Source organism: Ruditapes philippinarum, unplaced genomic scaffold, assembly GCF_026571515.1.
Source record: "Ruditapes philippinarum isolate M1 unplaced genomic scaffold, ASM2657151v2 ctg98_1_1_1_1, whole genome shotgun sequence".
NCBI classification, from domain to species: Eukaryota; Metazoa; Mollusca; class Bivalvia; order Venerida; family Veneridae; genus Ruditapes; species Ruditapes philippinarum.
The window spans coordinates 265926-410104 of NW_026857110.1; the positions used below are offsets into that span (position 1 = coordinate 265926).

At 31.8% G+C, this 144179-nt stretch overlaps 3 protein-coding genes across 3 annotated transcripts; all 3 read left to right on the forward strand.

Moving 5' to 3' along the window:
* The first annotated feature begins 20394 nt into the window (after positions 1 to 20394).
* Positions 20395 to 29717, forward strand: LOC132748797 (uncharacterized). Its single transcript, XM_060738432.1, has 6 exons — positions 20395 to 20609; positions 22439 to 22546; positions 28360 to 28701; positions 29008 to 29091; positions 29463 to 29581; positions 29712 to 29717. Exons 1-6 carry the CDS (start codon positions 20558 to 20560, stop codon positions 29715 to 29717), a joined length of 711 nt encoding a protein of 236 aa, XP_060594415.1. The 5' UTR covers positions 20395 to 20557.
* Positions 29718 to 29836: 119 nt separating this feature from the next.
* On the forward strand, positions 29837 to 77681 carry LOC132748804 (uncharacterized). The gene is made up of 32 exons (XM_060738444.1): positions 29837 to 29911; positions 30465 to 30494; positions 30914 to 30955; positions 31181 to 31269; positions 31944 to 32059; positions 33098 to 33189; positions 33723 to 33880; positions 34973 to 35101; positions 35600 to 35762; positions 35984 to 36241; positions 37769 to 37968; positions 38616 to 38790; positions 40504 to 40716; positions 46370 to 46411; positions 46986 to 47252; positions 47944 to 48147; positions 52750 to 52828; positions 54204 to 54358; positions 56586 to 56729; positions 57011 to 57193; positions 57916 to 58020; positions 58492 to 58614; positions 59047 to 59214; positions 61528 to 61667; positions 62669 to 62793; positions 63185 to 63342; positions 69371 to 69514; positions 70622 to 70738; positions 71619 to 72128; positions 72608 to 73784; positions 74410 to 74939; positions 75290 to 77681. The coding sequence occupies exons 1-32, from the start codon at positions 29887 to 29889 to the stop codon at positions 75412 to 75414; spliced, it is 6186 nt and encodes a 2061-aa protein (XP_060594427.1). The 5' UTR covers positions 29837 to 29886; the 3' UTR covers positions 75415 to 77681.
* Positions 77682 to 104469: 26788 nt separating this feature from the next.
* LOC132748805 (uncharacterized) lies at positions 104470 to 134391 on the forward strand. The gene is made up of 5 exons (XM_060738445.1): positions 104470 to 104584; positions 109808 to 109974; positions 111065 to 111318; positions 121501 to 121632; positions 130620 to 134391. The coding sequence occupies exons 2-5, from the start codon at positions 109959 to 109961 to the stop codon at positions 130767 to 130769; spliced, it is 552 nt and encodes a 183-aa protein (XP_060594428.1). The 5' UTR covers positions 104470 to 104584; positions 109808 to 109958; the 3' UTR covers positions 130770 to 134391.
* Positions 134392 to 144179: the final 9788 nt, after the last annotated feature.

Consider the following 144179-nt stretch of genomic DNA (forward strand, 5'->3'; position numbering starts at 1 on the left):
ACACAATGTTTCATGCAAAATATCTTTCCTCTAGCCTTTGTCAATTTAGAGAAGATGATTGTTTAAGTTTTTACTATATACATATAGGGAAAAATTATGACCCAAGGGCGGGGCTAATTTTGAGACTAGAGGCAAAATTTGAACACTTTGGTAGAGTATGTATAGATGATACCATATACCAAATATAAAAGCTCTAAGCTTTGTACTTTGAGACAAGAAGGTATTTTAAGTTTTTAATATATGTACATATAGTAAAAATCAATGACCCCGGAGCGAGGCCAATTTTGACCCCAGGGCTATAATTTGAACAATCTTGGTAAAGGTATACCAGACAATGCCTTATGAAAAATATCTATGCTCAATGCCTTGTGCGTCTTTACAAGAAGATTTTTAAATTTATTCTTATAATTCCTTTTGGTTGCCATGGCAACCAGATTTCTACATGGAATGAAATTCTTTGAACAACTTGTCAAGTTTGGTTGAAATTGGACTAGTGGTTTTTTCACAGGAAGATTTTTTAAGATCACTATATAATCTATATAACACACAAACACACACATGTGAATCGCTATATGTCACCGCATTACAGATGCTGCGATGGCATAAAACTGTATAATTTAAAATAATAATGGCATTTCATATAAGTAAAACATAACAAATATCACTATTCACAATAATTTTAAAGGTCTTTCAGTTTTTGAGTAGAAAGTGATTTATAAACTTCAAAAACTTGTTTTACAGTCAAGTAAAAATACTATTGCATCTGCCACTGCAGTATTCAGCTTTTTCAGTTATTCACCTTTGGCATACTGTCAAACATGGACAGGTCATTGACTTCTCACATGCCATACTGAAAAAAAAAAAAAAAACTCTAGAATAAATCTTAATGAAACAATGAATTGTATATGATGATTTGACTGAACAGATATAAACTACAAGTACATTGCTGTATAATATTACACAGCTTTTAGGTTTATATACGTTCTTGTGTAATATATTACAGTCTATATATCATGTAGCAGTAGCATTCATCTTTAACATGATCAAAATATTCTAAAGCTACATTAAATACATGTATTGTGATGATGACGCCTCATTTTTTATTTCATCAATTAAATGCAATTTAATATGGAATACTGAATAAATATAATATGATAAAATCATTACATACTTACCCAAATGAAGTGTTTTTTATCTTGACCAATACTGTACAGTTAATACAACTTGATTCTCTTTCCTACTGCTCAACAGAGCATAGCTGTCACACATTTTGCCTCATTTCCAACAATAGTTTAGTACATTCACCGGCAAATAGATAAAATATCTATGTGTCCTGAAAATTATGTATACAGTATATACTTTAATATTAACATTATTTTCAATACATACATGACAGAGTATTTTGAATATATCACAATGCAGCATTATTTCTTAATTTAAACTAAAAATTTAGTTCATTTTACTACAGTAGGCCTGTAGAGTTTTTAATTTAAAAACAATAGTTTTAAGATCTCATGATCATCTCTAAAAATGCTAAATTGATGACAAGTTACATTTGTTTTCAACTGCAATTCAGGAAATATATCATTATCATTATTTGATAAAAAGGGTTGAGAATGGTCAGTTCATGATGATTAAATTACATATGTATACACTCATTCATAGTAAATTATCTGCTCTTTTAAACAGGTATCAAAACTTACCTTTCCTTGTGGTCTTGAAGAATATCTATTTCAAATTCAAAAACTTTTAAAACTGTAATGAACTATGTTGAGAATCTTCACTGTATGTTGGATGACCTAAAATTACAAAAACACAAAATATTTCATTAGCAAAAAAGTCTGGATCAAAATTATAGAAATATCCGGCTTGTACAATATATGGTAATGGTATTCATGAGTACTGGGAATATAATATGATTTATTATGGCATAAATTATAGGATTATATTAATAAATATATTGCAATATTTATATAATGATGACACCTTCCTGGGAAGTAGATCTATTTGTTGTATTTAAAAATTATTGTATTATTTCAAAAGCAGCATACTGTGCAGGGATATCAAACATTTTTTACCCAATCTTAAATTGTAATATAAACTCATGTGTCAACAATTACAGTACAGTAGAGTACAATAGTCTTGAAATAATAATCTATTGTGGGTATAAATTTTATTGGTAATATATGACAAGGCTACTGTACTGTAACTGTTGACAAATGAGTTTGTATAACAATTTTATAGAAAATAGACTGCCAAAATAATTCTTGTGTCTAGTTACATTTTTGTCTCATACTGTAGTAAAATTAGCTTTTGTTTTATCACTTGTTTAATATTTACATTGCAGTCTGGACTTTTAAATACCAGTGTTTAATTTATTTTGCAATTAATGGAAGCAATTCAAAAAGTTAACAATTTTTCTATGAAGACCATGACAAATACAAATCAAGTGCAATAAACATTGTAGGCCCTATCCTAAAAAATCATGTCTGCCATGACCTAACCTAGTCTGACTCCTGCCATGTTTGTTTTTTTTATAAAAGCAGTCCAAGTGACGCGGGCATGGTCTCATTTAGTTAACATTTTAAATGATAAGATTCTAACGTTATTCAAAATATTATAAAAGATAACCAACAAAAATAGCATAAATAATAACGGATTCACTTACCTTAATATCATTATAACTGTTTAAACCTCCAAATTTGCAGTATAAAACTGACATAAAGTATCTACACACCACTTCTGATGACCCCAAAACAGAACCCAAAGAGTGAAGGATAAAACTCTAAATGTAAGTCGGTTCTTCGTAGACACTAAATAGTAAACCGAAATGAGGCGGAGTTATGCTAACCGGACTACTTTACAAAATCGCACTGCCCTGTTTTCAACATAAACGAGTTGCATTTCAGCCATTCCGGAAAATAACAGCCATCATTAGCGAATGTCCAAGACAGCACCGGTTTGGGCTAATTGTTTTCACTGACGTTATTGGTTAAATGACTTAGATGCCTGAATTCTGATATTTAAAATACCCCATCACATTCGTTCCGGCTGTAAGAATTTGAATATAACATTGTTTTGATAACAGAGCCGTTATTAACTTTACAGTAACACCTAACAATTAATTTAAACTTAAATTAAACTGAATTGTTTATATACTTTCATGTCAGGGTTTGTGTTTTGCTTTTCCCTTTTACGTTAAAACTTTGTTTATATTCCATGTGTGTTCAAGAATAACTCGCGTCCTGGATATTGAGGCGCGTTTTGGATGCAGAAAACGAATGCATGGTTAAATGCAACGATGGCTCTTGGTTTAATATTGATCGAATCGGTTGCTTGGAAAATCAATTTCAGTTGAGTAGCATGTCAAACCATTGCAACATTTGGTCTATAACCAGCAAACCATTTTTAGATTATAAGTAAATATCATAATAGTTTTTGTCATATTGAAAGGGACATTGGACAAACTTCAGCGGCATAAGGTAAAATATAAACATTTTTATGTTATAATTTTTCTTTTCAAGATATTTTATCGGTTTATTGACTTCCACAGGTTAGGAATTGTTACACGATAGATGAAATACAGTTAGATCTGAATTAAAAACATATGTGGAAATGTTCATATTTGCTAATAATTGGCACAATTCACGAGTATGTTTTTCTTTCCTGTGTTATTAAATAGCGCAGCTTTTATTAACATAAAGCCATGTGGATATACACGGTGTGAACAGATAAAAGGTTGAATGTATGTATCCCCGGACTGTAAATGAAAATTAACAATGCCGAGTTTCGGATAGCTTCCTTTCTTAAGATAATGTCATGTTACGGCTCACGGCGTTTGTTTCATACTAATTCACTTGAAAAGGAAAGACACATACAAATATGCTAATTAAAAAGTAATGCAGTGCAAAAGTGAAATGATTTAAAATTAATATGATATGCACCGGAAAATATTTAAATAGTTTATTTCATTGTATATTTCTATGCCGTTTCAGTTAATTTGCAAGAACGCCAGATAATCATGATACGGTTAAAAAATTATCCTTGATTTCGGTTCTATTAGGACTATATTAATATATATTAACTGTATCTAAAAAAGAACAACTATTTATTGAAGATTACAATTTTGATAAACATGTTTATAATTTGGTGTTTAATAATAATATTAAAAACTATCCTGATTTTCTTTGAATCGATATTAGTATACGACTTAATTCATCATTTAGCCGATTTATATTTGTCAAAAAAGTATATCAACAATCAATAAGAATTGTATCTCATAAACGTAGAAATTAACAGGAGTGATGGTATTTACTCTATTACAAAAAACACGAAGTTCAACATAAAATAAACACAATATGATATTTACGGTGTCACGTTGTTTTACGGCAAGCTCAGAAGATATTAAATACGAGGGCATATTATCATATTTGTTAAACAAGTTTACAACACTTTGCAGTTGCAATTCCTAGATTCACTTTTCAAAGAAATATAGAGAAAGGTATTGTCTCGGCCAACTCGTAGGCATCAAAATTAATGTTTGACGTCCATGTAAAGTTCGTTTTCGGTCGTTAAATTCAATTATAACAACGCTATTACATTGAAATTGAATATTTGTATTGAACTTGGTTATTTCTACATACCTTTCACGTCTTCAGGTCCAATAATTGATTTTTTGAAATCATCTTCTAGTAGTTTTTTTCATTTCCTGTCTGAGAATGTCAATTATCAGTTGTATGTTTTTGATCAACATAATTGTGCCAAATGCCTATTTTTGTGTTACTTTGATTTTCTAATGTATTGTTATAAATTATTTGAAAGTACATTCCGTTACGTTTCAACTATTGAAGCATCTTTATTTTCTTTGAAAAATCAAAGGCCTATTCACAATCATGAATATTAAAAGAATTAAGTCAACCTTGTCAAGTTATGCCAATCATTATTAGATTTTAATTACCGCAATTATTACACACTGATAAATTTCACCTTGATAATATTTACTATCAGGAGTGTACAAGACAAAACAATTTTTTCTTTATTTAAGTCTCACTTTTGTACATATATTAACAAAATATAACAACGTTAGAAAGGAAATATGTGTACAAAACGACTCTAAAAGAATTATGTGAGACTGTGAACATGATCATAAATTAAGAAAAATCATTTAAAGACCCTGTTTGTTGTAATTCTGACTGTCATCACACTTAAGTGAAATCTTATATATCTATATAATTCATCTAAAAAATTCAAACATCTAGGAATATGTAAAATATGTATTGCAAATATTTGTCTACATTTTATGTAATCATTAAAATATATGCATTCATTATTTATTGAAAAAAATTCACTTAGACTTTATAGAAAAACATAACCTCCTTTTATTAACATGAAATGTAAATTCCGTAATATCTTTACAATTAATTCTTTTAGGAACTAACAACATTAATAAATTTTCATTTGAACATTATATTTATGGTATAAAACCAGACCTGGGGATGATTACCTTGATCAGTAATTGATTTAATTACAATTACTGTCAGGTTTTATTGTAATTGATGAAGATTGATTACTCACACTTGCCTTACAATTATTTAAAGAGAGTAATTGATTGATAATTTATTACATTAATGTAAAGTAGAATCCCTACTTAAGACCACCCCTAAATTAAGACCACCCCCTTAATAAGACTAGTTTTACAAGGTTCTTTATGTCAATGGTTACATGATCCAGAATAAGAAACAACCCCTTATCAACTTTTAAGACGGGCTGATTCAATCTAAATTCTTTGCTTTATTCTTAATTTGACCCAACTATTGAGACCACAAATATTAAAGTCAACAGCTATCTAGATCTTAAATGTATTGTTATGATCTGCTTGAATGATTTGCATGACACTTAATTTCACAAGGTGTGAAAAACCTTTATCGTTGGATCATTGTATCTCCCCTCAACACGAGGGCATGGATTTTACAGCTCGTGCAGAAATGGTGATTAAATGCAAATTTAAAACGATTTTATAAATATTTTTTGGATATATAGATTTATAAAGGTAGTTTCTCTATGCCGGTGAAGAAAAATAAACAAAACAAAGATTCCAAACGGAAAGAGAAGAGAAAAGAAAATTTCTCCATTGTTTGAAGATACAATTACACACGAATCGAGCAGTATAAAACACAGTAAAACTGGTTTAACAGGTGTCTCATCACATGGCAATACGAGTACAAGCACCGATAACGGTAACGGTACAAAACGACAAAGAAACCTACAATCGGACTATTTTGTGTTTGATACACCAACTATTTCGGGCATCAGTAATATGAATAATATGAGTTTTTCACAACCATTTCAAGGACAGTACGTTCAATCTCCACCGGGACAATTCTAGTTCCCGCAACAAAATCAACCACCGCAATGGGCATTGGACATTATTAGTGATATACAAGTTATTAAACAAAAAGTGGAAAAAATTGTTAATACAGTTAATATAATAAATATGAAATTTGCTGACTTGGAAGTAAAAGTGAATGAAATAGACAACAGAGTTAATGAAGTTGAGTCCACTGTTTCGTTTATCAGTAATGAATACGATATGCAAGCAAAGGATATAAAATGTAGCAAAGATAAGATTAACAGCCTAGACCAGGCACGCAAATCGCTAGATAAAACTGTGAACATGATACAAGAACAACAAGCTGAAATACGGGCAAAAACATTAGATAATGAATTTCGTAGTATGCGAGAAAATCTTATCTTTTACGGAATACCTGAGACCCCCGAAACAACACAGCCAAAGCAACCAACTTCTACTTCCGGTTTGTCACAAGATGAACCGTCTATACAAACAAAATCATCAGAAAATCAAACGTGTGAAGAACTAGTTAAAGGCTTCATCACTACAAAATTAGATATTGATTCCGAACACATGTTATTTGATCGGGCGCACCGGCTTGGAAATCCCAAAACAGCGAAACTCCCAAGACCTATCATTGTTAAGTTCCATTATTTCAAAGAAAGAGAAATAGTTAGAGAAGCCTCGTTTCAGAAAAAGGAAAAACTTAAAGAGATCAAATGTGGAGTATCAGCTCAGATTCCAAAAGAATGGAGGGAGGCTAGACAGAAATTGTCAACAGTTTATCAAGCAGAGAAATCAAAAGGAAATAAAGTGAAATTTGTCGGTGAAAATTTGTATGTTAACGGTGTAATCTATAAATCTTCCCATATTAGTGCATAGAGGAGTCGAGAGGAGCTAAGTATCTTAAGTTGGAACATAAATGGACTTTCAAGGAAAATTTCGGATTTAGACTTTTTGAATAATATTCAGTCATATGATATCATCATATTATCAGAAACTTGGATCTCAAAAAACACATGTTACAATTTAGACATAAACGGATATAGTGCATTTCATTTATATGGAAACAAATCCCCAAATACTATAAGGGACGCTATTCAGGTGGCATATCGTTGTATTATAAATCAAATTTAAAGGACAAAATTTCTGTTGTCGAAAGTCACCAATGTGGTATTATTTGGACTAAAATATGTAAAACATTATTTCACTTTAATAATGATGTTTTTATTTGAAGTACATATTATCCTCCATATACATCTAATGTTATTAGGCATAATGATGTAAATATTTTTGATTTAATAGAATCAGGTATTGAGAAATACAAATTATTAGGAAAAGTATTTATAAATGGAGATCTTAACTCTAGAACTGCAAACGAGCGCGATTTTATCATTTACGATAGGTTTTTAGATTCAAATTATGACTTAGAAAGTAATGTAAATATACCAGAAAGAAAAAACAAAGATAAAGTTATTGATATTCATGGAAAACGACTTATAAACCTTTGTAAATCTACAAATATCGTTATAGCAAACGGCAGGTTAAAACATGATAACGGTATTGGGGAATTTACTTTTATTAATAATACTGCAGCAACGGTAATAGATTATGTTCTAGCGAACTACAATGATTTCGAGCATATCTCAAATTTTGAAATTCAGTCACCGAATGAATTTTCTGATCACTGCGCTATACACTTTTGCTTAAATTGTAAATATTCATTCGAAGCACGTGACCAAATATCGACGCAAGGCGAACCAGTCATTTCATGGGATTATTCGCGCGCAAATGAGTTCTATGACAATATGTTGAGTCATTCAACCGAATTAAATCGTATTACTTTAAATTTAAGCGACAATATTGAATCAGTTGAAGAGTCACTACAATTATTTACTTCACTATTATGGGACAATGCGTTTAGTATATTTGGTAAATATAAGTTACCTAAAAACAAACGGAAAGTTAATTCAAATAAAAATAAATGGTTTAATACCGAATGTCTTCAAGCCCGAAGAGAATTTAATAAATCAAGAAGTAAATATTTACGAAACAGGAACTCTGAAAATAAATTAGAGTTTTTAGATAAAAAACGATTATATATACAAATAAAACGTAAACAAAAAATAAAAAATAAACGTTTAGAGGGCAATCGTATTGCAGAGCTCGCTAAAAGTAATCCAAAATCTTTTTGGAGAAACATTAATTTGCAATATAAAAAGATGTCATCTGATCCCGTAAATGTACAGTTTCAAGATTTATTTGAAAATTTCAACAAACTATATGGTGAACGACCCGAATCGAATGAAAATAATTTTAATGAAAATGAAAGTCAGGAAAACTATATCCAAGATGAAGATTTGGATATTGAATTCACAGAATCGGAAGTAAGAAACGCAATTTTTGCCCAGAATAATTCTAAAAGTCCAGGAATGGACAACCTTATAGCAGAAATATTTAAAACATCATTCGAACTTATTTCACCTTTGTTATTAAAACTTTACAATAAAATATTCCAACACGGATATTTTCCAGAAAACTGGACTGAAGGGCTACTTATACCCATATTTAAAGGCGGAAGTCAAGAATTCAAAAATTTTAGGGGCATCACACTTAATAACATTTTGCCGAAAATTTACTCAAAACTCTTAGTAAGTAGGTTAACTAAATGGGCCAAAAAGCATGAAAAATTAATAGACAATCAATACGGGTTTCAACAGAATAAATCCACTATCGATTGTATTTTTGAACTCTATTCACTTATTGCAAAAACTATATCAAATAAAGAAAAATTGTTCGTTGCTTTTCTCGACTGGGAAAAGATGTTTGATAGAATTGACCGTGTACTACTATGGCAAAAACTTTTGAATGCTAATGTAAGTTCTAAATTTATTGTTGCCTTAAGGTCTATGTATACCTCTGTTAAATCTTCCGTTCGTTATAATAATGTCAAGTCAACTCCAATAAATTCATACGTTGGAGTTAAACAGGGAGACCCGTCAAGCAGTTTATTGTGTCTATTTTTCCTTAATGATATTTTGGAAAGTACACGGAATAATTTAGACGGAATAATTAATATTAGTGATATGCAAATATTTCTATTATTGTTCGCAGATGACGCTGCGATTTTTTCTAAAAACCCTAAAACATTACAATCATTATTAAACGATATAGAATTATACTGTAATAATTACAATTTGAAACTTAATGTTAATAAAACAAAAATAATGATTTTTGAAAACGGTCGTCACACAAATTATGATTTTTACTTATATAACACAAAAATCGAAGTTGTCAAATCCTTTAAATATCTAGGTGTACATCTATTCAAAAACGGACAATGGAATAGAACGCAGGAACGTATAGCACAACATGCGTCTTTCGCTCTTCATAATTTGTTTATTATCTTTAATCAAATAGATTTACCCGTTTCACAGCAAATAAAATTGTTTGATTCTCTCGTATCATCAACTTTAAATTACGCGGCGGAGGTATGGGGATCACACATCGCACCCGCTGTCGAAGTTATTCATTGTAAATTTTGTAGAAAAATTTTAGGAACTAAATTATCCACAAACCGAGAAGCGTTATATGGCGAACTTGGTCGAACACCTATGTATATTCAACGGAAAATAATTATGATTAAATATTGGATTAAGTTATTATCGCTTCAAGAAAGTACTATCCTTTTTAAAACATATTCTATGTTAAGAATTGATGCTGACAATGGACAATCTTATAATGGTAAAAATTGGGCTTACACTATTAAACAAATATTAGATGAATCTGGATTAATATTTGTATGGGAAAACCAATATAGCATACAGGTAGATTTTAAAGCTATTAAATTCAGAATTCTTAGTTTGTATTACGAACAATGGTATACCTTGATAAATAATTCACCTCGTCTTGATACATACAGTTTATTTAAACATACTTTTGATTTAGAAAAATACTTAAGTGTAATTAAAGAACCAAAGTATAGAATAGCCTTATCTAGATTCAGAACATCGTCACACAATTTAGCTATAGAATATGGAAGATATCGTAATATTCCAAGAAATGAACGTTTTTGTGAAAATTGTCAATTTATTCAAATAGAGAATGAATATCATTTTTTACTTATTTGCCCGAAGTTCTCCGATTTGAGAAAAAAGTATCTTAAACGGTATTACTACACATGGCCGACTAAGCAAAAGTTTATCAATTTAATGTCTGAATCATCGTTAACTGTAATTAATGGTTTAAGCAAATTTATATATCAAATGTGATCTGTATTTTATTCATATGATTGTAAGGCTCTTCTGAAAAAATCCATGTACTTGTGTTGTTTGTGTTTATATATTTTGTACTTGCTATAAACATGTATTTGTTTAATGCAATAAAAAATTTTGAAGTTGAAGTATGAAATATGGTGAGAAGATGAATTTTAGAGTGGTTCAATAATGGTTTTAGCAAATTTATTTTGTAAAGAATTAAATTTTATTTGATAAGTTATTATTATGTACATCACATAATGATTGATTCTGAATTCTGACCAAAGATAATTTTATGTTCAATTTCTTCATAAATATGTTTTCCTCTCATCCGATATCAAAGCGTACTTTTATAGTGTCTTTTATATTAATTTGTAGCTTAAGATACATGCTGTTTTCATTTTAAAAAAAAATGACTAAAACAGAAGGCATCCTTTGAATTAAAATAGTTTCCTGTTAAATTTGAAAGTAATCAATGTCAGTAAAATTGTAATCATAATTATTGACTGAATTTTAGCTGTACTTGATTACTTACAATTAAATTAATCAATTTTGGGCAAGGGAATCAATTACATGATGATTACAGTAATAATGTTATCAATATTGAAAAATCAATTATTACTATTAATGATTACCCCAGGTCTATATAAAACCAAAAAATATTGAGTTACAGGATCTTTAAAACAATATGAAAATATTGTTAAAAGCTGAAATATGTGGCAGCAATAAAACTTATACTGTTTCAGTTATCGAGAGTGGTTACAGTTCAGTTAATATATTCTGACGTCAGTTCTGTTGCTTGAAAACATGACGAGAAACTTACCTTTTAAGAACTTATACATGTTTACACAATATGTACTAGAGATGTCTATTTTTTAAAATGAAGATTTGTCGCTAGATTTTTATTGAATGAATAAGTGTGTGTGTGTTATAGATAAAAGTTAATTAAAATCACAGCGGGTAGTCGGTCGCAAAAAGGTAGTCGATCAAAAACGTTTTGTCATCAAGTGCCTACAGGAGGAACATACAAAATGAAATTGAAAGCCACAGGCAGTGGGGTTGGTATTGATGGTGAAATTGGCATTGTACTGTTAAACAAGAATCATCCCGGTACTGGAAGAAACAAATTAAGATTATTTAAAACATTCAAAGTAATTTTGAAACTAAAACTTATTATAAGTTACTTTTGAATAAGTCACATAGGGGTGCCTTAGCTAAATTTCGCAGTGGCACAGCTCCAATAAGTATAGAGCTAGGACGCTACTATAGTGTACCAGTGGAACAACGATTGGATTGTGTTCCCAATGTCAAACTATTGTAGATTAAGAAAAGCATGTATTATTAAATTTCCCTATATGATTAAATTCGTAACGACTAGATGATTCGTTTCGAGAAGCACAAATGCCTAACAGTGGTTTTGATACTCTCTCAGACATTAATAAAGTAGGATATATTCTCTCTAATGCAAATATTGTGTTTTTAACTGCCGTAAGCTGTTTAACATACTGAAAAGAGACAATTTATTTTTATAAAATATTTCCGCATTTGTAACAGATGTTTCCATACAAATGTTTTTTATAGTTTTCCTCATGCACCGTGGAGCTAAAACGGTTAAAGTGTGTTTGCACATGAAAATCTCATATTTGCTGTGTTCCGGATAACAACGGTAACACTGTGACGTAGCGCATACACGAGCTGATTACAGTCTTCATTTGCATGTTAAAATTCGTATACGAACTTTAGTGTTACCGTAGGGTTTTCCGTTAAAAATCGTAATTTATGAACAATTTTTTATGAGATTTACAACAATACTTTTAAAAAGGTTAATGAAACTGTAGAATGCTTGGTTTTTAGGCCGAAGGCAAAATATTTTTACATCTTTATTTAAAGTTACTTTAATGTAAATAAATTCATATGCTACCTAAAAAATGATCATAAGATTAGCTTATTTCATTACTTTTAATGATCTGTGAGAACAAGTCGGTGACAATACTTTATTTCGTTATAATTTCTCTTTAAATACGAAGGATAGTTTGCAAGCTAATTAATTAGCTGGAATATTTCAAGAAGCATGGTATCTCCAGATACAAAGCGCAGGCATTTTTGGCAGTTTACCCATTCATCACCATCATCATTGCTCTAAGTGCATGGCTAAGTTATATAGTTGATTATATTCTGATAAACCACTAGTGAAATTTATGAAATATTATTTTCATTGTACTGTAGCCGGATGAAAATATCATATCTAAATGGAATGACAGGCAAAAATAAATGCCACCATATATGTAAATATTGCTTCTTTAGGAAAAGAAAGTCGATGTTATTATACATCATTTTAAAAATGTAACAAGCTTCTGGTGTTCACTCTGAAAAATATTGTACATGCAAGTACTCAAAGCTTTTCCCCCCAAATACTTCATACATGGAATCTCGTGACTCCTAGGTGTCATGGTCGACATCAGACGGTTTAATTGATGTTTCGCAGTATGATTTGCAATTTTATTAGCAGTATTAATATTTCAATATTTTAAATAGTCTAGAACGATCTTTAAATGATATTTCCATCGGATAATGCACAAGAATAAATAAGGAAAAGGATATATGCAAATTTAACAAGGTTTCTCCAACGTGTTTTATTCTGGTAAGGTTTCATTACTGGTCTGATCTAAAATTTTAATGCTGCATCAGGCGAAAGATAAAATGTAAAAAAGCGTCGTTTAAAGTTTTTGAAGCAAGAACTATTTATATGTCTACAGAATGTTTTGGAATTTTCGTAAATTTCCTTTATTCGAGCTGTTCGAATCTAGAATCTTTTAAGTATTTTTACTGGAATATACACACCTGTTTGACTTCACATATTTTATTTTGTAGTGAAAATTTAAGCATCAACTAACCTCTAACTTTACTCGGAACGTTGCACATGCGTCGTGATCTGAAATAAAAACAAAAACTGTCGAGTATTTGGGACACACATTGTACATACTAACAACAAAATAGGAGTGCATTAACAAAAGTACTAAGAATGAGTGAAAACCAAGGTAAGTGCAATTATTGTATATTGGTACAGTATGAAACCGATATGCCTAAAATACGAAAGTGACTTTGTTTACTAAAGTGACTTTAAAATATGAATTATAGCATTTAATTAGAATTTTACAGTAGAAATGCAATTTGTATAGGTATATTATTAGAAATTAATAATAATTATTTTCAAAAATAATCGTTATGATTATTTAATCGCCATTTATTTGCATAATTTCTTTACACAAGTTCTGAGATCTTCTTTTCGCTCACATTGAAAAATACGAAAGTGACTTTTAGAATATAAAATATAGCGTTTAAATTGAAATGTATACCAAAATTACAGTTTGTAGACGTATATTATTAGAAATTTATAATATTTATTTTCAAAAAATAATTATAATTATGATATTTAATCGCCATTTATTTGCATTAATTCTATACACAAGTTTTGAGATCTTTCTTTCGCCCACATTGAAAAATACGAAAGTAACATATAAAATATTAAATATGGTCTTTAAATTGAGAACATTTGAAAATGTTGCAGGCTCGGTTTGATTGAGCCTGTTCATGGACGGTACTGTCAAGTGCAAACTACCGTCCAGGTACTCTAGCACCGGCTTAGGCAGAATTCAACATTTAAACATGCAACGGCAAAATTTTGAATTTAGAAACATCCGCAGATGTGTTCATACGGCGGTTATCATGGAACTTTCAATGTGACACAGGATGAAAAGCGGCGTATGGTCCCCAAGTAATAGAAAGCGTGTGCCATAAACGAGAAAACAATGGGCAGAACTAAACAAAATGGATTTTGAAAGGGGATCAGAGGCCATGAAGCCTGCATATCAGAGATAAGACGTAAAAAGAAAGTTAAAAAGCAAGCAACATATCCGAAGGGTGATTCAATATTTTTCAAGAAGAAATATTGAAACCATCCAAATCGAAAAAGCCAAATAGTTGAAACTAAAAAAAAACACAATAACGTCCTGTTGAACGATCTTTATAGAAATAATGTATGTCACGGTCAGATGCTATTTATATTGTTCTTTAAAAAAAAGATTATATCTTATGTTCTGATGAAGGATATAGATCAAAATTTGTTGTTAGTTTTAATCATGACTCCATTTATAACTGGAAAGTCAAGGCTACAGGTGATGTAGATTTAAGGATATGTTGCCTGCTTTTTAAATTTGTCTTTTGACGTCTTATCTGTGATACGCAGGCTTCATAACCTCTAATCCCCTTTCAAAATTCCATTTTCTTTAGTTCCGCCCATTGTTTTCTCGTTTAGGACACACGCTTTTTATTATTATATTTTTATATTTATTATTATGGTCCATACGCCGCTTTTCATGGAATGGCACGGAAGTGTCACATTGAAGGTTCCATGTTTACCGCCGTATGAACACATCTGCTGATGTTTCTAAATTCAAAATTTTACTATTTCATGTTTAAATGTTGAATTCTGCTTAAGCCGGTGCTAGGGGGCGTGGACGGTAACACCGTCCATGAACAGGCTCAATCAAACCACCGAGCCTGCAACATTTTCAATTTTGCCGTGTTGGGCTTTCTTTAGGGATTCTGTATATATCTGTTTTAAGATAATATTAAGTAATGGTTTTGAGTTACAAACTTAGTCACTGTCCCTGCTGCCTTTTTTGCATATTACCTATGACAAAAGCCTATTGCCACTTCAATTGTAAACTCGCACAACAAATGATGTTGCGATAAGAGGCTGTTATGTGACTATGACTTCTAACCGCCATTTGAACACATCTGCGGATGTTTCTAAATTCAAAATTTCACCATTTTCGTGTTTAAATGTAAATGTTGAATTCTGCTTAAGCCGGTGCTAGGGGGCGTGGACGGTAACTTGCACTTTCCAGTACCGTCCATGAACATGCTTAATCAAACCGAGCCTGCAACATTTTCAAATGTGCCGTGTAGGGCTTTCTTTGGGGACTCCATTATTCTCTTTTCTAAAACTATTATGCAGCATTAGAGACTTATGAACGCCGCCTTTCCTTGTTGATCTTGTTTATCATATTTTATGCTTATATCTCTAAAAATAATTTTAGCATTCTTTTTAAGGGTTGAACCAGGGACAGCCTTATGCAGCCCAACAAGTTGTAAGTTTTACAATTTAAATGTTATTGTTATTTTAAAGATAAATAATAAGAAGAAATGCATGGTATCTCCATGAAAATTGTGTTACAAGTTAATTCACTGTTGCCATAAGCATTGAACAGTTGACAATGAAAAACTGAGGTTGTTTTCAATAGAAACTAAACGGTAATAACAAAAACATTTTACACTTATAAAAAGTTTACATGGCAAACATTTCATCATTTTAGCTAAAAAATGTTTGTTGTCAATCTTCAATCTCATTATCTTTCCTTTCTCTACAATTCTTAGAGCAATATGGCCTCAAATGTTAAAATGAAAATTAAAGAAAGAAATTATATTTCAAGTAGTCGTATTAGGTTGCACCTATAAATTCTACACAAATGGCCTCTTACTTCAAATGAGAACAGTGATAAAATGGTCAGTAGAACATAGTTTTCCATGTAAAATGTACATGTACTGTGTTACTAACACAGGGCCAGATATGAAAGGAAAATATCATTTATTCCACAGAGTCCATGTCGAAAAAGTGGTGGAGTTATCTGGGGATCTTTCAAGTTAGTTTTATGTGTCGGCTGGTATACCTCTAATCGAATTTCAAGTTTGAATGTAAAAAATCAATGTGGTCATTTGATATACAAGCATTACTTTTACTATTCTTGCTGTCAAACAGGTCTTCTTAATTAATTGCCACAAAATTATGATTTTGTAGTGTTTATTCATCAATCATATTATTCTTGGACTGACTGATATGAGGCATCCGTGGCCGAGTGGTTAACGTCGTTGACTTCAAACCACTTGCCCCACACTGCTGTTGGTTCGAATCCTGACAGGGACTTTGTAGATTCTTTCATGTGAGGAAGTTATCCAGCTAGCTTATGGAACGTCGGTGGTTCTACTCAGGTGTCCGTTTGTGCCTGAAATAATGCACGGAAGGGCACCTGAGGTCTTCCTCCACCAGTAAAGCTGGAACGTCGCCAAATGACCTATACTGTGTCGATGTGACGTAAAACCCAATCAAACAAACAGACTGAACTAACAAGGCATAATTTTGTGGCAACTTAAGAAGACAAGTTTTACCTCGACCTTTATGATCAAACTTTTTCACAATAATAAAATGTTTTAATGTTCTGCATAGTTAAGCGAAACGATTTTAAAAATTTGTAAATAAGTGGGGAGTATATGGACTGGAGATAACTTTTAATGAAGTATCATGACTTTTGTGACCTTGACATTTTAGATAAACAACTGAATCTAGTTCGCTAAATATCCATTTAATAAGCATGCAGCATGTTTACGCATAATATTTGCAAAATCTATCAATTGACAATAATTACCTTAACCTTTGAGCCCGGGACTTGATTTTTTCTTGAGAATATGTGGCCAAGTGGTTCAGGATGTTGACTTCAAACCACTTGCCACACACCGCTGTGGGTTCGAATCCCGACAGGGACTTTGGATTCTTTCATGAGAGGAAACTATCCAGCTAGCTTACAGAAAGTCGGTGGTTCTACTCGCCTAAAATAATGCACGAAAGGGCAACTGAGGTCTTTCTCCATCAGTAAAGCTGGAACGTAGCCATATGACCTATACTTTGTCGGTGAGACGTGAAACCCAATCAAACAAACAGCACAAACAAACAAGGAAACATGTCGGCAACACATCTATTCAAATCAGAAAAGTAGACCAGACAAGAGTATCAATACATGAAATTGAAAAATTAGAGGTGACTTTGAGAAATACTTTAAGCGTGAGACACATCAGATCAATTTAAAATATGCATGCATAGTTATTAAAATTCATCCATGAATGACAATGTCGTGGGAAGGACACAGCCATGTATAAATCATATTATGAATATGACAGTACAAGTTGGACCTTGCATTTTAAAGCTAGTTATTTGATTTTTGAATGTGACATATCGATATTATGTCCAAAAACATTTGAATTAAGTTATTTCAAAAATGTGTCCAGGAATTATAAAATTATTGACTTGATGTGACCATTAATGTACAATTCATGCAAAATTTAATTTGTCCATAAATGACAAAGGTATGGACCCCACTCAAAGTATGGGTTATGGAAGAAGGGGCGGCATTGTACAAATTACTATTCCTCACAAATTTTTGTAGGGGAGCGGCATAAAATGCTGTTTTTATTTTAAGTATTAAAATTGACTGTTTTTTGTGCAGCATGTATTAATACATCTATACCTTATATTTATATATGTATTTAAATCGTATTTTAAGTTTAATTGATATGTTCATTAAGGCTTAAACACCTCTTGCTTTCAACTATTGCAATTTTCTATGACTGTGATTTTATTCAGTATGTTATTGACCCAACAATCCATAAATGAATACACCTTACATCAATGACAATAATCACTTCTCTTTTCTTTCATGTTAGATAGTACATTGTATTGTAGTCAAATTTATACTGATGATGTGTCAACTAAAACTAATATCTATATCAAAATGAAGTGAGATCGAATATCCATTTTACAATATTTACTGGAAGAACATTATAAAAAAATCTTTTTAAAAAAGTATTTCTCTATACATTACTTATGTTTTGAAAACATATTACACGCTATCATCACATAATTGTTTAACAGATATTATAGATGATGAACATTAAAATTAATGTTTTGGGTGTTATTTTTCCCCACCAAGTTTTAAAACTCTATTCTTCTAAGATATTTGATAACTTTTAATAACTTGTCAAAGTATAATCCACTGATAAAAGACAGACAACTGTGACATAATTTCATTCTACTTTGTGTCAAATAGATATATCGAAAGACAACAAAATCTAAAAAAATATGTTTTGGTACCGTTTATTTGTTGGCAAATTGATTGTGATAATTTTATAGATTGCGAATACATGATGTTTCTTTCTTCTTAAATGTAATACAAATTTTATATTTCTTATCACAAAATTACGTGATCAATGAACTAAAATAGTAAATTAAAGGCAAGTTTAAGAAGCTTAATAATTTTGAACGTTTTTTTCTCTTTCTTTCTCGGTTATTTTACCCACCCACTTTTTTAAGATCTACTGTGTTAAATGTGCAGGCAATATTTTTTATGTTTAACTTAAAAAAAATGTTCAAATGATAAAGGACATACAATTAAAACACATTTTCCTTTACACTAAACTTAAATAACAAAGTAAAGACAAGGTTTTAAACATTATAATTTTTAATAATTTTTTTTCGGTAATTTTACCCCATCCACTTTTGAAACTCTACTTTTAAGGCATAAATGCACAGATAATGATTTTTTTTATGCTAAACTTCTTAAGCTGTGTTAAATTGATAAAGTACACACAATTCAAATGCATTTTCATTTATATTGTGTTAATACGGAAAAACGAAAGTCATCAAATTGTCAAAAAATGTTATTTTTCACCACTTTTTTTTGGTAAATTAATGGTGATAATTTTAAAATTTGCCATATAATTGTCATTTTTCCTTGATTGAATCATAATTTTACCATATTTTATCTGATATTGTGCAATTAAAATTATTTTGTACAAAATCTTAAAGTAAAAATTCAAGAAACAAAAATTATGTGGTATTTTGTAATTTATGGCGGCCATTTTGGCGGCCATCTTGATTTTTTGTACTTTTGCCCGGGCTAGGTAACTTAAGAAATCGTTTTTTAGAAACTACAAACCATATGCCTTACAATGGCAATGTTTGTTTTGGTGATACAGTAAGTTGCAATAAAACCCCGCCATCTCTTGGACTATATGACTTTGCCCTTTGGCCACAGGGACCTGCATTTTGCGCGCGACATTTCAGTACATGATGGTGAAAGCGTGTGCCATATAATTCAAAATCCTTCGATGACGAAAAGGTTTTGCTGCAGACAAGCATTTTAATCTGACCCTTAATTGGCTTTTGGGACCTTTTGACCCAGAAACCTGCTTCGTGCCCATTATATTATACGCTCTGTTTCAATACGTGAGTATTTTAATATGGCGACTTATTTAAAATCATTGTACATAAAACACCGATCGATTTATCAATTTTCTTGACACTTTTCATGTGACAACTTTGTATTTGTAATGCCAATAGTTGAGAGTATGAAAATCTGGAATTTAGAACTTGATAACATAGAGAAAAAAGTAGATAATTCATTGAAGGCTTTTCTTTTCTGTTGCCGTCTGCAATTTACTAATATTAATCAATAAGATATGATTATTCAGTTTTATTGGAATAATAACAATTATACACACTGACATTACCAACCATGTATAATTCATATCCGCATTTTGGTAGTATTTTAAAAAAATATGATATAATATCAAACAATGAATAAAGATGGGTGATATGATGTTTGGTGACTTTTGTTATAAGGATTTTACGCTAGAATATACGGAATATTTAAACAGAAGATACTTTCATCTGGTATATTTTTTTACAACACCATTAGATATAAGAACAAATTAATACACATAATAGAAAACTAAATTTCCCCCATAACGTTCATTCTTGCAGTGGTTAACATTTAATCATTGTTTATAAAATGAGCATTAATATGAATAATTATTAATTGCTTCCGCATGCCAAAAAGCAAATAAATAGCATTGGCATTCATGAAGTGCCAATATAGAGCCTCGCAGTCTCTCCTGGCAAATTAAATTGATACAGCTCTTGTTTCGTGCAGGACAAAACGCAACAAATTTCTCCGCGGATTCATTAGAATTGCTGATAAAGACTTTTGTTTTAATTGTTATATAAGAAATTGAAATATAATTTTAGTGTTGTGAAATTTGATATTCCTATTCAGTCATCATGGATCTGAAGTTAATCATCATCTTTCTTTCTAACATTTTGATAAAAACAGGTAAGTTATTTGATATTGATATTTTATTTGAAAAGATCTGTTAAGCATGTTAGACATTGCAATTTCAAATCGTTTGATAAAATATTTATAACATGTTTTATATGAAAACAGGCATGCAAGTTTCAGTTTTACTACTTTACAACAAGATATTAAAGACACGAAAACAATTCTACAAGAGGGTTTCATAGTCACCCTGGTGATTCCCCTTTAATCGAAAAAAAATGAAATGCTGAATCGAGAGAGAAAAATCCTGGTCATTTTTATTTATTTTTTTGGGACAATAAACCACGTGACTGGATTTTATACTGTTATCCATGTATCAGTACACATGTCTTAGTCTCGTGGTACACTTGCATTAAGAGTATTAATATTTCCTAGTGGCCTAATTAGGAAATTAAAAATACAAAAAATGAAGAACAATAAAATCAAAAGTTGCAACTACAAACCTTCGAGATATTACAGCACAAGAATTTAATGTTCAAATGACGTGAAATTTAGCCTGACGTTTTTCGGGATTACACGAAACTGCGGATAATTTTTAAACATTTCTTTAGCATGCACTTTTGGTGAGTTATAAAGTTTCAACGTACGTCGCATTCTTTGAGCAGCGCCGCTGTGGCGTTTCAATGGTAATTTCAGACGGCCTGAGACATATGTGACTATTTGTAATACATATGTAAATGGTAAAATCTCATTCTGGTCTAACAACCAATGGTTTTGAGTTTCATCCGGTCCATAATTATAGTTAAAAAAGAAGTTAAACAATATAAACCGTCTGTGAAATTAAAAAGTTTTCCGCTGGTTTATGCAATTGAAAATGAGACATAAAGATATATGCCACAAATTATCCAACCATAACTCAAAAAAGTCAAAAGCTAACCTGATGACATTAGGTACGTGGATAGAAAACCATATGAGTCGTGTCACGACAAAACCAACATGATGGGTTTGCGACCAGCATGGATCCAGCCGCGCAGTCTGATCAGGATCCATGCTGTTTGCTTACCATATCTATAACAAGTGGAGAAACTGACAGCGAACAGCATGGATCCTGATCAGACTGCGCGGATGCGCAGGCTGGTCTGGATCCATGCTGGTCGCAAAACCATTATGTTGGTTTTGTCGTGAAACGGCTTATATGACAATTATGATTATTATTTACATTTTTCATCTGTTCGCCTGACAGTCATTCTTTCCTTTCGAAATAATCTGGATCCTGCCATTATTCAAAAAGCTATGTATGTAGTAAGAAGACCGTATCGATATTAATTCATCCTCTGTACACCTTATTCAACACGAAGAGTTGTACAAAATACCAAATATCAAAAATAAGAATTCTAAATTTTGGTATATTGAAGAAGAACTTTTATTTGTTCTAAAACCCTAAGAAAAAGCATCAATATATATGCAAAGAAGCAAAAACACACAATACGTGACAAGAAGTCAATATGACATGTGCCTTCACGGAAAATAATTCTTTAGTAAATGAGAAAGTAGCTCAAAGACATTGAACTGGATCACGTCTTTATAAATATTACCAACCAAAAACGCTTCAGTAAACAAGATATACAAAAGCATGGAATCACGTGTTATCTTGTTTGGGAGAGACAGAATAATATAAATATTACAATAAGACAAAAATTATTACTTTCTGTATAATATGGTTAACGAGGTTGGATGATCAAAGATGAAATATTAATATCATTTAAGCATTTTGCTCTTTCTTAAAAAGCGCACTATCCTTGAATGACACATGGTGCTATATATATTAGTTATAATAATTATCAGCATATATAATAAACATATAGTCTGCATCTATTCTGTTTCAGTGTCTCTTCAACCTCATGTGGTTTATAAACCAACAGAGTTTCCATATTCAAGATGCTTAAAACATGATACAAACCGAGTAACGTGTGAAAAACTTAATATCAGTAAAGGTATGTTAATATTTCTCTGAACTTTTTAATCTCGACTTATTGAGAATAGCAAATCTACGTAGCCCCCAAGGTGACATTTTCCACACTTTTTTTCCCCGGAACTTAATTCTTTCTTACAAAACATCAATTTGTTTTTACGAAATATTAATTCGTAATAATTACGAAATATCTTTTCTTTATTAAGAAATATTGATTCGTAAAAACGAAATGTTATTTCGTAATTACGAAATAATAATTCGTAGACACGAAATTTTATTTCGTTAAAACGAATTAAATTTTTTCTAGGGTTTCAAAGAGTTTTGGTAATATTTATAAAGAAGGCCTTGAAACTAAGTTCCTGACTTAATATTAGGCATGTAAATGCAATATTAAAAGTGATTTTTTTTCTCCCTTAACACTGTTGTATATATAAATTAAAATAATCGCCTGTCAGTTATGGAGGCTATTCGTTGCTTGAGATTTGACAATGCATACTTCGATTCTACTAAACAGATTAGAAAAAAATCGAATTGTCGATCCGAGAGTTACATACTGCAATGGTATTAAGCATTTTGATTATCTCGATTAGATAAAATGGAAGCTGAAAAAATTCAAATTAGATAAATTGAAAACTGTATTTAGAAATGTATAACTTCAAATTTAAGACATGTATACATGTAAACGATAAAACTTACACAACACGTTTAATGCAGTGCATCATGACGATGAGAATGTAACTGCATCAGTTGACACTCTTAGGTTGACAACACCAAACTTTCCTTTTTCCATTCTAACGCGATTAACATTTGTAAACGATTTTGCAACATCTATATATGGAATTATCACGGAAATAGACTACAATTAATAGGATGAGCCAATTTTCACGAAAGGAGAATAAAATGAGGGGTAATTCTTGCTGGTACAAAAATATAACAAATTATATAAAATTGTTATAAATTTCACATACATCAACTGCATTACAGTTGACTTTGAATATCCTCTAATTTTGTTAAAACGTATTCTAGTACAGGATATTCAAGTAATGCAAAATTAGCTTAGATATAATGTAACAATGTAACAACGTTTATACTGATAATGAGCATAATAATATGCAAAACCTTAAGTTGGTGAATTAACAAGGGAATATTTCCCATATATAAGTAAACAAACCACATTCGATGGACAGCGATAGGGTTTGTGTTCCTTCAAACGTTACAACGGTAGGACTCGTTTAAAATTCAGCAAACATTACTTGAATGCGATACATGGAAGTCACTTTTGGCAATACAAATAAAGAGAACTGAACAGTAAGCCTGTGCCTTCTGTCTTTAAAGGACTATATTGGGTTTAAGAAAAACGATTTTTACCAAGTGTATAACCATGGAACTATTCGAAGTTTACAATCGATAATTCCGTTGTATAACCAAAAACTTGTTAATTTGTCCCATTTTAATGTTGAAATAAATATTCAGTGTACCCTAGCATCCCTGTTAACCTCCATTAAGAGGTATTTTGAGTCATATGTTGTAATTAGCCTTTTAGTATTAAATATATGTAAGCTGACGTAGGTTAAGGTCTTCTGTTTTGTTGGCGTATACACGAACAATGAGTATTCCGCATGTTATGATGAACACGTCGTATTGCTACTATCAGAAAAACAGTTACTGTTTTTTCGTTAAACATGTTTACAATGTTAAATTGGCAAACTCAATCCAAGGATGCAACGTTGAAGATAACATACAAAGAAATACAATTGTATTTTGTCCGTAAACAAACTGATCAGCAAGACTGGATCTTTGGCAACGAATAGCCTCCATAGTCAGTAGCGTTGTGATAGTACACGCGCTAGGAAAATTGTGTTAAAAATGAGGGTCCTGTGCTTCAAATCAAAACATAGACATTTTTTGTTTCGTTTTGTCAATATTATTGAGTTTTGAAATAAAATATTATGTTTTTATGATCGCACGGTGCGCAAACATAAATTGTGAGGAAATATACTTTTTTAAATTGATTAGATTAAAAAAACTCTGGAGCCCCCCCTTTTAGTTTTACTTATGTATATTATAAAAGAAAGTAATAATAAAGCATGTTTCTTTTTTTAAAGAAACATGTCAGATTAATTGCCTCAACAATCAAATATTGCTGATGAAAATAGTATTTGACGATGGGGAAAAAGAGGACATTTTGAATTGTGAATGATCTGTAAAAACTTGAAAACTATCCGGCTTATAATCGCAAGGTTGATCCAGGTTTGTAAATGACCCCTTTGTGAGTTTAGTAGGTATTTTGTCAAACTCACAATGACCTTAAATAAGATTTCGTAAAAACGAATTAATTCGTAATTACGAATTAATGTTTCGTAAAAACGAATTATTATTTCGTAAAAACGAATAAATATTGCGTAATTACACTAGTATGAATTAATTTTTCTTAATTACAAATTAACATTTTGTAATTACGAATTCCATTTGTAATTTTTCGTAAAAAAAAAGAATCAATATTTCTTAAAAATGAATAAATTTCGTTAAAATGAGTTATATTTCGTAATTACGAATTAATATTTCGTAAAAACGAATTAATATTCCGTAAAAACGAATTATTATTTCGTAAAAACGAATACATATTTCGTATTTATGAATTAATAGTTCGTAAAAACGAATTAAATGCCAGAAAAAAGTGTTGAAAACGTCACCTTAGTGGCTCCGTACGAATCTATCTTTATAAGTGTGGTTTAATTATATCATGTATATTAATACATGCAGGGTTACATTTTCTTGTAAAATGCATAGAACTTTTATGTATACTATACTTTCAATACAGAACAATTTTAATTTTAAAATACTTTGAAAGCGGTTGAAAAGCAACGTACAATATTTGTTTATCATTGTAAGATATACATAAGTATAAAGGTTTGTTTTATACTATTTGTCAAAATAAAATATCCTAACTGTATAACTTCTCCCACTGCACATAATATACATGTACATCCAACAAAACATGTAACTGAACTTTTTAACTTCGAGCTCTTTTTAATCCCTAATTTGTTAGCAATTTTTGCGCATATGTAGTTTATAAAAATTTGCCTGTATCATTCAAATTTGTATTTTTTGCTTTTGATATGTTAGTAAGAATATGAAGATATGAAGATGTTAAACAATATAAAGATATAAGAACGAAACGTTTGTAACACGATTACTAAATATAAGTTATTTAATTTCATATCCACACAAACTTATGTGGTTTGTGATGCGTGCGTGCGCGCGCGTGTGTGCGTGTGTGTTTTTTCCTTATGTATGTAATTGTTGACATAGTGCTGATTTAATGTGTCTAAAATCTTTACTTTGGTTTACAAAGCGATTTTGTACTAACTTAATGGACTCTTACTGGTAGAGTAATTGGTACCTACGTAAAAGTCCTTTTATGATAAATGTTGCACAGCAGAAATGAGAGATTAATATCCGTATGCAATATACGATGTACTCGTAGTTTTCTCAAATGATACCAAATGTATGACAAAATATTAAAAACGGATTTTATCTTCTAACAGCCACAAGGAAATCTTTGCACCATGGGGATAGTGGCAAACTTCACTACCGTTTATATTTGTCCTAAACATTTGAAAATCATTTCATCTGTTAGATTTAATGTTAATTAGAAATAATTAAATGCAATTTATTATATTTTTAATTTTTTTTTCTTCTCAAAAATTTAATTTTAAAAAATTTGTCCGGGCGGACTTTCATGTCTATCAAGATAACGGACCTTTTCAAAATATTGATTTGTAAGTCATTTTTACTATGTTTAATCTATGCCCATTGATTGCTAAATTTGGTAACAGTTGTCTTAATGTGTTTTAAAATAAGGTGAAAAAAACATTTTATTCATATAGGACAATCATGTTTTAATGTAAAGTCAACTCGATATTGGAAACCAGCTAGTGATTTGAACTAATAAAGTATTAATTATTGAAGCAGATAACATAATGCTAGCATTACCAGAAACAAGTCTTTAGTAAAGTTTAGATATCAAAACTTTCTCACTTGAACAACGCACATTTCTATGTAGGCAGATAATACGAAATAGATTAAGTAAAATTATCATGATAAATATGGAGGCAAAAACCGTTAAAATGTTCAAGTAATAAATATTCATTGTGACTTGTGGAAGGAAACTGAATACATATAATATTTATTATTCATTAACATTTTCCAGGAAATGACTAGTAGACCTTCTAATAGCTGAAATAATTAGCGGCAGTTATTTCTCGATGTTATCCATTTACTGGTAAAAGTCATATCCGCTCCTGTTTCATCAAAGAAAATTCAATATCCCGGACGGAATAAACGAATTAGATGTCCCAAGACATACTTGAAGTCATTTAGACCTTTTGAATTAGAATTTACCCTGCTGTTTGCAACATATTCTACCTTTACCACCAGTACACTTCTTATTCACGGTCTGTATTGCTGCTATTACTCAGTACATATTTTGAAATTTCCCTGAATATAATGTATGATTTTGTCCAGATTGAAATATGGACAAGTCCATATATGATATATAGCGAGGTAAGTCTTCAATGACATCACACAATATTTTAGAAGACCCTTAGATGGTTAACTTTCTGACGTCATATCAGAAAAAATCTAGATATGCTTGGACTCTTTAGGCTGGCCTATCAGAACGACTGTTTAGGTACATTAAATTTCAATTACTTTGTTTTCGGATTTCTTCTACGGGTTGCATCATTTAAATGTCCTGTTTGACGACCTTAAAGGTTTCTACATTTAACTTTCAATATGTGTTACCAGCAATGAATGTATGTTGCTTGATTTATAACACTTCTTTATCACACAGCTGTGCCGCTTTTGCGTCTTTGTATTCTGTTTTGCGAATCGGTATTGCACGACCCAGGCATATATTTCGGCACGACGTCAATTACGTTATAATACAGTAGCCTATAGACGAAGTAAATGTTAACGTTACAATAGTATGGATTAAATGCATCGTTGCACAAACACAATAGTGATTTGTTTATAGATTTAGTTATGAGTGGTTGGAGGACAGTTCTAAGTTTGGGTATGTGATAAATAGAATATTATATTCATGTAGATTCAATACTAAATTTATTGAGAGGCTTGCATGCTATAATTTATTCAACTCTGCCAATAGATTTAGTAATGAATCCTAACTCGTTCAATACCCTCTATATACCAAATATAAATGATAAGTAATGGTAAGTAAAACGCTTTGTTATGTGACGGTTTATATCATATTATGTTTATTTTTTCTCCAGAATAACTCTTCGACAATAAAAACAACATTAAAAACAGTTCTAACAAAAGCACACCATATCAAAAACAACAAACACGCTTTTCCCACCAACCCCTCATAACTAAATCTATAAACAAATCACTATTGTGTTTGTGCAACGATACATTTAATCCATACTATGTTGTTCAAAATTTTAATAACAACATTTTTGAAACGTTAACAGGATAACACCTTACTTACATTATATTAACATTATACTTATATATCTCAAACGTATTCCTGAGTTAAACGTTCACACCAATTATTTGTGTGTGTGTGTGTTTTGTTTGTTTGTTTGTTTTTATTTGTATTTATTTGTATTGTACTTTCATGTGTCAATGACCAGTGGCCTTTATCTGGAAATAAGTAAGTTGAGTAAGTGTGAATACGATACAGTTATCTTAAAAGAGTGAATGGTTAATAAATATTGCTTACTAGAATTCAAAGCATTGTTTTTTTCTCCGAACAGAGCATAATAGATAATTTGATATAAACGTTTTTGTACATGTCTGTTTTGTTTATAGAAAGAAAAGAAAAACAGAGCATGTGGCCACCAGGACCATACGCTATACGCATGTCCAAGTATGGCTGTCCGGAATCACTGTCTCGGGGATGGTTGAAAAGCTTTGTGAAGGTCAACATGGTGGTACTTAGTAACAGTTCTGAAAAGAATACTACAATTTCGGGTAGGAAGTCGGGGGATAATTTCTTATTCATTGGCGATGACTTTTTCAAATCGCCATATCAAACAGAAGATTTGAAGCTTTATTTCTGCGTAAAATTTCGAAACGATGTCATACTTGATCAAGGACAATGGATTCCAGGAAACTATAGCATTTATAGAATTGGGACATCTTGTCCTTTAGGTATATATCAATTCCTTGTGAATATTTTGAGAATACATTTTAATTAGCCCGGTGCTAGCCGGTGTGAGAGGCACCGTGCGTCACGTTATATCTCATGTACAGACTCGATCGAATTCGGCTTCGGGGTTTTCTTCAATTATTGTTTTATTGCTCTCTTGAGATCTCTTATTGTAGAGTATTTGTCATTACTCTTGCAAATGAGTGCATATCATTTTAGGTACTAGTATATCAAAATTGAGATATAGCTTAATGGATGTTTAACGTCCAATAAATAATTACATTACTTTTTGCATCATTATATTCTAGCATTCGAAGAGTATAACAGAACTCTTCCTGTAACTCACTTTGTGTCGTATGGCCATGTTCCTTATATTGAAATATCAACAGAAGGTTTGTATGTTTTAAAGATAAATTAATATTTGTTATGGGTTTCTCTTAGGAACTTTCAAACTTATAACAGTTATGTAAACTTTACGGAAAAAGCAGACTTTCAAAGAAAAATATATGGTTTTAACTTATTGATATTCTGTCGGCTTACATTTTATCCATTCATATCACATATTTTGATGAGAAGATTATTTGGTTGTTTGACGAGTTGACGTAGGGTACGTTGCATTTTCCAATACTTATCTTTTGCATCCAATTAAATCTGTAATTACCAATGGTTTTGTTTCATTGATTTCAAAGTATTTCAATGCTTTAGTATGTATTATTGTTAATAATGTATGCAAGAAAGACATAAATATTTCATTACATTAAAGGGCAATCTACAGATTTCATTAACATTTCGATGTGTAAAAGAACAAAATTTATTGGTACGGGAGACATTCACACAAATGTTACGTTCAAAATGTTGGAAACTGACTTCATTCTTGAAAAGGCAATGCTTTATAAGTATTCTTTTTTATCAAGAATATTTAGAAAAAAACTTTGGAAAAATAAAGTAAGAAAACTCAAACATTTTGTAAAAAATATATAGTAAAATAGTATTTAGAATAATTTTCTGTTAGGTATAACAATGAATTGACTGGTGAACACCTATTGGAGTACATGTTTCAGTTTGCATTAGATCTATTCCTGTCATTTGATCATGTATTAAACACATGTATTATTGGATCTGATTTGTTACAGGATCCAGATACAAATTGCTCCAAATTCGAAGTTTCAACAGTGTCTCAGAAAGCAATGCACTGCATTTATAATCCAAAAGGTATGTTTATTCTTATCAAGGTTTATTTAGAGATATAAACATATATAGGACATAATAGATATTTTCGACTAATAGTCTACAGTGTTTTATCAGTTTAACAAAAATGTACTTTAAAGCAGCATGACTCGGGATTCATGCTTTTTTTAAAGAAAATTGTGAGAGATAAAAAAACATATCTAGGATATAAATGATATATACGATGTATATTCTGGAGTGTTTTGATAGTTTAACAAACAAAGTAGTTTAAAGCAGCATGCCTTCAGATCTATGTTAATTTTCATTAAAATTTTGAAATAATATTTAAAACTAAACTATTGTGAGACGAATAACACATGACACTTTACGTACATTTTTCAAGTTTGACTGTCTTGAAATATTTTGGTCCTTCTGGATGCATTCAGCTTCAACACGTTTAATATTACGTGCAGTATAAAGGGATAATTTTATAAGATAAATGCAAAATAGTAACTTGTCTTCCGATAAAAACATTATCTGTACACGATTTAAAATGAATTAAAGAGATCAAGTTTTCCATCTTTTTCTATGTTTTCAGTTGTGAACTTTGATCATGAAACAGCAACAGGTTTGTGTCGTATAGATTTTGTAAAATACTTGTTCATCATGCAGTGCAAAAGTCGGTATCATCAAATACTTGTGTACTACTCAAATGGTCATGGTTTCTAATTGTCAATGTTTGAGCCATTGCACCTATTTCATCATTAAATTGAATTTATTCATAGTGTATTTTGTTAATTAGCTCAAATGAAATATTGTTGTACGAAAACATAAAACTATCGAATTTAAAACTGTGGTAATAAAACAGATAAGACTTATAATGATGGTTATTATGTAAATTCAAATAAAGGAAAAATATGTTTCAATCTATATTTACTTTAATTTTTTACAGTAACAGACATTTGCAGGTTTATATGTTAAAACATACTTAAAGTTTATACATTTTTACGTTCACATTTTTGACATTGTCCTTTTTTTAAATTTCAGAATTGATTTTAAATGAACAAAAACTCAACAAATTCGACCCAGGTAAGATTAACCATCATGCCATATGGAGCTCCATAGACTGTCCTCGCAGTCGCAATATGTTTATTTGTAGAATAATAAAATAATGCTCTAAGATATTTTTAAAAAATAAAACAATATGCAGTAACATTTATGCATGAATTGTTCTTGAGAAATTTTACGTTTTTGTATTCATTCATTGCTGCATTCTTTTTTGGCCTATTATTTTTAGTAATTGTTTTATTTTAGAAACAACAGATCTTAAATTTGAATGGTATTTCCTCGACTGCCAGCGCTCACTTGAGGTCGTTATGATTGAAATAAAGTCTTCGAGTTTAGTAAGTATACTAGAAACTACATGTACTACTAGATTCCTTAAATATCACTAACCTATCCTGCAAAGAATGCGATCAGTCTGAAAAGCCGTGCAGTCCGATCAGACCCCGAGCTGTGTGCACCAGATTTTATTGCTTACATTGATAGAGAACTACTTTGCCTAATAGAACATTAGACTCATTAGTTAAATTTTGATTTGGTTATTTCATATGATTGGACTTGCTAGTATGATGCAATTTTAATGTAGGGTTAACATTTTGGTTACATATTACTTTCATATATCAGAAAACTGAGTTGACATATGAAATACACACTTGGATTTTAGTTAAATTAGAACAGTAAATCATATTTCATTGGACATTCATTTGACATTCGGTGTTTTGCAGAATATTCATTAAATATTAAAATCTAAAGATGTGTTGTAAAGATGTTTAGCAAAAAAACCTTCGCCTTCTAAATTAATTAAATCATTCTTAAAATCATCAATAGGCGCGTTGTTCAAAGCTGCCAACGATTAATTTATAAGTGACTGTTTTAATTTTAGTAATTTGATCATTTGACAGCAGTAAAAAATATGTAAACATGTTTGACGAAAGGTTGTATTGTTTTGGTATTTGACTCCTTTAATAAAATGATTATAAAGGTTCAACTGTCAAACAGGAATGTTTTGTTGTAGCAAAGTACCGAGTTCAAGTGTTACGTCAATGATGTGCCAGGGAATTTAGAGGAATCACCAGTCTGTAACATTGGTAACGTTGAAAATGCCCGTATTCCTGGTAAAATATTCTTTAGGTAAAGAAAGTTTTCCTTCACATTTTTTATTCACTGCTTTTCTATAAATGTATATTGTATCTTGAAAATAAAAGATATCGGCTACACACTGTGATCGAAATCGAACAATGTGTTGTACTAAAATTGAAGTAAGAAAACACTTAACGTTAAATTCATATCTAAAACATGGCGGCTAAACATATACTGTCCTGGTATTGTTTACTTTGTAGCGCTCTGAGGTCGACAAAGTTGTTTATGATGTTTAATACAAGGAGCTATTCAGCTACATATCGTCGTTGTTTTAGGACGATGAAACCCGTGTAAAGCAATGTTTGCAAAGACATGTTGTGAACATTTTCATGATTGCCATTCATGCAAAAAAATCGTGTTCTTTTTAATTTTCATAACAAAGTTACACAAAACGAGGACAGTATATATTTTAATTCAGGAGCTCTGTGCTGTAACATTTTAGACATGAATTTAGTGTTACCTGTGTGCCTATCTAGAGGTAAGTACTTTAGCGATACAGCAGAGTATTAGGTTAAGAATATTTTTATGCGATTGTGTATAAAGGTAAAGATGACAGTGACGTAGAATAGCTTTAAAATTTCATAGGATGATCATCGTTTTAACCTTTTTGAGTAAAATATTCCTGTTCATTTCAGTCACAGATGCGTAAAGGTTAAGGTCACAGAGACCTTAAATTATGATATATTACGTTTTTTTTGTATAATTCAGTTCATTAAGTTGCATTATAAAAGTAAACTACAGATAATCAGTTTATTGTAAATAGTTTGATACTAGTTGCATATGATAATATTTAATATATGCTCATCAATTCTGTATTATATTGGACTTGAAATGGTTATAATTTTCAAAATTATTGCTACAAAATAAGGTGATATGTTTGCACACTCATGAACTGATAACAGTACACAATATTTTTCTCTGTGGCTTTAATAATGTGAACTTATTCGGACTAAATATAAAAGATTTGAAAATGTGGGCATCATTTTAACATTTTGTTGAACGTTTTATCATAAAATTATCGAATTGCAGAAGGACACAAGGTCGATTTTTTACATTTGCATTAAAGGAAAACATCACAGGTGTTATGTCGTTTAAGGTGTTTATATCAAGTATAGAGTCGCGTAAGTATACGTTATTAAATTCAACCACGTAGACTAGTGTTTAAATATATCGTTATCGTATGATCGGAAATAAAACTTTACAACTTTTATATAAAATAAGAGGATTCAAATATTAGATTTGGCTTGCTTATGGGATTTTTATGCCATATCCATCTGCTTACAGTTTAAAACATAGGTAATTGAAAAAAAATTACAAAAAGGTGATACATGTAGGTGAAAGAACGATCCTTCAGTGTCTAATAGATAGAACTTGTAGGTAACGTAACGTAATGATTATGTTGTCTCAGGGCCTAATTTATACAAGTTTTATCATTTTTTTATTAGAATGTTTTTACAAGAAGTTCACTTTGTAGTCAATCCTTTTTGCTCGGGTTCTATTTATTAACAAAACAAATTTATTATGTACATATAATCGTGTATAAAACTTATTCAGAGAATATTTTTCGTCTTTTTTAACATATTTTAATGTGTGTGTCAGTCACGTTTTTCAGTTTCTAATTGGTTGATGTTATGTAAATTTCTCATACTTGAAGATAACGGTGAGCCATGTTTTGAAACTATTGACGACAATCTGGTACCAGAGAGTCAGATCACTGTGTCATCTGCGTACCCTAGACAATTACCATCACGTACCAAACACATATTTATTCACTGGATTCATAACATGGGAGACCTGACACCTTGGATTCTGGTTTGTTTAATTCAATGATTATGTATTCATTATCATTCAACAAAAAAAATATAAGATTTTTGAATTTGTCGAGGCAAGTTTTTATTCATATGATTAATGTATAACAGAATTTTTGATATTGCCTATGTTACAAGCAAGTACCTAGCTGACAAATTTACTTTTATAAAATGAATGATTTATTTACAACTTTTAACATAGGTGATAGATAGATTTTAATTATAAGGCGACATTTATGTCGCTGTGATATATATATAACTGCCGCAAGTCTCTCTGTATAAAGATAATATAAAGTTGTTATCTTCTTTGCTTAATTCTTTCCACAGAGATACATTTTTCAACATGTTATTTATATGAAACAGTTTGAATGGTAGCATAAATATGCATTCTATAAGTGACAGAATGAAATTAATCTTGTCTTCTTTTAAGTAGTAAAGAACTTTTTAACACGTACTTATTCAGTCTCTTACTTATCGTAAAGAAACAATGAAACGTTTTCATTCAAAAAAACGTTTTATAGTAAAGAAAATATTTTAAAAATATTAAGGTCTTGAATACAAGTAGAAATACAACTACAATTTTATGTTATTCACTCATTTCCCAGGGTCACAACCATTTTTCTCACATGAATATTATTTTATGGTACCGGAAAGGCGAGGTAGCTGAAAAAACTTCGTCTATACTATCATATACTTAACTATATGACATACAACTAATTAATTATAATGAACTATGTGCTAGTGTTAAACCACAATTTCTCTTTAAATTCGCAAAACAATGAGAACAAAGATTAATAAGGTGTGGTGGCGTTAACAGAACGCAGTCCCGTTACAACCAATCTACACCAGCAGGACACACACAAGGCGCCAAACCAAACACAAGAGAGTACATAAGGGCGCTGAAAGAAGGGGAGGGACATGTAATAAGAAGTAAAAGGGCCGATCTGCGAATTAAATCAAATTTTGAATGTTCTTTGTATGTGCACGCAGTGGTGTTAAATAATATTGCTAGTCTTTTATTTTGAGATACATCAGCAATTAACATACATTATCATACGTACAATTATTCTGATACAAATTATATTTATTCCTTTAGGTTGATCTTATTTCTATAACAACAATAGAAGGAGTTGGTATTTTCTTCCCCGAAGATTGTGACATATGGACCTCTTTTAATTTATATTTTGGCACGAGTAAGGACCAACAGCAAATATACAAAGACTTGGTAATCACCTCTGCCTTACAATATTCAATGAAAAGGAATGTTGACTTTGTTGACAATATTCAAACGATTCATTTGTATTAATCGTTCTTTCAATAATTGAACATCCATAACAATACCATAAACAAACTTTTTTAAGTGTGATGTGTGATCACCGCTATAAAAGGAATACAGCTTAAAGTTAATGTAAAGAAAATTGTCTTTATAGCTAGTTTTGCTTTTCTTCATTCTTAACACTTACAAATCAAATTACAAACATATCTACGTTGAATTTAACATGACTGTAATAAAGCAGGCCTATGAAATTATGAAAACAGAACTAGGCATTTCACCTTTTGACCTAAATGAGTATTTAGATCTTATAACATATTTCCGACTATAATGTATTACTGAAATAAAGCTTACTTATCTAAATTTAGCAACTTAATATACATTAAACGATACAGTATAATATGACAAGAATGAAACAAATGTAGAAATAATGGTGATTTATTAATTCAGGAATTTAGGATTTTTCCACCTAAAAACTGGCAGGAGAAAGATCAGATGTTCATTCTTCCTAGACCAATCAAAGCTAGATACGTAAAATTCAATAATTCATTTGAAAATCCAGCATACAGACCTAGATGTCTTAGTTTTAGTTTGTACGGCTGTAAATTCACACGTAAGAACATTTTTGATTACATGAAAATTAATGCATTATTTTATTTAAACTTCCACTGAGTAATTAATGCAAATATTTTTAATATCGCGTGTTTCAATGACCATGTAGATATATACTAGTATTTAATATGCCTTGTTGCTATTAAGTAACTTTTACATTTGTTTTGGTATAAAGGTATTTATATTACTGCGGATTGGTCTATTTCGTTCATCATTGAACAGGTATCACTGACATAAACAACAACAGTATATCTGAAATGCTGCCTATCAAACAAGAATTGCGATCTCAAGACTCATCGTTTGTTGGAAAAACAACTGTAGATGAATGTAAAAAACTTTGTAGTTCCAAAATCAGTTGTAGTGTTGCCAGTATCAACGAAAAGAGGCATTGTTATCACTACATGGGTAGTAAACTTGGATTATGGAAGAGTACAACGATTGCTGCGGGTAGTCAGTGGTTTGCCAAGCTACAAAACCCTGGTACGTAAACATTTCACCATTTAAATGATTTATCAAATGAATAATCGAAGTGTTCAGATAATTTTATAATAAGCAATAAGATGGTTCTTTGAATAACGACAAAGCGTTTACAGAGCTTCCGTTTCATATTAAGCGAACCTGTATGTTATGTTTTAACAATTTAACATTTCATCATTTAGATTATTTATCAACTTTCGAACCGTTTAAGAATTGCATTTTAATATATTAAGTATTAAGAATATAGAATGGGAGTACTTTTAATAACTATATAGCATATACAGAGCTGTGGATTTATATGACACGGACCCATATGTTGTATTTTAACAATAGAAGGGGTTGTTAGTGGCACTAGTACTAGAATCAATCAATGTATAAAATAGCTATTTTATCCATGCCCATTTATGTGCTTTGTCTCGAAAAAATGGATTAATTTAAGGTAGCTGTATAAGAAAAAGAAAACTCAAACTCGTCTGCGTACCTCAACTAATGAAAAGGAAAACAAAATGCAAATCAATGAAATGTTCATTTTTGACCCCATATATAAAAAAATTAACAACTAATAGTAGAAATAAGAAATAAATGTAATTTATTTGCCATTTAATTGCCTATTCAAACGCAATGTCGGTGATCGCCCCAAGTTTTCGCTGATAATAAAAAGTTATCAAAATCTAGATCATGCAATTGCAAGTTTACATTTTTTTGAGTCATTTTCTATCTGCTATAAGACTATAAGTAATATTTTTATGTTGTTAAAAATGGAAGAAAAAATATCTTTACATTCATCAAATAACACCAGACTGGTGTACTTTCTGATAATTTTTATCGCTCTCATTGATTTTGTATAGATTATTTTATCTTGCCCGTAGGTATAAAATGATTTTGTACTACAACTTCTTTGAAAATTTGTTAAAGATCAATTGGATACTCAAGGCAAAGAATGCGTAAAATGGAGAGTATGGGTTTTACGAATTTTTTAGTTACCTCACCATCTGTAGAGTAACATGCAGAAAGTTAAAAACTTAAATGAACTTTTTTCAGTGTGTGATTTTAGTAATTAGTTTTCTGTCTAAATCCAGAATAACAAATATTCACTGCTTTTAATCAATTTGATCGTTAAAAGAATATTTTATGGAGTTAACATGTTATTACCAAAACTGTTTGGGCAATTATTGTGTTCATGATACAAAAGAGAAAGTACACCAAAATCCTCGGCTATTTGTTATCTACTCAGGGGCAATCTATTCTTTTGACAATAAGATAATCTCGCGTCTTACTGCTCTTCTATACTCATGTATACTGCTTTATATTGCATTCCTTTAATATATAAGTAATCATTGCCATACTCCCTCATATTTCGAGCGAACTGGTGACGTCATTTTAAGAATGGCTCTTTATGCCGAGATTCAAGAACATTTTGTTCAAAGTTATTTCAATTTTGGACATCTTATATCTAGGAGATGCTACTTTTATCACGTTTACAAATTATCATTTATTTAGCTAGGTACAACACTTTTTTTGTAAAAACAGTTATATTGATGTCGTTTCCGAGAGCTAAATACACAGATTGGTCATTTGTTGGAAACGTTCAATACGTAGATAGAATCTCCATAATAACATCACTCAGTTATCCTCTAACGGCAAATTTGGACAATAATATACTATGGATTGTGGATTTTGAACCAGGACAATTTGCCAAATTAGTTTTTACAAATGTATCACTATCTCAGGTATGCATTCTTTTATCTAAAGTTTAAAACATGATGAAAAACAGTTCTGCTGCGTTCTGATATCGTCGCCTTTCCTTTTTCGAATTGCTTTGTATCCCCCTTGTTTTGTCCATCCGTTAGTCCGATCAAATGCCCATTGTTTTATAACCTTTCTTCCGTCAAAAGAAACCACAATTCACAAAGGGGCTCTACGTTAAAGTTTTGTTTCATCATAAGTGAAATGTATATACCAACTTACTTCGCACGGCAGACGATTTCAACTACACGAATTGGCTTTTTCATTTGTTTAAGATTTAAATCTTTAAATTTAATTCAACACCGGCCTAAAATCAATTTTATTAGCATTAAATACGATTCCTTGGCTGTTAAATTGAATATCAAATGGGTGATACATTTGCAGTTGTTTGCGCAATAGAAAATGGCTTTTGACGAAACTTCTAGCCAAGTTGTTTTATTTAAGTAAACATATGAAAGTATTTAAACAACTGACCTTTTTCAGTCTGTTTTTTTTTAATTGTCTTTATAAAGTACCTTGACTCGAACAGAATCAACTTCCCTCCATTTTTAACGTCATCTTAATATAGTTCTAAACCGTACAAATGCTAGTTGTATTTTATAACTGCAACATACTGTTTTATTTTGCACAGTGTGCACTTATTGTTAAAACATCGCAAGATGTTGACAAAGGGTTAGTCATTGATGAGAATTTCAACGCTGAAGTATTCGTAGTAGAAACAGACAAAAGACTGTTGTTTTTAACAACCATTCAAAAAACGACATGGTCACCAACGATAAAATTCCGGGCAATTGTAACAGCTGAAGGTAGAATTTATGTCATTTATTTCATTTTAAACAAGTAATGATATTATAGTTTTGATTTTAATGTTAGTACTAAAAATCTGGAATAAGAAGTACTGAAAACTACAAAATTATTTAAAAATTGTAGACTCGTTTTTATTGAATCTGTTCATAATAGGTAATATACAAGTTCATCAGCTCACACGCCCCTAGGATCCATATGAGTTTTGTTACATTTAAAATAATTGTTTTAGAACATGAAAAACGTCTACCAACGTTATGAAGTGATATTTTGTGATTTTGACACGCTTGTCATAGTTTCGATTGTTCAGTAGAAGTTTTTGTCTCAGGGTTTACGCTGCAGTACTGACTTAAAGTCATCATTTTCCGAAATCTATACAAATCGTCTTAGTTTCGTAAGTTTTATCTTGCCGGTTAACTTTTTTCTTCTTTAAAATGAGCATATATACATACAAATTACGTTGTACTTAGGAATTCGTTGCTTATTTAGTTAAATTAAATTACGACACATGTATGTAATGAATGATTCTAAACGAAATCTATATATTTCATTTTTATACCTTTGCGTTTCTATTTCAAGGTAAACAAACAATATACAGTAACAAGTTTACACATTTGCTAAATAATCATTTATTTTCGTGTAAATATGAATGTTAAGTCCTGTTTCCATGCTTATTTGATCAACGTTTTACACTATTGCATGGAAAAATATATTAATTAGGATTTGTACATAAAGTAAGCGAAGAAAAAGTATATACATGCGTCGTCTCGAATTTATGACTTCAGTCAGTTCCCTTTTTTTGACTGCAGGTATTGACAGCGTGCACTTTAAAAGTAGTTACCCAATGAAAGAGCTCGAAAATATATACTTCTTAATTAATCATATCCATAAAAGGTGATCATTGTTTTTCTTTTGTATAGAAATTTAACTAGCTATTTTTTATTGTTAACTTTTATAGCAATTAGTCTTATCTGTTTGGATTGCAAAATTTCTACAATACTTGTGCTTTTAAGAGTTGAAAATTGAGTACCGCTCAAGTCGGTGCTAGGAGTCATGAGGGGTTTTGCACCTTTTCTTTATCCGTCATGTACAGACTCAATCAAACCGAGTCTTCATCCATGTCATGTAATTTTGTTGTGATTTATGTTTCCAGAGGATCACCCTTCTTCCAGATTTTTGTACCCACATCTGTTCATATCCTCAGAAAGATATTAAATGCCATTCCTTACAAGAACGATATTTGACTAGCTGTATACACCTTTTAGGTGTTTATATTAACGCTTAATAAATGATGTTGTCCTTGATTGATATCTTCATATTTGTTTAAGTTATCCTTATGAATTATTTTAAAAACATTTTATCCAACAGTGAACAATATCTTACATTTGTTTATGCCGTATATGATCATGAACATGCTACTTTAAAACCTAACAAGAGTCTTCAAAATTGCACCTTTCACATACAAGATAAAATATCTAGATAAAATAAGTTAATATTGCTTTGCAGTGCTTTATAGTTCTTTACATCGGAATCGCTTGTGTTTTACTTCTGTGTGTATTATAAACCATTGATGTTTCATATACGTTCTTGATAATAAAATCTATATGTATTTACTTATTTACTTATTTCCATGAAGACATAATGATGTCTTTATTTATCTGAGTCTAATGCAATGAAATATGTCATGAGATTTGTTACTGTTTGTCATATTCCAGAAACACCAGCTTGCTTTTCACTAAATTTAGATGGCCTTTCTAAAACAAGACATGAGCATTGCAATGCATCAAGTATGATCCTTACATCTCTTTCCTATTTGAATTTTTATCAACATTTTGAAGAAGAGTTTACAATTCAAGCCGGCAAACACCAAAGCATTGAATTGACCTTCATTGAATTCTACATGCCGTGTCTTGGCAAAAATATCGTAGGTAAGTAAAAAAAGAAGAAACATTTATTGATTTACAATGCTGAACCTTGATATCAGATAATATTGATAATTGATTGCTATGCAGTCTCTTTGTAAATATAAAATTCACATGTTTGACTTCACACAAAGTAGATATGTTATGTTTCAATTATACACACTATAGGTGATCACAATCTGAATATATAGTGTCATTAAGGTAGAACACCCCTAATGGGCACTATCAGGAACTGTAAAATTGACAACATAGGACAGTTATATGCCTTAAATGTCACCTGTATGCAAAATTTAAACAAACTTGACCTATGTGGCTTATGAGTTATTGACATTTTTCTTAACTAAAACTTCGCCATTAGAAGGGCTTTTCTCAGAAATGAGGAAACTCTAAATAATCTATAATATCATCATTATGAAAAATGTTTTCCTATTGCTCATTGTTAAGAAACAATTAATGACATTTTTTAAATAATTTTTTAATTTTAATATGTATAAAAATGTAACCCTACCCCACCCACTTTTAACACTTATTTGACCATTTCCCTATGTAACACGCCTTATTTAAAATATCTCTAAAATTTTCAATAATGAGGGTTTGTTTTCAAAGTTTTCCTAAATTTTCTTAAATGTATATTGGTTGGTATTGCAAAATATAAAATATAAAATACTTTTACCGTGTAGTTTTTATTTTATTAAACTTTGAAAATATCTGGTATTATATTTGCTATTAAATTCGCCATTATTTGTTAAATAAATACATACCTACAATAATTATATAATTAAAATGAAACACTTTTTTCTTCCATTAGGGATCTGAGAGATTAATAAAAAAATGTTAAAAAGAAAAAAAAAGAAAAGAAAAAAAGGTGCCCCTTCTGGGGATTGAACCCACGCCCCTCAGTTTCAATACACTTTACAGTGATTTTAGCCTATTTAAATACTCTTCACAGTAGAGATAGCGCATTAAAGGTGTACTACCTTAAAAAGCTAGAGGTTTTTTTAAGAAAAGACCATTTTTACTTGACCTGTTATAGGGAAAGCAGCTACACATACATTGTTAATTCATTGTTTTATAAACAACATATTCAGTAAGAATTTCATTGATTTCAATAAATTTCTGTAATTATTTTTGTTTTACTCAAGAATGAGCATAGTATATCTTTAAGAATATAGCCGAATTTCATGTGTTACAAATGTATGTACATGTAAACTGGTAAAATACCTGCTATTGATGTCGAAGTTGTGCTTTTTGTAAACTGAACAAAAGATGTTTTGCTAGTTTTAAACTAAAATGACATTTGTTAAATATCACTTTCGATTAGTTATATTGCGTGGTTGATAAAAGATAAATTCAAAGTACTATCGAAAGATTATACATTTGACTATTGTATCTTGCACTTAAATGTAAGTCTTATGAAAAGCAACCGCGGTCCATAGAAAAGTTTTTTAATAGGCTGGTTAAACATTTCATGCAGCAACGACTTCACTGTTCCATAACTAATTTTTCGCATAAAAATATTTTTTTTATTTATTTTTTTTATTCTAATACGTTTAGTAATTTATCCAAAATTACTGAAACAAAAACAAAATGTCAGATTTTTAATAAGTGTAGGTTCAGTACTGAATTTATTGAACAAGTTTATGAAGATAACTTTATGTGAGCCTTTTGCAAGCATAATAAATAAAATACATTCAGTCATGAACCTACAGGATTATAATGCACAGTCAAAGTATATACTAAGAGGATATTTTTTCGTTTGCGTGAAATATGGTATATATTTTCACGAAACATGATAAAATGCCACATAGTTTCACGAGCCGGTACGGCGAGTGAAAATATGTGGCATTTTATCTTGTTGAGTGAAAATATATACCATATTTCACGAAAAACGAAAAAATAACCTTTTTATTTAATTTCATTATCAAAGAAAATGGTAACGAATCCCCTTGCTTGCTACCAACTGCAATTGTACAGCGCGCAGTAATTTATGCGTAAGCACGCGCTGTTTGGCGCTACATTGTGACGTCATGTAAACAACTCTTTAAACGTCTGTACAGCGTTAATTACTGAATTAAAGATATTGGTGTTCGGATTAATTTTCTTAGTTAGACCATTTTCTATCATGCTAGATAGTTTTCAAAACAAAATTCAAGAAAAAGTTGTTTTGTATTTAGCAGGTTTTTCAAACAAAACGGCGAAAGAAGTCCCTTAAAATAAATATGAGTTTTGACTCCGCCCACTTTCATATTTATATTTCATATTTATTTTTAAAAAATATGAAATATATTTGACTGATATAGCACCATATTTCATGGGTAAAATTAAATAAAGTACCATATTTACGGAGTCGCAAAAGCAATACGGGCATGTGATAAATTGGTTTATTAATATACTGACACAGAGGTAATCATTGCTGGTGATTATATGTAATTATTTAATATTCTGCCTGATCAAAACTGTGCTGTAAATGACATTATATAAAGTGAAATGTATAGAAAAAAGCGAGCTACTGTTACCTGATATTTGTAAAAAAAAGACATATGCTCATTTCAAACGGGCGACTATATGATGAAAAATTTATCTCTTTCACTCTGTTTTGAAAACAAAAGAACAAAAACGTATGGAGTGTCATATAATTTCAACGCAGAAATTGAAAGAATTTGGTTAAACGAAGCATTGTAATTTATCGGATGATTGTATGGCCGTCTGTTTCTTTTTTATGAAACAAAATATTCAGATGTTAATAACAATATAAAGTTTTATAGAACGAATGATAAGTAAAGTTACAAAAGGTAGTCATAGACGGCAAAAATTCGAACAGAAGAATAAGAGGATAATCTGTTCAAAAACATTGCCATTGAACAACACAACAAAGGAAACACCAAAAGGTACAAAGCTATTCACCCATGATGTCCCAACTGATATCCCTTAAAACCCATGGCCTGGGCAAGAAATAAGAAATAAACTTGAAAGCTTTAAAATAGACTATAATTGCCATAGTCAAACTCCAGCACAATTGTTGATTATAAGCAAATAACTGCAAGATATAATAGTAGAGTTACCAATAACTATTTGAACCTTTGAATCAAAGTTATATACACCAGTCAGCACTAGTAATAGGTTAAGAAAACTTCAGTGTCTACTTTTCTTGTAAAAGCAAAGTTTAATTTCTCTACGGCATGTCTCTGTTGTTTATTTCCGTTGCCATTGCTGAAGTACTCTTCATTTAGTATTCAGTTCCTTCTTCCAAATGAAAATAACCAGCACCAGTGATACGCCGTAGAGCATAATGTCATTCGTGTATCTTCTTTGATTAGTTCCTTTGTTGCACGTTTAAGCTTTAAAGGGGTATCAATATACGACGGCAATTTTTTTAGAGTTGTTTGATTTCATGGCTTCTTATGTTAAATGGCATATATTTAAGAAATAATGCTACAGATGAAAAAGTGAGACATCCATTTTTCACGCTCTGACAGCCCCTTGGAATTGTCACAGATTCACCGTCAAGTTTTCGTTACAGTGATTCTGACCGGATGATGCTTATAGTTGGGTACATTGTGAGGGATGTAATACGTCACATTAAAAGTAAAAAAACAAAATTTGGCCTTTTATTTTGTAGAAGAGGTTATTTAAATAATATTATTAAAGGAATGAATAATCCAAAATATTGAACATTTTACATTGAAAAAGAGAAGATAAGAATACCTAACACTTGTTTACAAGGGTTGTCGACTGTTCTGATTTTAAAGGATATTTAAAACACAACACTGCTTTTAAATGAAAAGTACATTAATTTTATATTCTAATTATATATATTTTGAAGTTTATAGTATATTCGGGGTGAAATCTCAAATTACAGATAAAACGCGTAAACAAAAACAAAAAATAGCAAATCTAACAACATACAGACGAGTAATATTCTACGGTGAAAATTAAGTTGCAACCCTCAATCACTGTGCAACGTCTCGGGGTAACACCTTTCAAGTTAAACACTGTAGTGTGAGATGCACCTATGCTGGCTTTGTATATATATTTTTATAAACGCTTCCTTTATTAAATGACCATTATGATGTTAGCATAATCTTAGAACCTACACCGCGAAGAAAAGCCTTCACTTGGGGAGTACAGGAAAAGTATTACTCACCCTGTTTGGTGTCTTGCTGTACTCCTTGTGCTGGTGGTCCTGTGTTGGGTATGTTTTCGTTAAATATCGCCTGACTTTGTTTTTCATATTTTACTCCGATTATTTTGGCGAAAGTGATGATGACGGACCCGCATAAACCCTTCATGGCCACACTCTTGTCTTCAAGGTTATATAAATGAACCCCTATTTCTATCTTGATGAATTCTAGAAAGAATCGACTGCATTACGGCGAAATTTTGTAGATGCTGCACATTATTCCTTTTCCGTCTCTTGTTCTGTACATAAACTGAAACACAGCACACTAGTCATTTGCATACCTTTTTCAAATGTCGTTTTACTTTAGATTTCCTCATTACCAAATTTTCTCTCCGATTTTGTTAAACAGTCTTTCATCTGATGCTGTCAATTACCTTTTCACTGCCTTCTGTGGCATATATGGCCGTGTGCTTAAGGCCTTTGAGTTTAGACCACTTTTCTTCGCCGCTGAAGTTACCCTTCCATGTCTGAAACAGTACAAAGAGGAAGGGGCACCTGAGAATCCATCACCAATAAAGCTTGAAATTAAAGTAAAGCAAAAAAAAAACGGAATATCTTTAGAACGCCAAAAAGACAAAACTGTAAATGTGAAGGCTCGATTTGATTGAGTATATTCATGGTTAAGCTTGAAAGTCGCCATATGACCACAACTGTGCTCATGCCATATAACACATACCAACAGTTATATATAAAGTTGTACAGTTATATATAAAGTTGTGCAGCTGCGTATCTTACTGTGATATTTTAATTGCTTTAATTTATTAATCGGTTTCATTTTACACTGAAAAGAAATTTATTTGATGTCTGTCTCGAAAAACGCTTAAACAAATAAAACAACAACAAAAATGAAAATGTTGCAGACTCGGTTCTATTGAGCTTTTCAAAATGTAATTAGCTTGAAATGATCATTTTATTTTGAAGAAATACCTAGCTTTAGTTTAGAGGTATATCTTAATTTTTAAGCTTGGCAGGGTTGCGTTTGCCATCACAAAGATTAAACATAAAAAGTGGCATAGAGCCTAACCCACACAGACACCTTCAGGTTAGAAAAAATGAAGCATTTGTCGTGAAGAACAAGTTTCATTGTACCTGAGAGTCATGCTTATAGTGATACCTAAGTTTTATAGATGTATATCCAATATGTCTTTTTATACGATATAGAAGTTATTATTGATTTGATAGTATATGTCTTCGATGCATTTTTTACTTATTTGCTGTGTTAATGTGTACAAGTATAGCAATATTGTAAGGAGATTACAAAAGAAGATGATTTTAATTTTGAGTGTATTAAATTTCCCTCCGTTTAGTTGTTAAGTACATATTACATAATATTAACATTTCTTAAATTGTCAGGTAATTCCTTCCGTTCGATTGTTGTGTCTCATCTTTTTCAATATTGTTTAATAAGTTATCATGTTGCTTTTTTATTATAAATGTACATAAATATCCAAACCTTAGGGTCTTCTTTGTTCTTTTCAGCTGAAGAAGTCCATCATGGTTATCGATATCATCACGCTATAGGTAGGCGCATAAATCACTCAAGTTTTATACAGAGTTTAGAAATGTACTGGTAGCCTTTATCATTACTGATATTCTGTAACCGAAATGTCTAATTGTCATTATATGATGGGAACCTCGGGTATTGGATTAGCAATTGCCTTTTACTAAGAGGGGTGTATGCGGACGAATGGTTCAGGTGGTTGTCTTCAAATCACTTGCCCCTCATCGCCCTAGGTTCCAATTCCGTCTCGAATTTTTATGTTCTATCATTTGAGCCTTAGATAGCCTACAGATGTTTGGTGGTTCTACTCGGGTACCATCTCGCGGCTGGCTGCAATAATGTACTGAGGGATACCTGAGATCTTCCTCTCACAGTAAAACAATCTAATGCAAAATATTGAGATATCAGCTATATCAAGCACACATAATCTCTACTTTTCTTTTATGTTTGTGCTTGCAAATCGTTTTTAAGTACATACAATAATTTTTGTATACTTTTACGAAGAACAATAATATTTCTCAATTCATAAAAGGATGAAAAGGATCTTATTATCATTTGGTTACACTAATTAATATTCTTTTAACATTTAAATAGGTCCATACAGATCAAGATTCACCATAACAGATCTTGATGGTGTGAAACATTTTTGCAATGAATTTTTGCCGCCAGAGACATACAAATCAAAAGGTTCACAGACTCTTTTGCATTATGGACCTCATTTGTACTATCCTAATTTTATGGTCGGCGACGAAATCAAGGGGCAAGTGAAGGGATACCGAATACAATACAAACTGTCAGATCATTCTTTTCAAAGATTTACCACAGAGGTTAAGAATAAGAATTTGGAATTAGAATCGTCGGGTATATAATAATAAACTTAATATATATGTAATATAAAACATATTTAAAAACGAATCGAACATTGTTTTTCCGTTTATGAAACAAATTTACACACACACATTTACTTAAACAGCACGCCTCCAGATTTATGCTAAAAAATGTATTTAACAGTATAATATTGTAAAGTTACCAAAAGAATACAATTTACACATTATCAATGGCACTTACCACCTATGTTTATTGCTGTAAAGAGTTCAAATTTGCAAAAATAGCCTTTACTGCTTAGTAACGAAGTAGAAATATAGTTATACATACTGACAATTACGTAAATTAATCTCACATAACATGTAAATTTCTACTAGGATTTTGAATCTTTATACCTTTTCTACTATCGTAGTACATTTTTCTCAGATTTGATTTTATCGAAATAGTTTTGCTCATCTGGAGGCGTGCAGCATTAAATAAAGTTTCAGACTATAATTGTATAAAGTAATTTTGTTATTTAATATTTCCTAAGTATATAAAATAGTTCAAATATAAAATGACTAAGGTGGACAAAAAAACTTAAGGTTTCAATTCGAATTCTATGTTAAATGAGATTACAACAATAAAGTTGACTTCTGCCATTTTTTTTGTAGAAAGCTTCAAGAAAAATATACAAATGAAACGAACCAATAAAAGAGGTTTTTAACGGAATTATTTTATATTTTAGCTTGTTCAAAGCTATTCAAAAAATGCTACACCACTTTCTCTGAAACGGTTTCATGGGATATTGCAAACGATAAATGCAGTTACCGCAATGAACACCTTGTTACTATAACATCAAGAAACGAAATGAACTACCTCCAATACTTACTACGCAATCAAAAACGTAAGACGTTAAAGAGTGATAAAAAGCGTCATGGAGCTCATATAGGTAATTTTTTGTTTATATCAAAAGATGGGCGAATGGTATGATTATGATTTTAATTGATATGGTTCAATTCCAAGGTCTTTTACGGCGAGTGCTTAAATATGAACTTTATATTGTTGAATATTGCAGAAAACACGAGGAAATGAATACTAATGTTAGCTTTACAGTGATTCCAACCACATTCCTTGAAATCCGTTCACTTTAGCTGTTTATAAAATGTTTGCTCGTAAAATGTAATACAAAACTAGTTGGTACAATAATGTCCCTTTGAAATATGGTCTAATATTAAGACTCGATGTCTCTTTGGCATAGGGTGTACATACACATTTGATGAAATATGTCATTATGCATCTGGATCAAATGAGATATCTTTTTCATCAGTTATACGTTGGTTTGATAAATTCAATGTCGGTTTATTACGACTGAAGTTGCATCTCATTCTCGTCGGCTTAAAACAGCAACGTCTCTTGAGTGAAAAAAATAGTTAATAACGATGTAAAAACACCAGTATGCAAAAAGCTAGTATCGTTGATATCTCATGAAAAGCAGCTCAAACCATTCTCAAACGTGATTTGAAAAAACAAGATCTGTGTTAGATGGATTCCCAATTTGGTGACAGCTGATCAGAAAAGGGCTCGCGTTCAATGCGCTAAGTGCTGCTTAAAAAGTATCCAAATTACAATAAACGGTATTTTGTAACAGTCGTCGGAACATGTCGGACAATGGGCTCATTTCTTGAGCCAAAACGAAGACATCAAAACAAGATTTGGATTAAAAAGCCTTTCAAATGACCATACGTTGCATAAAGGACGATCAGTATAAAGAAAGTAGATCATGCCAGTTTCTTTACAACTCAGGGACCATCCATTTAGCTTGCTGTTCCTCAAGGCAAATATGTTTAATGCAAAATTTCACAAATCTTAAGTTCTTCTGAAACAGTTCTTCCGAAAACAAGGTCCTGCATCAGGTTTTGATCGATATCAGATTGCTGCATGATAACGCGTCATCGCACAAGACCTTTTTTGGTGCAAGTCGTTTTGCTCCCCATCCTTCGTATTCCCATGACCTTGCCCCATTGTGATTCTTCTTGTTTCCAAAGGAAAAAAAACACTTTAAAGGTCTCAATTTTGTTCAGTGCAAACACATTTCTTTTGCAATATTCCAGTGTCTTTTTGGTTTACACAAAGAGCCATATTAATGACTTCAAAGTTTTAATCCGGAGACTAAACCCTTGTATATCTGTTGAAGGTTAATTTTTCAGAGACAAAATAAAACGTTCAGTGAAATCAAGAATGAAATTTTACCGGCATAGATGCATTCATATTTGAACAACTCTCAACTGGTGAATATGGTTCAGAACATTTTAACTCTTATATGAGTTAAACCAAAATTGAACAACTGTTCGTAAAGAAATATATCATTTCATGCATGTTACCTAATAAGTAGTGACGTATACGTGGAATTCTTCTTAGTAGTGCGATAGATTAAAATATGTGCCAGCAAAAATGAATTAGCTTATTAATTACCAAAAGGTCACGTAAGAATTAACAAAGATCAAAAGCAATAAATTGGGAATTAAATAAAATTGAAATGTGCGTCACTATAAATATGTCAAGATTAGTTACTTATTATTTAAGAGAATAAAACCAATATAGATTATAGTTTTTATAAGAGTGTATAATTATGCAATCCCAAACGCCCTTACCTTTTGTTACTTACATGAAGCTGTGTTTCGTTGGACAAAAATGGGAATAATTCCTCTCTTGTATGTGTAACTATAAGCATTCAGCTATAGAATTCTTTACAATACGATATTTCAATAGCAACAGAAGAAGCATTTCGCGCATGCACATTCTGCGTAGGGCAAAAAGTAATAACGAAATAATATTTGTTATCAGCATTCAACAACTTCATAAGCTATTTGATATAATATAAATGATCAACTATACATTTAGAATATTTTATTTTGATAAATAAGCGATGAATTAAAGTAACTTACTTGGACATTTCTACTTTTAAACATTAAATATAGAAGAATCTGACCGATACCATCGATTCTGGCAAAAGAACCTTCGTATACAATTATAAAAATTATCCATCTGTTGCATTAAGTGTGTTGAAATGCGTCAATGGATATATATCCTGTGAAGATGTACAAAAGTTTGCTAATGTCAATATTAAACTAAATTACATGTCTTGAATGCAAATTGTATGGGTTTTACTTTCTCATACTCAAATGCTTTAATAAACGTGATTTTAAGGTAGACCACTCCAAATGGGCATTATAAAGAACTGTAAAATTGACCACATTGGACATTTATATGCATGAAAGTTCACCTGTATGAAACATTTAAATAAAATCTAACGTGTGGTTAATGAGTTATGGAAATTTTTCTGAACTAAACGTTGCTATAAGAAGGGCTTTTTCAGAAACGAGGAAACTCTTAATAATCTACAATATCATAACTGTGAAAAATGTTTTCCTATTGCTCATTGTTAAGAAATAAATAATAATATTCAGATAACTATTACACGAGCAAAATGATTGTTCTAAACAAAATGTTTTTAAAATGTATAAAAAAGTTACCCAACCCCACCGCACTTTTACACTTATTTGACCATTTCCCTATATAAAAAGCATTATTCAAAATATCCTTAAAAGTTACCACAATGCGGTGCTGTTCTCAAGGTTTGCTAAATTTTCTTAAAAGTATTTTGGTTGATCTTGCAAATATAAAATACCTTAACCGTGTTGTTTTTATTTTATTTAACTTTGAAAATATCTTGTATCATATTTGCATTATTAAGCAAATACCTACAATAATTATATAATTAAAATCAAACATTTTTTTCTTCCATGAGGGATCTGAGAGATACATAAATGATGTTAATAAGAAAAAATGAAAGGAAAAAAGTTGCCCTTTGAATACTCTTCAAAGAGGAAGTAATGCATTAGGAGTGATTAACCTTAACTTCGATTTCATATGTTGAACTATTTCGAGAAGAATAAAGCAAACATTTTTCTTGATAATTAATGTATTTCCACATTTTACAACAATTATTTCAAGGATTTTCAAGTGTGGTCGCTAGGGAATTCGTAAGAAAACAAAACACCTTTTTTGTGTCGTTTCAAGACAATCTTGGCCACAAAGCTATTAAAGCATCTTTTGCTTTAGATCAAATTTATTTATCATACTTTTTTTAACGTCAACTAATTCAGAATTGTCTATAAACTTCTACTTAATTTCAATGTAGGCCGATGATGTTTGCCCTACGCAGATTGTGCATGCGCGAGAAAATGCTACATCCGGTCGGTTTTGCATAGCTGGTCGCGTCGTGAAAATTTCTTTATGTTAGGACAATGACTTACGCACAGTGTAAAGATTGATCTTTTAAATAGTAATTCTGTTAAAGTCATGACATGCATGTACGGTAGTAATCGTTATTGTTCCAAGACGGTAACATCCTGTGTTCTTATCATTAATTTTGTTTATTTACGGTGACACTCGTTTGTCCCAGTTTCTCATCCCTCGTAAATTGAAAGTAACCCTCTACCATAGATGCTCCATTTTACACCCCTTACCTGGCCACATGGTCCTTTTCATCCTTGTTACTGTCAACTTTTTGATTGTATTCTTTAGTGTTTGCGTTTCATAACTTTTCATTTAAGTATTAGATGCCTAATGCAGTATCATTTACAGTAAGGAGAAAGGTTTCGTTAGGGCGTGGTTTTTCAAACCCCAGAAGATGCATTTTTTTCTCAGTTTTTTTTCTTCTTTTTGTTTTTGTCAGATTATCGTTTTCTTTCTTAATTTATATTTAATATTTTAAGTATTTATAATTTTTACTGTGAAATGTATGAAATTTCATAGTATAACGAATTAAAATTATTATAATTTAAAATCGACAAGGTAAACTTTCTTTATATTTTGTTCAAATGTTCAGAATACTTTCTAGATAACAATTATTAAAATAGTTGATGCCTCGATTACCTTTGACAAATTCTGACCCCATCCTCTTCTCATTTGATGTAAAATGACAAGTATTTGTCTCAAATAGCCAAACAAAAATATTTTCATACACATTTAACATTGATTTATTTGAAGTTATTCAAAAACTATAGTTCTTTGTAATCACTTTTCAAGTAAGGAAAATATTAATTCAGTGAAACTTTACTACAGTTAATGAAAACATATTTGTTGTTGTTATTGTTGTTGTTTAAAAACGATTCAAATGTTGAACCTTAAATTGTCAATATTTTTCAAATAAGATGGTAAACTTTTGTAATTTCTTGTATTTAATTCTAGAATATTTTTCAGTAAAATAATATAAAAAAAATTTAAAGCGCCTTTTGAAAAAGTGTCATTTATGCATCTAATACCTCTGTATGGCTTAGATAAATAATACAACTAGTGGACATATTTCTATACTTTAATTAGAAATTTCTCTGACAACTGTTTATTACTTAAATAAAAACAAATCAAGAATTGTTTACAATTTATCAATTATTCAGGAATTTTATTGAAATATCTAAATGGCATGATTTTCTCATGCATTTCTCAATCTAATGTATATAATACTGATTTGTCGTTTTGATTTCTAAAGGTTTAAGAAGAATTCAGGACAAAAACAGGAAGATGGGTTTTAAGTGGATAAACGGCAACAAACTTATTTCAAGATTTTGGTATTAAAATTTTGTCTTTTAGAAATAAAAAATGTTTATATATCAAACTGTTGACAGGTTATCTAAGGTAAGGTACCAGAAATCTACAGGTCCAACAAAAATCAACATGAAGTATATATACTATTTATGTGTATATTATTAACTCGTTAACAATACATTTAATTTCAGAAAATGTAAAAGATTGGTTATTTATTTATTTTATTTATTCGTTCGTTCGTTCGTTTATTTATTTATTCATCGTTTTATTTATATTGATATAACAAACATGTTTCAACAAGCTTATCCTCCATAATGTATCTGTAATGTGGAAAACCCACAGAGATTAATAGGAAGAGTATCGGATAAATAATGACGGGATTCACACCGTATAACCGGCGCCAGTGATGGCAGATCACTGCAGTGATGGCAGATAGCTTAAATTTACTGCTCGGTAGAGGTAGGTTATAAATTTGGTTGGTATTATTATATTACACAAATACTGCCCATTTCATTGCTATGAAACTATTGTCTATTGACCGGAGATATTATTAGGTAATTTTAAACTCGTTTTCTGTTTTTAGACTATTTTGAGCAGGTTAAAAGTGACAGCTTTGGAAAAATCCGTGAAAATATCTGTTTTTTGTTCAAAATATCTCAAGTTTTAACTAAATGGCAGGATTTAATGTTATTAATATAGACGTTCATCCATTGGGGTCACGCAAGCCAAATATCTACCCTGTGAGTCTTTTCTTGAAAGTTTTACAGACGTTTAATCTGATCCGGTCGAAGAAAAAATTAGGTGCAGTCTATAGAAATTGTTATGCGCATGCACCGCTTCAAAATACGACTTAAATCTGCCATTACAACAGAGATCTGCCATCCTTGGCGCCGGTAATACGGCGTGGGATTGCTGGTTCTGATGTATCTTCCGCGATCACCGATGAAAAAGAAATCATGTGGGATTAGTAATCGGTTAATTGCGTGCGGACTAATGAGGTATATATTGATAAGTTATCCGTGTAAGCCGAGTAAGTGAATCGACGGCCGAGATATAACCAAATTGGCATCCTGTTAAACTCGGCGGGAAAAACAAGAATAACGAATATATAGCATGTAAAGCAAACCAATGTTGAAAACGTCCAGAAATAAGTACTTCACTCATTCAATACTCACTGTTAAATATATTGATATATGGACAAGTAAATAGATTTGCATTTTTTTTATAAAAGAGATGATAACGACACTTCCTACTTATTTCATAACTTTTAAAGTATTTTTCGAAAGTTTCAATTTTTGTTTTAATATTCCAGTTTACAATTACTAGTTATAGTTAACCATACGATACTATTGCAATTGAATAGCTTACATGGTTTTTAGCTTGTTTTTATCATTATAGGAAAACCGGACACCCTTCAACTGGGGATTGCACTTATACGTTATTCGAGTATTTCAATACCGAAGAACTTTGGGGAACGGAAGATTGTTTAGATAACTTAGTTGATTTTTTCATTTGTGAGAAACCTTTTTCAGAGGACGGAACTAACACAAAAAGTATATTTCTTTAACTAGTATTTAATTCATTATAACTATTTTTGTTATGACGAGACCAAATAGATTTAAATTTACTTTATATGTTTATATTTCATATTTTTACTTTGCATATTTTATGAAATTTAATGTCAAAAAAGCTTTATGGTGATGCCAGTTTTTTTTCAACATTTTGATATTTGCAATATATATATGTCATTCGTGCAAGATTTAAATATGTAAACTGTGTCTTTTTTGACGGCTTCATAGTTTTGTTTTCAATTGAAATTTCTTCTAAGCCCCAGAGTAGTCAAACTGTTTGTTTTAATTTGATAATTTATCGAGCTCGTTAAGATTGTCAAGCGTTCAGAATGACTTGACCGCGCCATATAGGAATGCACTTCGTAACAAGTTGCATACGACAAAAAGAGTCCATTATTATTAATACTTGTTGCACACAAAAAGCAAAATTTAGCAAACTATTCAACTATATATCATATAGAGGATATTTGTTTGTTTGTGTGTAAGATGAAATTTTATTTCATCGAGTGGGCTTTAAAAACAGTATTCTCACGAGTGGGAATACTGTTTTTAAAGTTTACGAGATGAAATAAAATTACATCTTACACAACAAACAGACAAATTTTCTTTTAATTTTATGCTTAAAACAAGTTAAAACGAAATTTCCATAATTTTAACGTTAATATTAAAACTGTTTCCCCCATTGAGAGCCCCATTTAGTCGGAATTTCTCATTAAAAACAAGAAGTCTTGAGCTGAAAAATAAGTCCGCCAATCAACATTAAATGACGGTGATATTTATTCATTTTATTAAAAAATATTAATGATCGCTTGTTTAAATAATAAAAGCAAACAATTCTTGTAGGAGAAAAAGTCCAACCATCCATCCATATTTCTGTTACTTACTGCGAATTTATATTAGACCTGGCTTTGTAAATTGTAAGCGGCAGCCATTTTTTAAAGTTGTGTATTTCATGGGAGGAAAATAATTGTGTAAGATTCAGAGGGATATAATTTGGATTTGTTAGTCATACACCTTTTTAAAAGAAAGAAAACTTATTTTAGGATTGTAACAGACAAAAAATAAGTGTTGACAGATGTGAAAACATTCAGAAAAGGAGCTAGGAAAATGGAAAACTTGGAAGCTTGCTCAAGGACGCTGGGTTGTTTTACTTATTCTTCCAGTGATGGCTGTCAATGCTTTTCAATTTTTCATAAAGCATACGGCAGTTATTGCTCGTAGAATACTTTAATATGCCCAAATGTCATCAAGGGCAGTTTTGCATGGGGAAGGAATGTATTTTTCAGACTGTAAAAATGAAACAAATAAATTTAGAGACGAAATTTGGTGATTTGAATTTGAATGAATAGAAGTAAGTTTTCTTCTTTTTATTACTTTTGACATTTAAGTTATTTATCAATTTCAGCTTTGCATTTTCTTTAAACAGCCTGACATTGTCAGAATTGTCAGCAAAAATAAAATTTAGGTACCACATGGGGAAAATCTTAAAAAGTAGTTTCGTCATTGAAAAGAGTGAAATTATATTTTGATAATTTTCACTGTGAAATTACCAAATATAATTTTCACGGATAAATCAGTAATCCACTGAAAAGCATAAAATAAAATATGTTATTTTTGATATGACATGATATCAAATTCTAATTTTTCATTTCCGCTGTGTCGCATGTCTATACAAGTAGTTTCCGTGTTTAAGAATTACTTCTTACTTCGAAAGATATTTAGTGGTTTTATGTTAAAGACTTAGGCGAATATTTTTTGGAGCCGTGCTCTTTGCATCGGAAGTTATTTATTGTATATGAACAAAATTATACTAAGCAATAAATAAATAATTGTTTTAATATTTTCCGACTTAATTGGTTAAAATGCAATTACACAGGCTAAGGCTTGAAATTGAACATTGTGGTCTTGTTGTACTATGGCACACCAAATGCCCTTTTAGATTAAACACTTTACATCAAATTGAAATTTATGTTGACAAGAAGTTCCTGTTTTTAGTCAAAATAGAAGAGAATATTGCTTTCAGATTAAAGTATACGTAACCCCGAAGTGACATAATACACACTTGTTCTGTTCTTTTCTATTCCTTTTCTGCTCAACCGAAATATAATTTCGTTAAAATGAAATGTGTCAACAATAAATTCAAAGTTTAAATTTTGTTCACAGAGATTTTCCGTCTTATAGTTAACATACAGTATAATCATTAATTTAGACAATGGTTACACCAGAATTCCTGAAGAGATATACTACTTTAAGTGCTCTGATGGATCGTCAATACCTAGGGTACATTGGTGTGATCGGAATTTTGACTGCTTAGACTTTTCAGATGAAATGTCATGTCAGAAAGCTATTCCAGGTTTGTAAATTATTCGACATAATGCCAAGGAATTTGATATTGAGCTTTGATTTAACTTTCCACTTTTGTCGGATTAAATTATAAGGAAAATGACTTTTGTCGAAAGATTAATTGTGTTAAGTGAAAAATACTCCATACATGTATACTAATATATAGATCAGTAAAACGCTTTATGTGTAGGTATTGAATCAATATCTTATTCTATTTAATACGAATTTAGTGTATGTTTTGATGATAGTGTCTGCAATACTTTTCTTGATATTTATGATATTTTTATTTAGATCACATTCTCACGAAACATAGCAAATTAATGGTAAAAAAATATTTTCCTAATCGACTCAAACCCTGGGCTTATTTCCGCTGTACAGAAACCAAAGAATCTGTATCAATATTAGCTAAATGTGATGACGTCATCGATTGTCTTGATGCCTCAGACGAAGTCAGTTGTTCGTTCAACAATATTGGTAATTTTGTGTTGTGTTAGTTACACACTTATGCTCTTATTTGTCAATTGTGCATAGTTCGTTTATTTTGTATTTTGTAAAAGTCCCATGAAGCCATAAAATAACACTAATTTTAATCTAAAATTTTGTATAATAATAATAAGAAAAAACAACAAAAACAATACAATGAGCATATTGCTGAACCATTTGTTAACCGAGAAATTTAACACCCATAGTGTTGGCTATGCCTTAAAACTTTACAACTTACAACAGTTACTTTACTTTATTTACATTTGCCTAGTTTTCTGACAAATTAGCTCACATTCAGCGCTATTTTCTTCAGGTGGCGAATCGTCAAACATGCTCTTAATAAATTGTTAAGAGAGTAAAATCGTATGTTTCCCCTTTTTAAAGAACGGAAATAAACTCATTTTCGGCGCTGTTAATAATATGTATATGTTTAACATGCATAAATTATATTTAAGACATTATAACTTCAACAGTTAGCCTTTATTTATTTAATTTGCAGATAATCTTTCGATGGTTAAAACTGATGTTTATTAAGAAAAAAATTGCTCGTTTTCACAAAGTCCCATAAACCATGGCTATGTCATTACATTTGTTTACCTTTCGAAGATACAATATTATCAACTATGAAATTATATAATTTTAAACAAAAGAACATTTTGTCCATATTAAGAAAAATGAAGATATATCTATAATACCTTTAAAGTTGTTTGTAGCATGTGATGACACTGAATTTTCATGTGATGGGGGAAATTGTATAAACCTGAGTCAAGTGTGCGACCTAATATCCGACTGTGCGGACGGTACGGATGAATTTTGCGGTAAGGAATTACATCTCAATGATAAAGATAACGCAATAAAATGAAGATCATTAAACAAGCGGGGGTTGTATTTTCCCTATTACGTGTTAAACAATGCTTTTAAATACGTATTACTGATGTGAGTTCACCCTAAAGAAAAGCGACACAAAAATGTTCAAATATCAATCTTGCCTCATAAAATGAAATTTGTAAGAATAGGTTAATTTCTACAAATAAATTTCTGTTTACCCCGATCTTGTTGTCGAGCATATGATTGACATTCAGATATAATTATGCTATTGTAGGGTATGGGTTCTTGGCACAATTGTTGAATTTATGTTTCAGTATTTATTCTTTATGTAATAGCCTATTCTTTTTAAATACACTAACGTTTCCTTATTTAATTTAGGCTCATATGGACACTGCATTAAAGGCTGAAATTTGTTTCTTTTTCCATTCTTTTGAATCATTAAATGAATATTTTACGAATAGTTTTAGATAACCGAATGTGCGAACTGGATGAGTTTCGTTGTAAAAACGGACAGTGTATTCCAGAGGATGACCATTGTAATGCTAAATATGACTGTTCAGACAATAGCGATGAAATGAATTGTAGTTTGTATATGATTTTGTATTAATGTAAACTGAACATTTAGAAATTTGTTATTAAACCTGCATGCATCACCGATCTGAAGTTGAAGGGTTTTTAAAGCATCTAATAATAATAAGAAATTTATTCTGACGAAAAATAAAAAAGACGCCTACATTTTGATTGCGTTTAGTCTTAAACGTCTGCCATGTTAAAATAAATGCAAAAAGGAATTTCACATCACAAAATAGTTTAAAGTCTTGCCAATTCGTTTTCTTTTCTGTCAAGATCTTGGAGTAAAACATGAAATTCAAATAACTATTGTATTATAGATACTACAGAGATTAATGTATCATTATCTAACCGCTTTATATACTCAATGAAAACGTCGTCTTTTTTTGATTTACTATGTTGAATGTATGATATCAAGAAACACTTCCTTTATATTGCATCTCTAGACTTATGTAAGGAATCATTCTTCTGCGCCCATGATTATAAATGTATTCCTCATCGACTGAGATGCGATAGTTACCCTGACTGTAGTTATAACAGCGATGAAAGGCTTTGTCCTCCAACTACAAATGACATTAGTGGTGAATATCTATGGGCAGGAAAGGTCGGTTCAGGTAAGAAAATGTTGAGATACATAATTTCTGATCAATACCTGTAGTTTCTTTATACTAAACCGATCTCAGAAAAACCTGTCTCGTTTAATTTTTGAAATGTCCATATAAAAATGGCAAAAGTACGGTGGCACAAAGATGACATGTGTGTGTGTTTTTGTTTATTTCGAGGCCACTAGATACTATATCGTGGCCACGAGATAGCTAAGTCGTGGCCACGAGATACTATTTCATGGCCACGAGTTACTAAGTCGTGGCCACGAGATAGCTAAGTCGGGGCCACGAGATACTATGTCGTGGCCACGAGTTACTTAGTCGTGGCATCGAGATAGCTAAGTCGCGACCACGAGATACTTTGTCGTGGCCACGAGTTACAAAGTTTGTGGCCACGAGATAACTAAATCATGGCCACGAGATAATTAACCAATCAGAAAACACTATATATATTATGAAATTTTTTAACTTTACAACTTACTTTTACATGCAACATTCATTTTTGAAAATACTAATTTAAAAGATATTCACTTTGAACTTGTCTTTAGGATTATATTAGAAAGTCATTTCCAAGGCCCATCAGATATCAATTTTGACTTTATCCCATTGTTGGGCCAATTTTTTGATTGAATTGGTCAGTTTGTACGTTGGAGGCCTGTTAACCTTGTTTATACGATAACATGAGTGGTTTATTTTATTTGGAAGGGACATTGCCCATGGACAGTAGAGAGCCGATTCTGACATATGAATTTTCATCTGAAGTCAAACGTATACAAGCATATGATTTAAACCACCAGTGTGGTTGATTAAAATAAGAAACCTATATTTAATTTCATATAAACAAACACCATCGGCAAAGATGTATTAAGGTTGTATAGCTTCAAAACGTACCAAACTATCATAACACATTCCAAAGATATAAACAAATTAGAATGTAATAGAGGGTGTATTTCCATAATGCGATATATCAATCTGTGACGCTTCAACTCCAATTTAATATATTTAATATTTCTTCCGTTTTGCTCCAGATAGTAAAAGATATGTGAAATATACGATATGAAATAACTCCAAGGTTATATTACGGAGGGTTATGGTTTTTGTAACGCATCTGTTTAATGACAACATTCCAGTGATTCTCCAATATTTTGTTACTAATACATGTAATATCCGGGAATTAAATTTAAGTATGAAAAATATGAAAAGGTCAATATCTTCAAAATTATGTAAAGAGAGTTATTGCACTTTGTAAGTTTTATGTTCAATGTTTGTCTTAGACGTATCCTTAAGATAATACGAAAGATAAACAACTGTTTGTACATCCATGTTGTTCATATAAGTATTATTTAAATGCTTTAAATGAGGGTTGAAAATGAAAAAAGATTTTAAGTGAGAAGTAAGTACATGTATAGGTTTTTAAGGCATTTTAATGTTGTGAAAGGCAATCAAGTGTTTACATCTAAATTATATTTATTTCTTGAAGGCAATTTATCTGTACGAGAATTATCGTGTTCTTGTGGGCGAAAGTTTATATCATCTAGGATAACAATAAAAGCCAAAAAACGAGCCTAAATAGAAATTATGTTCCACTTAGATATTGTTCCTAGTAGTAATAGTAATCCATTTTGACCTGTATATGAAAAGGATAGAATTGTATGTTTAAACGACTTCAGCATGATAAGACCGATTGCTTTTGGAAAAAAGAGGGGCTGCTAAAAATAGAAGGACGCTATTTGAAACGGTTTGTAATAATCAAAACGTAAACTACGTCCAATCCAAATTATTTTACAGTTTTAAGATAATTTATGTGTGCTGAAATATCGTAGGGTTACAACTATTCTTTGATGCAAACTGTTCCAGGAAGTCTTCAGGTGCCCCTTGGTACATTATTTCAGGCACGAGAGGTGTCCTTAGTGGAACCGCCGAGCGTCCGTAAGCTAGCTTTATAGTTTGCTGACTAGAAAGAATACAAAGTCCCTGATAGCATTAAACCTAAAGTAGTGAGTGGCAAGTGATTTAAAGCCAACGGCATTAACTACTCGGTCATGGAGTCCTAATTTATAGTTATTTATGGTTAATTTGTATTTGAATATAAATTTCTATTTTAATGAATATTTGAATGAAATCATACCATTTTCTGGGGCATTTCCGCGACTACATGCCTTAACTGTTGATTTTTATCTTTATCTTCGTTAACTTACACAATATCATTTTGATTATAATAAGTACTTATAAAGACACTTGTCATTGAATACATAGTACGGGTTTAAATAGTGTAGCTTTAACTATGATGTCTTGTAGACAGGTATTCCTTATTTCTCACAGAGAATATTGGTTGGAAATTCATATCGCAAGGAATGGAACCTGGAAAAATAACTTTTCTAAGACGATGTTTATTTTATGGAGTAAGAGTGGATTCAATTTTAGATGAGGTGTTGAATGGAAAGTATTCTTGTTTTGTTAATGTAAGTTAATTCTTACATATTCATCTTTGTGGATATTTTTATCCGAAAATGCATTAATAAATGTAGTGTTTAACAAAAAGTGTGGACAATATCCTTCGGTACAATGCATTTTTATAATTATATTGAGCTTTTTTCTTTTTTTCTTTCTGCTAACAAATAAAATAAATGTCGAGTCAATAAGATTAATCATTCATTTTAAATATGTTGAATTAATTTAAAGTATAACAAAGCAGCAACTTGAAACAATACAGTGAAGTGCAATCGATTAGATAGTATCGCTGTGATGTAAAGGTTCGAACAAAAGAAGTACACGTGGACAAAAAAGTTTTGTTTTTAGCCAATTTTGTACGAAATATTTGTTCATACCGAAATGAAATTTTAGCGTATCATATTGTTTTTCAAAATGTACATGTTTTGTAAAGATATTAGATCAATTCTTCGGAGAAAAAGGTTGAGCTCTTGCTATGACCCTGGTCGTCGGCGTTAGCTTAGATTTTCGTTTACATGTCGTTTCTGAGAAACTGTAAAATATATTCACATTAAATTTGTTTTTTCATATTTTCTATCATAATATCACAATATTTCAGAAGGGCAGATAACTCTAAAATTCATTTTCCCCATTTTTAAATCGTTGCGAGGTAAATTTGTAAAATCACAGAATGGGGTGACTGTGAGATTTCTTGGCTTAAACTAATTAGATAGATATATTAATGTAAAGATGGAAAGAAATAACCATGAACATCTTTTGCTTTAAAACACTTTTTATAGGTTCACACAATGGGCTGAAATAAACATATTTATGAAAGTTCAAGCATTTAGCACAACACAAAATTAACTTAGAAATGATTCGAACTATTTTAACTAGATTAACACCGGTCAAGTAACACATTCTGCTTTCCGGATCCAACGCTTCAATAAGTGAAATGTACGGCGGGTGATATAAGTTCATCTGATTTGCTTGTTTGTAATTTTATTGTTGTTTAGTGTCCATTTTATTTCAGGTACAAAAGAAATGCAAGTTCAGATTTAGTGAAGCAGCTCTTATTGACAATTACAGCAATAATTTTGCATATCCGTTTTGTCACTGCACAATAAAAACATTCCGACAAGGAGCACTTACTACTGAGTATGTATCAAAATTGTTTTAGTTCACTCATACTTCGTAAAAGCACGTGTTTACATTAGAATAATTTAGCATTGGTTATTTATGTGTTTAACATTTTCTTCGCAAGAAGAGATCGTTTCGAGTATTTTTTCAATGTGGGTTAAAAGGAATAAATTTGGTCTGACAATTTTGTTATTGAAGTAAAGTTTCGGTAACACTTGTACTGAATTTATGGCACATTAAAATGCTGCCATTCAAACGTGGTATATCTTAAAGTTTTCATTATCAAAATGTATATCAAATATTGATAATGATACTTGATGAGCATCTGAAAATATTTTGTAGTGACGTAATAATATTAAAAAAAAAACACAAACAAACAACTTGAGACATATGTCGTTCAAAATTCCAGGAATAATATGGTTTCAAAAACCACTTGTGATGGAACAAACATCACAGAATTACGTGTTGAAGGTGGTACTGCTTCTTCAACATATTTTGATGAGTTGAGACCTCTAACACCTAGTAATTACTTCGACGTGATACCTGCACCTCCTTATTGCACTTACGGTATGGCGCCTATAAACATTTACATATTATGTATTCTGACATTAATAATAAAGTTGTCAAAGCCCAATTCAATCTCGAGAAGTTTATCATAGTATTTAAACTTTAAAAAGGCATTATATTCTCCTTACATATTGAAGGAACATTTTTTTAATTGAAAGAATAACATAAAGATTTTATCCATATTTACACGGACGGTTCATACATTTGTATCCTGTATAGGGTATCAATAAAGATAAAGATTTGCTTGAACTTTTTATCAATAAACATATATATTTTTGTCAGACGTTGAGTATTAAAAGCATCCGATTTGTTAAAGATATTATCAGTAAAATGGTGATTTTGTTGATTAAATTTTTTTAGAACAGGTCAAGTGCAAACAAGTGCGTCTTTCAAAATATGTTATTGATAAGTTTAAAAAAACGTACTCGTAAAAGCTTTATTTTTTAGATTTGTAGCGACTTATATACTGTTCAATACCCTATAAATGATCTTGAATAACAATAAGAAATATGTATATGAAACTGTACCTTAAAAAAAGAAAAGTTTTAAACATGCTTAATTAATTGGCATCTTTTCTGTAGTTATGTATTATACTGTATCAGTGATTACTTTATTCAGTGGTTCCAAACAAGAATTGTTAATAGATTTTTAACACATGTTCACTATTAATGAAACAAAACATGTTTAAACTGTTTGAAAGAAACCTTAAATCACTTTTATTTAGCAATGTCATAAATTCAAAGCCATTTTCATTATCTGTAAGACAGCAAGTCACACATTGTTTTCATGACCTTCTAATTGTAAATCATCCATTTTAAGTTGTGAGGCGTACTAATTACATACTGCTAATTCTAAAAAAGCCTGGTATTAGCATGATATATTTATTAAAGTACAAATTTGATGTAGCATGAAAATTGAGTAAATAACAGTGACATGTGGAATCAAATAAACTAATTTAATGTGATAGTAACATTTTGTATGTTATTTTATATTTCATCATTATATCTTCATATAATTAATATAAATTTTGAAACTCTGTTGTTTCATTATTGTCATGGTAAATTCTCGAAAAAGAAAAACATAATGCTTTCATAGGAATTTAGTCGTTTAGCAATGATTTCTTGACTGCACTAAGCTCTTTACAATGTTTACCAACACATTTCTTTCATATCATAAACGAGTGACAGCAGATATCCAGGTTCATACTCTATGCCCTTTACATACTACTAATGACAATATTTACATGATATGAATTGATTCAATATTTTTGTCACTATCAATAACAATTTCATGTATATGTACAATATTAAGATAAACGTTTTACCCAGTTGATGCCTCATATATATATATATCACAATAAAACAAAGCTGTAAGCTGATATAGTGAAAACAAAGTATCCGTCTGTCAGTCTGTCCGGCCGCCGACTTTTATTTACCAACGGCATCACTTCAAAATCCATAAGGTATCAATGACACATTAAAAACTTAAAATACAATAGGCCAGTTGTTCAAAACTTTTGTTAGCTTTAACAACAAATTAACTTGACAGTTATTAACTCTTAACATATTAGTTAACTAACGATATGCCAAAAATTGAGTTGTTCAAATTTTTCGTTAGTTAACGAGGCGTTAAGGTGGTTAACGTTTAGTTAACTGTCTAATAAAAATAACTGATCCCATAATGCAGTGTGTAACTTTCCTTTACAAAAACGCAAAATGGCGGACTACTCTCTAATTCAATAATGATTACTCAAAATATCTGCTGATGTACAATGTTTGCAAAATACCATCGAGTCATAGACAAATAAAAAATAAAAAACCTCTTGTCATTTGATAAGTCTTTTTTAACTGTTGGTCATTTACATAATGTAACCCTTACCCCAGAACCTATATGGAACTATGAATATCTTGACTAAAATTGAGATTGATTTATTTTATCGTGCCGTTTTAACATGGGTTAACATATCTAATGTTCTTTTAAAGTTAATTTGGTATTTGAAGCATTTGGCAATGTACCATGCATTAAGTATGTATTCTGGTCTGATAAACTAAATTAACCAGCCAGTCTGCATATAAAACAAACAGTGCTTGCCATTTATCGTGTAGAAATGATCCAGCATATGCTTCTCCCACATGTATATTTTCCTTGTGTTTGCATCTTTATCAGTGTTCATTACATAATGTTTGTTAAATCCTTTTGTGAAATCTTAAAACTGGGTGTAAGGAAACATGTCTGCAAAAACGCAAAGTCTGAATGATAAATTCTATTTTTTAAACTCTTTAAAACACTTTTATTGTATGCTTTTCAGTGGACTACTGATTAATACGTGAAAATTATTTTTGATAATTTCTCAAAATATAAGTTCACACTTTTCAATGACGAAACTACTTTTTGAGGATTTTCCCCATGTGGTACCTCAATTTTATTTTTGCTGACAATTCTGACAATGTCAGGCTGTTTAAAGAAACAGCAAAGCTGAAATTGATAAATTACTTAAATGTCAGAAGTAATAAAAAGAAGAAAACTTACTTCTATTTGTTCAAATTCCAATCACCAAATTTCGTCTCTATTTTTTTTGTTTCTTTTTTACAGTCTGAAAAATACATTCCTTCCAAATGCAAAAGTGCTCTTGATGACATTTGGGCATATTAAAGTATCCTACGAGCAATAACTGCCGTATGCTTTATGAAAAATTAAAAAGCAATGAGAGTCAGCACTCGAAGAACAAGTAAACAACCCAGCGTTCCTGAGCCATCTCCCAAGTTTTCCATTTTCCTAGCTGCTTTTGTTAATGATATCACATCTGTCAACATTTATTTTTTGATTGTTGCAATCCTCAAATAAGTTTTCTTTCTTTTAAAAAGGTGTGCGACTAGCAAATCTAAATGACATCTCTCTGAATCAAACACAATTATTTTCCTCCCCTGAAATAAACAACTATAAAAAATGACTACCGCTTACATTTTACAAGGCCAGGTCTAATATAAATTTGCAATAAGTAACAGAAATATGGATGGATGGTTGGACTTTTTCTCCTACAAGAATTGTTTGTTTTTATTATTAAAACAAGCGATCATTCATATTTTTTAATAAAATGAATAAGATCACCGTCGTTTAACGTTGATTGTCGGACTTATTTTTCAGCTCAAGACTTCTTCTTTTTCATGAGAAATTCCGACTAAATGGGGCTCTAAATGGGGAAAACAGATTTTAATATTAATATTAACATTAATATTATGGAAATTTCGTTTTAACTTGTTTTTAAGCATAAAATAAAAAGAAAATTTGTTTGTTTGTTGTGTAAGATGTACTTTTATTTCATCTCGTGAACTTTAAAAACAGTGGCTACGCAACTCGTGAGAATACTGTTTTTAAAGCCCACTCGATGAAATAAAATTTTATTTTACACACAAACAAACAAATATCCTCTATATAATTGTTGTTGACAGTACACAATGAACACATGGTCATGGAACACCATGTTTAACTGTTGCATAATGGTAATTAATGAGTCTTTTAAGGGTCTGATTATGGTATTGATTTTTGTATGCTCGAAAGTTTTACCCCTGGCGTTCGTCCGTCCGTCTGTCCGTCCGTCCATAAGCAATTTTGTTTCCGGAGCATAACTTCCATTCGGCCAATAATATTCAAACTTCATAGGATAATTGTCCATATTGAGTAGAAGACTTCTATTGATTTTGGTGTCACAAGGTCAAAGGTCAGGGTCACTATAACCTTAAAGCTGAAAACAGTTTCCGGAGCATAACTTCAGTTCTATTTGGCCCACAATATTCAAACTTCATAGGATGATTGTCCATATTTGGTAGAAGACCCCTATTGAATTTGGGGTCACAAGGTTAAAGGTCACTATAACCTTAAAAGTGAAAAAAGTTTCCGGAGCATTACGTAAGTTCCATTAAGCCCACAATATTCAAACTTCATAGGGTGATTGTCCATATTGGTAGAAGATCCATATTGATTTTGGGGTCACAAGGTCAAAGGTCAAGGTTACTATAACCTTAGAACTGCAAATTGTTTCTGGAGCATAACTTACGTTCCATTTAGGCAAAAATATTCAAACTTTATGGGATGATTGTCCATATTGGGTAAAAATCCCATTTTAATTTTGGGGTCACAAGTTCAAATGTCAAGGTCACTATTACCTTAAAATTGAAAAGAGTTTCCGGAGCATAACTTAAGTTCCATTTGGCCAACAATATTCAAACTTCATAGGATGATTGACCATATTTGGTAGAAGACCCCTATTGATTTTTGGGTCACAAGGTAAAAGATCAAGGTCACTATTACTTAAAAACTGAAAACGATATCAGGAGCATAACTTTAATAACTTAAGTTCATTTGGCCCACAATATTCAATTTTCATTGGATGATTGTCCAAATCGGGTAGAAGACCCCTATTGATTTTGGGGTCACAAGGTCAAAGGTTACTATTACCTTAAAACATTTTCCAGAGCATTACTTAAGTTTCATTTGGACCACAGTATTCAAACTTCATAGGATGATTGTCCATATTTGGTAGAAGAACCCTATTGATTTTGGGGTCATAAGGTCAAAGATCAGGGTCACAATGATCTTTACACTGAAAATTTGTGCTTGCTCGAGCATAACTTAAGTTCCATTTGGCCCACACATTTGGCCTTGAGTAGAAGACCCCTATTAACTTTTTGTTCACAAGGTAAAGGTCATAATAACCTTAAAACTTTCGCTCAAAAATTTTAGTAGTAATCAACCTACAGCTGTACAATTTTATAGGATGAACCATGTCCATTTCATGACCCCTACTGATTTTAGGCTCATAAGATCAAAGGTCAGGGTCATAATGACCTGAACACTGAAAATTGTGCTTTCCAGAACATAACACAAGTTCCATTTGGCTTACAGTGTTCAAACTTCATAGGATGATTGCCTATATTGAATAAAAGATGCATATCTATATTGGGGTCACAAGGTTAAAGGTCAATATCAAATGACCTTAATTTTGTTAAAAGTTGTCAAACTTAATAGAATAATCACTTGTATTGAATACATTAATCATATGCCCTACACAATTTGCTCATATTATGTTATATCCCGTCATTCTGTCCATCCCTGGTAGTAAAATTATTTAATTCCCATGTCTTTCAAATGCTTTATCCTTTTTATCACTTTCATGCATATAATGCTCCGCCTAGCGGTGCTCTTGTTATTCCATATGCTTGTTTTGGAGGTTACTAGGCTCATAATACGATAAATGATTGAGAAATATGTCCCATTTGTGTTAAAATGATAAAAGTAACTGATTGAGAGTTGACAGTGGTAGAGCAAGGGGGCAACCTATTATCTGTTCCTCTAAAGGTTCTGGAGGTGAATTAATTTTGTTTTTAAATGTTTGTTAAAGCCGGTTTTTTAACAAAAAGATAACGCTATTTTTTTCAGAACAACTGAAATTTTAACAAAGATATTAAACAAAAAAGATAACAACACTTTGTAAATTTAACACAACTTTAACGTTCACTATGTTTAACAACAGGATTACTTTACAACAAAATTGAATACAGAATTTAACAATCTTTTGTTAATTTAACAATAATTTCGTTGTTAAATATTTAAAAGAAGTTTTGAGCAACTGGGCCAATGTGATCTCGTCGAGAAGAATTTCGTCTTTTGCTTGAATTTCTAGTTATGTGTATAACCAATTGTTATTCTCTGCACTAAATCAGAGAATATCATTACACAAAATGATTCATTATGAAGCAACATAAAAAAATCGATACATAAAACTCTGGAGAAATGATGATCATTATTTTATAAATAGGTCTCTTGTCATAATTTTGCTTAAAGTATATGCATTTGCATAATTATGTATTTCAAAATGTTTTGTCAATTTATGCTTAAAATTGTCAGAATATATGTGAAAAGACTTTTTTAATTCACTTGGTGACAATTCTTCCAAATAATGAGTCATTTCGGTAAGTGACATGTTTAGATTTTGGCTTAAAATTAAGTATGATTTTTTACCATTTAATAGAGTACAATGCAGACGTTTTTGGTGGCTTTTTTCTTTGTGAAAGAGACGGAAAAGCTATATCAGCGTCAATGGTGTGCGTTTATTCCGTAGATACAAGCGGTTACATGACAGGATGTGCATCTGGAGAACATTTACGAAACTGTGGTAATTAAAACAATTTTCAAAGCATTCCCTTGTAATCATTACTCAAAAGTGGATAACGAAAATATTTATCAGAGCATTCCGGTGTGATCGTTAATTATTTTACTTCTATTTTACTTCTGTTTTTACTTTGGAAAGGAAATAGTTTGTGCAAATCAACATATTATGTATTATAAACTAGATTAGTTGACTTAATGTTTGTTTTAGTAACAAATACATGTGTATGATCTTTTCAACATACCCATAAACTTAACTTAAATGAATTACAAATCTTGTCAGAAAAAAAATGTTCACGATAGCAAGCCTGTTAAAAAATTGACTGTATAAAACTCTTCACAAAATTTGTATTAGCATTATGTATGTATCAAGCGATTCACAATTACAGAACTGTTGTTGATGATACCTATCCTAGGAGAGCCCTGGTCTTACAAACGCAACCATATTATGATTATTTATTTAATTTAGTTCTACCACGCAATTGTAAAAGTCTTCTCATTTTGTTTTGCTTTAATCATTTACGCAAACATTTTGAAACTGTTCTAAAGTTCCTTATCAACTTAAACATTAAACCAGTAGGGTAGTATTTAACCCATCTATCCATAAGCCGTGTGAAGATAATTTTAGCCGGCTTTACATAGTCTACACTGTTCACTACTCATTTTGTACATAATTTATCATATTTGAATAATTCCTGTAAAATAAGGAATGGTTAAGACAAGTCTATTTACGGTAAGTTTTAATGAATAAAGACAGTGTCATAATAAATTTTTCTGTGGTACATCGGAATATAAAGTTGTTTATCATTATTTGATAGCATTTTTGTCAAACCCTATTCATTTTTATGAACATATTTCAACGCTTTTTAATGATCTTAAACGTAAATAACTAACTTACTTGGATTCTTATTCTTTTGTTTTAATGATTTGGTTACTGTCGTTGGAATATATGCAAGCATTGAGGGTAATGAAATTAGCATAATGTTTGGATTTCTTTCAAAAGTGAAAAACAGAAACTAGATTTTAAACTTCTTGTCATTATCATTATCAACTTTAACAAATAATCCCTTAAAAACTTATTGTTTAAGATTTTATTACAACATATGTTTTTCAGAAAAATTCGTTTGTCCTGAAAATACATTGAAATGTCCTGAAAGTTACTGTATTGAACAAAGATTTCTATGTGATGGAAAAAAAGAATGTCCTGGAGGAGAAGATGAACAAGAGTGTAGTAAGTCATCTTAATTGTTTAAAACATCTCTAAAGCCATATGACATATTAAACAATTTTCTATCTTTCGATGGAATTTGAAAAAGTAATAAAACGACGTGTAAAACGCATCTTTGGCTTTCCCAAATTAGGGTTTAAGGACACACTAGTACCATTTTTTATGAAAGTAGCATCATATGATATTAAATCTGCAGAAACAATGTCAAGGTTTGTGACAAGAATTGTGATATTTTTATGAAACATTCTTTGTCAACAGCAACGTATTATTTGCTTACAAAAATAATAAATAAAAGTGCCAAAGTTAAAGTACATCATTAAAGACACCAACAAATAGCAGTTTTGTGAAAAAAAAAAATAACGAAAATGTACTAAAATCATTACTTTTCTTTTATTCAAGGGGAATGAAAAATTACCCAAATCAACTTTTTGTATGCATAAAAGGGCAACAAATCAAAAAATCAGAAATGTAGAGCACAAGTTTCTGTGCACTGCACTTCTTATCAATAAGATCTATCATCCTATGAACTTTCATGTCCATAGATTTTATAGTTTAGGAGAAATGGCCAGGACAAAAATAAAGTATGAAAATTAACAAAGGGCAATGACTCAAAAACATAAGAAATGCAGAGTACCGGTTCTTGTGCACTGCACTTCTTCTTAATGAGATTTATCATCCTATGAAGCTTCAAGTCCATAGTTTTTATACTTTAGAAGAAATGGCCCAGACAAAAATAAAGTATGAAAATTAACAAAGGGCAAAAAAGGTCATTGAATATTCAAATGTCTACGGTCAATTTTGCCATGAAAATTATATGGATATTAAATTTCAGGTTCCAACATTTTTTAAATTCATGTTTTATTTGATTTGCTTTAAATTTCAGCTTGCATTGACTCAGATAGAGAAGTTATCTTACTTGTTGAAGATAAAGACTCGGAAAGCAGAGAAGCAGCGATGCATTTAGCAAAACAATTTTATACAAGCACTGAAAAGAGTATCGTAAGATTATTCTATTTTAAGAGTCTGAACAGATCAAAGGAGTTTGACATAACAAACAGTTTGTTGGAAGTAAGAGAAAAAGATATACATCTGCGCCTGGAACCTGAATTCAAGTATACAACACTGACAACAAACTTTCTTAAACAAGTTCGGTTTTCAAAATCAGAAAAAAGAGCGATTATTGTGTTGGAGAATAGTAATAATTCAGCAAATGTTGCCCGCTTAGCATTATCCAAACTTTCAGAGCCTGAGTTTTTTATATATCGAGTAATAAAAGATTTTAGTTTTTCATTTTACAAGGCTGATAGATACAAATTTGTTAGAGATATACACATCAGTAGATGGAGTTCTCTGTTTTTTACTGGCTTCAGACGGTTTCCAGAAATATGTACCGGTGAGTGAAAGAGATTAAAAATGACCATAATTGATAAGATTAAAAAATAGTGATATAAAACAGAATGCCTTAAGAAAGCCCTGTACATCCTGTTATGTACATACAAATTTGTTTGAGATACACAAATATTATGCACAGCAATTAAAGAATAGAACATTTCTGATGCTATTTTTCAAAAGAAAATAATAATTGTTTTGTCAATAAATTTAAATGTAATGATAAAAATGACTTTGCAAAGAGTAATAAGAATATTTGACAATAACATGAAATCTTAAGTAATTTTTAGACGTTTTATAGTTAACTTTCTCCATGCTGGTGTGTTCATTCCTTAGCAGTTTCAATATTGTGACAAGAAAACAGAAATAAAGAAAAAACAATGTTAGAAAAACCACAAGAATTATGAGTAAATCTTTCATGAGAAAAAAATGTTTGATATGTATATTTCCTTGGAGGTGAGTCCTTCTTCCTTTGTGTTTCAGAGGCTGCAAATATTCCTTGTGATGGAACGTTCAGATGTTCTTCAAGTAAGCGATGTATATCATTTGAACAAGTGTGTGACAATGTTGTGCATTGTAGAAATGGTGACGATGAACGACTGTGTGATTCTTTGTGTCCTCGGAAATGTAACTGTGTTGGTGATGTAATTAATTGTAGGTCGGCCGACATTTCCATGTCTGATATCTCATCAGTGGCAACACAAGCCAGGATGGTTGATCTAAGTCAAAATCCTAAAATTAACAAAATACGAAAAAAACATCTGAATTTTATTTATATGATACGCCTTAATGTTTCGTCGTGCGATATTCATCATATTGATAAAAAAGCTTTCTTCTACTTAAAACATCTGTTGTCATTGGATCTTAGTAGCAACAGAATAAACCGGTTACCTGTGGTATATAGCAAGCTGCGTTATCTTAAAATGTCGTCGTGTGACATTCATCATATTAATAAAAAACATTTTTCTAGTTTAAGTAATCTGATATCGTTGGATCTTAGCAACAATAAAATACAACGGTTACCGGATATGGTATTCAGCATGCTGCAGTATCTAAACCATTTGAATTTAGATAGAAACATTAAATTGACAGATATTTCATTGAAAGCTTTTAAAGATTTAAAAGCATTAATAAGCTTAAAGCTTTCGGGCACAGGCCTGACTAAGATTAACTCGTATACATTCTCTGACTTACAGTTAAATAGTATTGATATTTCTAATGGTAAAATTGAGGAAATTGAAAATTATGCCTTCAATGATTCTGTAGTTCATAAAATCAATTTTGAAGGAAATAATGTATTAAGATACGGACAATTAATATTCTATGGCATAACATCACTTCGAGAGCTTTATACACCTGAATTTAAATTCTGTTGCATTCGCCCGAAATATGTTCCGGAGGAAAAATGCAAACCATTGAAGGATGAATTCTCTTCATGTGACGACTTGATGAGAAACTATATCCTTAAGGTACTGCTTTGGATAGTTGGGATAGCTGCATTGTGCGGAAACCTCTTGACAATCATCTACCGTCTTGCCTGCGATCGTGAAAGGCTACAGATAGGTTATGGAATATTTGTAACTAACCTGGCAGTCGCAGATTTCCTTATGGGTGTGTACCTGATCATAATAGCAGTTGCTGACTTAGTCTACAAAAACAGGTACTGGTTTCTTATAAATTCACTCTACAGAAACAGATACTATTTTTCGTACTTATTAACAGACAACATGTACGAGATTTTTTAACAACATTATGTACACAAATGCCTGACTTGTACTTATATCTAAAGAAATGCTGATGAAAAATATATTGTCTACCTCTATTCAAATACCATTTCAATCTATCAAATCAGGATATCTGCATAGTTATTTTCTCTACTTGATATTTCAATTTGCTATTAAATCATTTGTATTAGTCTAATCGTAACTCGGATTAGTTGATTTACAGGAAATTTTGTCAAAATCAGTCGCTTCCTGTTTTATTGCTTTGAAAGAAGATGCTTTGTTAATTTTGTCTTAGGTTTCTTAATATGTAAAGATAACGTGGCATCGTAGCCAATTGTTTACCTTGCATTTCTAAGTATTTTCTTAAAGGCTATGATTATTTTTGTCTAAATAGGACATCTATTGATTTCCGTTTTTATTTCAACAATTAACATGAAAGATGAAATCAATTTTTGTTAACTTGTTATATAAATTGAAAGAGATAATGAATGAATGAGAGTAGCAAACAGGTTTCAAAAGAAAGTCCTGTAATTTTCATAAAACGGTATCATATATTTCCAGATACATTTCAATGGATGAACAATGGAGAAACAGTAATTGGTGTATAACTGCCGGAGTTTTGTCTACAGTTTCATCTGAAGCCAGTGTTTGTTTTGTTTGCTTGATTACGTTGGACCGATTTTTAGTGATTAAATTTCCATTTGGCACAGTGAGGTTTGGTCCAATAAAGGCGTATATCTGCTGCGGAATTTGCTGGTTAATTTCCATTATCCTATCTATCATTCCAGTGGCTTACGCAAGTCACTTCGAAAACAAATTCTACTCAAAAAACGGAGTATGCGTTGCATTGCCTTTAACAAGAGATAAGCCTCCAGGTTGGATATATTCTGTATCAGTTTTCATTGGCTTCAATTTCTGCACTTTTATTCTTATTGCTGTAGGACAAATCTCCATATTCATTGAACTTCGAAAAACACCATCAGTTCTGCGGAAGACAAAATTATCAAGAAAACGCGAATTGAAAGTGGCCAGAAATCTCATCTTTGTTGCGGCGACTGATTTTTTTTGTTGGTTTCCGATAGGATTGCTTGGTAAGGTCTCGTGCAAATTTAAACTTGATATAATCATTCATTTGCAATGCCAATTTTGCATCGGCTAATGAATCTTATAACCCATATTTAAATTCAACCATTAATTCAAGGCTTTATGTAGGACCCATTATAAAGTCTTCTTGAATTTTTAAATTCTCAGAGCGTGTCTGATCTATTTTCGAATACAAAACTTTTGAGAACATTTTGTTAGATATTTTTGTACAAAATGTTTCGCCAATCATAAAAAAATCCTTTCTTTAATTACTGAATCTATTTAATTTATCACAATGTACAATTTGTCTGATCAAAATTAAAGCAACAATGTTCAATTTGTTTCATTTCTTTTTCAGGTATTTTGGCATTAAATGGATTTCCTATTCCGAGTGATGTTTATGCTTGGACAGCCGTTTTCATATTACCAGTTAACTCAGCCATCAATCCCTTTTTGTATACGGTGACAGCAATTTTGAAATAACAACTTGTTATCTAGCTGCAAACATATTCTCTATGTAATTGTGTTTATTGTGATAAGGACGCTGCTAAAAACACCATGAAATATGCTCTATAATTTAATCGCTTTAATCCTTTAAAGTAGTCTCCTTTAAAGGTATCTGGTCAAAGATAAGCATATGTTGTAAAGTTGGATGCAAACTACAACAGGTTATATAATCATTACATAATATTGCATAATATTACTCCAGAAGTATAGCATATAAAATCTTCATATATATTTTTGAAGAAATATTAAGGGTTTAATCTTTAACTTAGATTTATGTTTATTTTAAAGTTAAATGATATCAAACATGTATTTTTAAAGACATTTCATTCTTATCATTCGCTAGTTTAATGTTGATTATAATTGAACTAAATAACTTTGTAGAACTTATAAATACACTCTTTAACAGTAACTTAGCACCTAAGGCTTTTTATATGCACTATATAGAGAATGGTTCTACTTTTACTCCCACTGGTCTTTAAATTAAGTGAAGTACAAGTTGTAGATTAAACATTTACATATTTTAATTATGTTTGTTTTTAATTATATTTATTTTCTTGGTAGTATTTTGATTTTTATTGTTACTTTGAAATACTGAGTAATTATTATCATCTTTTGATGTTTATAGTGTTTCATGTTTAACTTTTCCATGAGTCATAATCTACTTTAAGAATAGTTATGTAAAGAACTGATAAGCCTAAATCATTTGTTAAGTAAATGCTAGTTGGCAGTTGGCAGACCAATCTGATAAGTTCTTATATACAGTGCCACCTGTATGTAGATGCTAGCTCCCCTCTGAAATTCAAAAGTTCATTTAACAAGATCAAGGGATTTTAAAATCATTTTGCACAAATGTTCACAATTATAAGACGATGTGTCATTCGCAACAACCACTCGCCTTGACGGTCTAGGCCACAGTTGTATGTCAAAGATTAACATAGTCTGTTATAACTTTTATTTTGTTTCCAGTGCATAGCTTTCTCATCCATCAATGTGTTTGAAATACATAGCACAAATGTTCACATAGAGAAGATGATGTGTCGTGCTCAACACTCAGAAACCTACCTTCAAGATCAAGGTCATATATGGTAATAAAAGGTCAACATCGCTGTTCGAGGGTATTTGTTGTGTCCGGTCCATAACATTTCATCTATCAGAGGATTTTGAAATAATCTGGCACAAATGTTGACAATAATGATGTGTCGTGCACAACAACCGAACCCTTATCTCCACGGTCAAGGCCATACTTAGAGATCAAGGCTTAACATGATCTTGAGAGGGCAGTCCATTTTTTTCAAGGGATTTTGTAATTATTTGCACAAATTTTCACAATAATGGGGCCATGTGTCATACAACAGCCAGAATTCCTACCTTCAATGTCAAGGTCATACGCGAGTGCATAAGCTTAACATGGTATGTTCTATGATATATTTTATGTGCGGTATATTTTATTTTTTCATCAATAAAGGGATTTTAAAATAACTTAGCACATATGTTTACAATAATAAGAAGACTTATCATGCGCAACACATGGACCCCTACCTCAAAGGTCAAGGTTACACTTGAAAGTCAAAGCCTCAAATTGTCTGTTACAAGGTATCATGCCAAGTCAGGGCCATTGAAATAAAATGTCATTTGTGAATTGCCGACACACCTTGATTGATGACTGCACATGAAATATGCCCTGTAACAGACCATTTCCTGTATTTATTTTGTTTTTGTCACATTTTGTGCCTTTGAAATAGTGATAACAAGTAAACAAATGTGTATCTGTTTACACATATGCGGGAGTTATCTAATCATATTTCTTTAATGAATTATTGTTACTTGAATGTGTAGATCTAGCATTGATCAAAATTTTGCACTGAAAGTCCAGATCCATACCTCATCTTTAAAAATATCACAATGTTGTGCTTGATGCGGGGGGCGTTGGTAACTCTGGTACAATTTTTTGTTTTTGTTGATAAAGATTAAAGATAAAGATTAAAAAAAGGCTAGCTACTATTAATATTCATTAGTTTAACAGCACATTATCATTAAGGTTATTTTTCATATTTTCAGTTATTACATTTTTAACAGCCTTCAACTGGTTTAAATCATTTATACAACTAGTTTATTCTGATTTTCACATTTTTGGTTAAATAAGAACAGTTTATATTAAAATGCATACTACAAACTAGTAAATATTTTAGTAATGTTTACTTAAGTGTAAATAAAAACCTTAGTTCATTAAACATTTGGTTAATTTAAACGTCTTTATAATTTGCGATTTATTTCCCTTTGTATTCAAAGGGTAGTGTCATCCTGACGATGAGATTTATTCCATTAAAGAGTACTCCTGAGCAAACTAAGAGCATCAAAAAGTAAATACTAGGTTATATGTAACTAAATTCTATTTATAGAAAACAGAGCCTTTTACTTTCCATCACTACAACACATATTGATCGTTTTTACTAGATTTTGTGTAATTTATGACCTGTGTTCTTAGAGGTTCTCGGTGTCAACATAATTTAGGAGGAGGAGGCAATCAGACCTGGCATTCATTTATTTTTTATCCAACCCAGGTATTATCTTAAGGATGATGCTTTAATTAATTGGTTATTAGAAAATTTAAACTGCATTTACACTGATAAGTTCCGAAGAAATTTTAGGGAATCATCCTATTAGAATTATAACATTTCAAATTATTAATGTTACCAACAGTCAGTTTTCCTACATGAGGCTGCGTTACGAAAATCAAAAATAAGTCGTTGTTTTATCTCTAATCATCACATGAATCTATTTGAGAAAAATGCACACTATAATCATTGAATTTAGTTTGATTTAATACAATTTAAGGATTAGACTACAGATTGATTAGCTATATAAATGAGAACCGGGTGTACGTAAAGTTATTTACTTAGGACTAAAATAGCGCATATTGACACTTTTAAAGAACGGGAATCGGTTACATATTGTTTTATGTTAGAGTTAAGTCAAACATAAAAATATAAGAACTGTTAACTGTTTTTATGAATTGAAATCAATTTATTAGCTTAAATGGTTAACCATGAAAACAGTACTTATATTTTATATGTAAATACTGCACAAGGGAAAGCGTCGTCAAGATCGTCTTCGCTTTCGGACCTATATAGTGATTTTGTCGAACTACAAACACAAAACCACCGGCGAAACTTTCTATTAAGTTCGTCCATAATATATACGTAAATGAAAATCGTTTAAAGAAATACTGCGGCGGATTATTGTTCTCTTTAACTGTTAATATTTTACATAGGTGTATAAATATATATATGTGTGCGTTAATTCAGTTTTGTTGACGGATATAAACTTTTACAGCTCTGTGATACTGGTCCACTTAAGCAAATTTACCGATAATTTTACTTACGCTTAGTTTTGTTAACGTAACGGATTTAAACACTTCTCTCAAAATATACGGAACGGATTTTAACGCTTCTTAGAAACTGTAATGCACAGAGCTATCATATTTGACAGGCACCGCTACAAAATGTTATATGAAAATTAACCTAATTCCAAAATTAGCTCCGCCGATGGGATCACCTTGTTTATGTAAACACATATGAACATGTATATGTATCGGCAATACTAATTCCTCTCACACTCGAACTTTATTGCCATATTTTACGTTTAGACGAAAGGTAATCAATTCTAAATAACAAAGGATACAGTCGTGATAAAACAGACAAATTATAGTTTTATTTATTTTTATTTTTTTTTTACTATTTTAATTTAATTTCTCTCATATTAAATGCATAAATAGAGGAATGCTATTATGATACTAACTTTTTTAAACTTTGCTTAATATAAGCACTATATGTGTATATACAGTATGGACTAAATCAAGAGCCATATTTGCTCAAGATGCATTGCCAGAAAAGAACACTAATCTTCAATAATTCATTTGGCCACATTGCTGAGGGGTCATGTAAATATAGTAGATTCTTCTTCATTCTGAGTATATGTTTTTACGTCTTTACAAATTAGTTTTTGTAACAAAAATGACCCGTGTGCCTCTCAAGGGGCCTAAATTATATATTTTTTGTAGAAGTCTAATTGAGCTTATAAAACTAAGCGACCCCTATTGCGGGACTCATTTTCAAGTTAGGACAATTTCAAGTGTACGCATAGAAACATTTTACGTGGGGAACTACGATGACAGTCTATAAAGAATCAAGCAAAATGAATGAAACTTGCACCATGTTAATTAATTTCTTATACACATAAAACGACTCATACTGTTGTTACCAATATCTTTATTTATTTTACACTTTTTAAATGTATTCGATATACTTTCAGCGTTTGCACAATGTGAAGTCAAAAGAATCACTATTGGAAGCACTCTTTTTATTTTTTACAGCCTTCACACGCCACAAGCAACGTTGATATGGCGATAAAATAGAGAAAATAAGAGTCCCTAAGGAACGCACAACATGGCAAAATTATAAAAAAAAATTGCAGGCTCGGTTTGAGCCTGTTCAAGACAAACACAAAAACTAAAATAGAAACTAAATTAACTTTCATCGTATCTTTTACTCTAAAAATCTTAAGATGACTTGTTATCATTATGAATGTACAAAAATAGGGAGAAATACAATCCATCCAAAGAACGTTCAAAACGGCAAAATTGAAAATGTTGTAGGTTTGGCACGATTCAGCCTGTTCATGGATGTTAGAGGAAAGTGGGAACTACCATCCACGTTAAGCAGAATTCAACATTTAACATAAAATGGTAACATTTTGAACTTGGAAACTACCTACTAGGTTATTCACGTTTACCAGTACACATGAAGTGATACATCTTATTTCTATATTGATTTGCTTTATTTGTATTAGTAAACATATTAAGCATACACATATGGGCATGTATACTAGTTATGGATTTAACGTTTGGTGTTAAGTTTCAAGCAAACAACTATCAATGTTTTCAAGTATGCTATTCTAAAGCACCTTTGCTTTTATTAGTTCACATTTTCCACTCATTCTAAATTAAGAGCGCTAGGTGTCAGGTTGCAGCGTTATAAGACCGTTGTTAAATAAGTGATCCAAGAAAAACATCAACACTCCAATTAATATCACCCACTAGTTGAAGACAATAGCCAGCTATATTCAGTACCATTATTTTGCTCACAAATTGAGTACTCCCTTTTACTACGTACATGTATGCTCTAATTGCAGATAAGGTTATGTTTCTGACAATAATTTCATTTTGTCGATGTGCGACGAATAATTTCAACAAAAGAGTAAAGAACCTTGAATCTTAAGATACCCATGTCAATGGATTATCCATGTCAAGATCTGTCTCTGCGTATAAAGCACTACTTAGTTCAAATTGTATTAAACATATACATATATTATATAAGTAACAGTACCGAACAATTAGTACATGTTTGTTCTTTTAAAAGGGAAATACTTGATTAAACTCTCTTCCCAATTGATTTAGAGTATGTTACGTTTAGCAACTTGAAGAAAATAGCGCCGAATGTGAACTAAATCTAGCCAAATGTAAACAAAGTTATATCTTAGTTTAACACATTCTCGAATCCGTTATACTGAACTATGAGTGTAAAGTTTCTCGGTCAAGGAAACGAATGATTCAGCAATATGCTCAATAGAGAATAACATACTACACAAACATGCGTCTTATTTTTTAAGCAAAACAATTTGTTCACTTATCGAATAATAATCCGGCGAAATAAAGTAAACATAAAATCTTCTAGACTGTGTTATGATTACATGTACATTTATAGTATGACGTGAACATTGATGATGTCATTTGTAATATAAATTATGACGTCACTTCATTTAGTTGGTGCTTAACTATTCGCTGTCTAATTTATTCGTAATTGAAATCGAAATCGAAATTATAAATAAATAAATATTGCATCTTGATTAAAGACTTGTAATGGTATGAGATAAAATTGTAGTAATTGTTATTGTAATTATCAGGCAAGTGTTATCGGGCAGTTACCATAGCAGTTGCATGTTAAATGTGTTTGTTTGTAAAGTAAAAAAAAGATATCATAAAATCAGGAAGACAGACACTATTATGAAAATATGCACTCAATATGTGGTGAATAGAAAAAGAAGATATAGATTTAATCTAACCATAACATAAAGCGTTTTATGTCAACATTTCAATCTGCTGTATTTTTGCCCGATGAAGTTTTCTTTGTTTGATAATTTTCAAGAATAACAACTACACTTTGAAATTGAAACGGCCATTTAAAGCGTTTTATTATTGTATATTTTTGCATGCATGTATGAAGTATTTTCACTTATTATATAATAATATGATTAATCATTTACTCACAAAGTCATTTCCACTAACAATTTAATCGTCGAGGAAAGTTAAATTAAAGCTCATTATCAAATACCTTGACATTATGCCAAATAATTAACAAACCTGGAATAGCTTTCTGACATGGCATTTCATCTGTATAGTCTAATCAGTCAGAATTACGATCAGACCGATTTACCATAGGTATGGACGATCCATCAGAGCACATAAAGTCGTGCCTCTCTCCGTGAATTCTGATGTTACCATTGTATAAATATATGATTACACTCAATGGTAAGAGAACTATAAGACGGAAAATCGCTGTCAACAAAATGTTAACTTTGTAGTTTTTGTTGAATTATTCGTATTTCATTTTAAAGAAATTATTATATTTCGGTCGAGCGAAAGAGAAATAGAACAGAACGGAAGAAGTGCGTATAATGTACCTTCAGGAGATCGTATACTATAGTTTAAAAGCATACACCCTTTTTTACTTAACCTTAACCTTTTTTTACTTTACCGAGGAGCTACTTGTGGAACGTAAATTTTATTTTGATGTAAAGAGTTTAAACTTAAAGCGTATTCGATGTTCAATAGTTAAACCAGACCTCATAGTTCTATTTCAAGTCTAAGCCAGTTTTAATGAATTATGTCGGAAAATATCACCACAGTTATCTATAGTTTGCTAATTATAACGTTTTTTTACATACCATAAACATATCTTTTGATGCAAATAGCACGGCTTTCTAAAAAATCCGCCGTGGTCTTTAATATAAAACAAATGAAAATCATTTGAAGTAACGATATATAACGATTAGCTAAATTATGCTTTCTGTGTTCACGAGTATTAATAAATGAACTTTTGTGTCGTCTGCAACTTATTACTAGGTTGATTCCTATATGGAAACAAGGACTCCAAAAACTCAAGACGGCGCAGTCTACGCGACATCAAGTCATGCTGAACGCTTTAAACTTTTAACGTGCACGAACGGAATAAGTGTTTCCATTTTTTTTAGAAAAGGAAATATGTTTTAAGTCTCTAGAGTAAGTGCTGTAACTGTAATGCATGTATTTAATAAAACACACTCTACTGCATGCGATTTACTCTATACACAAGTTGAAATTTTGACTAACGTTCAGAAAATGAAAGCATTCAAAAGGCGTTCAGAAAACGATAACGTTCAAAAGGAGTTCGGAAAATGATAACATTAAAACAAACAGTTTGATTGCTCTGAGACTTAGTAGCAATAACATTTAAAAACAAAACTATGAGGCTGTCAAAAATGACACTGTTTAAAGATTTTAATTTGTACAAATGCGCGAAGGACATATATGTTTTACAAATATCAAAACGTTGACAAAATGGCATCACCACAAGCTATTGACATTAAATTTCTAAAAGTTGAAAGATATTGGACGTAAACATATGAAAATATGTATTCAACTTAACTTTTGGTCTCGTCACAAACGCAAAAAGTAATGTATTAAATATATTATGAAATATACTTTTTTCTAAAGATTCCGTCCTCTGAAAAACAATATGAAAATATGTATTCAACTTAGATGTTGGTCTCGTCACAAACGCAAAAAATATGAATTAAATATATTATGAAATATACTTTTTTCTATAAATTCCGTCCACTGAAAAGAAAAAAAAATGAAAATAAATATAGAAATAAGAATTGTCGTTATCATCCTCTTTTATAAAAAAAGTACAAGTTAATTAACTAGTCGTTAAATTAATATATTAGGAGTAAGTATTGAATATATTTTACAAGTGGAAAAGCTAATACTGGATGTTTACAACAGTGGTTGGTTGTAAATATGTTTTATGCCCCCCTTCGAAGAAGAGGGGGTACATAATTTTGGCAATATCGGTCGGTCTGTCTATTGGTTCGTCGGTAGACCACATGGTTTCCGCTAATTATCTTAAAAAACTATTTATCACAATGTCTACATTTTTCGAATACTGCTGGGTCATAACTAATATATGACCCTTTTGATTTTGGGGTCACTGGGTCAAAAGTCAAGGTTACAGGTGCCTTAAATGTTAAAATGGTTTCCGCTCATGATCTTAAGAACCATTTACCATAGTCTTTATATTTCACATACTGATTTATAATTACTAGTAGATGAACCCTATTGATATTGGGATCACTATGTCAAATGTCAAGGAAACAGGGCAAAATGGCAGAATGGTTTCCGCTCATTATCCTGAAAACATTTTATTACATAGTCTTCATATTTCACATACTGATTGATCATAACTAGTAAATGACACCTTTTGATTTTAGGATCAATAGTTTTAAGGTCAATGTCACAGGGGCCATAAATATCAGAATGGTCTCTGCTCATCTTGAAAACCATTATGTCACATATTAATTACACATATGTAGTTAATGACTCCAATTGGTTTTGGGGTCACTAGTTTAAAGGTCAGGGTCACATGAACCTTTAATGTAAGGATGTTTTCCGCTTATTATCTAGAAAAGTATCTAGTCACAGAGTCTTCAAATTTCACATACTGATTGGTCATATCTAGTAGATGACCCCTTTTGGTTTTTGGGTCACTAGGTCTAGGTCAAAGTCACATGGGCCTTGAATGTTTGTATGGTTCCACTCAAAATGGTTTCTGCTTATTAGCTTGAAAACTATTTATCACAAAGTCTTCATTTTTCACATTTCGATTGGTCATAATTGGAAGATGAACCCTATTGATTTTGTGGTAACTAGGTTAAAGGTCAAGGACACAGGTGCCTTAAATGTAAGAATGGTTTCAGCTCATTATCCTGTAAACTATTCATTACAAAGTCTTCATATTTCACATTCTTACTGGTCATTACAGGTAAATGGCCACTATCGATATAAGGATCACTATGTCAGAGGTCAAGAGCACAAGGGCCTTAATTGTCAGAATGGTTTCTGTTTATTATCTTAAAAACTATTCATCACAAAGTCTTCATATTTCACATATTGAATAGCCATATGAATAAGATGTCCCCTATTGATATTGGGATCTCCATGTCAAAAATCAATGGTGCAAAGGCCTGAAATGGCAGGATGGTTTCCGTTTTTTTACCTTGAAAATTGTTCACAAAGTCTTCATATTTCAGATATTGTTTAGTCATATTGGGGTCACTGGTTCAAAGGTGAAGGTCTTTATGTTTCACATGTTGATTGGTTATAACTAGTAGGTCATTATTTTTCTTTTTTCCATAACTGAACACATCCATGTACCTATTTATAGCAAGTTTCTGTGACAAAATTACCAATTATATGAGTAAAGGGCTAGATTTTGTTTGTTTGTTTGTTTGGATTTTTTCGGCACGTCAACACATAACTGGCCATATCGTGCCGAATGCTATAATAGGCTTAAAATGTTATGTAAAACTTTGTAAATGACATTAGAAATGAGCCAATTAGATCCTAGAATACAAGTTTATCTCTTTCAAATAATCAATTATGTTTTTTGATGGAATTGTATTAAAAAGGTTCTTGAGTGAATTTACAGAATAAAATCTATTACGGGCCTGTGAAAAATCATGACATTCAAGAAGAAAATGTTTGACCGTAAAATTTTCATTACAACCTACACAGAAAGGGGCATTGTCATTTGTAAGGAGATAAGAGTGGGTAATTTTAGTGTGTCCAAGAAGAACTGTTTGATCACGGCGGTTTGACAGAGATAGAGATGGTGACACATCAAGAGATGGGTTTATATCGTGAAGCTTATTAAAAAACGGCATTGTCTCAATTTGCTTACCATTCAGATAATACGAGTTTATTTATAGCCGGTCTAAAATCACAAGCAGGTAACAATAAGTCAGTTTTTTTGAAAATTTAATGATTGTTTAGCTAAAGCATCTACTTTTTCATGCCCTCGTATACCTTGGGATCCAACATAATTTAACATATTTTGTTTTTAGTATATCATGAAATCGTAAAAGAAGTTTCTTTATCACGATATTGTCAGATTTTTTTATTTTTAATGGATATTAAAACAGAAAGCGAGTCAGAAAATATCACAAATTTATCGTGGGTATGCTGTGCTATGTATGACAATGCTAAATCGATAGCTTTTGCTTCAGCAGTAAAAATTGATGCATCATCTGGTAACCTCATACTAGATGTAAAATTATTTTCAAACACAGCCGCACCTACTTTGCAACATTCTTTTGAACCGTCCGTATAAATATGTATAAAATCTTCATGTTCTTCCTTAATTGCTAGAAACTTCTCTTTGAAATATTCAGGTGAATTTGATGACTTTTTATATTTGAAAGATTAATATTTAGTCCAAGGTGGAACATCCTCATCATTATTTTGTAGGATACTGTCTGGATTAATTTTAAGTTTATCTAAATCATCTTTTAAACGAAGGCCTAATGGTTTAATTTCCTTTGGTTTGTTAACAAATTTTTCAGTATAACTTGGCTTGAAAATAATATTTTTAGCTGGATTTTTGCTATAAGATGAAATTCTAGTTGCATATTGAAGTGATAGCTTTTTTCGACGAAGATGAAGGGGTGGTTCCCCAGCTTCAGCATATAAACTTTCTACAGGTGAAGTGCGAAAAGCACCTAAAGCTAAACGTAAACCCTGGTGATGTATGGTATCTAGCATTTGAAGATATGATTTTCTTGCAGACCCAAATACTACAGAACCATAATCTAATTTTGATCGGATAAGACTTCTGTATAATTTCAGTAATGTGGAAGAATTTGATCCCCAATTTGTATTTGATAAATCCTTAAGTAAATTTAAAGCTTTTAGGCATTTAGTTTTCAAATGTTTAATTTGTGGTATAAAAGAAAGTTTTTTTATCAAATATAATTCCTAAAAACTTAGCTTCATCAACTACTGGAATTTTAGAATTAGATATGTAAAGTTCAGGGTCATTATGTTGTTTCCGCAATCTACAAAAATGAACACATTGAGTTTTTTTGACTTTGAAAATTTAAAACCATTTTCTATTGCCCACTTTTGAATTTTATCTTAATTTTGTTGAAGTTGCCTTTCAATTGTTCTCATACTTTCCGAACGATAGCAGATAAGAACATTGTCCACATATAGAGAACAGTCTATGCCTGGTGAAAGAGCGCTAGCAATATTGTTTATTTTAAGGCCAAAAAGTGTAACAGAAGGCTAGAAAAGAGGGCATATGTGTCGTTCGACATTTCTTGTTCTGTATTTTTTTTCTCCGACTTGGTGCCATTTTTTATATCTCGGCCTTTGATTCATCTACTCGGCTTAGACGGATAACATAGGGTTAATAACAAACAAAATGAGCGCATGAATCACATAGAATTTTATTTTGCAGAATGTTATTTACAAAAAGAACCCCAAAAAAACACAGTTTACATATTAACAGAGTTGTACAGTATCCACATTTAGTATATATTTATTGTACATTAAAGTAATGAGTGTTACAGTAATATAAAGATTCAAATTTAAGCAAAAGTTCCAACTTTACAATTTTCATTTAACTTTCGTTTCAATGTAAACTTCATTGTGCTCAACCGTGGTAATTTGATTAAGTATTCATTTCGAATGATATTTGATTTCCAATTATACATTTGTAAATTCCATCTCGTAAATAATAGCTAATTAGTTTATATTTCATATTTTATATGAGGAATTCATTTGATTGGACTGACTCTTTTTGCTTGGCCTAAGTAAGAACTGTACATAGTTTTTTCTCGTTAGACTCGAATACTGTTATTATAGTCTCATTCATCCTTTCGCAATGCAAATATTATTAGAATCCGAAAAAGGGTTTAGCAAACATTCCCTTTCATACATCATATATCATTTCGTACTGCTAAGCAAAGCAAATTAATTAACTTATCAAGTAAATATATTGCTATGAACATTCCTTTTTCCTTCTTTTTTCTGCATTATTTTAATATGTATAGAATCAATCAATGCTTTGCAGATTGGCTTTGTGATAACTGATTCTATTGCAATGAAAAGATAAAACGCATGAGCTTGTTAAAGCGTTGCATGTGCATGTCTATAGCAATCAACTGAAGCGACGTGATTATTTGTAATCAAACGGAAAATCAAAGCAAAAATACAATGGAATGTACATGCCTTGGTTTCAATTATAGAAACGCGTTGCATGTCAGCAACAGTGAAAACATCATTAATATTAAATTTTTGTTTTGGTTGTATTTTTTCCATACTTAGGCCTAACTCAGTCGGTATGATAAATTTTGTTTGAGTTGCATTCGGAAAACTGAAGCATTTATATAGTTCTGACAAAGATTCAATGTTTATTCAAAAATATATATATTAATAAAAAATGGGGAAAAATGTTATGTTTTTGTTTTTAATTTTAGTATTCTTGTATAAGTAAATAAATTTAAAAGATAAAACAAGACCTTCAAAAGTGATATCTAATTCCAACCTAAAAATACTGCAATTTGTTCGTAATATACGACTACTAATTCTACATGATGTCTAAATCATCGGTGATAAGACTAAATGTCCAGGATTAATTGTCACGGAGAACATGCTAGATTTCTTGTACTTTACTTGAGACAAACTGTCAATAATTTAATTTATAATTCATTTGTTTCCAAAAGACAAACTGTACTTACAAAAACTTGAAATAACTCGCTGTTGTCGTGTATCAAACTAAAATCCATCCTCCTCCTCTGTTTGTCTTGATTTCGCTTTTAACCTTAAGAAATCAAAACAACAAAACAGTATTATATGTTCGATTAAGAAATGAATGATTAAATGAAGCCATTAAAATGTTTCAAAAAAATCTTTGAATTATTGATAATATGTATAAATTCTTTTGTGTGTTGTTAATCAAATAATATACATTTCTTAGGGTTAATTCTAATGAAAGTATAGAAATACATCCATAGGTTGTTTCACTTCTTATACAGAGACAGACACAGAAATGTGACCATTTTTAGCATTTTACACTTTTCAAGTTTCCATTCATTGGCAATCGGCAATACATTTGCCCTTAGCCATTTAAAAACACAAAAAGCTTATGGCAAAATCTATTATACACATGAATAATACAGGCAAATAATGAAAAAAATACATATAAACTTTAAGGGTATTTTGATGTTAACATAATGTTCTTTTTATATACTTTGCTAAAATAAACATATTTTTACTTTTTTTATATTATACTACTGTAACATGAGCAACACAAAAAATGATATTCTGACTCTACTGCAGTTTGATTTCATAGTTTTTGACAATCTATTTTTTCTTTAAATGTTATTATATCGTCCTAATTCCTAAACTATGTGAAAATAATCGTAATCATGCCAATTGCTGTCTTACATTATCATTCAAAATAACATCTAAGTACTTTTAAAAACAAAATAACAAAATTCAGTTTAATATTTGCAATAGCAATCTTATTTTGATACAGAATCAGTATTTAAACTCCATTCTTGAATAAATTGATCACTTATTCTAGATTTTATCAAAATGTAATAATTCGCCATACGATTAAAAGACAACCTTACATTTGAAAAGCCTATATGGTCTATAATAAAATATATTCTAATAGCCCAACGAGAAGTAGTAACATTATTACATATTTATCATTATACATTGTACATATGATAAATACGTAATTCATTACTTCTCATAATTTTCAACCAAAACATATAACTGACAGAGACACTAGTGGACTAAGTATTGATGAAAAAGTCGTCTTATGATACCTTTAACAGAGGACATTTGGATCATTACGATGCATTGTATCTAATCTATTTTAAGTATCAAATCACGTGTAACGAGCTTACCGCTTTAGTTCATGTAAACCTTTCTGTTTTCAGTGTGACATAACTTGAAATAAAGTTTATTAAATCATTTAAGTATGAGAACAAACAGCCATGGAATTCGCATTCACAATATCTAATTAAGGAGTTCAATACTTTTATAATGACAATAGCAAACCTTACCAAAGATATATCGAAGTGCCGCATTTTAGCACACTTAAATGCAAGAGATGGTTAAATATACATGCTTGTATACGAAGGTTCTTTTGTCAGAATCAAATGCATCGTTCAGGGTATTTCAAATATGAAAGACGCTGAATAAATGTGTAAATGCAGAAATGTCAAGTAAGTTACTTTAATTCACCATTGCATCGGTTATTTATCAAAATTAACTATTCTAAATGTACGTCTAATCATTGCGAATATATCAGATAGTTAATAAAGTTGTTGAAAACTGATACAATCTATTGTTGTTTCGTAATTTCTTTTTGCTCTATGCAGAATGCGCAAGTGCGAAATGTTACTTCCGTTTCTATGAAAATATCGGATTGTAAAAAGGTCTGCAGCTGAATGTTTATAGTTACACTTGTAAGACTAAAACTGCTCCCTTTTTGCACACCGGAACACAGTGTCATGCAAGTTATAAAAGGTAAGGACGTTGGGGATGACATATGCAAACTGTTGATTCTAATAAAAACTATATTGTTTTCTCCTCTTAAAGATAAAGGCCTTTGATCTTTATATATTTATAGAGACGCACATTCAACTATTTTAATTCCCGATTATTTGCTTTTTGATTTATGTAAATTCTAACGTGACCTCTTGGTAAAGCTAAGTCGTTTTTGCTGTTTGCAATCTATCGCACAACTTAGAGCAATCATACGTATACATCACATACCTTCAGTGATAGCACACATTTGGTAAGATATTTGTTAAAAAGGTACAAATAAAAATTGACTGTACAAATTCACATATTTAGTAAAAACACTCAATAATATATGTATAATTTATTTAACTAGTTCACATCACAACTGCTGTTAAGTATAGTAAGGCTATTTAATTATAAGAGAATATTAAGTACAGATGGATTTGTTTTATAGAATGGGCTTAGGAGTTGCCTCCCTTAAACCATGTATAGAGAAAATTGGCCATACATGTTTAAAATGATTTCATACCATTTAATATAGTCATGAGCGACGATATTTCATGCATAATTACTAGAAAGAATAGGTTGACTTTTACATGTTAATGTGAACAACTTCTTTTATTGTGTGCCTTCTAAAGTTTTTTTCCCATTACGTTCAATACTGGTCTAAACAGGATTGTACACTTTTCATGGTCAATGTCTAAACTTTAACACTTCTAATATAGTATGTGTTGACATATTTATATACATATATAATATAAAAATTATTATCCGAATATAAATTCATAAATTCAAATAAGACAGAAAGCTTTTATATATATATATATATATATATATATATATATATATATATATATATATATATATATATATATATATATATATATATATATATATATATATATATATATATATATATTCCTCGAAAACATATATGAAATTTTTTAATGCAAACTACTTGAGTTTTCTTCTTAATGAAAAGTGAAAGAATAAGAAATAAATAATAACAATTGAACTAGAAAATCAGAAATGATGCGAATAAAGCGGCGGAGGACCACATTATATAATGGTTGTGGGTGAGAGTCAAAAGGAAACGTGTCCTTTTATTTCTTTTTATGCTTATTAACCGGTAGTCATGTTCTGTATATAGTTATAATAAAGAAAAATTACATAAAAACCTTCCAAGTATACTACAAGGATATAAAATTGTCTTTTGAGATTCATCTGGAAGGACTAGGCTTTTAAATTTATGCCACGATTTTTCAAACTTTTCATATTTGACAAATTTGCTTGGCAACACATTTTTCAAAGTTATAATTTGCAATCACTTGTGCCTTAAAAGTTTAAAGTTCATGCCTTATTTTTTCATTTTACTATGATCTATAAAGTTCTTCGCGCATAATATTATCTTATTTATGACAGTGTATTATTCTGTATTGACAAATAATATATCTGAAGTAGTCCAATCATTGAAATTCAGCCCACGTTTATTTGTTATATAAGACTAAGTTGCAGCCAAAATTCAATATTCTCAGTTGAAAAAAATAGCACGTAATTGTTTAGTTAACACTATTTTTTTACGTATTTAATCTTTTTCTATCTCAAAGCAATATATTAATTTAAAGAACAAACTCTGACTTTTATTTACACCCAAAACAAAGAACTCTGATCATTATTTACACCCAAAACAAACACACATCTTTTATCAACCACTTTTACGAAATATCTTTTCACGTATACGTCTTTTATACGAAACAGTACTAGACACCTGGCGAGCCCAAGCTCTAAATAAGTTATGACCAGACAGAACAATAAAATCACCACAAAATGAAGAACACAAAAAAAATAATATTTTTACATCTCTAAGATACAGTTTATACCACAAACATTCATCCAAAAATATTAACTTTACACAAACCAATCAGCATCAGAAAACAATTTAAACTAAAGCACCCAATGTTTACATATATCCTCAAAACAAAGCATCAACTAATATAATCTTGACCAGACAAACATTCAACCAATATCAAACAATTATATCTTCACAAACAGATATAACTCAAAAACCAAAACAACTAATTACAACCAATAAACCCTGATCAATTAAGCTCACCACAATTATATTCAACCAACTTCAACAAGTCAACAAAACTCCATTCAAAACAACAAAATTCTCTTCTCAATAAAAAACAAATAAACGCTACACACTATCAGCGTGTCTCTCCTAAACTAACTGATGTAAAATCTCTCAAAACCTCGCATAATTGCTAGCTTAAACGAGTTGACCTTTACATGTAGATATATTTTATACTCCCAGCAACAGGTTTATAAATGAAACTGTACATTGAAATCTGATACACTTCAGTGTATCGCTGACTCGTTGTAAAAAAAAACTATCTACAGTGAAACTGTATGATTATTCTGACACCCCCCTACTCAAGAAAACACTCCACTGTTTTCAAACAAAATGAATAATCTACAATGTCTCTTTTCAGGTATCGAGTCTACTTAGGTAATCTGCACACACGTTGTAGCTACTATTCTAAACTTACCGTTCTGTAGACATAATGCCCATCTCATTATGCGGCCACTTTCAACTTTACATTTCTGAATATACGTTAAAGGAGCATGGTCTGTATGCAGCTAAAATTCTTTCCCGTACAAATATCTGTTGAATTTCTTTATTCCAAATACCATTGCAAGACATTCCCTTTCGATAAACGAGTAGTTTCTTTCTCTATTCAAAAAATTCTTACTCGCGTAAGCTATTGAATGCAGACCATCATCAAACTGTTGAAGAAGTGCAGCCGCAACTCCGGAATCTGAAGCATCACATTGCAAAACAAATGACTTTGAAAAGTCTGGAAGTCGTAGTATTGGTGATCGTGTCAGGACTTGCTTCAATGTCGTAAATGCTTTTTCATGTTCAGGTTTCCATATGATTTTATTTGGCTGTCCTTTCTTCGTTAGATCAGTCAAGGGTGAAGCAATTTCTGCAAATGAAGCAATGAATTTTCTGTAGTATCCAGCTAAACCAAGAAATGATCTCAGTTGCTTCTTTGACTCTGGTCGCATAGCGTCTCTAATTTTGATCAATTTGTCATCTTCCATTTGCATTTGTCCTTTGCCAACAACATGACCGGTAAATGGTATACTTTTAAATCCAATCATACATTTAGAAGGTTTAACTGTGATCTTGGCTGCTTGATTCTTTCAAACAACTGTCTCAACATCTTCATATGTCTCTCCAATGTAACTGTATGTCCAAGCACATGTATGACCAATTCAACATAGTTATCAGTATCGTATCATTCACTCCGGAAAGCAACTTCCGCATCATTCTATTAAATGTTGCACCAGAATTGACCATTCCAAATGGCATTTTTCTGAATTGGTAACTTCATTCTGTTGTAGAAAATGCTGTTAGATGTCTTGATTTTGCTTCAATTGGTATTTGCCAAAAACCTTTGGTCAAATCAATTTTTGTGAAGAACTTATCTTCTTCTTCTTTCGCCATCACATCCTCAACATTGCCCTTTGGTTCTGTATCAAACTTTGTTACAAAGTTGAGTCGTCTGAAGTCAATACAAAAGCGGTTTGTATCATCCTTTTTCTTCACCAAAACGATTGGAGAATTATAATCAGATTTTGCTGGTTCAATGATATCACATTCAAGCATTTTCTTAATTTCATCCTCTACCGCTGTCCTTTTTGCATATGGTATCGTATATTGTCTCACACGAATTGGTGTTTTGTCAGTCAACTCAATCTTGTGAAATTCAAGACCTGTAGTTCCAGTAACGTCAGTAAAATTATCCTCAAATTCTTAAGGCAACGCATTTACTTCTGATTTTTGATCAAGTGTTAATTGATCATTGACATTAACATCTCTGTACGTCTCTTCACCCTGTGTATCTACTAGTTCTAAAAGATTTTTATCATCAACTACCCAAGTATTATCATTATTTTCGGCTTCTATTACAGCTACACTCGCACAAATTCTATCTTCTCGTTCTTCGTATTTCTTCAGAAGATTTATGTGGTACATCCCAATTCTATCACCTACTTTACCTTTGTAGTCAAACTTGTTAACTGCTTCACTTACAACAAATGGACTTTTCCATTGTAACATTAGTTATTGTGTGTTGACGGCAGGAGCAATAAAATAACAAGAAAAAAGATCAACAAGGCAAAGGCAACGTTCACAGGACGCCGCCCCCGGACACACCCAAGTAGGGCACCCAGAAGGCACCAAACAAAAACCTGGAGTGGATTCAAGGGCGAAAGGAGTGGGACATGTAATGAGAAATAATATAAACAAAAGCGGACCCATAAGGGAATTAAAGGGATAAGGGCTGTACGCGTGAAAAGGAGGGGGATGGGGGTTTTCAAATTGGAGAGGGGGGGAAGAGAAAATACATACCGTCAACGACAATCCAACAAGACAGACATCACAAAACATGTAAACATCCAAAAACAAGTAACAATACAGACAAGAAAAACACGTGAAGGAACACAAAGGGGTACCGCCTTGGAACGGTCAGTGGTAGCTAAACACCACTGGGGAGTTTAAACCGGTTTTAGGCGCGCCAAACCTCACTCTTAGCCCCAATATGTTCCTGAATGACACGAAATTGTATATAAAATTAATCCCCGTCAAGTATAATTCTAACAATGGTCATGGTTTCATTAGACGAAATAAATAAAACACATACAAATTATGTAAATATGTAGAAAAAAGTTACAGCCTAATGACCATTACCAAAGTACTCGATGCATAAAAGGAAGGCAGAGCAACAAGAAAATCACCTACAAGGGCCCGACGAAGCAATGCAGAAGACGAACATTAAGAAAATTCAGTCCCAAAGGGCTTTAAGAACTGTCCATCATAGAGTCCCCCACTTGGTCCGTCAGATGTAATCAAAAAAGGAAAGCGTAGCGTCCAACTGAAAAAGGGTTGAACACCAAGCATGCGGTATGCCTTAAAATAATTGGGTCATAACCTCTTTTAATAAACCTTTTGATAATTTTAGTGAAGACGGCAGAAAAATTACTATGACCCATGATCCAACGAAGTTTGTAAACCACATCTCCATAGAAGTCAGGTCTGCTAATACCTTGTCGTAAAAGAGTTTTTAAATTACAATTAAATTTTAAAACTAAGTCTGATTAACGATGGTAAAATTTTGTAAAATATTTACGCAATTTATGATAGCGATAACCTTGTTTAAGAAGTTTGTTTGTAATAAATAAGGCTTCTTGGTCGTGTTTTCTTATCATAATGATGTTTATACTCTTCTTCTGAGTTGCTGAGATTCTCTCTAGCAATCTTGCATGTTTGTTCTTATCTATTTCTCAAATCAAGGACGTACTCATACGTATTACGTGTCTCCGGTACTTCTGTCTCTGTCCATAATTCTTTTAGCGCTTGCATCGGACCTCGAACAGTTCTGCCATACAAAAGCTCAAATGGTGAGAACCCTGTATTTGACTGAGGGACTTCTCTGTAAGCAAAGAGAACCACAGACAAATATCTGTCCCAATCCTTATGTCTTACTTGGCACATTTTCTTCAACATGCTTTTTAAAATACCATTCATTCTCTCACAAAGACCATTACATTTTGGATTGTAAGGGGTAGTAAACAACTGTTTCAGTGCTACAAGTCTACAAACTGCTTCCATAATATGTGACGTGAACTGACTTCTATCACTAAGTATTTCCGATGGGAAACCTACTCTTGCAAAAATATCTAACAATGCTTCGGCTATATTTTCAGTCTCTATTCTCGGTAAAGCAACAGCTTCTGGGTTGATATGTATTTATTTCCCTTTTCCGATACAGACGAAATTATCAAATCAACCGCAACTCTATGGAACGGAGTGTCAATAATAGGCATTTCACCTAAAGGAGCTTTCTGAAGTCTACCCCTGGGCACCGTCTTCTGACAAATGTCACAGGATCGACAAAATCTAATTATATCACTAGAAATACCTGGCCAGTAAAAAACTAGCCCTTTTCCTGTCAAAATTCTTGCTTAGGGGAAAAAATCCCAAACCCCCACTATAGTTTTAAATGACTAATGAAAAACTTTTTTTGTGATATTTACTGGGAAAACTTTTTGCCCTTGTTTAGACTTCAAACCCTTTTAAAACCGTTAAAATATTTTTAAAAACACTTTCTTTTTCTACTAAAAAATCAAAATTTTGTTCCACTTTTTTTTTTTCTTTAAAAACCCCCTTTAATTTTTTCCCCTAAACCCCAAAAAACGCAAAAAACCTTTTAAGGGTTTTTTCCCTTTTTGATTGCTTTTTCTTAAAAACTTCTACCGTAATTATCCCCCAACTTCGAAAAAAGGGGGGAAAAGCTTTGACTTGCGGTCCGTCTCGTGGGGTCCGTCGGTCCGTAGACCAAATGTTTCCGATGATAACTAAAGAACCCCGGCCTAGAACTTCAAACTTAGTATGGTGATTGGTCATGACCAGTAGATGACCCCTTTTTATTTTTGGGTCAATGGGTCAAAGGTCAAGGTCACTTTGACCTTGTAAGCAAAAACGGTTTCTGATCAATAACTAAAGAACCCTTAGGTCTAGGAACTTCAAACTTAGTATGGTGATTGGTCATGATCAGTAATTGACCCCTATTGATTTTGGGATCAAGGGGTCAAAGGTCAAGGTCACATTGACCTTGTAAGTAAAAACGGTTTCTGATCAATAACTAAAGAAAGCTTCGGCCTAGGAACTTCAAACTTGGCATTGTGATTGGTCATGACCAGCAAATGACCCCTTTTGATTTTGGGGTCAAGGGGTCAAAGGTCACATTGACCTTGTAGGTAAAAACGGTTTCCGATCAATAACTAAAGAACGCTTAGGCCTAGAAACTTCAAACTTGATGTGATGATTGGTCATGACCAGCAGATGACTCCTATTGGTTTTTGGGTCAAGGTGTCAAAGTCTAGGTCACATTGACCTTGTAGGTAAAAACGGTTTCCAATCAATAACTAAAGAACGCTCAGGCCTAGAAACTTCAAACTTGGTATGATGATTGGTCATGGCCAGCTGATGACCCCTATTGATTTTGGGGTCAAGGGGTCCAAGGTCAAGGTCACACTGACCTTGTAGATAAAAATGGTTTCCGATCAATAACTAAAGAATGCTTAGGCCTAGGAACTTCAAACTTGGGATGATGATTGGTCATGACCAGTAGATGACCCCTATTGATTTTGGGGTCAAGGGGTCAATGTTATATTGACCTTGTACTTAATGACAGTTTCTGACCAATAACTCAACAACTCAAGTTGCCTTGGTTGATATATTTATATTAAACTAAAAATGCTTTTGGTATACACATTTGAAGGTCTTATGTAATATAATAACAACCTGGCTGTCATTAATGAGGCCTACATGATTCATAAAATTTATGCATATATTATTTGGTAAGATTTGTAATAACTTAAATTGCTTCACACAACCTATGGGGTCACAATTATTATTACCTTGTGACTAGTCATGACCAGTAGATACTAGATAACTGATAACCCTTATTAATTGTTTGTTCACTGGGTCAGAAGTCCTGCATAATAACCTGATTACATGACTAATTGGCTGCCGATAGGGGGCATACATGTTTTACAAACATATCTTGTTTCATTATCTTCGACTTTTGGAGCTTTAAGAGGTTTCATTGCTTTCTTCTCTTTTTCTGCCTGTGCTCTAGTAACAACAGCAGCTATGTTTGTTACTTCTCGGCTAACCCACTTCTCATTTTGCTTATCAAGTACACCCTGAATATTGCCTAAGACTAAGTCACAAATTGCTGACTCTAAAACCATTATAGCTTCTATTTCACCCTTATAATAAGGTGTATCAATGTCTATTTTTGCCATGGGTACCAACCTGGCTCGACCATCTATTGCTATCATGACACAATTCTTATTCAGCATTTGATCTTCATCCACTAACTTCTTTCTAACTACTGCAAACTCGCAAACAGTGTCTCTTAGACCTTTCACCTCTTAATAACCAACATATCCGAATTTCAGATCATATTGACGTTCACCTTCTAATGATTCAATAGCACAGCTACTTGTAATGACAGGCACAGAATTACCATTGGCTCATTTAAGTTTCCCTTCTTCAATACAACCATCATAAGAACTTGTTGGAGAAACTGACATACTTAACCCCGATACTTTCTTATCATCCGATCTCCCATCACGTCTATTTTCTCTAGGCCTCCCCCGCCAGTTCCTAGGTGTAGAATCCCGATTTGTTTTAAAGTAATCTATTTTGTTCTCCATATGACATTGCAGCAGCCCCATATCTTTTCTTAGCCTGATCTCGACAATCTCTGGCCACATCACCCTCTCTATTACATATGAAGCATGTAACTTTTCTATTTTCTCTGTAATAGTGCTGTATTGTTTTTTATAGAATACCTTGATTAAGGCTTATTGGTGATTTATTTTTAAAAAAAACTGGCAACTTTTGAGCTTTTGCTGTTTAGCTCACCAGAGCCGAAGGCTCAGGGTGAGCTATAAGTATCAAAGGGGGGAAACTCCAGCGTCCGTCGTCATGCGTCATCAATCGTCTTCTTCTCTGAAACTGCTGGGTAGATTTACCTCAAATTTGGTCTGTAGCATCCTTGTGACAGTCACACTTAAATTTGCTCATGTCATTTCAATTGGCCCCTTTTAGGGGTCAACAGAGCTAAAAATAGAAAAACATTTAAACATCTTCTACTACAGAACTAATTGATGGATGGTCACATAACTTTGTTTGTAGCATTCTTGGGTAGTTTTATATCAAGTTTGCTCATATTAATTTGATTGGCCCCTTTTAGGGGTCTTTAGGGCTAAAAATAGAAAAACGTAGACGTTTGTTTTGTTTGATCTTGTTACTGTTTGTTTTGATTTGACAACACTTTACGTCACAGGAACAATACAGATTCCTTCACAAAGCTTTGGTACAGCTGCTTGATTCTCACACATCTGTGAGGCAAATTTTACCGTTCAGAATGTTTCTGCCGACATAATAAGCCAGACAGCTGAGTAAACTAAGGAGAGACAATTAACACAATTATGTTGTACAATTAGGTAATTGTGCTTGTACCAATAATTGTGTAAATAATGATGTTTACTGATATGAATTATGTTCTTTCCGTATGTAATATTAGAAAGAATTATAATCATGTAATATTTGTACAAAAACTGCATTCCTGTCTTCTTTTGATGATTGCAAAATTTATATTATATCCGTCATTGTTACATTCACATGTATATATACAGTAAGGTTAACCGCTTTACAAGAAATTCCATGCATGGTTTCAACCATTTTGACTATTGTATTTGATATTTGTTACTTATAGTATATTATATGTATATCGTTTTTATGCTCCCCGAAAAATTTCGGGGGAGCATATAGTCGGCGCCTTGTCCGTCTGTCCGTCCGTCCGTCTGTCCGTCCGTTGTCTTGTCCGGAGCATAACTTGAAAACCCTTGGAGATAATTTGTTGAAACTTCATACAGTGGTAGAGGGCATCGAGGGGGAGTGCAGTGTTAAAGAACCATAACTCTATTTTGCCCGTTTTTGAATTATCTCCCCTTATAGAAAAGTATTGTCCGGGGCATAACTCTAAAACTATAAGAGATATCAACATGAAACTTTGTAGGTGAATAGATCTCAATGGGTAGATGTGCAGTGCATAAGAACAATAACTCTTTTCATCCTAATTTTGGAGTTATTGCCCTTTGTTTATTTTAATACTTTGAACTTTGTCCGGAGCATAACTTGAAAACCTTTGGACATAATTTGTTGAAACTTCATACAGTGGTAGAGGGCATCGAGGGGGAGTGCAGTGTCAAAGAACCATAACTCTATTTTGCCTGGTTTTTGAATTATCTCCCCTTATAGAAAAATCTTGTCCGGGGCATAACTCTAAAACTATAAGAGATATCAACATAAAACTTTGTAGGTGAATAGATCTCAATGCGTAGATGTGCAGTGCATAAGAACAATAACTTTTTTTGTCCTAATTTTGGAGTTATTGTCGTTTGTTTATTTTAATACTTTGAACTTGAACTTTGTCCGGAACATAACTTGAAAACCCTTGGAGATAATTTATTGAAACTTCATACAGTGGTAGAGGGCATCGAGGGGGAGTGCAGTGTTAAAGAACCATAACTCTATTTTGCCTGGTTTTTGAATTATCTCCCCTTATAGAAAAATCTTGTCCGGGGCATAACTCTAAAACTATAAGAGATATCAACATGAAACATTGTAGGTAGATAGATCTCTTTGAGTAGAGGTGCAGTGCATAAGAACCATAACTCTGTTAAGCCTTATTTTTGAATAATCTCCCCTTTTAGAAAAATCTTCTCCAGGACATAGCTGTAAAACTATAAGAGATATCAACATGAAACTTTGTAGGTAGATAAATCTCAATGAGTAGATGTGCAGTGCACAAGAATCATAACTCTACCTTGCCTAATTCTGGAGTTATTGCCCTTTGTTTATTTTTACTTTTTGAATTGTCCAGGACATAACTCGGAAATCATAAGAGATATCGTCAAGAAATTTGTAGGTTGATAGATCACATTGATTAGAAGTGCAGTGCAAAGAACTGTAACTCTGCCTTGCCTAATTTTGGAATTATTGCACTTTGAACTTTTTCTACGGACATAACTCTGAAACTACAAGAGGTGTACTTTCCTGTGTCCAAAACCTATTCGGGGAGCATCACCCGGCTCAAACCGGGCTCTTGTTTTTAACATTTATTGCACAATTCTTATTATGTTAATTTTATACTGCAAATTTATTTCATTATTAATGTAATTATACTGATGCATTTTTATGTTCCTGTTATTTCATCTACATGTATATTGTATGTGTATTTTGTAACTATTTTCATATTTTTCGATTATAAAGGTAATGTGAACATATTGATCATCTTTTAATATAGACTTTTGCTAGAAAGATTGATTTTCATTGTAATAAGAACATATCAAAGCAAAATTATTTATAACAGTATGAAATTTTAGGTATTTCTTCTTAATAGTGACACTGGTCCGTTATAAATAATCTCAAAGGCTTGATCCAGGTTGTTAGTAAAACAAACAAAGAAAGTCAGGGGTGATAACTTTTTAAACATACAAATAAGTGATAAAGATAAGTCAAATGTGCTCTTGTTTTCATTGCTCTTGAGGGATCTTTGGTTTGAAAAGGGCAAGCAGAAAATTAGTGCTGTGTGACAGTTGTAAATTGCCGCCTCATTTTTTTCACTCAGTGGTGTTATTTTTTCTGGTCCTTTAGGCAATCGATTCCAATACTAAAAGTGTTTAGGATTGCATACCTAAGCTGAAAATATGTTGCACTTGACGTTATGTCTCATAAACAGACAGAAATTATATTTGTTTACTCCGAGTGATCTCTTCTTGAAAAAAGAAAAAATGTTGCCGCGTACTGTATCTCATATATTTTTCATAACCTTTGGGATCGTTGTTTAATAAATTAAAATGGTTTGAGGATTGTATGACGATTTTTCGTTATAATGTAGATATTCAATGTGCAGCAGTGTTTTTGTAACATAAGCCATGAGAAGATATAGAATGTATCATACTAAAGTTATGTTATAAAGGTAAATAAGTGATAATGCCGGCGCCGGGTTTTTTTTAGCAAATGACATGATATATGTAATGATCTCTCGTTCATGGCGATAAATGTAATATCATTAGCAATGCTCACATATCAGAAATTATTTAGCCTTTAGTTACTTAAATTTTTAACACTTTCTAGAACATCTGGTGAGTTAGGCCTGTTTTCACGTTCATGGATTAAGTTGTAAATTCATAAGTGATACTTTACAACAACGTTATGTCATTTAGAATGTAAAAGATTAAGAAAATAAAAGCAGTCATATCTTTTCACTCCAAGGTTTAGGTATGTAAAATGCACAAAGGACTTTGTCCCTACAAACTGCATCTCATCTTCATTGTCAGGTTCATGGAGATCAATATTATTAAGTTAATAGCAGTTTTCTTCAATGACATATTGAAAATTATATGGCTTAAGCGATATCTACACCTTCCTCGCCGTCAATAATATTTGACGTACAACTATTCCGTACCACGTCATCAAACAGAACAACTTGTCAAGCACGAACAAATGGATCAAACAAATACCGCATTTGTATATTCCTTCTTCAAACATCTAATCTTCGTTTAACGGAGCATGGACCTCAACACCATAGGTGTATTTGCTGATACGAGATTTTGCCATTTTTGGGTCGTGTCCAAACAAACCAGCCCCTTTAAATACAACACGTGTATCTGAAAAAGCTGCTCGTATCTCGATTTGATAGGGCCCTTGTATGTGATTTTCTTGTTGCTCTGCCTTTCTTTAAGGCATCGAGTACTAATGGTCATTAGCTTGTACCTTTTTCTACATATTTACACATTTTTATGTGGTTTGTTTATTTCGTCTAATGTAACTTAGGCCATTGTTAGAATTTCACTTGGCGGGGATTAATTTTATTTACACGTTCGTGTCATTCAGGAACATATTGGGGCTAAGAGTAAGGTTTGGCGTGCCTTAAACCTGTTTACACTCCCCAGTGGCTTAACCACCACTGACCCTTCCAAGGCGTAACCCCTCTGTGTTCCTTCACGTGTTTTCACGTCTGTATTGTTACTTGTTTTTGACTGTTTACATGTTTTATGATGTCTTCCTTGTTGGATTGTCGTTTACGGTAGGTATTTTCTCACCCCTCCCATTATTTTGCCCCTTCCCCTTTTCACCCTTACAGCCCTTATCCATTTCATTCCCATATGGGCCCGTTTAAGTTTATATTATTTCACACATTACATGTCCCTCTCCTTTCGCCGCCCTTATGTCCACTACAGATTTGTGTTGGGTGTCTTCTGGGTGCCCTACTTTAGTGTGCCTGGGGCTGCGTCCTGTGAACGTTGCCTTTACCTTATTGATCTTTATTCTTGTATTTTTTAACATTTCTGATTCAGCAAATCCTCCGATGAGCAAAATTGGTTTAAATCCTTGGTAGTATGTTTCTCTTTCAGGGTTGTACAGGGAAGACGCACACTATTTACTATGGAATCTGTGAAAACTTTTTGAAAACATCTGCAATTATTTCAATCTTATCTCGCTTGAAAAATATACGGTTAATAAACATTTTTCTGAAACATGTTGTTGCAAATCCGTTTTTGTAATGATTTTAGAATGACGTTAATATTCTTAAAAAATAAAACCATAAAATATTTTGAGAGTAAATACAAACAGACAAATCAGGTAATGAACGTTCTGTGATTATAAGTTAACTTAATTAAGAAATATAATTCCTACAATGTGTGTATGGGCCAAGGATTTTTTTGTTCTATGCTTTTATTGGAAGGAAGATTATAAAACTGCATGTTCCACTTCTTTAATAATGACACACTTCACTTTAGCTCTGAACAAGAAATTTAAGCCACACAGGTTCATACGAGCACCATAATAAGCCAGGCGAGGTTTAATCGATATTAGTTCATTTATTAAGACCTATTGAATTCCGAGAAACATATTTATAGTCAGGCGTGTGCAACCATGTATTCTACTCAATTGATCAAAATGTAATAAATCTTATCACAAAACTTTAATCAATATCATGAATTTTATGATTATACGATGTATATGGTTTTATATTAGACTTCTAGAATACTACGAACACCCGGGACCTTTCTAGGTCCCCGGAATAATGACAACCAGAATTCTTTCGTTAACACATGTCGACATACCCAATTTGCAATACGCTATTTTGAACAAGTAACATTTTATATATCCATAAAATACGAAATAAGCACGTTTAATTGTTCAATGAGTTACCTGCCGCTGAAAACATCCCGAAAATAATAGCCATCATTAGCGAATGTCCAAGACAGCACCGGTTTGGGCTATTTTTTTCACTGACGTTATTGGTTAAATGACTTAGATGCCTGAGTTCTGATATTTACCCCATCACATTCGTTCCGGCTGAAAGAATTTGAATATAACATTGTTTTGATAACAGAGCCGTTTTTAACTTTACAGTAACACCTAACAATTAATTTAAACTTAAATTAAACTGAATTGTTTATGTACTTTCATGTCAGGGTTTGCGTTTTGCGTTTCCTTTTACGTTAAAACTTTGTTTATATTCCATGTGTGTTCAAGAATAACTCGCGTCCTGGATATTAAGGCGCGTTTTGGAGGCATAAAACGAATGCATAATTAAATGCAACAATGGCTCTTGGTTTAATATTGATCGAATCGGTTGCTTGGAAAATCAATTTCAGTTGAGTAGCATGTCAAACCATTGCAACATTTGGTCTATAACCAGCAAACCATTTTTAGATTAAAAAGTAAATATCATAATAGTTTTTGTCATATTGAAAGGGACATTGGACAAACTTCAGCGGCATGAGGTAAAATATAAACATTTTTATGTTATAATTTTTCTTTTCAAGATATTTTAACGGTTTATTGACTTTCACCGGTCAGGAATTGTTACACGATAGATGAAATACAGTTAGATTTGTTCTTTCAACTCGACTTATTATAAAGATATATTGGTTCATTATTTTGCGTTGTGTCGGTTTAGGCTAAATATTTGCACAATTCACGAGTATTTTTTCTTTACTGTGTTATTTAATAGCGCGGCTTTTAAAAACATAAAGCCATGTGGATATATGGTGTGAACAGATAAAAGGTTGAATGTATGTATCCCCGGACTGTAAATGAAAACTAACAATCCCGAGTTTCGGATAGCTTCCTTTCTTAAGATAATGTCATGTTACGGCTCACGGCGTTTGTTTAATACTAATTCACTTGAAAAGGAAAGACACATAAAAATATGCTAATTAAAGTAATGCAGTGCAAAGGTGAAATGATTTTAAATTAATAGGATTTGCACCGGAAAATATTTAAATATTTCATTTCATGGTATATTTCTATGCCGTTTCAGTTCATTTGCAAGATCGCCAGATAATCATGATACGGTGAACAATTATACTTGATTTCGGTTCTATTAGGACTATTCAAATATGAACATTGATATATATTAACTGTATCTAAAATAGAACAACTATTTATTGAAGATTACAATTTTGATAAACATGTCTATAAATTGGTGTTTGATAATAATATTAAAAACTATCCTGATTTTCTTTGAATCGATATTAGTATACGGCTTAATTCATCATTAAGCCGATTTATATTTGTCAAAAAGGTATATCAACAATCAATAAGAATTGTATCTCATAAAATTAACAGGAGTGATGGTATTTACTCTATTACATATAAACACGAACATAAAATAAACACAATATGATATTTACGGTGTCACGTTGTTTTACGGCAAGCTCAGAAGATATTAAATACGAGGGCATATTATCATATTTGTTAAACAAGTTTACAACACTTTGCAGTTGCAATTCCTAGATTCACTTTTCAAAGAAATATAGACAAAGGTATTGTCTCGGCCAACTCGTAGGCATCAAAATTAATGTTTGACGTCCATGTAAAGTTCGTTTTCGGTCGTTAAATTCAATTATAACAACGCTATTACATTGAAATTGAATATTTGTATTGAACTTGGTTATTTCTACATACCTTTCACGTCTTCAGGTCCAATAATTGATTTTTTGAAATCATCTTCTAGTAGTTTTTTTCATTTCCTGTCTGAGAATGTCAATTATCAGTTGTATGTTTTTGATTAACATAATTGTGCCAAATGCCTATTTTTATGCTACTTTGATTTCCTAATGTATTGTTAAATTATTTGAGAGTACATTCCGTTACGTTTCAACTATTGAAGCATCTTTATTTTCTTTGAAAAATCAAAGGCCTATTCACAATCATGAATATTAAAAGAATTAAGTCAACCTTGTCAAGTTATGCCAATCATTATTAGATTTTAATTACCGCAATTATTACACACTGATAAATTTCACCTTGATAATATTTACTATCAGGAGTGTACAAGACAAGACAATTTTTTCTTTATTTAAGTCTCACTTTTGTACATATATTAACAAAATATAACAACGTTAGAAAGGAAATATGTGTACAAAACGACTCTAAAAGAATTATGTGAGACTGTGAACATGATCATAAATTAAGAAAAATCATTTAAAGACCCTGTATGTTGTAATTCTGGCTGTCATCACACTTAAGTGAAATCTTATATATCTATATAATTCTTCTAAAAAATTCAAACATCTAGGAATATGTAAAATTTGTATTGCAAATATTTGTCTATATTTTATGTAATCATTAAAATATATGCATTCATTTCTTATTGAAAAAATTCACTTAGACTTTATAGAAAAACATAACCTCCTTTTATTAACATGAAATGTAAATTCCGTAATATCTTTACTATTAATTCTTTTAGGAACTAACAACATTAATAAATTTTCATTTGAACATTATATTTATGGTATAAAACCAGACCTGGGGATGATTACCTTGATCAGTAATTGATTTAATTACAATTACTGTCAGGTTGTATTGTAATTGATTAAGATTGATTACTCACACTTGCCTTACAAAAAGAAAGTAATTGATTGATAATTTATTACTGTAACATTAATGTAAAGTAGAATCCCTACTTAAGACCACCCCTAAATTAAGACCACCCCCTTAATAAGACTATTTTTACAAGGTTCTTTATGTCAATGGTTACATGATCCAGAATAAGAAACAACCCCTTATCAACTTTTAAGACGGGCTGATTCAATCTAAATTCTTTGCTTTATTCTTAATTTGACCCAACTATTGAGACCACAAATATTAAAGTCAACAGCTATCTAGATCTTAAATGTATTGTTATGATCTGCTTGAATGATTTGCATGACACTTAATTTCACAAGGTGTGAAAAACTTTTATCGTTGGATCATTGTTTGAAATATGGTGAGAAGATGAATTTTAGAGTGGTTCAATAATGGTTTTAGCAAATTTATTTTGTAAAGAATTAAATTTTATTTGATAAGTTATTATTATGTACATCACATAATAATTGATTCTGAATTCTGACCAAAGATAATTTTATGTTCAATTTCTTCATAAATATGTTTTCCTCTCATCCGATAGCAAAGCGTACTTTTATAGTGTCTTTTATATTAATTTGTAGCTTAAGATACATGCTGTTTTTATTTAAAAAATGGCTAAAACAGAAGGCATCCTTTGAATTAAAATAGTTTCCTGTTAAATTTGAAAGTAATCAATGTCAGTAAAATTGTAATCATAATTATTGACTGAATTTTAGCTGTAATTGATTAATTACAATTAAATTAATCAATTTTGGGCAAGGGAATCAATTACATGATGATAACAGTAATAATGTAATCAATATTGAAAAATCAATGATTTCAATTAATGATTACCCAAGGTCTGTATAAAACCAAAAAATATTGAGTTACAGGATCTTTAAAACAATATGAAAATATTGTTAAAAGCTGAAATATGTGGCAGCAATAAAACTTATACTATTTCAGTTATCGAGTGTGGTTACAGTTCAGTTAATATATTCTGACGTCAGTTCTGTTGCTTGAAAACATGGCGAGAAACATACCTTTTAACAACTTATACATGCATACACAGTAGATACTAGATATATCTATTTTTTAAAAAGAAGTTTTGTCGCTAGATTTTTATTGAATTAATAAGTGTGTGTGTTATAGATAAAAGTTAATCAAAATCACAGCGGGTAGTCGGTCGCGAAAGGTAGTCGATCAAAAACGTTTTGTCATCAAGTGCCTATAGGAGGAACATACAAAATGAAATTGAAAGCCAAGGGCAGTGGGGTTGGTATTGATGGTGAAATTGGTATTGCACTGTTAAACAAGAATCATCCCGAAATGGTACTGGAAGAAAGAAATTAAGATTATATAAAACATTCAAGAGTAATTTTGAAACTAAAACTTATTGTAAGTTACTTTTGAATAAGTCACATAGGGGTGCCTTAGCTAAATTTCGCAGTGGCACAGCTCCAATAAGTATAGACCTAGGACGCTACTATAGTGTACCAGTGGCACAACGATTCGATTGTGTTCCCAATGTCAAACTATTGTAGATTAAGAAGAGCATGTATTATTTAATTTCCCTATATGATACCATTAGAAAGACTAGATGATTCGATTCGAGAAGCACAAATGCCTAACAATGGTTTTGATACTCTCTCAGACATTAATAAAGTAGGATATATTCTCTCTAATGCAAATATTGTATTTTTAACTGCTGTAAGCTGTTTAACATACTGAAAAGAGACAATTTATTTTTATAAAATATTTCCGCATTTGTAACAGATGTTTCCATACAAATGTTTTTTATAGTTTGCCTAATGCACCGTGGAGCTAAAACGGTTAAAGTGTGTTTGCACATGAAAATCTCATATTTGCTGTGTTCCGGATAACAACTTTAACACTGTGACGTAGCGCATACACGTTCTGATTACAGTCTTCATTTGCAGGTTAAAATTCGTATACGAACTTTAGTGTTATTGTAGGATTTTCCGTTAAAAATCGTAATTTATGAACAATTTTTTAAGAGATTTACAACAATACTGTTAAAAAGGTTAATGAAACTGTAGAATGCTTGGTTTTTAGGCCGAAGGCAAAATATTTTTACATCTTTATTTAAAGTTACTTTAATGTAATTAAATTCATATGTTATCAAAAAAATGATCATAAGATTAGCTTATTTCATTACTTTTAATGATCTGTGAGAACAAGTAAGTGACAATACTTTATTTCGTTATAATTTTCTCTTTAAATACGATTACTCCCAATAGAAAGGATAGTTTGCAAGCTAATTTGCTGGAATATTTCAAGAAGCACGGCATCTCCAGATACAAAGCACGGGCCACTGTCCTAGGCATTTTTGGCAGTTTACCAATTCATCACCATCATCATTGCTCTAAGTGCATGGCTAAGTTATATAGTTGATTATATTCTGATAAACCACTAGTGAAATGTATGAAATATTATTTTCATTGTACTGTAGCCGGATGAAAATATCATATCTAAATGGAATGACAGGGAAAAATAAATGCCACCATATATGTAAATATTGCTTCTTCAGGAAAAGAAAGTCGATGTTATTATACACCATTTTAGAAATGTAACAAGCTTCTGGTGTTCACTCTGAAAAATATTGTACTTGCAAGTATTAAAGCTTTTCCCCCCAAATACTTCATACATGGTATCGCGTGACTCCTTAGTGTCATGGTCGACATCAGACGGTTTTATTGATGTTTCGCAGTATGATATGCAATATTATTAGCAGTATTAATATTTCAATATTTTAAATAGTCTAGAACGATCTTTAAATGATATTTCCATCGGATAATGCGCTAGAATAAATAAGGGAAAGGATATATGCAAATTTAACAAGGTTTCTCCAACGTGTTTTATTCTGGTAAGGTTTCATAACTGGTCAGATCTAAAACTTTAATGCTGCATCAGGCGAAAGATAAAATGTAAAAAAGCGGCGTTTAAAGTTTTTGAAGCAAGAACTATTTATATGTCTACAGAATGTTTTGGAATTTTCGTAAATTTCCTTTATTCGAGCTGTTCGAATCTAGAATCTTTTAGTAATTTTACTGGAATATATACACCTGTTTGACTTCACATATTTTATTTTGTAGTGAAAATTTAAGCATCAACTAACCTCTAACATCACTCGGAAAGTTGCACATGCGTCGTGATCTGAAATAAAAACAAAAACTGTCGAGTATTTGGGACACACATTGTACATACTAACAACAAAATAGGAGTGCATTTACTAAAGTACTAAGAATGAGTGAAAACCAAGGTAAGTGCAATTATTGTATATTGGTACAGTATGAAACCGATATGCCTTAAATACGAAAGTGACTTTGTTTACGAAAGTGACTTTAAAATATGAATGATAGCATTTAAATAGAATTTTAGGTAAAATGCAGTTTGTATAGGTTTATTATAAGAAACTTATAATAATTATTTTCAAAAATAATCATTATGATTATTTAATCGCCATTAATTTGCATATTTCTATACATAAGTTCTGAGATCTTCTTTTCGCTCACATTGAAAAATACGAAAGTGACTTTTAAAATATAAAATATAGCGTTTAAATTGAAATGTATACTAAAATTACAGTTTGTAGACGTATATCATTAGAAATTTTTAATATTTATTTTCAAAAAATAATTATAATTATGATATTAAATCGCCATTTATTTGCATTAATTCTATACACAAGTTTTGAGATATTTCTTTCGCCCACATTGAAAAATACGAAAGTGACATATAAAATATTAAATATAGTCTTTAAATTGAGAACATTTGAAAATGTTGCAGGCTCGGTTTGTTTGAGCCTGTTCATGGACGGTACTGTCAAATGCAAACTACCGTCCACGTACTCTAGCACCGGCTTAGGCAGAATTCAACATTTAAAGAAGCAACGGCAAAATTTTGAATTTAGAAACATCCGCAGATGTGTTCATACGGCGGTTATCATGGAACTTTAAATGTGACACAAGATGAAAAGCGGTGTATGGTCCCCAAGTAATAGAAAGCGTTTGCCATAAACGAGAAAACAATGGGCAGAACTAAACAAAATGGATGTTTCCAGATTTTTTTTTCTAACCGCCATTTGAACACATCTGTGGATGTTTCTAAATTCAAAATTTCACCATTTTCGTGTTTAAATGTAAATGTTGAATTCTGCTTAAGCCGGTGCTAGGGGGCGTGGACGGTAACGGTCCATGAACATGCTCAATCAAACCGAGCCTGCAACATTTTCAAATGTGCCGTGTAGATCTTTCTTTAGGGGTTCTATTATTCTCTTTTCTAAAACTGTTATGCAGCATAAGAGACTTATGCTTATATCTCTAAAAATAATTTTAGCATTCTTTTTTAAGAGTTGAACCAGGGACCACCATCTCATGAGCACGCAAAGGGAGGGCATCCAGGTGGATACCAGCCGGTCCAACAATCAGAGAAAACACCTTATGAACAACCAGGACAACCACCCTATGGACAATCAGTCTATCTACAACCAGGACAGCCGCTCTATTGTCAACCAGGACAACCACCCTATGGTCAACCAGGACAACCACCATATGGCCAACCTCCTTGTGGTCAACTAGGACAGCCTTATGCAACCCAACAAGTTGTAAGTTTTACAATTGAAATGTTATTGTTATTTTGAAAGATAAATAATAAGAAGAAATGCATGGTATCTCGATGAAAATTGTGTTACAAGTTAATTCACTGTTGCCATAAGCATTGAACAGTTGACAATGAAAAACTGAGGTTGTTTTCAATAGAAACTAAACGGTTATAACGAAAACATTTCACACTTATAAAAAGTTTACATGGCAAACATTTCATCATTTTAGCTAAAAAATGTTTGTTGTCAATCTTCAATCTCATTATCTTCCCTTTCTATACAATTCTTAGAGCAATATGGCCTCAAATGTTAAAATGAAAATAAAAGAAAGAAATTATATTTCAAGTAGTCGTATTAGGTTTCACCTATAAATTCTACACAAATGGCCTCTACATGTACTGTGTTACTAACACAGGGCCAGATATGAAAGGAAAAGATCATTTATTCCACAGAGTCCATGTCGAAAAAGTGGTGGAGTTATCTGGGGATCTTTCAAGTTAGTTTTATGTGTAGGCTGGTATACCTCTAATCGAATTTCAAGTTTAAATGTAAAAAATCAATGTGGTCATTTATTATTACATGATTGTATATGATGTAATTAACTGTTTTTAACACTTTATTGCCACAAATTAAGACAACTTTTAAAACCAAAATAGTTTCTTTGTAATTATCTATTTGCAGTTCGGACTGGGTTTAGGGAATGCCATTTTTCCACAATTAACTTACCTCTCCAGCTATTTTATATGGCATTGTCTGCATGCCTGGTTTGTGTACAACTTAACTTTATGACATTCATTCCTTACAAATAGTAGATCTGAGGTTGAACTAGAAATGTATCCATAGGACATGAATGTCCCAACCGCGCCACTGTTCTGTCAATCATGACTCTAGGTCAAATATTTTTTGAAAACTAACAATCTGTTACTAAGTAAAGGGCAATGACTTTACAAATACTGAATAAATCCACAAGCAAACTCCAAGGTGCATAAGTACACATGCTGACCAACATTCTTGCAAACTTTCAGGCCTACAAAGGAAATACTTTTTGAGCTATCCATGAACAAGTTGAAAATTGCAAATTTATACTACTGTGGGTCAAGGGCAATTACTCTAACAAAACTGAAAACAAGTGCAACGCTATATGCTCCCCACTATCTGGTTTAAGAGGAGTTGCGTTCACAAAATTTCTATATTGTACATAGTGAAAAAATCAACAAAGGGCCATAATTCTGTTAAATTTGGTCGCAGCAAAAATTTCTTCCTTTACTTCCATCGACACATTAAGGTTGTTCATCCCTGGAAGTTTAAGCAAAATCTGCCGTCCGGTTTAAGAGTTGCGTTCACAAAGTTTTTATATGGTATATAGTGAAAAAATCAATAAAGGGCCATAATTCCGTAAAATTTGGTTGCAGCAAAAGTTCCTTCCTTTACTACCATCTACCTATTAAGGTTGTTCATCCCTGGAAGTTTCAGCAAAATCTGCCATCCGGTTTTAGAGGAGTTGCGGTTACAAGATTTCGGGACGTACGGACAGACGTACGTACGGACGGACAAGTGCAACGCTATATGCTCCCCACTTTGCGGGGGCATACAAAGTAGCATCTCATCTTATGTACAATACAAATGACTCGTGTATAAATTAATCCCTTATGTACAATTGTAAATTCATAAATATATTCTTGATATAATTTCAGGTGTGTTAATATGTCATAATTGATGTCCAATATAAAAAAGAACAAAAAAGCTAGACATTCCGAGACAATTTGCTGCAAAATGTAAGACATTTAGGAATAAATTGTAAAATATGCGTATTCATTTCCCTCCTTATTAATAACATTAAGGACAAATACAAATTATTGCAATGCAATAATAAGCAATGTGACAATGTTGCTTGCCCTTGATAAAATCATTTTTGTATGACTAGCCGGTGCTAGGTGGCGTGAGGGATGTTGCACGTATTCATTATCCTTTATGTATCAAACCGAATCTGCAATTCTCTTGTAATTTTGTTAAAATGCTTCCGAGGGATCACTTTGTTTTCAGATTTTTTTTGAAAACACATGTTGTAATATAATGTTATACTCTTGAATCTTGGTATCGTAAAGATTTCATCAGCATATATTCACATACATGACAAAACGTCGTCCCGGAAATAAGGTATGCGTCCCGGAGAAGATTCATATCCCAGTAAAAATTTAAATCGAAGAAACTCGCACTTTGCAGCCAGAAATATTACATCTTTATGCCCCCGAAGGGAGGCATATTAATATCGCACAGTCCGTCGTCTGTTTGTGCGTCCCCACTTTATTCGTGTCCGGACTGTAACTTTGTCATACATTGAGGGATTTTAGAATAACTTGGCACAAATGTCTACCACATCAAATCGATGTTTTGCGTCCCAGAGGCCAGAACCACTTCCCTACCTCAAAGGTCAAGGTCAAACTTTCATTTTGTAGTTTCACATTATCGCAATTAGAGTAAAAAATATGATAATCAAGATCATCAAGAAAGGCGGCGTTCAATGAACGCAGCCTCCACCCGACCCAGTAACAAGAGCCAGTGGTACACACACACGTGTCCGGTACACACACACGTACACACAAATCGGTACACACACACGTGTACGGGCTGTAATGTTATCATGCAACAACTGATTTTAAAACAAGAGCCACCGCCGGGCGGGGGCAACGCTCGACTTTTTACTTTTTCTAAACGCAAACATAGAAAGGTTTGAACATATCTTAACGTTTCCTTTTTATAAATTTAGTTGGTCTGTCTTGTCACATTAGTTTTGTTTATATATTTTGTATATATATATGAATAGAAACATTACGCAATTTCTAAAAATAGCAACATTACGCAATTTCTAAAAATAGCAACATGACGCAATTTTTAAAAAAAGAAACAATGACGCAATTTCTAAAAATAGAAACAATGACGAAATTTCTAAAAAAAAGAAACAATGACGAAATTTCTAAAAATAGAAACAATGACGCAATTTCTAAAAATAGAAACTATGACGCAATTTCTAAAAATAGAAACAATGACGCAATTTCTAAAAATAGCAACAATGACGCAATTTCTAAAAATAGAAACAATGACGCAATTTCTAAAAATAGAAACAATGACGCAATTTCTAAAAATAGCAACAATGACGCAATTTCTAAAAATAGCAACAATGACGCAATTTCTAAAAATAGCAACAATGACGCAATTTCTAAACGCAATTTCTAAAAATAGAAACAATGACGCCATTTCTAAAAATAGAAACAATGACGCAATTTCTAAAAATAGCAACAATGACGCAATTCTAAAAATAGAAACAATGACGCAATTTCTAAAAATAGAAACAATGACACAATTTCTAAAAATAGCAACAATGACGCAATTTCTAAAAATAGAAACAATGACGCCATTTCTAAAAATAGCAACAATGACGCAATTCTAAAAATAGAAACAATGACGCCATTTCTAAAAATAGAAACAATGACACAATTTCTAAAAATAGCAACAATGACGCAATTTCTAAAAATAGAAACAATTACGCCATTTCTAAAAATAGAAACAATGACGCAATTTCTAAAAATAACAACAATGACGCAATTTCTAAAAATAGAAAATATGACGCAATTTCTAAAAATAGAAACAATGACACAATTTCTAAAAATAGAAACAATGACGCGATTTCTAAAAATAGAAACTGACGCAATTCTATAAATAGAAACAATGACGCAATTCTTGTTGTTGTAAATATATATATATATATATATATATACACACACACACCAAAAAATATATATATTATGGTCATTTAATGCACAAATCTGAGAAAATTCAGTAATTTAACCTTCAAGGTCAAGGTCATTAAAGAGCCCAAGCAAATTTGGGTTTGATAAACAACGAGGTCTGGTCCTTAAGAATGTTCTGTTATAATATGAAGTTGGTCCCTTCAATAATAGCAAAGTTACAGTCAGTTACCGTCAATACAATGAAAATTTCAATAATTTGACCTTCAAAGACAATGTCATGAATGAGTGAAGGTCAAGTTCTTTAAGTATATTTTTAACAGTTATCTTTGAAGATTATTATGTTCAAGTTTCAAGACAATCCATTCAAAAATAACAAAGTTACAGCCAATAATAGCCAAAAAAATGAAAATTTCAATAATTTGACCTTCGAAGTCAAGGTCATTTATGAGTGAAGGTCAAGGTCTGTCTAGTTATTTTTAAGGGATATCCCTGAAGATAATTATGTTCAAGTTTGAAGACAATCCATTCAAAAATAACAAAGTTACAGCCAATATTAGCCAAAAAAATGAAAATTTCAATAATTTGACCTTCAAAGTCAAGGTCATTTATGAGTGACGGTCAAGGTCTGGCGGGTTATTTTTAAGGGATATCCTTGAAGATTATTATGTTCAAGTTTGAAGACAATCCATTCAAAAATAACAAAGTTACAGCCAATAACAGCATGAACAAGCAAAAATTGGACTTTTAACCTTGAAGGTCAAGGTCATTTATGGATGAAGGTCAAGGTTAGTGTGGTCTACTGAAAGGTTTTGTCCCAAGGGTTGTAGTGGCCAAGTATGAAGACAATACACCAAGAAATAAAAAAAGTTATGATCCAGGTACAAGTTTGCGGACGGGAACGGCAACGGCAACGGCAACGCCGACCTGACTATAACAATACCTCTACTATTTTTTTCAAAAAAAAAAGTCGAGCTTATAACTAGGCACAAAAGTCTACCACATCAAGACGATGTGTCGCGTCCAAGAATAACGTTCCTACATCAAAGGTCAAGGTCACACTAACATTTTGAAGTTTCACATTGTCACAATTAGAATTAATAGGTACACACAAAAGTGTCCGGGCTGAAACTTTGTCATGCATCAAAATTTTATGAATAACTTGGCTTAACTTGGCGGGGATTCATTTAATTTACACTGTCTCGTTTATAGGAACATGGTGGGGCTAAGAGCGAGGTTTGGTGGACCATTAACCGGTTTAAACTCCCCAGCAGTCATAATTATGCTGCTGACCGTTCCAAGGCGGCGCCCCACTCTGTTCCTCAGATGTATGTCTATGTTGTTTCATACTGTTTTGGTGACACTTTTGCTTGTGTCCCTTGTTGTTTTCACGTCTACGGTAAGTATCTTCCCCATTGCCTCTAGTTTTTATTTCTTTGATTAACCCCCCCCCATCCCCCGGTCTCCTGTCCCCTTCCCCTTTGTGGGCCTTTTATTATTTTCTTTGAATTCCTAATCAGTTATAAATTATTATTATTTTCTTTGAATTCCTTATCAGTTATAAATTATTTATCATTTAACGTTTAACCTGTCCGTGCTCTGTCTTTGCTCTGTCCTGTTTTTGTTTGGGGTCTGCCTGGGCTCCTTGCCATTGGTTCTTGTTGCTGGGTCATATGGGGGTTGCGTTCATTGAACGCCGCCTTTCCTTGTTGATCTTGTTTATCATATTAAATGTCTACCACATAGAGACAAAGTGTCGCGTGCGACTCACTCAAGTAGGGCACCCAGAAGGCACCAAACAAACCGTTTCGGGGGGCATTCGTCACTTGGGTGACAGCTCTTGTTATATAATCTTATTGTCAAGTATTCTAGAACGCTAATAACAAACGATTATCCCCATACAGCATTGCAATATACAGTAAATGGTGACACTAATCCTTTAATTGGTAAATCTATACATATGCCCCTTCCAACTAATTATTATCGGCAATAATTTTGATCAATTAAAAGATTTATTGTTTATCTCCTGTGGCTTCCTGAGCAAAGGTGTCATAAACTGTATTTAACAACTGGCCAGCATAAATTTAATTCGCCTGCAGGCAATTATTAGTGCTCAAACACCGTGAAAATTAGGTGCTGAAATCTACAGGATTCAGCAAATGTTTCAGTTATTTTTACCAAACGGCATGGCTACTTGTCCTTACTTAACATAGCTTTATTCTATTATGTGACTGATTGAATTTACAAAGCCTTAACCAAGTCTGCAATTCTCTTGTCATTTTGTTATGATTAATGCTTCCGAGGGATCACTTTGTTTCCAGATTTTAATGGTTAAAAAAGAAGATACGAAAACTATCAAATTTGAATACTTATTGACATTACGTCTTGATTATGTTGTTATCAAATTTGCAAGTTGTAAATACCGGACAAAATACCGGACAATTGCGCTACTCCCTCATATTACAGCTTTCGTATCTGTAAGTTAAATCATACGAATTGCGACCATTTTAAAGGATCATACATGTTATTTGAGTAATATATATGTCAACAATCAAACAACATTTATGTCATTACTTTATAATCCCCAAGCCAATTAAAGAAACCCCCGAAAGTAATTGAATTAATCATCCCATTAAAGAACAAAACTAATTAATAAACCCTTATTGGTTGAAATATAAAGTCTCAGTTTGCAAACCGTGTTTAACACCTTTGCATTTTAATTGATACTGCTTTGTACTTAATTGCTGGTAATTACCGTTGAAAAATGCGTAATACGAACTGCATTATTTTACAAACTGCATCGAAACACACGTATATTTACCATAAACATATTTACAGTTTCTGCCAAAAAACATTTAATATAAATTGCATGACATTACATTTTTTTTATCTTTGCCTTCAAATATTATACATTTTAATATTATATATTTTATAAAAATGTGTTGGCATATCTAGTTTTTACTGTTGACAAGGGAGGGGTGTTAATTATCCGCCTTGAAAAATCTTAAGGGGGCGAATCCGCTCTTACATTATAGGGGGGGGGCAAATCTTCGGGGGGCTTATTCTACAGGGGGAGGGGGGCTTATTCTACAGGGGAGGGGGGGCTTATTCTACAGGGGGGGGGGCAATTCTCCGTGAATCGTATAACCTGTGTAAATTTTCGAAACAATACGTTGCTGATCAATGCCCCATGTCCAAATGAAAAGTGTCTTTGAAATTAGCCAACAAATTATGGCACGTATGTATATTCACCGAACAGTTATTGATAAAGACTCTTTCTAACACACTTGTAACCAAAGGGCCAGAGTAAAGTATCCAATAATGTGAACATATTGATTTTATTCACGACAAAACTGAGTTCTCATATCACAGGAACTTGAAATTCTATCAAATAACCAATATTAATTATAATTTCCAAATATACCCCCTATATACTATAAAAAAAAGTATATAGGGGGTATATTTGGAAATTATAATTAATATTGGTTATTTGATAGAATTTCAAGTTCCTGTGCTCATATACAGTGAAGTGTATACTGCCATACAATGTATTCTGCAGGACTCCTCCGATTGATAATTTATATTGGCAATACAAATTTTTAGATATTTAAGAGATTTTGTAGGAAGCATTTTTTCAAAATGCATAGATAAATTAAAGATTACCTTGTATCAAAGGTTCACAACCATAAGGTGTAATGTTGCCAACTCAAAACAGATTTCCAGGTTGATGATGAAGTCTATGCATAATGAGGGTCCATCCGCTATGTCAAGCATGTCACAAATCATGCCCTTAATGGGTTAATTTTGAAGCACACAGTGGTGATAATTTATCTCCAGGCAACTTCTAAGAAGTATTAGCCAAATATATAAATTTTGTGCCAAATGTACGTCACTGAACTTAAATAGGCTGTTGGTGCAAACCAAGGGCTTGTCTTTCAAGCCGTCACTCTGTGCTAGGGACTCACCTAACCTAGCACACTTTCCTCGTCGTTCCTGCCGTCTCTGTAGGGCCACTCCCCTCAACATTAGTCAGAACAGGGTCAGTTGTTTAACGGGGTCATACTAATAGGCTAAATGAAAAAAGGTTGTATTTTGTAAAATGATAAGACTATAATATTATTTGGCACAAATAATCAATAATGTGATGTGGAGTGTTTATGCAAAATTCAGGTACCTATAGTAAAGACCAAGGCCACATGCAGAGGTGAAAAGTCAGATAAAAACAAATGTGAAAACATTTGTATGGACTATAAAGTCCTCATTAATTTATACATTCTGGTTCATATAAATGACTGAGCATTTGATGTTGTTAAAGGGAGACACAAATAGTAGAAAAAACAAGAATAAAGATCAACAAGGCAAAGGCAACAAAAAGTAGAAACCAACCGCTATCAATTGCATAAAGTTAAAATCCATTGGCATTTTAATTAATCCAATGTCAAATCATTGGCTAAAAATTGACATTGGATGAAACTATAGAATTTGATTGAACTTAACAATTGGTTAAAATGCAATCATTGTATCAGTACATTCGTACCAGTTCTTTCATTGTGGACTATTAATGCGACCATGCGTCCAGATAATTTCAGCAACATTTATGACTCCAATCAGTAAAAGAGTTCAAGATCTATTGATCACCATTATATATTTTTAATAACGTTAAAATAGAGAGAAATAAGAATCCTAAAAGAAAGCACAACACGGCAAATTTGAAAATATTGCAGACTCGGTTTGATTGAGCCTGGACGGTTCTGTCAAGTGCAAACTACCGTCCAAGCCCCCTAGCACCGGCTTAAGCAGAATTTAACATTTAAAATGAGCTGGTAAATTTAGAATTTTGAAACATCCTCAGATGTTTTCATATGGCGGTTACCATGGAACCTTCAATGTGACACGTTAGTGCCATTGGACCATGAAAACCAGCATATGGTCCCCAAGTGAAAAAATGCATATGCCCTAAACGAGAAAACAATGGGCCGAACTAAATAAAATGGAATTTTGAAAGGGGATCTGAGGTTATGAAGCCTGCATATCACAGATATGACGTCACAAGACAAATTTAAAAAGCAGGCCACATATCCTAAGGGTGATTCAACAGTATTCAAGTAAGGAATACTGGAACCACCCATCTAGAAAGATGCCGATGGTCTTATGATAATCTTTTTATTGAATAGAAATATTGAAACAGTCAACAATAGTTCATTTGTACAAGAACATGTAATTGCTGATTAAATACTTAAGAAAAAGATTAAGCCAATGGTAATTTGGAGACTAGTGCTTATTCTCAACATTAAAGTATTTACCAACCTCAAACACAGATCTAAGGTATTATATTTGTAAGAAACCGGCACAAAATATGCACTGGACAAATGAAAATTCTAAGCTCCAAGTCAGAGCCCTGAACTATTTTTGTATAATATTTGGCTGTCATTACTTATGAAATGCAGTGTCAATATATGAATCACCGCCACTACACCAAGCATTACAAGTTGTTTTAACCATGACAATCCCCAATCTCACCCCCTTTTAAAATCAAAGGGCTGCAAGCTCTGTGGTATTTTCTGATCCCTGCAATCTAAGTCGTACTGTATATCTGTATGTGTTTTCCTGTATAAGTTTATTTTTATGTACTATAAGTCATCTTGCAGGGCACCAGAGTTTGATACATACGGAATTTGCATAACTAGAGTTGCATCAAAAAATAATTCATGTTCATTTTTTATGATAGCCACACTTTATACTTGCATATCGTGGCTATTTCCTTAACAAAAACACTAAAAAAAAAGAATTAAAAAAATGTTGACTCGACTTCGATTTGAACTCCAGACCTCTCACACACCAAACGAGCGCGTTACCCCTGCACCACGGAGAAGTTTTAAAATCAAAAGCTGAATAAAATCAAGTCATTCTAAATTTAGAATTTCCATTGCATTTCGGGTTAGGGTAATTTCGAGTTATTTTGTTCAGGGTAAACCTGTTGTTTAAAATTGAAGTAAATAATTATGCAAAAATCTTCTCGCCCAAACAGTCCAACATGTAGAAACTGTATATTCAACTACTCGGCAGTCAGATTTATTTGTGTAGTATTCGGTAATCGACATCGCTAAAAATAGCATTTTCATTGATTAAAATCATATTCATCCGCGTAATTTGTGAGTGTGCATTTATTGACAACTCTATAAGCCAACGCTACTTTAAAAGTTTGAAGGTGTAGTAATTTGTTGGACGCTTGTAACAAAAAATTGTTCTTTCTTTTAAATTGCTGGTTTTAAGCAGTTTTGAGTGAGAACTAATTAATTTGCGTTGTTAGGACTTTTAGGAAATTTTGTGTTAGACCGTGGATGTTAGTTATGTATTATCTGATCTGCGATCAGAAAATACAAAAACATAGGACTATGGTTCATAGCAATGAATATATGTATTGATGTTGTTTTTTCAGGTGGTGACTCAGCCCGGCCAAGCTGTTGTTGTTGTAACAGAACAAAGACCTCCAGATTACCTGATCTCATCAATACTGGCATTATTGTTTTTCTGTCCTACAGGTCTATGTGCAATGTATTATGCTAACCGGGTAAGTATTTAATAAGCAGTTACATGTTCTTGTACAAATGAACTATTGTTGACTGTTTCAATATTTCTGTTCAATAAAAAAATTAATATGCATATAGTTACGCTTTATTGAATAAAATTTGGTAGTCTAAACAAAGAAAGTGTAATCAATTTAGTGGTTATAGTGAATATTAGTCTTAATCAAAATTCTGAAGAAAAAAAATGTACAAAATATGATAAACAAGATAAACAAGGAAAGGCGGCGTTCAGTGAACGCAACCCCCATATGACCCAGCAACAAGAACCAATGACAAGGAGCCCAGGCGGACCCCAAACATAAAAAGGACAGGGCAAAGACAGGTTAATCATTAAATGATAATTAATTTGTAACTGATTAGGAATTCAAAGAAAATAATAATAGGCCCACAAAGGGGAACGGGACAGGAGACCGGGGGAAGGGCGGGGGGGTTAATCAAAGAAATAAAAACTAGAGGCAATGGGGAAGATACTTACCGTAGACGAGAAAACATCAAGGGACACAAGCAAAAGTGTCACCAAAACAGTATGAAACAACATAGACATACATCTGAGGAACACAGTGGGGCGCCGCCTTGGAACGGTCAGCAGCATAATAATGACTGCTGTGGAGTTTAAACCGGTTAATGGTGCACCAAACCTCGCTCTTAGTGTAAATAAAATGAATCCCCGCCAAGTGAAATTCTAACAGTTGTCATGGTTACAAAAGGTTAAATAAGTAAAACACTAATATGATCATGTAGAAACATATAAAAGTAAACCCAATGACCATAACAAAAGTACTCAATGTCCTAAAGGAAGACAGAGCAACAAGAAAATCACCTACAAGGGCCCGACGAAGCAAGGCAGAAGACGAACATTAAGACAATTCGGTCCCAAAGGGCTTTACGAACTATCCATCATAGAGTCTCCCACTTGGTCCGTCAGATGCAATCAAAAGAGGAAAGCGTAGTGTCCAACTGTAAAAGGGTTGAACACTAAACATGCAGTATGTCTTAAAATAGTAGGATCATAACCTCTTTTAATAAAACGTTTAATGATTTTAGTAAAAACAGCAGAAAAATTACCATGACCCAAAATCTTACGAAGTTTGTAAATCACATCGCCATAAAAACCAGGCTGGCTAATCCCTTGTCGTAGAAGAGTTTTAAAATCACTATTGAATTTAAAGATTAAATCAAAGTTACGATTATAAAATTTAGTAAAATATTTCCGTAATTTATGATAGCGGTAGCCCTGTTTTAGATTCTGTATTTATCTATTTTAGAAGCTTGCTGGTAATACAAATATTCCGCTCGTTGAAATCCTTTACGTTGCTACAAGCTCTAGCGAATCTAATTAACTGAGAAACATAAACCCCGTAAGATGTTGCATGGGGTACGTCTCCATCTAAATGTGGATAATTAACTATACAAAAGTCAAAGTCTTTTATCATAGATTTTCGTGTGAATAGAATTGTTGTAGATAGTAATATGAAGATCCAAAAATGATGTACTAAAATTTCAAGAGTTCGTTTTCTTAAATTGTAGTTCATGCGGATAAATGTCAGACACCATTTGATCAAAATAAGGATTATCTAAATTAAAAATATCATCAAGGTATCTGGAAGTATTATTAAATGCGACTATAACATCTTGTTGTTTCTCTTCAGAGAGACTCAACATAAAGTCTCTTTCATAGCAGTACAAAAGCAAATCGGCGACCAGGGGTGCACAATTAGTACCCATAGGCATTCTAGAATTGTTATTATTGTCTTGGTAAACAAAAATGATGGAATTGGAAGTAGGTATAAGAGAATATATGAAACAGGGTCAATAAGGAAAGGCTGCGTTCAATGAACGCAACCCAAAGCCGACCCAGTGGCAAGGAGCCCAGGAGGACCCAAAACAAAAACAGGACAGGGCACAAGGCAGAGCACAGCAAGCTAACCATTAAAATCATACATAAATATAAATAATTAGTAGCTGATAAGAAAAAAAGAAAACATAAAAAAATAAATGATTGAATAATAGGCCCATAGACACAGGGGAAGGCAATACGAGACCCGGGAAAAGGAATAAATAAAATAAATAAAAACTAGGGTCAAAGCGGAAGATACTAACCGTAGACGAGAAAACTACAAGGGACACAAGTCACCAAAACAGTATGAAACAACATAGACATACATCTGAGGAACACAGATTTGCGCCGCCTGAGAACGGTCAGCAGCATAAATATTGTTTGGATGTATAAACCGGTTAATGGTGCACCTAACATCACTCTTAGCCCAACCATGTTCCTATAAACGAGACAGTGTAAATAGAATGAATCCCTGCCAAGTGAAATCATGGTTACAAAAGGTATTCCAAAGCAGATTTTATATGTATATTAATTAACCCTTAACCTGCTGATTCCCAAGTTTCAGTTTGGAACATTTTCTATCAATCTTAGGTATATCAATGTTGGAGTTTGATGTTAGCCAGCCAACAGTATAGAGCATGGTCAGACCGCATGGATGTGCAGGCTGGTCTGTCTGTATACTGGTGGCAAAGAATAATCACTTTCGCCTTCAGTAGTGTAAAATTATTTAATGTGTCACTGTATCAATGCTTGAATATAATAGAGTAAGTGTCCTTGTATGATGGTAATTGCCTCGAACAAGTCACAGAATTATTGATTCAAACCATATATTCTTGTTGATGGATAAGACAAACCTATAATACTAGAGGGTGAGGAGGGAGTTGGGGTAAGAATGATGCCGCACTTGTCACGATGCTTATCAGTTCCTCCCATCAAACTATTCAAGATCTATTTCTCACCTCTCCACCGTACACACTCCATCAAAAACACGGGTTTTGTGGCAATGTGGTCAAAGTTGCTGACTTCAAATAATTTACCTCCTTTTGCTATGGGTTTGAATGCCTTTAAGGAGATGGTATTGCTATGCCCCCTCCCCCCTTCGAAGAAGAGGGGTATATTGTTTTTCAAAGGTCGGTCGGTTGTCTTATGCCCTGCCTGTTTTTGTTTGGGGTCCGCTTGGGCTCCTTGCCAGTGGTTCTTGTTGCTGGATCGTAAGGGGATTGCGTTCATTGAACGCAGCCTTTCCTTGTTGATCTTGTTTATCATATTTCGTTAGTCAGTCGACCGTTCTGTCCGTCGGTAGACAACATGGTTTCCGCTGATTATCTTAAAATATATTTTTCACAAAGTCTACTAGTAAATGACTCCTATTGATTTTCAGGTCTCTAGGTCAAAGGTCACAGGAGCCTAAAATTACAGAACTGTTTCTGCTCATAATCTTAAAAAGTATTTATCACAAAGTCTTCATATTTCACATACTTATTGGCCATTGCTAGTAGATGACCCCTATTGCTTTTGAGTTCACTTGGTCCACGGGGGCCTTAAATGTCAGAATGGTTTCTGCTCGATTTCTGGAAAACTATTTATCACAAAGTCTTCATATCTCACATAGTCATTGATCATAACTAGTACATGACCCCTATTGATTTTGGGTTCACTAGGTCAAGGTCATGGGCCTTAAATGTCAGAATTGTTTCTGCTTATTGAATTGATTTGTTTTTATAACAAAGTCTTCATATCTCACATACTGATAGGCAATATGTAGTAGATGACCCCTATTGATTTTGGGGTCACTTGGTCAAAGGTCAAGGTCGCAGGGGCCTTAAATGTCACAATGGTTTCAACTCAATATATTGGGCACTATTTATCACAAAGTTTTCATATATCACATACTTATTGGTGATAACCAGTAGATGACCCCTATTGATTTAAGGGTTACTAGTTCAAAGGTTAGGTCATAGGGGCCTATTAATGTTATAACGTTTTCCGTCCATTATTATGAAAAATATTAATCAGTTAGTCTTAATATTTCATATTTTGATTGGTTATAACAAGTAGATGGCTCATATAGATTATGGGGTCTTTAGGCCAAAGGTCAAGGTCACCGGGACCTTAAATGTTAGAATAGTTTCCACAACTATTTGTTATCAATTTTTTGTGTTTCACATTCTAATTGATCAACACAATCACTAGGAGATAATATTTGAGGTAACTAGGTCAAAGGTAAAAGTGTTAATAACCTTGAATTTAAAATGATCCGCTTGTTCTCTTGACACCAATTAGTTACCAAGTATTCATTTTTAACATCTTGATTGGTCATAACTAGTAGATGACCTTTTTTGATTTCGGGTCTTTAGATCATAGGTCAAGGTCACAGGGGCATTAAATGGTGGAATGGTTTCCGCTCATTATATTTAAAACTATCTATCACAAAGTTTTCATATTTCACATATTGATTGGTCATAACTAGAAGATGAGCTTTAATGATTTTAGGGTCACTAGGTCAAAGTTTGTTGGACGCTTCCATGCCCCCATATTTGGCATGTTTCTATAACAAAATTACCAACAGTATGAGTCAATGGCTAGAAAGGGTGCATATGTGTCATTCGATAATTCTTGTTTCATATTGTTTCTGATGAGAAACATATACAGCTAGCTTATAGAAAGTGGTAGTTCTACTTCGGTTTCCGCTTGTAACTGAATGATGCACTACAGATCTTCCTCCACCTTAGAAGCTGTAAAGTCGCCATTTGATCTTAGCAGTGATTGGATGCTACTTTAAACTCTACCCTCACTCTCACACACTTAAAAATGACTACATATATAACTGAATCTGCACAAGTAACTAATGCAGATCAAGAATAGAAAGCACAACAGTGCTGTCTCATCATTGTCTGCACTCTAACTTATTTTTCCTAAACAATGATGAATGACTAGTTCAAGATTGAAAAATAGACAAGTTTATTGAATAAAATTAGTATACTTATACCTGCATAATGTATTTAAGGTTACTGACCATCATCAGCATATTTTACTATTAGTTTCTTCCTTACATTTTAAAAGTTACTGACCAGCATCAGCATATTTTACTATTAGTTTCTTCGGAACATTTTAAAGGTTACTGACCAGCATTAGCATATTTTACCATTAGCTTCTTCCTAACATTTTAAGGGTTACTGACAATCATCAACATATTTTACTATTAGTATATTCGGAACATTCTAAAGGTTACTAACCAGCATCAGCATATTTTACTATTAGTTTCTTCCTAACATTTTAAGGGTTACTGTACACACAGCATATTTTACTTTTAGTTTCTTCGGATTATTTAAAAGGTTATTTAACTATAAGTTTTTTTTCGGAACATTTTAAATGTTACTGACCATCATCAGCATATTTTACTATTAGTTTCTTCGGAACATTTTAAAGGTTACTGACTATCATCAGCATATTTTACTATTAGTTTCTTCGGAACATTTTAAAGGTTACTGACTATCATCAGCATATTTTACTATTAGTTTCTTCCTAACATTTAAAGGGTTACTGACCATCATCAGCATATTTTACTATTAGTTTCTTCGGAACATTTTAAAGGTTACTGACTATCATCAGCATATTTTACTATTAGTTTCTTCGGAACATTTTAAAGGTTACTGACTATCATCAGCATATTTTACTATTAGTTTCTTCGGAACATTTTAAAGGTTACTGACCATCATCAGCATATTTTACTGTTAGTTTCTTCGGATCATTTTAAAGATTACTGACCATCATCAGCAAATTTTACTATTAGTTTCTTCGGAACAGTTTAAAGGTTACTATCATCAGCATATTTTTCTATTAGTTTCTTCGGAACATTTAAAAGGTTACTGACCAGCATCAGTATATTTAACTATAAGTTTCTTCTTAACATTCTAAGGGTTACTGAACAACATCAGCATATTCTATTATTAGTTTCTTCGGAACATTGTAAAGGTTAATGACCAGCATTAGTATATTTAACTATTAGTTTCTTCAGAACATTTTAAAGGTTACTGACCATCATCAGCATATTTTACTATTAGTTTCTTCGGAACATTTTAAAGGTTACTATCATCAGCATATTTTACTATTAGTTTCTTCGGAACATTTTAAAAGCTACTGACTATTATCAGCATATTTTACTATTAATTTCTTCCGAACATTTTAAAGGTTACTGACCAGCATCAGCATATTTTGCTATTAGTTTCTTCGGAACATTTTAAAGGTTACTGACTATCATCAGCATATTTTACTCTTAGTTTCTTCGGAACATTTTTAAGGTTACTGACCATCATCAGCATATTTTACTATTAGTTTCTTCCTAACATTTTAAGGGTTTCTGACAATCATCAGCATTTTTTACTATCAGTTTCTTCGGAACATTTTAAAGGTTACTGACTATCATCAGCATATTTTACTATGAGTTTCTTCTTAACATTGTAAAGGTTACTGACCAGCATCAGCATATTTTACTATTAGTTGCTTCCTAACATTTTAAGGGTTACTGTGTCATAATTCCATGTCAGTTCAATAGTGTACACATTAAACTTTGTTTGACCATAGTTCATGTAACAGTATAAGATAAGATATAGTTTGTTCCTGTGATTTGTTCATCTTTTTAGTCAGAATCGATAAAAAAAGTGTGTATTGAAAAACAAAACAGTAATCTCGCTTAACTTGTGTTCAGATATTATTGTATGATTATGGTTTACAGGTGAATATCAGACGAGTTGAACAGATAATGTTGTGTCATGTTTTTAAGATAAAAAATGGCCTGTCTCCGGATAACATGTCTGAACACTTTATTTCGCAAGATTCCGTACATAATTATAGTACAAGACTTAGTCAAAAGGGTGGGTATTGTCTACCTAAGGTCAATGGTCAGGGTTCTAAATCCTTTGCTTTCTCTGGTATCATATTATGGAATGATTTACCTGTAGAGTTAATGGAGATCAACAGGTTACAAAGTTTTAAGGTTGCCATCAAAAGTCATCTTATGAACAGTATTTTATTTTTTACTATGTTTTTACATATTTCGGCTCAGGATTTTAAATTGTCTGCTAATTATCTTTTTACAATTTTAGTAATGTGTTTTAAATCCTAGCTCTAGGAGTATCATTAACTAAAGACTTGACTGTGATATACATTTTTATGATTTATTAGTATTTTTAAACATGGTTATGTTTAGGTCTGCCTCTCTATGTTATGCCGCCAATACAAAGGACCACAATGGAAATAAGAGCTTTTTTGCCCTTTTTTGTGTTATCCTTGGTTTTGGTGAGCATGTCATAGTTTTCTCGTATGTGATATAATGTTTAATAATGCTCATTATTCTATCCTATGTTATATTGTCAACTATGTAAATGCTTCCTTTGCCGAAATAAATCTATCTATCTATCTAACCTATGTATTAACATGGCTTTAAATACTCATTACATTAGTTATACATAATATGCCCCGGCATTCAGTGCTTCAGTAATTTCTGTGTTGTTTCTTTTTTCCTACTCCTTATAAGCCAACTATTTCTTTTTCTGTTTATAAGGATAATTTTTTCTGTCCCTGAAAAGACATTTGTCCATATTAGTGATCATTTGTTCTTATTTGGGGTTATTCTTTGACTCCGCCCTCTTTCATATTTATATTCCGTATTTATTTTTTTTAAAATATAACATATATTTGACTGATATAGCACCATATTTTATGGTAAAATGTAGATAAATATACATATACCCCCGACAAACAAAGTTTAAGATGGTATACTGTAGTCAGCTTGTAGTCGGTCCGTCCGTCCGTTGCAGATTTCTTCAAATTTAAATTTTGAAGGTATCTTATTGAGTAGAAGTGCAGTGCAAAAGAACCATAACGCTGCCCTTCCTAATTTTGGAGTTATTGCCCTTTGCTTTTTTACATTTTGAACTTTGTCTAGGACATAACTCAGACGAGGGGTATCAACAAAAAACTTTGTAAGTAGATTGATCTTATTGAGTAGAATGGAAGTACAAAAGAAGTACTGTAACTCTGCCTTGTCTCATTTTGGAGCTATTGCCCTTTGCTTTGTTTTTTTAACACTTTCAACTTGGTCCGGGACATAACTCTAATACGACAAGGGGTTCTTACAAGAAACTTTGTAGGTAGATAGCTCACATTGAGTAAAAGTGCAGTGTAAAAGAACCGTAACTCTGCTTTGTCTAATGTAAGAGTTATTGCCCTTTGTTTTTTTACACTTTGATTTTTGTCCATGACATGAAGCTTAAACAGCAGGGGGTAAACAAGACACTTTGTAGGTAGATAGATCACATCAAGTTAAATTGCAGTGCAAAAGATTTATAACTCTGCCTTGTCTCATTTTGGAGTTATTGCCCTTTGTTTTTTATACATCGAACTTTGTCCGGGACTTGACTCAAAAACGACAAGGATATCTACAAGGTACTTTGTATGTAGATAGATCTCATTGAATAGAAGTGCAGTGCAAAAGAACCAAAACACTGCATTGACTTATTTTAAAGTTATTGCCCTTTGATTATTTTTACACTTTGAACTTTGTCCGGGACTTCACTCTTAAACGGCAAGGGGTATTAACAAATAACTTTGTAGATATATAGACCTCAGTTGAGAAGTAGAATAGTAGTGCAAAAGAACCATAACTCTACTTTCCTTAACATTGATGTTATTGCCCTTCGTTTATTTTTACACTTTGAACTTTGTCCGGGAAATAAAGTGAAAAGTATGAATGGTATCAACTTAAAACTTTGTAGGTATATAATCTCACTGAAAAGAAGTGCAGTGCATAAGAACTGTACCATCTCATCTAAAATTTTGGAATTATTGCCCTTTTTTTGCCTTCTTTTTTCTTTTTTGAATTTTATCCGAAAGAAAGAAAGTCAAGAGCGGGAAATTATACGGCCGATTTTTTGTGCGATTTTTCTCTCTATATATGTACACTAGTGTGAAAAGACGGTCCTATAAAGATAGTAAAAAGGAAAACTTTTTCTTTACTATTTGTTTTAACCGTTTATTTGTTTGCTTTTAGAAAAGTAAAAAAGTCGGTGGCTCTTGGTTAAAGATTGAATACTGTTTCACCTGGTTCTATGGGAACTTCATTCATGTTTTCAGGCAAACACTCAGGCATCTGCAGGGGACATGATTGAAGCACAGAGGATGTCTCATAGGGCTAAAAAATTGTTGATTACAAGCATTGTGATTGGCGTGGCCTTGACCATTCTCGCTATTATGTTCAGGCTGACACATGATTACGATCATTGATCAGATTGCTGATTAGAATAAGATACGGTCAACTATCGTTATCTCGATATCGTTTTTTTTTCATAATTTATTATCTCGATGAAATTTTAAAAGTCCCGAATTTCTTCCTCTTTATCTATGTTGAATTTATTTGTTTATCTTGATATCTTTAGTATCGAAGTTAAATGTAAGTTATTTTCACACTAGTATTATTTGTTTTTCTTGACTAATAATATTAGTCTGCCCCAGCAGAGGTGTAAGTAACACAAAGCAGACGGTCAAAATGTGTAATTGTCCCCCGCCTTTTCGAAGTAAAAAAGGGGGATATAGAAATAGGTTGTGTTCGTCCGTCCGTCTGTCCGTCCGTCACACTTTCGTGTCCGGTCCATAACTTTGTCATTTATCAAATGAATTTGAAATAACTTGACACAAATGTTTGTTATAATAAGACAATGTGTCATGCGCAACAATTAGACCCCTATCTCCAGGGTCAAGGTCGCACTTGCTCGTGTATATGTCGTGTCCGGTCCATAACTTTCTTATATATGAAGAGATTTTGTAAATTCTTGCCATAATTGTTCACAATAATGAGACAATGTGTCATGCGTAAAAACCGGTTACCTACCACCAAGGTCAAGGTCACACTTGGAGGTCAAATAGTAACATAGTCTGTTAAAGGGTTTATTTTGTGTCCGGTCCATAACTTTTTCATAGATTAAAGGATTTTGAAAATACTTGGCACAAATAGTCACTATAATAAGAGGATGTGTCATGCACAACACCTGCATCCCTACCTCCAAGGTCAAGGTCACACTTAGAGGTCAAACTTAACATAGTATGTTCAAGGGTATATTTTGTGTCGGATCTAAAACTTCTTCATAGTTTAAGGGATTTTGAAATAACTTGGCAAAAATAGTCACAATAATAAGACGATATATCAAATACAACAACTGCACCCTTACCTCTAAGGTCAAGGTCACACTTAGAGGTCAAATGTTTACAGAGTCTGTTATTTGGTTTATTTTGTGTCCGGTCCATAACTTTTTCATAGATTAAAGGATTTTGAAAATACTTGGCACAAATAGTCACTATAATAAGAGGATGTGTCATGCACAACACCTGCATCCCTACCTCCAAGGTCAAGGTCACACTTAGAGGTCAAAACTTAACATAGTATGTTCAAGGGTATATTTTGTGTCGGATCTAAAACTTCTTCATAGTTTAAGGGATTTTGAAATAACTTGGCAAAAATAGTCACAATAATAAGACGATATATCAAGTACAACAACTGCACCCTTACCTCTAAGGTCAAGGTCACACTTAGAGGTCAAATGTTTACAGAGTCTGTTATTTGGTTTATTTTGTGTCCGGTCCATAACTTTTTCATAGATTAAAGGATTTTGAAAATACTTGGCACAAATAGTCACTATAATAAGAGGATGTGTCATGCACAACACCTGCATCCCTACCTCCAAGGTCAAGGTCACACTTAGAGGTCAAACTTAACATAGTATGTTCAAGGGTATATTTTGTGTCGGATCTAAAACTTCTTCATAGTTTAAGGGATTTTGAAATAACTTGGCAAAAATAGTCACAATAATAAGACGATATATCAAGTACAACAACTGCACCCTTACCTCTAAGGTCAAGGTCACACTTAGAGGTCAATTGTATACAGAGTCTGTTATTTGGTATATTTTGTGTCCCGTCCATTACTTCTTCATAGATTAAGGGATTTTGAAAAATACTTGGCACAAATAGTCACTATAATAAGAGGATGTGTCATGCACAACATCTGCATCCCTACCTCCAAGGTCAAGGTCACACTTAGAGGTCAAAACTTCACATAGTATGTTCAAGGGTATATTTTGTGTCGGATCTAATCTTCTTCATAGTTCAAGATATTTTGAAAATACTTGGCACAAATATTCACAATAATAAGACGTTATGTCATGCACAACACCTGCACCCCTACCTTCAAGGTCAATGTCACACTTAGAGGTCAAAGCTTAACATGATAGATTTTAAAATTCCATGTTTCATTTTTATCTTTAATAAATTTATTGTTGCATTTGCTGATCTAGCATTGATCGTAATTTTGGACTGAATGTCCTGAGATCCATACCTCAATCTTTTGAAATAGCACAATTTTATGCTTCATATAAAACTTCCCGAGGTGGGGGACGTTGGTAATTTTGTTACAAATTCTTGTTATGTTTGTAACAAGTCGAGCTGTTTTTTTTATATATAAAAGTTAATGTTATTAGCGTGTTGATTGACTTATATCAAAAATGAGTGAATTTACCGTTTTTGTATAAAATATTGGAACTGTATTAAATTTATTAGTTTACATTGACTTAGATGAAAGAGTGTCAGTATAAATACATTGTCGTTGCAATTTTGTTTACATCATTACTGGAGGCAGATGAAAATTTCAAATTGTCTGAAAATTAAACACTGTCGACCATGACCAACCCATGGGGATAGCTGGATTGACAGCATCTAAAAACAACGCTTTAACTTTAGTGGTATATTACCGAGTAAGCCTCACTCTGTGTGTTTATCACAGACTGTTGCATGTCCGCTAGTAAACAGCCGCTGGTAACATATTCGAAGATTATAGGCTTTTAAAATTGCGATATTAGACGCACGAAAACATGTTATGTAAACATATGTAATTTGACTCAAATATAAGGTATGCACATGTCTTTTGATTCTGACTGGTTCAAACTCTAATACATTTATCTCGACATTTCGTTATCTCGATATTTTTTCACGGTTCCGATGACTTCGAGATAACGAAAGTTAACTGTATTTCAGATATTTTGTCAGCTAAAATGAAACATTACACATACAGTCCTTGTCTTTATACTTGATGTAGAATATCATTAATCAGCATATTTTCTTCAGTGTTGCAAGTTTGGTTTTAGCTTAAAATAATGTAATGTTTGCCTTAGTAACTGCTTTTATGATCCATGTGTTACTGTATTTACTGGAGTCCAGTTTTGTACTCCAAAGCTTTTTGACTTATCAAGTTTAAGTTCTTAGACTGAGATCCTGTAAAGATGCATAGTACTGATTATTATTGAGTGCTTTGTTGTTTTTTTAGGCAAATTATATGCGAATGAATATATTAAGTACAAGTATTAGGTCTGTTTGATACAAGATGATTCTAAGTAACAGCTAAGTTTCAAAGCTCGAAATTTTGTCATTAAATTGAGACCGATTTAGGAGTCATAAGTTGAAGTACTGATTGTCTTTAAGATTTTATGCAAGCTTCTTCGCCTTACCGAAGTTCCACTGTCCTTTTTAAACAGGGTTGCCCTAAAATTTAAGGGTTTGTGTTAAATAAAACCACCGTAAGCCTAAGTGACATTTTAACATTGTTTTGAATCTATTCTTATTTTGGATCTCTACTTATTTTCTAGTAACAAAGTATCAGTGTTTTATTATATACAAACACGATACCATGTATTAGAATCAGTTTTTTAAATTTTTACATGTTTTTGTCTGCAATTGTCAATTTTTATTTTCTGTACCATATATTTGTCAGTATTTCCAGCATAGATACACTTTTATGATCATTTCCATAAGCAGCTCTTTCGTTTTATTAGCTCGACTTTTTTTTTTTTTTTTTTTTTTTTTTTTTGTAAAAAAGTACAGTCGCGGCGGCGTTGCCGTTGCCGCGGAGTTGCCATTGCCGTTGCAGTTGCCGTCCGCAAACTTGTACCTGGATCATAACTTTTTTATTTCTGGGTGTATTGTCTTCATACTTGGCCACAACAACCCTTGGGACAAGACCTTTCAGTAAACCACACTAACATTGACCTTCATTCATAAATGACCTTGACCTTCAAGGTTAAAAGTCCAAATTTTGCTTGTTCATGCTGTTATTGGCTGTAACTTTGTTATTTTTGAATAGATTGTCTTCAAACTTGAACATGATAATTATCAAGGATATCCCTTAAAAATAACCCGACAGACCTTGACCGTCACTCATAAATGACCTTGACTTTGAAGGTCAAGTTATTGAAATTTTAATTTCTTTGGCAATAATTGGCTGTAACTTTGTTATTTTTGAATGGATTGTCTTCAAACTTGAACATAATAATCTTCATGGATAACCCTTATAAATAACCAGACAGACCTTGACTTTCACTCATAAATGACCTTGACTTTGAAGGTCAAATTATTGAAATATTTATTTTTTTTGGCTATTATTGGCTGTAACTTTGTTATTTTTGAATGGATTGTCTTGAAACTTGAACATAATAATCTTCAAGGATAACTCTTAAAAATAACTTGACAGACCTTGACCTTCACTCATTAATGACATTGTCTTTGAAGGTAAAATTATTGAAATTTTCATTGTTTTGGCTGTAACTGACTGTAACTTTGCTATTATCAAAGGGATCAACTTCATATTATAAAAGAACATTCTTAAGGACCAGACCTTGTTGTTTATCAAACCCACATTTGATTGGGTTCTTTAATGTCCTTGACCTTGAAGGTTAAATTACTGACTTTTCTCAGATTTGTGCATTAAATGACCATACTTCTATATTTATAAGTGTGTGTGTGTTTATATCTATCTATCATCATCATCACCATCATCAACAACAACAATGTATATTTCGTGTTTCTATTTTTAGAATTGCGTGTTTCTATTTATAGAATTGCGTGTGACTAATTATAGAATTGCATGTTACTATTTTTTAGAATTGCGTGTTTCTATTTTTAAAATTGCGTGTTTCTATTTTTAAAATTGCGTGTTTCTGTTTTTAGAATTGCGTGTTACTATTTTTAGAATTGCGTGTTTCTATTTTTAGAATTGCGTGTTACTATTTATAGAATTAGGTGTTTCTATTTTTGGAAATTGCGTGTTACTATTTTTAGAATTACGTGTTTCTACTTTTAGAATTGCGTGTTTCTATTTATAGAATTGCTTGTTACTATTTATAGAATTGCGTGTTTCTATTTATAGAATTGCGTGGTTTTTTTTATAGAATAACGTCTTTCTATTCATTGAATTGCGTGTTTCTATTTATTGAATTGCGTGTTTCTATTCATATACAAAATAGATAAACAAATCTAATGTGACAAGACAGACCAACATAATTTATAAAAAGGAAACGTTAAGATATGTTCAAACTTTTCTATGTTTGCGTTCAGAAAAAGTAAAAAGTCGAGCGTTGCCCCCGCCCGGCGGTGTCTCTTGTTACATTTTCCTTTTAGATTTGAATCTGTTTGTTTTTTATAAATGCTTATTAATATTTGTTATTTTATTAAAAGTCCTCCGTTTCAGAAATTTGCAATTTGACAAGAACAAGCAGTAGTTCTGGCGTGTACTTACTTATTTGACAAAGTCTATATAAGTTGTATGTTCTTTTTGTACAATTTGGCTTTATAGACATTTTTGTGTGATTTTGTTGGTCTTAAATCAAAAAATTCTTTAAATTCTAAAATTTTGATATTATTCGGTTTCGACACCAAACTTTTATGTTAATCCATAATTTTAAAGATAAGTATTTTCAAATCCTTTATATGATTAATGAATTTTATAAACGAACATTTTTGGAGAAATTCTGCCATATATTTGATGAATTTCAGATCAAGTATATGTTATATTAATCATAAACTATTTTTATTTCATTTATAGTTGTTTACATGACTGTAATATATCATTTACTTTCTTATTCACTAGCAAAGGAAAATGACTGACATCCTTGCTAATGTGTTTACTTACTCTTTGGCTATTTTGTGTCACATATTCAACAAAAAATACACACACCAGATAATAAATGCATAAATAATTGTCTTGAAGATTTGATACAATTCACGAATTTACAGAATTAGCGAGCATTAATTTTTGTTTCACAACGGAACTGCTACCAAATTTCAATTGGTTACTTGTTTATGATCTGACTAATTTACTTTCTTTCCCCATATGAATTGGTCACCTTTTGGCTGGTTGATAAAAATTGTAACACGGGAATGGTATCAGGTCACAAGGGAACCAATAAATAGTTTTTGTCAATAAACGCACTTATGTCAGTCATTTTGATGTTGTTATCAAGCATTTCAGGGGTCGTAGACCATATTGTTGTAAGCCAATGAAACAACAACGAACAGCCAGCTTCATGTCCAACCCCTTAATATATGTTCCTTTCATAAAATCTTGAGATATTGTTTCAAGATTGCGTAGATATTTTAACGTCTTCATTCTTAGAGCAGTGGTCCAGAGTTAAGAAAAAGTGTAGGCAATTAAATATAGCCTGGTGTCAGTAAATTTAAGCAGGTACTTGAAATGCATCGTCGGATACCCACGGCCGAACCATTAACATTGCATGTTATGTGACATGTTTATCAATCGTGGGTATCCGACGATGTTGAAATGTTGCTACCTCACAATTTATTTAACTAAGAACATTCTATATTTAAATAGAACAGAATGAAGACTTTTATTGTGATGTAATACTCTTCGTTTTTCTTTTTTGAAGTTAAAAAATTTATTTCTATACATTGTGTTATTAAACAGTCATATTATTTATTTTATAATATGAAAGAAAAACAAAATAAGAATAGATGCAGCTTACACTTTGTCACAACGTAATAATTTTTTATCATACTCAGTTATTGTTTCTGTTTATATATAAAGAGAGAGAGATTTTTTTCCCTCAATGTTTCTGAATTAAGACCAATTTTCACACTGATGATGTAAAAGTTGTAAGTTGAATTGCATAAAAATTATATAAAAAAAATAAAAAAAAAGATAGCAGAAACAATAAATTCCCGTCTGCTATTTAAGGTTGTGGGCACCAGGGGTATTGTTTGAAATATTTTATAGTTGCATCATGTGCACCTTACGGTTGTGTTCTTTTATCGAACAGAAACACCAATGTAGACATACTTCAATTTAAAACTTTTATTAAAATCTGTATAATTGAAATATATGTGCCATGGTAGAAATAGGCTAATAGGTCTTGTCTATCTAATATTTTGTTCTTTTATGAATTTATGGACAGCTGATTACGATGAAAATTCTTTATACATATGAATGAATATATTTCTATAGTACCTTCTATGTTGAAGACTTTATCAGTTTTCATGAAGATGATATAATTATGAGAGTTTTTTTATTTGATCTTAATCATATAATGTGGAAATACCCTAAAATGGCTTCCAGGGTAGGTAATAATTGCTTTGTGAAAAAAATCGTTTGAATTGTAGTAGGATTTGAATTTACTCCCTACCACATAAAGCGTTTTTATGACATGTTAATTACTTTGATCTAAATTATCTTCTTCTTTTTTTTTTTGTTACGTCAATACAGCCTAACCTTAGTTTTGCAATTTTAGTTTGGATCTTCTTGTTGTTATATTAAGGAGTTTTAACAACAAGATGCTAGTGTTAAGAAGCCAACATTATAGAATCTGATCCCACTGCATGTCTTAAAGTTGCCAGTCTTGTCGAGGAATCTGACTGAATGCAAGTCTAGAATCTGGTGGGATTGTAAGTCTGGTTTAGATTCTGGTTGAATTGCAAATCTAGAGTCTGGTTGGATTATTAAGTCTAGAATATTGCTGAAGAGCAAGTGTAGAGTCTGGCTGAAATGCAAGTCTAGAATCTGGCGGGATTGCAAGTATGGTCTAGAGTCTTGTTGAATTGCAAGTCTAGAACCTGGTTAGATTTTAAGTCTAGTCTGGTTGAACAGAATTGAAAGTCTAGTCAGACTGCTAATCATGAGTCTGATCGGACTGTTTAACTAGAGTCTGGTTGAATTGCAAGTCTAGAGTATATTGGTTTAAGCAGGTGATTATCTCTTGTAGCATTCTTAGCGTTCAGCATTTGGATAATATTATATATGCACACACTATCTCAGTTTCATGATATTGATGAAGTCTACTAAGTCTTGTTATATTTTAATTTTATGTTTTGTTGTGGTTATGTACACTTTATACTTTAATAAATTAATGAATTAATTTTATTTGTTACTTTTCTTTGAAGTCAACATCGATTTGATATTACACAATACCCTGCAGGTGTTGATGTGTGTAATGCACATGTCCTGCTTTTATCTTATCACCATCTTTTGATATGCACTTGTCAATTGTAATTATGGCCCCAACCCAACCAGAGGGGGAGAGTAGCCATCTTTTCTAAACATTGACAAATATCAATGTTGTTTTGTTCTGGGGAACTTTCCTGGAAATTGGTTAGACAGGTTTTTTGATGATTTATAGGTAAAGCTCGAAAATGTTTCACCTGGGTTCAAAAAGTAAGTCACACATCCACCTTGTTAACACTCGGCTACTGTTCCAGTCTAAATATCCCGTGAAGTGGTCAGAAAGGCTTTTTGATAATTTCTGTGTCAAGTTCAAATTTTGTCACTTGGGTTTAAAAACTAGGTTACACAGCCCAAATATGGAAAAAAACTTGTTAACACTAGAAAAGTTTTTTGATGATTTCAAAGTCAAGTTTGAATATGGCCATCATAGATCTATTGTCTAAATAACAGTTTAAATATTAAATAAGAATCCAGCTGACCATTATGTTTTTCTAAGGATACAATTTGGCTTGCATATAAAATAGAATTTATAGCAGAGATCGTTTGTATTTGATAAAGGAAAGCACTCGGAAGAGCACGTACGAGAAGGATAGCTGCAGGATAACTATTTATAGGATGGTCCAGCAGTCCACTTGAATCTAGCATACCGTATATTTTCTAATAAAAACCTCTTCCCTAAAAAATGCCCCGTCATCCTTTTTATGACACAGAAAAGAATACTTAGTGACCAAGACAATAGCAGTTTGTTAGAAGATAAGGATATAAGCACAGCTAATGCTTTCAGCAGTCTTTATAAGGACAAAAGCCGTCTTTACAAGGGCAACATCATTCGTTATAAGGGCAACAACAGTCTTTATAAAGGCAACAGCAGCCTTTTGAAACATTGATTATATGTTTACCTACATATAATCAATGTTTTCAGTTTTACCAACACGTGAACTAATAATGTATCCTAACACAATTTCTGTATATAAATTTCATGAAATTAATTCTGTTTAATTAGTTCAAAGTAAATAACAGATTTTTTATATACATATAATTAGAAAATTTTAAAGTTCAATGCAGCATTTTTTAAATTTCAAGAACATGATTTATATCTGTGCTCCAATACAAGTAGGGATATAAAATCAATTTAGATAATAAACAAAATAAAAATATACATTTATCAATCTTTTTGCTATTTTTTATAAGGTAAGTGGCTAGGCTATTTTAGATACAGGTTATTAGTTAACTATTACTTTGATGGAAATGAATAAGATAAAAAAATCACCTTTACCACCAGTTTACAGCCAGGCAAGCTCAATACTGTCAGCTTGCCAGTTATTAATTTTATCTTGATATCCCAACATTTAAATGGACAGTTCCAAAAATGGAAGCTGGGGAGAGTTCATTAAAGAAATTCAGCTAGTTGGGTGGAATTGTTACCATTTCAAAACTTAGTAATGACCACCACTCATACTGAATGCAATTATAACACATTCAAATTAACCAACAATCATAAAGTCAAAACAAATGACTAATGGCGTACGATATCCAGCTATCATTCAGGGAGCTAAAATGGTTTACTTTTATAAAAAAAAACTAGTTTTAAATGTTGAACGAAATATATTGTATTCTATTTAGTAAGGGAGACAACCAAAACATGTAATGTATTCTTTATGCAAGAATTACTGATAATGGACCTGTCAGTGCTTGCAGGGTGGCAGACAAACAAATACACGTAGTACACTGTCTGAAATAAAGCTAAATGATCGAGAAAAAAAAAGAAATATAAATGATGTGCCAATTAAATTGAGAAATTTAATGCCTTTTAATAATTATAATTTATAATTATAATTTATTAGAAATTATTCAATTAGGGAGACAAACAATGTTTTTTATGCAAGAGTAATAATAATAATAACTTTATTTACCGAATGTAACACATTAAGACATATACAGATTGCAACATCTTATTTACAATGCGGCCTTCTAAAATAAAATAAAAAGTTACTGATATTTCACCACTGTTGGTATGTATGTACTTGCAGTGTGTCAAAAAAACAGTGTATTATTCAAGACATAGCTATATATGTATTTATCAAAAAGCTTTACAATACATAATGGCCCTGACCTCATTAACCTTACATAAATGTTATAATTAACAGGACATTCAAGGCCAGTAAATATGATCCAAATGAAGCAAATAAGAAAGATCTGTGTAAACCATGCTCAGTTCAGTTGATTTGTCAGAATGAAATATATAGATAATGGCATATACATGTTCATCGTATGAAGATACATTCAGCCAGAAAGCTACTAATGAACAACAGAATATAAAAGTTTTACAGTTCTTTAACATAAAATTTGTTAAATAAATAAATCTTGAAAACATAGAAAAATTACATAGATTCTAAGGTATGAAAATTGTTGAAAAAAAATATGAGCAAAAATACTTTATTTTGTGGTCTTAGTTTATTAGATTTTACAAAATAAGTATTACAGTCAAACCTATGATAGTAATGACCTGCAAATTAAGGTGGCTGGCCACACTATAAGTCAAGGTCACTAACCACTACATAATTATAGGCAATATATAGAGCTACAAAGGTTCTATTTGAACAGTGTCTATTCTAAGATTCGAAAAACAGGGGGAATTTTATCGAAAAGTGAGAATTTATTACATTTGTAAATCTTTTTCCTTCTTTGTCTATGTAAAATTTTCCCCCTTCCTCTCAAAAAATAGGGGTGAATTTTCAAAAATAGGGGTGAATCCCCCCATCACCCCTCCTAGAATAGACACTGTTTGAATAAAGGCTACTTGTGCATAAAGGTCACATTCTCTCGGATGGCCATTGCTAACAAATTTGACTGTATCATGATGAAATCGAGTACAATTTTTGCAAATTGAGTACAATTTCTGCAAATTGAGTACAATTTCTGCAAATTGTCAATTTATAAATATAAAGTACATATTCATATTGTTTCGTTAATATAAATAAAAAATGATAAGTGTTTTTTAAACTTAAAATTGTGAAGTAAAATAAGTGTTTTTTTCTTTAAATTTTAACAACAGGCAGTGGAATGGTCCAATGAAACGACATTTGTCATCGGCAAAAGATCTGAGTTCGAGTCCCAGTTTGGATACAAATATCCTTGCTGTCTTCTTGTTGAAATTAAAGTTAAAAATACTTTAGAAATAATGTTGAATAAGAAATATGATTTTTTTAATCATTTAGAAGAAAAATTGTATTATAGTTTTATACCTCGTATCTCGAGGGTTACAACCTGATCTTGTTTTTGTTTGTCTCTCTTTGTCATACATTAACAATTCTTCCCCCGTCTTCTCATCGATACATAATTGTACGTCTCCCCAGCAGAGGTCATGGCATTCTTTGCCTGTTCGCATGCCAAAATAACTTGTACAAATAAGCCACATGGAATGTATTAAGGCTCTTGGATTGCCATCACCAAGTGTACCATTGTCATACATTTTATCCAGGGTCGCATCATCCAACACTTCTGCAGTTTTTGGTTTGTTGCCCAATCCTAAACCCTTGAGTTGCTGTTGTTTTTTTTTGTTTGTTTTTTTTTTTTTTTTTTTTTGTTAATACAGCTCTTGTTTTAGAGAATTCCACATCTTTAAAAATGGATACATGACTTGATTTTGATTTCAAATGACGATCAATTGAGCTGATAAATCCGCTGATTGTTGTCGGTTCATATTCGGAACCATCTTTTTTGGTTATGCCCAAAATAAATGTACAGAGAAGATGATTTAGTTCATCTGGAGGTATGTACTCTGGCAACCTAGCTTCATTTTTTGCCTTCAAAAATGACATAAACATATATTTCATGTATGTAAATATTTACTTTTTATACACATCAATTTATTTTTATTTTTACATTTTAGTTTGCATTTTTTGTGTATCCTGTTGAGATTATTCTGCCAACGAATATCACATTTTATTCAATGGCTCGCTAGTCGATAATTGTTTAACATCTATGTTATTCATAAAATAAATGAACAAATGTCTTTATCCCAATGTCCGAATGTTCTTTACCCCTGCTTTTTTTCTCACTTGTATCATAGTTTGGGGACCTTTCTGTAGAAAAAATGTCAGAGTTAAATCGTATACATATACATGCACAGTGCGGTAACTGGAGTGCAGGTATCAGTTACCCGCACTCCAGATAATGCCCGTTGATTGGTTCATTTTTGCTGGGGTTTACGTATTGTGACGGCAGAGAAAGGGAAAGGGGCAGAAATATCATATTCAAATGCTCATTCATTGGTTCATTTTTTCTGGGGTTTCGTATTATGACAACAGGGAACGTGCTGTCATGTTTGACTATGATACAAAAGAGAAAGAACACCAAAACACTCGGCAATCTGATTTATACTCGGGGGCTACGCCCCCTCGTACAAATCAGATAGCCTCGTGTTTCGGTGCTCTTTCTATTACTTACATGTCAGAAAAGAAACATAACAAAGTTAGAGATGAGCAAAGTTATAAAGTGGTCAGCTGGTAAGTAGACACTACTCATACCTGTATATCATTAAAAAAAAAAAAATTCCAATCTAAAAAAAAAAAGTTTTTCATTTGGTTTATTCAATTTAAGATTTCAGGATTGATGATTATTTTCTTCATGTATCCATTGTACACATCAAGATTACAAAGCAGTAAGCTACGGAAGAGTATACTGACCCCCCTTATATATTTTTTATGCCTTCAAGCCAAAACACGTTCGTATAATACTTATCTTTAAAAAATTGACAAGTTATATGATATTTAAAATAGATCTTACAGAGTTTTATCTGTTATTTATACACCATAAATAAGATAAATCACAAATATGCATTGTTTCTTCGATGATATTTGGAAATTTAAGAGAACAGAATGTTCTTCTTAACATACAGTAGTTGTGCACTTTAGCCGTTATTATATGAATCTCATGAAAAAAGATGTATGAATTTATAAATAAATTAGATTATCTTGGTATAATAAGTCGCATCTATTATTATAATATTTAATGGCCCTTTTCTCGTTTTGATATAAAAAAAAAACATGTATAATCATTGAAAAAGATGTAAGAAATATTTATAGTATAAGTTACTCAAAGTTTCAATACCATTTATATAATAATAATATATAAAAGTTAAATTATAATTATATATATATAATACTGGCAAAGTACTCATGTACTGCAAGCGTGTTATCATAACGATTAACTTTTTTACGAAACATATAAAACATCATCTAAGCTAAAAACTCAGGTAAAGAATATATATATTATATATGATTATATCATCGCTATATCTGTCAAACAAATAGTGCCTCGAAAACATACTGTTTTCAAATAAATAAAAGCGTTTACTCTAA

Excerpts from the sequence above, each read along its gene's own strand:
- LOC132748797 (XM_060738432.1), top strand. The coding sequence starts at position 20,558 with ATGGATCTGAAGTTAATCATCATCTTTCTTTCTAACATTTTGATAAAA. Across the intron at positions 22,547-28,359 it reads AAAACTTAATATCAGTAAAG|AAAGAAAAGAAAAACAGAGC; the intron begins GTATGTTAATAT and ends TTTTGTTTATAG. Across the intron at positions 29,092-29,462 it reads TATTGAAATATCAACAGAAG|GGCAATCTACAGATTTCATT; the intron begins GTTTGTATGTTT and ends ATTACATTAAAG.
- LOC132748805 (XM_060738445.1), top strand. Across the intron at positions 111,319-121,500 it reads CTTATGCAACCCAACAAGTT|GTGGTGACTCAGCCCGGCCA; the intron begins GTAAGTTTTACA and ends TTGTTTTTTCAG. Across the intron at positions 121,633-130,619 it reads CAATGTATTATGCTAACCGG|GCAAACACTCAGGCATCTGC; the intron begins GTAAGTATTTAA and ends TCATGTTTTCAG.
- LOC132748804 (XM_060738444.1), top strand. The coding sequence starts at position 29,887 with ATGCACTGCATTTATAATCCAAAAG. Across the intron at positions 30,956-31,180 it reads ACTCAACAAATTCGACCCAG|AAACAACAGATCTTAAATTT; the intron begins GTAAGATTAACC and ends GTTTTATTTTAG. Across the intron at positions 56,730-57,010 it reads ATGTCAGAAAGCTATTCCAG|ATCACATTCTCACGAAACAT; the intron begins GTTTGTAAATTA and ends ATTTTTATTTAG.